The sequence below is a fragment of the Stegodyphus dumicola genome, chromosome 1 (assembly GCF_044657685.1).
Source record: "Stegodyphus dumicola isolate Sdum_Otavi_A_Nest chromosome 1, ASM4465768v1".
Classification (NCBI taxonomy): Eukaryota; Metazoa; Arthropoda; class Arachnida; order Araneae; family Eresidae; genus Stegodyphus; species Stegodyphus dumicola.
This window is the reverse complement of record NC_140768.1, coordinates 141442405-141586583: the sequence shown is the minus strand read 5'-3', so window position 1 is coordinate 141586583 and position 144179 is coordinate 141442405. Positions and strand designations below refer to the sequence as shown.

General features: G+C 34.1%; 1 protein-coding gene across 5 annotated transcripts; it reads right to left on the bottom strand.

Moving 5' to 3' along the window:
* Window positions 1-27376: 27376 nt before the first annotated feature.
* LOC118200082 (uncharacterized) lies at window positions 27377-137084 on the bottom strand. 5 transcript variants are annotated; one of them, XR_015042420.1, is made up of 9 exons: window positions 137026-137084; window positions 136501-136595; window positions 130958-131076; window positions 130537-130745; window positions 108769-108867; window positions 41943-41985; window positions 35151-35188; window positions 34314-34383; window positions 27697-27728 (listed from the first exon to the last, which is right to left on the bottom strand). XR_015042420.1 is itself a non-coding variant. In XM_085821470.1 (6 exons), the coding sequence occupies exons 1-6, from the start codon at window positions 130608-130610 to the stop codon at window positions 27582-27584; spliced, it is 471 nt and encodes a 156-aa protein (XP_085677596.1). In that variant the 5' UTR covers window positions 130611-130744; the 3' UTR covers window positions 27377-27581. The 5 variants fall into 5 exon arrangements, 3 of the variants coding, with proteins under 3 accessions (XP_085677596.1, XP_035227894.1, XP_085677595.1); XR_015042421.1 differs by lacking the exons at window positions 27697-27728; window positions 34314-34383 and adding an exon at window positions 33009-34020; XM_085821470.1 differs by lacking the exons at window positions 130958-131076; window positions 136501-136595; window positions 137026-137084 and having other exon boundaries at window positions 27377-27728; window positions 130537-130744.
* Between the last annotated feature and the right edge of the window lie 7095 nt (window positions 137085-144179).

Genomic DNA, 144179 nt, shown 5'->3' with positions numbered 1-144179 from the left:
ATGTATTAAGATTCATCTGGAAAAAATTCATTTATATTATTTATCCTTCTATTTGCAAAGTTCTATGCACAACTATAGCTGTAGTCACTTATAATGTTCTAACGAGGGTTTGGTTAGGTTACTTGAACATGGCAAAGCATCTAAGGGCTGCTTATTTTTTCTACCAAAGTTAGCTGAAACAATGGTCACTTTAAAAAAAAACTACTTTAACTTTTTGCTATGTAGCACTTACTTAGTTCTGAACTGAAGAATAATATAACTGTAACAGCCATACATACAGATTATGTTATCTTAATCAATGAGTCAAACTAGTGAGTTCATTCACCAACTCGGGTAGGAAAACCAGATCAAGTAGGATAGTGCTTTTTTTTTTTTTTTAAACATAATTAAATATAAAGTATAAAGCATATATGCTTTAAAAATGATAATTCAAATTGTGACAAAGGTATCTATTTATTATTAATACATGTAAGATTTTTAGAGGTAGTTATTTCCCAGCAATGATGTCTGTGCGTTTTCTTTGGTGGTAAAATAAAAATCTCATAGATTGAAATAATAATCATTCCAAAAGCATATTGCAATAGTAAAGTTCTGATATGTGCAAAAAAATAATTATGTGGAAGAAAGGAAATTGGTTTGAGGGAAGCACAGCTTATTAATTTTTGTTCATCATAGTTCACAAAGTGTATAACTTACTCAAAATAATTCTAAAATGATGAATTTTGGTACTTTCTAATTTTCTGAACCTCACCAGAATGCTGTGAAAAAGTATTGATGGTCTAAACCATGATGCGAAGAAAAATTTATGTGGCTACACATGTCACTAAAAATCATTTATATGGCAACCCAAGTATACACATAGCATTCTCCCAGACAGCACTTCTCCAGATATTTTCACCAGTGTGATTGCAGATTATGATCCCTCCTATGGGAATTTCAGTACTTCAGCATTCAGGTGGACCACATACCGCAGTTTCTGTTGTCTCTGGTAAAATCTTTGGCGATGTTGCTTTCTGCATGCATACAACATAACAGGCATCACATGCCTCTCTTTCCTTTCTCATTTTAGAATTCTGGTGCCAAAATTTTGCAATTTTCTGTGTTTTTTCTTTCTTTTTTTTTATTATTATTAAAAAGATTTATAGGGAAAACAACGGTGAAAAAAAGCCTAGAATTGTGTGTGTCTTGTATTGAAGAAGAAAAATGTAAAACAATAGGTGGTGGTGGATGCATCGTTGAAATAAATTTAAAGATATGCAAACAAACATCCCTCTCCTAACTCACCAACAAGTTTGCAAATGCTCTTCAAAGTTGCCAATGAGTTCATGACTTTTCAGTGCCAATGAGTTCATGACTTACCACATCTGTGGTAAGAATGCAAATTCCATATATTTTATGGCTGTTGTTAAAGATGGAATTAAACACAGGAATTTTAATTTAATAACTTATATTATTATATTTGTTTCCCTTAATGGGAGAGCAAACATAAATATTGGTGCAAAATGTAGTTTAAAATATTAATGGTAAATTTAAAATACATTCAAAATGCAATTTGTCACACTAGATCATCCCCATCTTCAAAAAAAAAAAAAAAAAAAAAAAAAGGTAATGAAGTAGAAATAGATAATGGAAATGACACTGTGTATTTTAAAATATAAATGAAAATTTAGGATAATCCAAGCAATGTTTATGTGTCTAAAAAGTATATTCCTTACTACCTAATGCATACTAAAAGTTACTGATAAAATTAACTGACAAGTTACTTTTAAAACAAGAATATTAAGAGCGATTCAAAGGTTATATTTAATTTAATGGACAGTAGGCAATGTAGGCATATATATTTTGCTGTAAATTGACTGGCAAATGTTATTCAGTAAAGGCAAAGATCCCACGTGTGCTTTCTCTATATAACTACTTTGATCTAGTCCATCATTAACAATATTTTTCCTGGGATTCCATCTCAGAGTGAAAACTGAGATAAATTTAGGTGTATAATTGTAAACTTTGTAATCTTGTTCTTAAAAATGTGGTTGTATCACGATAAAAGATTAATAAACTATGTTAAATATTGTTTTTCCAACATTCCATTAGCAAAATGCTATATGGATATAACCCTCTCAAGCAAATAACCCATTTTCCTTCCTTTGTAATGATCCGGTATTTCTCAAGTGTGTATTGCATAAAGTGAGAATATATATTAACATATGAATTAATTCAGTTGTACATAAAATCAGCTCTGACTTAACTGATTTTTTTTAAAGGATTAAAACATAACCGCTCTAATCCGAACAAGTATGGCTGGAGTACGAGAAGCTTTACCACGTGACAAAACAAATGACGTCGAAAGCTCTATGTTACGTCTAAATTCTTCTAGCCAATAGCAGCGAAGCAGCTCTCACAGCAGGAGGTACAGCGAGTACGTTTTAGGAACATGCAGCGCTGACCACAGTAAACGTATGTTGCCGCCATGTTTGATTTTAAAATGTGAAAAGCGGTATTGTCCAGCTGACTGGTTTATTACTATTTTTAACACAAATTCATTTCTGGTGAAATGTGCTGCAGTTTCTTTACTAATCAGAGATATATTACCAAGCATTTAAAGTAAAAGGATGTTTTGGTAAAATCCTAGTATACGGTGCGGCCTTGGCGCGATTTTGAAAATTGTCGCCAACACCAAAATGACGCGTTTACGTTTGTCGCCAAATCTTCGGCAACCTCAAAGTAAAGCGTCGCCACAAGTTTGAGTAGACAAAAAAAAAAAAAAAAAAAAAAAAAAAATAATAAACAAAATAATAATTATAAGATAATAAATCCTAAGCATACGGTGAGACACAAGAAAAAAAAGCAAGCATTTAAGAATTGAAAATAATTTTTAACAGACTTTATAACAAATAAAAATATAATTTTCAACATGCACAACAAATACAAAACATTCACATATCAAATATAATAAATTAAATAATTTTTAACAAATAATAATATAATTTTCAACTTGCATCCCAACAAATATCAAATATAATAAATTAAATTTCTCAAATGCCATGACGGCAAGATCGGCGTCAGGAAGACACAATTTCAAGATGGCCGCTACACAAAACCAAAATAAAAAGTCAAAGAATTGCATAAACTGTGTGTCCATGTACACATCGATCTGTTTTCACTTAAAAAAACATCCCAGAATTGCACAAACTAGGCATTGCGCACTGTTTAAATTTGTCCATGTACACATCAATCTATTTTTATTTAAAAAAAAATCAGGATGCTAAAGCAAAGTTACACTATCATGGTAACCAGAAATACGATTTCATCGCTAAAATTTTACAAAAAATTGTCGCTAATCGAAGGGGCACCCAATTCTACACTAGAGCCAAATACATAATATATACGTGTCACCAAATCCCGTGTGCACCGGATACTAGGATTAAACCACGTTATCCAACTGTAGAATAAAATACGTTAATAAATAGAGCTCTAGAACAAAATACGTTAACTCGAACTGTAGAATAAAAGACGTTATCAAACTCAAATCATATTCAGTATCTGACCAAAAACCAATTAATTAAAAAATATTAACCAATCAGAAACTCGGCGGAACCACTACTGTTATTTTAAAAAATACAAAAAATAAAAGCTAAATAAATTTTACCTGAACATACGTTATCCATTCTCATTCAGTTCAGCCGAAGACCGAAGATTAACAGAACTTCAAACGATGGTTTGAAATAATTCTTCTCCTCCATCTGCACCAATCAAAACTTCTCAATTTAAAATATATATTGAGCATGCGCGAAAATGCTCCCAAATGCACTCTCCTCCAGACCGTACAAAATCGGCGTGGTTACCACAATTGGCACGCTTATTAGTCTCTTAAACCCGAATTTCGCCAAATCTCATGTGCACCGTATACTAGGATTAAGCCGATGTTTTAATATGAGTGCTACATTTCATACAGGAAAAATAGCTCATCTATGTACTGTATATAAAAAATTATTTTCTTGAAAGAGTGCGTTAAATGTACACAAGCTTATTCACACAGGAGAGAAATCATATGTATGTGAGGTATGGAAAAAATTCATGTAGAATAAAGGCTGTTTCAAATCAGCATATCTTTATTCACAGAGCGAAAAAACCTCGTGTATGGGAGGTATGTAACTAGACATTTTTTTTTAAAGGGTCACTTTCGTAAATATGCTTACTAACACAAGTGACAAACTTTCTATGTGTGAAGTTTGTAATTCATCATTTAGTTAAGAGTTAAGTCATTGAAGAGTACTTTGAATACACATATATTTGTTCACTCAGGACAAAAACCTCATATGTGTGAGATATCTAACAAGACCCAAAAGGAAAACTTAAATAGGTATATTCTTACTCGCACAAGAGAAAAGCACCATATGTGTAAGGTGTGCAACAAGTCATTTAGTCAAAAGTGGTACTTAACTGTGCACATGCTTGTTCACGCAGGAGAAAAGCCTCATGTGTGTGAGGTATGCAACAAGTCATTTAATCGAAAGTCGTACTTAACGAGTCATATGCATAGTCATACAAAAGTGAAACATCATATCTGTGAAGTATGCAAGGCATCATATCCTAAGAAGAGTCATTTAAATAAGCATTTGCTTATTCACACAGGAGAAAAGCATCATGTTTGTGAGGTATGTGATAAGTCATTTTCTATAAAAGGTAAATTAATGAAGCATATGCTTGTTCACACAGGAGAAAAGCCTCATGTGTGTGAGGTATGCAACAAGTCATTTAATCGAAAGTGGTACTTAACTAATCATATGCATATTCATACAAAAGTGAAACCTTATATCTGTGAAGTATGTCAGATATCATTTCGTCATAAGAGTCATTTAAATAAGCATCTGCTTATTCACACAGGAGAAAGGCCTCATGTATGTGAGATATGTAACAAGTCATTTATTCAAAAGACTCACTTAAATTGCCATATGCTTATTCACACAGGAGAAAAGCCTCATGTATGTGAGATATGTAACAAGTCATTTGTTCGAAAAACTCGCTTAAATTACCATATGCTTATTCACACAGGAGAAAAGCATCATGTATGTGAAGTATGTAAGAAATCATTTATTCATAACTCTGACTTAAATAAGCATATGCATTTTCATACAGGAGAAAAGCATCATGTATGTGAAGTATGTAAGAAGTCATTTATTCGTAACTCTGACTTAAATAGGCATATGCATATTCATACAGGAGAAAAGCATTATCTATGTGAGGTATGTAAGAAGTCATTTATTCGACAGGCTGATGTAAATAGGCATATGCGTGTTCACACAGGAGAAAAGCCTTATGTGTGTGAAGTATGTAAGAAATCATTTGTTCAAAACTATAGCCTAAATAAGCATATGCGTATTCACACAGGAGAAAAGCCTTATGTGTGTGAAGTATGTAACAAGTCATTTATTGACAGGTATTGCTTAAATGTACATATGCGTATACATACAGGAGAAAAACCTCCATTTTCTTATTCGCCAAAGAGATGAACATCTTATTTGTGGAGTATATAACATGGCATTTAGTCCAAAGGAGTAACCTAAATTTACATCTATGTATTGTAATTGATAAAAATTTCACTTATATATGTGTAAAAAGTCATTCAAAAAAGAAATAATTTAAAAACATGCATGTATCTGTGCAGTGAAATGTGTATAATAAGTGAAAAATTTCGTTTATATGATATGTGTAAAAAGTCATTAAAAAAAGGAATAATTTAAGAGAACACACATGTATCTGTGAAGTGAAATGTGTCTAATAAGTGCAAGATATTATTTGCACCCAAGACAAATTCAAACAAACTTTTTTGCACAGTAGATAAACGTCATGTCTGAGGTCATGTAAAAAATTATTTACATGCAGGGCAAGAATGTATAGTTTAAATATGCATCTGCTTAGAAGAAGGTATAAAAGCAGTGGCGCCTTGTGCCTAAAATTAATGGGGGTGCTGTTCCAAAAAAATTTAACCTTTGTTTTAAAATTGTGTAAAAGGAAACAAGCATGTATAAAAAGAAAATTATTTTGAAACTTCATAAAATCTTACAAGAAAAAAAATTAAACATTTCTTAATTACTTTAACCAAAATTGTTATAGTTCAATCTTTGTCTATTTATTTCAAAATGAAATCCATTCTTCTTGTTTTAATTTGCACGAAAAGATCAATAATTTTCTCCTTGATCTCTGAATGACAAGTGAGGAAATTTTTCTTTATTGAAAGCAATGCAAGCGCATTTAGTCTCTTTGAATTCCTAGTGCTTCTTAGAAAAGTTTTCATTCTTTTCAATGTTGTAAAAGCAGTGTTCTGCCTCTGATGTAGTGATACAAACTCTCAAAAGAATTTTTATCAGTTTCGTAATTTCATTAAGAACATCATCTAGATTATTTTCGAAGATAAATTTCAGTAGCTCAATTAATTTACAGTATTTATGGATATCAGACCTACAATAGAATACTTTTAGTTCAGTTTCAAGCTTTTCTTTGTCAGTCATTGGATATGCTTCAGTATTCAATACTATTTATTCTGTAGAATGTTCATTCCTAAAACTAAGCATTTCTTGTTAAACAATTTAGCAGCTGCTAAGTGTTTAGTTGAAGAATATCTGTGCATTGTATCACTACATAGTACTGAGTAGTTTTGAATATAACTACTCAATACTATGTATTGATCATAGTATTGAGTATACATAGTTTTAAGTCACATACTTCCTTAGCTTCTGCCATCAGTGTCTTTGAAAAATTCTCACTGTACTTTGAGTTTCTTAATTCTAAAATAGCAGTTTGAAATTTGTTATATATTCATTAACTTTAAGCACACTAATTTCTCTGTACTGCATTTAGTTGTATTTTATTTCAACACGAGGCATCTGATAAGAAAGCTGTAACCAAAACTTGAAGTTATCATCATTTAGATATTTTAAAATTCCTGTTGTTTTTGCAATAGTTTGATCTGCATTTGATGTTGACTGAATTTCAGTAAGGATATTTTTTAAAAGTTGCAAATTTTCATGAACTCTGGTTATGGTCCGTATGGTGAAGTTCCACCTTGTGGAGTAAAAAGAAATCGCGTTTTCAATAACATGCCAGAATTTCGGCACTGCAAGAGCGACAGTGCTCTACTCTCTACCCAGCTCGTGTGCTGCTTTGTGTTATTAGCGCATGTGCAGAACAGCCAAACACCACATCGCTGAAACTGCGAAGCGCGCAGTTTCAAACAAAAACTTTAGTACCTTTTTAACAAAGTGGGGGATGGCTACTGACATTAAGCTTAAGGAATTATGTATTGTAAAAGTATAGAAAGAATTGAAGACTAAAGGGCATGCTGTATTAAATATTAAAAATAAGTGGAAAAAGGGGGTGCTGCAGTTCCATAGTGCTTATTACGAGCCGCCACTGCATAAAAGAGAAACCTTGTATATTTGATATTGTAAGAAACAGTAATTGAACCCATTAATAAGCCCGTCCCTCTGAACGAAATGCTTTGAAAATGGCCATGTTGTCAGTTAACAAACCCCTCCAAAAAAGAATCGCTTTCGTTTTCTGAAATCTCTAAGACGGCCCAGCCTAGGGGCAGTACGTTTGCTTCCCTGGTTAATCTTCGGATTATGGTAACTTGGCGATTTTTTGGCGACCAACCCTGCTATAGCAACCTGCTATTTTTTTTTCGGACGCCATTTTGTTTTCACGAAGTAAAGGCATTTTTTTTTTTTTTTTAACTCAACATTTTTTTCCAACAATCTGCTAGCCGAATTACGCTTAAGCTAGAACCTTTATGGAACAAAAGTGCTTAATCATGACGAAGATTAGGTGCGAAATTGGGAGAAAGTGCAGAATCACCCACTGCTTGCCGCGTTTTTAAGAATTGCACATACATGGTATCGTCCATGTACACGTTGAACTATTTTCACTTAAAAAAGCATCTCAGAATTGCACAAAAATGGCATTGCGCACACTCTTGACTTTATCCATGTACACTGCTAAAGTCCTAGCTAGTAACCTTTATCGCCTTACCAAAATGTCGCCAAACTACCTATTACCATATTCCAAAGATTAGCCGCTTGCCCTTAGTGTGATGGATAAGCTATAAAATTGCCTCTCCGCTAATGAATGGCAAGAAGTACTTGTTCTTTAGTTTTGTCTCTCCTCTTTCTTTGTACTTGTAGCTTGTAGACTTGTTTCTTTAATATGTGACATCCAAATTTTCTGAAATCTTTTTAGAATTTTATCTTCCAATCTTGTAAATTTTCAATTATTCGATATGTTTTATTGGGTAGTATTTTAAGAAAGATCATTATTCATTTTGTTACACAATTTTTTTTTTGCTACAATACAAAGTCCGTAATTCGGACGTCCATTATTCGGAATGATCTATAATCCGGACCATAAAGCCAGAAACTTATGCATGCGCGTAAAGCGTTTACACATACGTGCTTCCGATAGTGAAGAAAGTAACAGAGGTTATTAAAAACGAAAAAATTTCTATTGACAAGTCATTCGGTATTCGCAACACAGCAATCACAGGACTTGAACAGTGGAACTTTGTAACTGAACAAGAAATTATGTTTGTTTATAGAATTAAAGAGAAAGTATTAGCACAAAAAAAGCAGCAACTTAAACAACTTACATTGAAAGAAATGTTTAATAAAGTAAACAAATAAATATTAAGCTTTTTTTTTTTTTAAATTTTGTTACCCCTTAGATCATAATTGATCTTTATTTCATAAATTATGGTTTTATATTGGCTAATCTTTGGAATATGGTAACAGGTAGTTTGGCGACATTTTGGTAAGGCGATAAAGCTTACTAGCTAGGACTTTAGCAGTGTATATGGATAAAGTCAAGAGTGTGCGCAATGCGATTTTTGTGCAATTCTGAGATTTTTTTTTAAAGTGAAAATAGGTCGATGTGTACATGGATGCCATGTATGTGCAATTTTTAAAAACGCGGCAAGCAGTGGGAGATTCTGCACTTTCTTCCAATTTCGCACCTAATCTTCATCGTGATTAAACATTTTTGTTCCATAAAAGTTCTAGCATAAGCATAATTCGGCTAGCAGATTGTTGGAAAAAAATTTTGAGTAAAAAAAAAAATGCCTTTACTTCGTGAAAACAAAATGGCATCCAAAACAAAACTAGCAGGTTAATGTAGCAGGGTTGGTTGCCAAAAAATCGCCAAGTTACCATAATCCAAAGATTAACCTTTATATTTTTAATTGTATAATTTCTGCATGCCATCTTACCAGATTTAAATTCATGATCTATAATCCTGAAAAAACCCTAATCTGGAATCGCCATATTCCTGACGAGTCCGGATTACGACTTTGTACTGCATTTACTTATCTATTTTATTTAGTTTTAGTAGGCCAATTTATTTTGGGAAATTAAATTTTAATCCATTTTTTTATCAACGCTGTTTTCTTCACATTATAAGTCCGTATATATTTATGATAAGAGTACAATATTTCTCGAGAATTTTTGGAAAATTTGGCATACATATTTATATTTAGCGTTGAATTTTCCCCACAAGTTGTTTGTTAACAGTTGAGCTCATCCTTGTTAAATGCTTGATCTTTTCAGCATGGAATTGGCAAGCAAAAATGTTTTCTAGATTTTAAAACAATTTCTAGAATTTTGGCGGTTTTCTAAAAATATTTTGGTAAGTTTAGCTATTATACAGTTGCTAGTAATGTGGAATTAAAAACCAAAAATGTATTCCTTCATTGATTCGAGAGATCGCATTTCGAATTTAAACGGAAGTTTAAATGAATTTGATACAATCTTACTACAAACTAGAAAGAATTATTTCTCTGTGTTGGATGGATTTTCTCACTTTTCCGCATTTTATAGATTAAATGCATAAAACAGACATGCACAAAAGTCCCGTTTGATTCTTACAGTTTCAGTTAAATGAATTGTAAAATGTATATTTTTTTAAACTTTCAAAATATTTTTGCTCGTATATGCAAAAATTTAAAATTGTGCGATTCACACTTAAAAATTTTATGACTACATTGCAGTATTTTAAGGTAATAACTGAAATTATAATACTGAAATGACATAGAATATAAGAATAATTATAGTCAATTTAAATTAATTTCTATTCTATTGTAGTCTATTAAAATAAATTTCTATTTTCATTTAAAATTTTCCATTATTAGCACCTCCCACAGTTTTATGTACTCGTAGGATTTCCCGAATTCTATTAGGTCTTTAACATAATTTCAAGGACTAATAGAAAAGTGATAATATGGAAAGACTATGTCTTAAGTACAATAGCCAAGTATTTATAATTAAATAAAGAGTATTTATAATTAAATTAATTAAATAAAATTTATAATTGAATACCAGCTGCTTTTTTTTATTTATTTTTAGTCATGTAACAAAAGATAAACAAGAATACTATTACATCTAAAAATTATTTAATAAATTAATTTACTAATTTTATATGAATGAGGAAACATGGTAAAAGTGTTTTAATGATTGAAATCACTGTTAAAAATCAAACAAACCCCAAAATTGCGTAAAATGTTTTGATTAAATGTGATTTGAGTGAGTTTTCCAATTCTGTTTTAAATGATATAGATTAGGATATAAATATTAGAAATATTTTTTATATTTTTATAACTTAGCAGAATATTGTTTACCGTTAAAAATTATTCCTAAACCGGGTTTTCATCTCAAGAACCCATTGGCTCTTTAGGAAAGAACCCGTTGGCGCCGTTCCATTTTTACTCGCCAAGCTCGTGGCTAATCGTAAACGTTATTTTTTCTGAATTTTTTAACAACAAATAGATAGAAATATTTTCGTATAATTAATGAAGTTTTTGTAGATAGATGCCGGTTCGTCAGTTCGGGATGAAAGGAAGAAAATATTGCGGGAGGGGTGAATGCTAATTTGTAACACGGAATTTGCATGTGCATTTTAAATAATTAAGTAATGCTTTTATTTTTATTATTGGTTATTGTCATCTAAAATTATGAGAGTAAATAAAATTTTATGGCATAAAATTTTAATTAACAACAATATATGTTGTTGTTTACTCGCCAAGCTCGCGGCTCATTGTAAACATGATTTTTATTGCATGTAAATTCAAGTTAGCAGACAAAACAATATATTAAGCATATGGTAGTAAAAATTCACATATAATAAGCATGTAGATGTAAAAGTAACTGGTTAAACGTGATATACGAAAATAAATTTGTCTTAAATTCCAGTTAGCACAGAAAACAATATATTCCTTACACCAGCAGTGGTTTGCTAATTTTGATGACCATGGGGATGCATCGAACTATTCTGTCATCTTACATAATCAATAATATTTTTATATCAATTTAATCATCTATTTATGTCACACCTGCCATCCTCTGAAAGGTTATTGTTAGAAAAGCATTAACGTATTATCTTGTTAAAATCTTATATTGCCATAAAAATTGATTTATTCTCATAATTTTAGATGACAGTAACCAATAATTAAAATAAAAGCATTACTTAATTATTTCACATGCACATGTTACAAATTAGCATTCACCCCTCCCGCCATATTTTCTTCCTTTCATCCCGAACCGAGAACCGGCATCTATGTACGAAAACTTCTTTAATTATACGAAAATATTTCTTTCTATTCGTTGTTAAAAAATTCAGAAAAAATAATGTAGAAAATAATAAATAAGAGAAGAATAATATAAATCTGCAAATGCGAACAACGACAGTGATAGTTCAACAGAATGAATGCAAGAGGAATGGTTGCAACCTTCAAACAAGCGAATAGGATGAATCCACTGAGTAACCAGATTTGAACTATTATTGCCAAAGTTGGCGATGTTTACATTTACCGTTTTTTTCGCGGAAGGGCTTCCTCTAAAGGAATTAAATTTTGAAAAAGAATAACAATGAAATTAACTGTTCCATTTTGTCCTTTATGCATCTATTTATATAAAAGTGGAATCTGGCTAAAGAATTTACGACTTGTATGTGAACTGAAAACTGGTATCTTGACAAAACTTGTCAGAGCATAAAAAGCGTATATTCTGTGATATTAGTTTATTAATCATGCTTCTGTATACGTAATTGCAGTTTATAATTACCGGCATAAGTATCATAATGGATTTTAATAAAACGACGAAAACTGAATGCATGATCCTAGCATTATCAAACTGCGGCTCTTTATCCCGTTAAGTATTGCTTGGGTCATAACCAACACAAGTTTTATTTTTGAAGTATTATTCCAAATAAAACAGGAAGCGTTAAACGATATGCATTTTAAACAGTTTTACTTTTTATATGCATAGAAATGTTAAGTAGTTTCAAATTGTGGTTCATTTCTGAAACTTCGGCAGTACTGTTTTTAGAAGAGATCAAGGACTTTAAAGAACAAGTACACTTTAGCAATAGGCAGCGCTAATGACATATAGTTCAAATGTTATTGAACAGCTGTATGATTTGTAACTGGCACTGGAAGAAGCAAAATATATCTGATGATCCAATCTTTAATGAATTAATAGAGAATGATACAGGGTGAGCTCTGATTGTGGTCAGCATATTAGTTACATTTCAAAGCTAAACTACTTACTTTTTTTTCCACCGACAGTGAGGCAGCCGATCCACTGGGGCACTTAGCATAGCTAAACTACTATTTGCTTGTACAAAAACTGTACTAAAAGCTTACAGCTTATTTTAAATAAATTTCATATACTGAATACAGCTCCTCCGAAAAGCGCTCTTTTCTATCTTATTTGTTGTAGATTTCAGAATTAAAGGAAAATATTCAGTTCTGTTTCTCATGTCACTTTTTTCCATCACAAGAATGAAGAACTTTTCACATTCTTGAAAAGAAATACTATAATGTTATTTCTTAATTTGCTTTTATTAAAATTAGCAAAATAAGAATCAAAATTGTATTCCTCTTTTTAAAATAAAAACTGGAAAAATGCTAACTTAAAATGGTAAAGAAATGCTCACGTACAATGTAAGAAATTTTAAATTATTGTTAAGTATTTCCTGCTTGTGATTCTTCGTTTTCTGGATAACGTGGTTTCTGTTTGCCGAGATATGGACCCTGGACAAATAAATTATACTAGTGTACCAGGGCTGTGGAGTCAGAATCGGAGTCGTGCATATTTTGGGGTAAAAGGAGTCGGAGCTGGAGTCACTAAAAGCAGGTCGACTCCGACTCCAGTTTTCGTTAGACAGTTTGAATTTGAAATGAAATTATAATGAACTGAGAAAAATTAATGACAAGCTGAGTTATTATTTTTTATTTATGGACTGTATACATTAATAAATAGTTATTTTCTATTTTATTAACCTATTAATAAATAAATAGAAGGGAAGAGGATGGATGGGATATTTGCCATTAGTGATTAAACTGATTCATTTAGTTACTAATCTCGCTGATAAATTTAGGTAAGCAGCAATAGCAGCAAGAACTTCTAAAATTGATGCCATTCTTAGGAAGCGAGCAGGAAAAGGAGCAAATTTTGATCAAGCAATGCAATAAGGAAGTACATATTTGATGATAAAGAGGTTTTTTAGAATTAAGAACTTTTTTAGGAGATGTAAGACTGTGGAATGATCTTGCAGAATTGGAAACTCTTCTTTCTATACCATACATAGCCACAAAAAGGCTGCAATCTGAAGAATTGACGAGAGGCGAGAATTGGATGTTTGTTTTTTCTGAAATGGAGGGTTTATTGCAGAAGGAATCATTCTTCAATAAAGAAAAGAGAAACTAGTTTGCTAGATAATGAGATCTTGCTGGGTTTAATATATGGAGATCTGAACCTGTGAATTTTCTTGGATGACAAACAAATTAAAACGTTATCTATGAACTTTCATTAAGAATGAAATTATTCTCAGAACAATTGGAGAATTCGAATCAGGACAGTCAAACTGCAGACATTGCAACTGAGTATCTATCATCCTTTTCCATTCATGAATTAGATTTTGAGAAATATTTTTGGATGATATTGAAAAGGCTAAGGGAAAGCGAATGAAAATAAAAAACGAGCATTTAGATATAAAAATGAAAAAATATAAACAAGATTTCTACACAGCCTTTGAAGAAATAGAGAAATATGATTGTGCTTGCAAGACAACTCTTTTATAACTTCTAAAAATCTATTCTGAAAAGTTACAAAAAGTAGCCCTAACAGTAACAGCTCTTCCTCCTACTCAAGTTAGTGTGGAAAGACTCTTCTCAGCTCTGAGGTTTATCAAATCGGATATATGGCCTGCCAACAAAGAAAATCTTGCGGAACCAATACTGTTTCTTAGAAATAACAAATGCCAGTTTTTCCATTTCATAATAAATGCTAATTAATACATTACAAAGTCTGTAATCCAGACATCCATTATCCGTACCTCAAAGCCACAAACTTTCTTTTTCTCTATGCTTTACACATGCGCATTGGGAGGATGTGTCTCCAGATACGTTAAAAAATGCTTGGCATAATTTATGCCAGCTACAATATTTCATGGTGAGGACGATGAAGATGATAGCCGCGAATTTGAAGGTTTTCGGACATCGTAAACTAAAGGTGAAATTTTCCGGTTATTGGATTTTGTAAAGAAATGGGGAGAAGCAGTAATAAATGAAGATGGTATAACAGAAGTTTTTCATTGCGACGACAATGCTCCAATCATCAATCAGTTAACGGACGGCGATATCCGTAGTATGGTTGTAGATCCAGAAAATACCGCTTCCGACAGGTGGAACTTTGAACAAGAAATTATGTCTGTTTATAAAGAGAAAGTATTAGCACAAAAAACGAAGCAACTTAAACAACTTACATTGAAAGAAATGTTTAATAATGTAAACAAATAAATATTAAGCTTTTTTTTTTTGTAAATTTTGATACCCTTTAGATCATAATTACTCTTTATTTCATAAATTACGGTTTCATATTTTTAATTGTATAATTTCTGCATGCCATCTTACCAGATTTAAATTGATGATCTATAATCCGGAAAAAACCCTAATCCGAAATCACCAAAGTCCCGACGAGTCCGGATTACGGACTTTGTACTGTATAGATACATTTGCTATGCCATCAATTTTTTCTTTAGCATCTATTACTTCTTTTATATTAAAAAAATAAGCTGTAACCCATGTGTATATGTTTACATATATATATGAGGGAGTCAGAGTTATTAAAATTCCAGGAGTCTGTAATTTTTCCTACCGACTCCACAGCCCTGCAGTGTGCAACGGTTCTATTCGCTCCATGATTGGAGCGTTGTTAAATTGAAATAACAGATTTAACGCTTTTAAAGTAATAGTGGACTTAGTCTGTCTGTAAGAATTATTGAAGAAAAATTGTTCTTATATGAGAGAAATTTGGAAAATGTCATAATTTGTCAAATGAAAAATAAAATTAACATAAATATGCATATAAATGTGATAAAAGAACTTCCAGCATAGTGTTGCATATTTTTGGGCCAAAGGCTTTTTTTTTGGGGGGTGGTCTTTTTGTGGTGATTTAAAAAGCTGGCTGCATAATATTTTTGTGGGTTTTTAATACGTAAAATAAATTCAGGCCATTTTTTGAAAATTGGTGTTAAGGAGAAATAAACGTTACAATGAATATATAAATGAGACTTTATGAAGGAAAAAGTATACAGTCAAAAGTCGTTAATTCGGACACCCATAATCCGGAATGATTTATAATCCGGACCTCAAAGCTACAAACTTTCTGCGCATGCGTCGCGTTGACGGAACCTTTACGGCTGCGAATATGCGTTTGCGTAGGCTCAAAATACGTTTACGCATGCGCGTTTAATGTATAACGAACGGTATAAGCTAAGCTAAAATTACCTAATTCAGTTAATGTTGCAGATTGCGTTGTTCCTTAATCTTCGAACAGGATCCGGCTTATTATTTTTCGCAGACTGTTAGAGCAATTTTATAAAATTAAGCTTGAACTTTCAAGTATGTCAAATAGAATTTCCGATATATATTTACTAATATGTAAAGGATCTACAAAGCGAAAGTATGTTTCGAAGTCCATTAAACAAAAAGTGGAATTGCTGCAAAAAATGGATAAAGGCATATCCCTTTGTTTATCTAACCATTCCAAAAGCTGTTTTTCAATTTTACGCTGCTCTGTGGCGGGGGGACGCTGCGGAGCGCAATTAATTGGAAGTTGATCTGTCAGCACTATCCTTATCTTCAGGACAGATGTTTTTATTTTATTTGGCTTAAAATTCCTTACTAAATGTAGTGTTTCATCTCGATGTACCCTGCCTTTGATATGATTTAAATCAAATTCTTCGTCATTATAATTCGCTTCCGATAGCGAAGAAAGTAAACTAAACAAATAAATATTAAGCTTTTTTTTTGTAAATTTTGATACAAATTTACAAAATTAAATTTGATATTTATGTAATTAAATTTTGATCATAATTGTTCTTTATTTCATAAATTAAGGTTTCATGTTTTTAATTTTATAATTTCTGCATGCCATCTTACCAGATTTAAACTGATGATCTATAATCCGGAATCGCCGAAGTCCCGACGAGTCTGGATTAACGACTTTTGACTGTATTTGATTCAGTAACCTTACTAAAGTATCAGATACACGAAAGCCCATTCCGATAACTTTATAAATTATGCATAAAACTAAACATGTTAACATAAAATATTATTGACACATCAAATCTAATAAAAATTATTAAAATATGTTCTAAAAATTGATGATTGTTGATTTTGGTAAAGGAATATAAAAAATCTTAAAAGTATGATTTAAGAAGAAAGAAAATTAAAATAAATGTTTAAGTGATATTTTGCAAAAATAAGATACATTTGACACGGTAATCTTACCCACACTTACAAAGGGATCAAATTTGGGTAAAGTGCAGAATAACCCACTTATTTGGCGCTTTTTACGAGATTGATAAATGCGCCAAATGGTATGCAAGTCGATTTTGCCGCTCTGGAAGGCGCATTTTTGCGCATGACCAGTATGTATTTTGTATTGAGAATTTCTTTTGAGCGCAAAATTCGGAGCATTTTCTCGCATACTCAGTATGTATTTTAAAATTGAGAATTTCTGATTCGTGTAGACAATAATAGATGATAGAGGTACAGTTATTTTAAACAATAATTCGAGAATTCCTTACATTTCGTTCTTCAGCTGAGCGGAGTGGATAACCCCTTTTCGGGTAAGTGGAAATATTTTTATTTTCCAGTGTTTTGTAACGATTTTAAGTGTTTGTTGTTTTTGAAATGATTTTAGGTACTTTTTTTTTTTTTTTGCCAGGCCCACTAGCGGCCGAGCGGTAAAGACGCTAAACAATGGTAGTTCGGTCCGAGGTTCAAATCCTGCGAACGGGCTGGCTGCATGGGCGTTTTCGTGGTTTTCCCCATGTGTAATGTTTATACGAGCCAGTTTTCCTTAGAATATCCTCCACGAAGGCATCCCTCCCTTTAGGCAGATAGCCCTTGTGTGCTTTGCTATAATTGAATAATCCCAATCCCTAATCCCATTTTGCCGGCTCAAGCGATAAAGTCGCCAAAAATGGTACAACTGATGCCAAACCGAATACCTCGCTGGTAACCTTATACGCCTCATTTTCAAAACAAATCGCAGCCATTTCTTATCAGATTGTTTCTTTCAATACTGGCATACAATTACATAGAATTTTTATCAGACAGCTTAATTTTATGCTAAGACCATTCACGGTAATTAATTCAATTAGGACGACATCACACTGCTCATCCAAAGTAGAAAATATAAAAAAGGCAAAGTCAAGGGTTAAATTCATCGATTCTAATGAGAATGCACTATTGAAGTAAAGCACTGCAGTTTTACATAATTTCTGAGTAAGCTATTCGTACGAATTGAAATAATTCTTGCATTTAAACTTGTATTCCAAATCAAGATTTAACTTGAAATTAATATAGATAAATACTGTCAAAATTAGATTTTTGTAGAGTAGTTTATGTGAGATGAAATCACTTGGGATTACGTGATATGAAACGGCGAATCAGGATGTTGTACCATTAAAGCATAGTAATTCTTAAATTAATTTCTTTTTACAAATTTATGGTCTTTTCACAAAATTTTAAACGATATTAAATAGTTTATGCCTTCAAAAATAAAAATAAAAAATTAGAACTAACATTTGTTAATATTTTTTATGTGTATACTGTGTGTTGTCGCCAATAAAGTCTGCTTGGCGAGACTTGCGCCGGCAAAACAGAAAAGTACTGATTTTAGTTTTTAACATTATGTTTTTGGTAAGGACTGGATTTTCATATTTTAAAATTTTTTGGAAGTGAAAGTATTAATTTTTCAGGGTTTTGTAAGGATTTTATGTTTTTTAAACTTAAAGTTATTAGGTTCTTTTTAAAGGATTTCCAGTTTTAAAAATTTCCCACTTATCTGTTTGGTGCTTTTTACAAGACTAAGAAGAATTGGATTTTTGTCAATTTTCTTTCACTTTTTGAGTGAAAATAGGTCGATTTGTACATGGATAAAGTCAAGAGAGTGCGCAATGCCATTTTTGTACGATTCCGGGATGTTTTTTTAAGTGAAAATAGGTCAATGTTTACATGGATACCGAGTTTGTGCAATTCTTAAAAATGCGTCAAGCAATGGGTTATTCTGCACATTCCCCGATTTTTTTATAGGTAAGTAGATTTTAATTCTTCAGTGTTTTGTAACGATTTTAAGTTTTTGAAGCTTACAATGTTTTCTTAACCATGTTTGTTTTTTAAAATTATTAAGCTGGTTTTAAAGGATTTTCAGTTTTCAAAATTTTGCTTCAACTTTTATTTTGTATTTATTTTACCTGTTCGCCATTGTAGATGTCGCGTCTTGCATAGTGTCTTCTGGAGGGGTTGCAAATCCAGGAGACAAGACGCGAGAACACGCCAAGTTACCGATTTTGAAAAATGCACCAAGCAGTGGGCGATTCTGCACTTTCCACTCAAATTTTTAAAAAGCCGAATTCAGACAAAATGTATTATATACAATCAAAAGTCTTTAATCAGGACGTATATAATCCGGAATGACCTTTAATCCGGACCTCAAAGCTACATGTGTTAACGCATGCGCATAATATGTTTACGCATGCGCGTTTAATGTATAACGGACGGTGTAAGCTAAGCTAAAATTATCTAATTATCTATTAATGTTGCAAATTGCTTCGTTCCTTAATCTTCGAATTGGATCCAGCTTATTATTTTGTGCAGTCTGTTAGAGCAATTTTATAAAAGTAAGCTTGAACTTTTGATTATGTCAAAATGAATTTCCGATTCTGGAGCTACTAAAGTATCTATAAAGCGAAAGCATGTTTTGATGTCCATCAAACAAAAAGTGGAATTGCTGCAAAAAATGGATAAAGGCATATCCTTTGATTCCCTAATCATTCCGAAATATGTTTATTATTTCACGCTCCTTTGCGGGGGGGAACGACGCGGCGCACGATTAACTGGAAGTTGATCTGTCAGCATTATCCTTATTTTTGGGGCAGATGTTTTTATTTTATTCGCCTTATAATTCCTTACTAAATGTAGTATTTCATCTCGATGTACTCCGTTTTTGATGTGATTTAAATCAAATTCCTCGTCATTATAAATATCACGAATACACATCAAATAGTTTTCTGGTTGCAATTTTCTAATTTCGACTATGCGTAATGTATGCTTTACTTATGCGCGCGTTGAAAGAAATGTTTAATAAAGTAAACAAACAAATAAATATAAAGCTTTTTTTTTTTTTTTTTTTTTTTTTTTTTGTAAATTTTGATACCTTTTAGATCATAATTGCTCTTAGCGTGTTGCCAAGTTCACGTCAGATATGGATCTGCTAAAATATTTTCCTAAACAAATAATAATTTCAATATGCAAATTGTAGTTCTTGTGATGTATTTAAAATAAAAAAAATATGACAACAAACTTCATCTACCAAAACATCTTGGCAATAGTTTTGAGTGTTTTCAATTTATTATGTGAGTTAATGTGATTAATACATTTTAAATTAAGTATTTTATTACAAGGAATGTTTTCATGATATATACTAGGAAAAATTATGGAGTTTGTTTCAATATTTAGTTCAAGCTCTGAGCAAATAAATTTAAAAAATGCAAGTGCCCGAAAACAGATGTGAGCCACTGTAACTGTATTGATTGTGAATGGAGTCAAATTGCAAAAAGTTTGATTATTTTCCAAAAATATTAAAATTTATTTTCAAATTTTTATACCAAATGGAATATAAGGTAATGTATTTTCCCCCATTTTTAGGCTTATGTTTATCTAACATGCTGAAATGCAAATAACATGATTTTGGTTAGATAAGCAGTAGCTTATATGTGTTTAGAAGTTCGAAATTTAGATCTGGGGCATATCTGAAGGAACTTTATTGTCCCTCTGTCTTTAGAACGTACGACTTCAGATCATAAGTTATGCACAAGCGAAACGGTTAAAGTGGAATTCACTGCGACATATTTTACCCTGATATGAGCGTTCACGTTGCACTAAAGCATTGCGATAATTTGGAACTCGCGTGAATCTTGCTAATGCACTTTCTACTGAACTCTGTGGTTTTGTCTGCATCTGATGACCATGTTCTTTTTAACGGCCACGGAAGCTTTTATTTCGTCAAATTCTGTGTTTATTCTTATATGTGCCTCAATACTTTGTGGTTTGCTTATCGCTTACTGGTCGCAGAGTTTATTATACCGTTCACATTTGTTGAATTTTTAAAATTGTTATTTATTCCTACTCAAAAAAAAAAAAAAAAAAAAAAAAAAAAAAGTACAGCTGCTTTTAAGCGTTAAGTAGTGAAGCACGTGACAGAAATTGGAAATCGGGCTGCGGCTAGAGAATTTCGAGTTTATGAGAAATGCATTCGGTAATGGAAGTTCGAACAAGAAGAATTAGAGTAAATGCCTTAGAATAAAAGATCCTGTTAAATTGGCATCATAGCCTGGCTTGTTTGGGAAGACAATGTAGAGAAATTGGCAGTAGAGTAGAAAGAAAAGGGATTATTAGAGTATTAGAATTCGCCTTCAAGCAAAAATAATTGCTCAACAAATGGGCATTAAAAACAAATTAACGCAACTAACATGGCGCAATTTGCCAATTTTTTACAGATGAAAAGGTAAGAGTTGCTTATTGGGTGCAAGCTGGTGGTTATCATGCCTTTTTTTTGTAGAAAGATTTCCAAACTATAAATATTTGTCGTAAGTCGATAAACATTATCAACGTATGGAAGGAAAACATACTTCAGCAATTTAAAATATAAATTTGAATTATTAAATAAGGATTACGTGATACATTAAAAAATAAAACACATTTTTCTTCAAATCTTTCTGCAATTCTTTTGCTTAATCGTCTGCGGAAGTAAACCGCTTTCTCTTAAAAAAAATCAGAAAATTGCGGAAAATTTGTGCAATCTTCGGCAATAGGGGCTATCGAGGAAACGGATTACCTCGTTGTTCCCTTTTGAAAATTTTCAGCAAAATTCTGCATCCTTACAGTAATTTTAACGCAGTTCCTCCCATTCCTGCAAATTTCTTAAGCTTATTTCTGTAAAGAATTAAATTTGTTCTTCTTTCTCAAAAAACAGCATTCCAAGCATGTTAATGTTTCAACATAACATAGGTGATTCTCCAAGGAATCATGCCAAATGGGTTATTTGATTTTGCAACTAGTCTGTTGGTAAAATTGCAAATGGGTCATCACTAGATGTTCATGTAACATGTGTGGCAACAGGCAGATGGACTATGGTTGCTTGCCGTCGATATTAAAACTTCGAATTAATACCATAGCTTTAACTGGTTAGTTCCAGAGATCGAAATGAACTCGTCTTAAAACATCTGTAATGAACTGTAATGCTATCATTTAGTAAAAATAAATCTGACTACAGTTTGAGAATAGAAAATAGTGCAACTAGCATCTTTATTTGATAATTATTTAAAATTACACGCTAACATCATAACCACTTCAGACAAAATATTATGAAATAAGCAGGTACTGTGAATCTACAGCGTAGGCGCAAGTTTTTGCCACACAACTCACTCCTACGAACGAAAGGAATAAGAAAGTTAGAGTGGATTCTCGAATGGGTATCAGTGTGAAGCCTTGATTTTTGTTAGTAAAAGTGGTTGTAAGCCGCAATGAGACATTACCGATTCTAAAAAAGGGGCCACAGAGTTTGGCCGGCGACACTACTACAATTTTGCATAAATTAGTCTTGGCTATCACAGCATCTACTGTAAGTATAATGCTTCATCAAAGGCTTTTGTCTTTAAGAACAGTTCCAGCATAACCACTGCAACAGTTTAATACTATCTCAAGTAGTAGTCACAGGTCCAGTCACAATCAAGCAGTAACATACAATCAGTACAATGCTGGTCAAAAAATAATACCATCACTGCGGATTTAGTGGAACGTAAGGTGCATGATTATGGACAGCAATGTTACGTAAATTAATTGTTCTTTTTCATAGATGCATACTAAGCATTCATATGCAGTGGTGCCTCGAATGTCAATTTAAAGAAATGTTCATGGGCCGAAATATGTTCCACATTAAGAAACATAAGCAAATATTGTCTCAAATTTAGATGTACAGGGGTGCTTGTGCTCCGGGGAAACCCCGGAATTCCGGGGGTTTTGAACTGATCGTCGTTCAAAAGGAAGTAGGAATAATAATGAATTATTTATTTTGATCTGCGTAATTTTGTTTTCTTTGAAAGCAGAAAACGCAAGGTCAGTGTGTGTGGTGAAAACTTTTCCTTTCTTTCTCCAAAGGCAGTGATAATGCGTGAAAAGGGGGGAAAACTTCTTTTTTGTTCTTTCCTTATTGCGAGTTATGACTCATTGCCCCGGTTCTCGGACATTCTCTTCTGGATTCTTTTCGGCAAGTAGGCGCGACAGAAAAAAAAAGGGAGAAACTTCGTTCGACCAGATGTACGATCACGTGACTCTGGGTTCAAAGGTCTTATCTCTCCTGACGTGGCGCCAATAAGTAGAGAAGGGGGAATTTTCGCCGTGTTAGCTATTTGCCATTGATCGCTTCTCAACATTTTTTTTCTCCGCTGTGTAAAATTTTCGTTTCATTTATTGATGAACGTGTAAATTTTTCGTTTCGTTTATTGAAATATTTTTTTATTTATGTACGCAAGAGAATTTCACTATGAAGTTTCTCGATATAAATAGGGATATTATACAATTAGAAGAAGGTGTCCGGAATGCATTTAGGTGGAATTGGATTGAACGGAGAGATGGTAATGGGGATACCATCGGCACATGGTGCAAGAAAATAAATGTTGCTGGACAAGCATATTGTGTTTCTTGTAACTCACTGCTGAAGTATGGTGGGGAAGGATTCAAGGCTTTCACAAATCATTCTAAAACTGTGACGCACATTAAATATTCAAAGTGCATTAGACATTCAATGACTTTAAGTAATTATGCTAATTCAAAAAATACTGATGACTTACTGGAGACTGATGCTCGGCCATTGGATATAGTGACAAGAAAAGCACGCCAAGAGGTATTAATAACTTCGTTTATCGCCGAGAATTCTCTTTCTTTCAATGTAGCTCCCAATTTAATTGAACTCTGCAAACAGTTGAGCCGCGATCAGACGGCACTAAACTCGTTGGAAATGTCCAGGACTACTGCATGTTACAAGATGAAATATATGCTCGCAAAAACTATTAAGGAAAATATCATTAAAACTTTAAAGGTGACTCCATTTTCTCTAAATTTGGATGAAAGTACTAGCAATGCTCAAGAAAGTATACTGGCAATATTGGTGCAGTTTTATGACAACAATCAAAATGAAATTTTAGTTCATCATTTTGCATCTCTAAAGATGGAATCTTGCAATTCAGAAGCTGTTTTCAAAGCAGTTGTTAGTACTATTGAAGATAATAATATTCCATGGGCAAACTTAATTAGTGTATTAATGGACTCATGTAACACCATGCGTGGAAAAAAAAGGGTGTTGAAACCAGACTACGATCAAACAAAGCACCCCACTTATTAGATATTGATGGTGACACATGTCACACAGCTAATAACTGTGCAAAAAAATTTGCTTCATGTTTTGATAGATACTTAGAAGATTTGTTTGATGACATCTATTTTGATATGAAAAGCTGCAGTAAAAGAGAAAATTTTTTCAAAATCTGTGAATCCCTTGCCATTAAAAAACTTAAGCCCTTGAAGAGACCAGACCATAGGTACCATAGGTACATTTTATGTGTTTTAGAAAGAATCAAAGATCTGTGGGATGCTCTTATTGCATTTTATTTTCACTACTTGGATAAAACTGATAAAGGGGATTATTTTTCTTATGTTGAAACTGTATACAATAAAAGAAATATTTCTGCAGCTCAGAAAAAAATTGTTGAAGGGGTGTATTCTTGCTTGCATTCCCAACAACTCACAAAGGATGCTTTAACTCGGAAAAAAAGAATACTAAATGGGTTATTTGTTATGCAAAACAAAACTTTATTGCATATGGCATTATATTCAGCAGTATTACCAGAGTTCAACTCATATATTAAATTATTTGAAACAAACAAACAAAACAAAAAAAAAAAAAAAAAAAAAAAAAAAAAAAAAAAACAATGCTTTATTTAATACATTCCAGTATTTATAAATTGATAAAATTTTTCTCTTTTTTTTTTATGAAGCCAGAAAATATAGAGTGCACATCTTATGATTTATTAAAGGTTGATGTCACAAATCCAGAATTCCATCTACCTATCAAAGTAATATTTACTGGTGCAGAAGCTTCCACTCTCCTGAAGAAATTATCAAAAAATCATCCAATAGCAAAAGAATTCAAATTTCTCTCATGAACGCTTATACTAATACAGCACAGCATATGAAACAGAAATTACCCCTTAAAAATTCATATCTAATTAGTTTTACAGCATTAGATCCAGAGCTATGAGGTAAAACCAGTACAATATTAGCTTTTGAAAAATGATCATCTTTTATGTCCCATATTTTTAGTGATAATGAAAAGTCAAAAGTAGAAGCTGAAATAAGGTTATACCAGAGTGATATTGATACCACCAACGAAATGCTCTACACATCTGATGAAAGTGGAAATCAAGTCAAGTGTACAATTGATAAATATTGGTCTAAAGTTTTTAATTTAAAAGATGATTTCACAAATGATTATAAATATCCTACATTGGCTAAATTGGTCAAAGCCTGCCTTAGCTGCTTCCATGGCCCATTAGTGGAAAGTGCATTCAACTTAATGGATACACTTATCACTGACTATAGCACCTCTCTTAAGATTGATTCCCTAGATGCAGTGCAGACTATTAAATATGATTTAATGGCTTCTAAAGAAACCTCATGTGAAAAATATGGCTCAAAAAATCCAATGACTGATCCAATTCACAAAGATCTCTTACTGAATATGAACAGAAGTTGGAAAACATATCAAGAGGACTTAAAAACATGTATTTCAGATGAGTCACCTATAAAAGTCTCTGAAAAACCTTCTACATTAGCAGAAAAGCAAACTGCTTCTACCTCTGCATGTGCAGTTCTCGAGGAAATTTCTTCAACTGTAAATGAGGAAAATAAAAGTCAACCTTCCTGCAATTATGAAGTTCACCACAAAAGAACAAGCCCACAAACATCAGAAAATAAAAAAAAGCAGCAGAAATTAGATAATTCTTTTTAAAGAATTAATTCAGGTAATTTAAAATATTTACATAAAATGTAGTAGTTTATATGTTTGAAAATTTATGGTTATTAATTTTGCAAAAAAAGTAATTCATTGAACTTTTATAATTAGGTCATTCAATACTTCATAATTGTACTTTTTCATTTCTCTTCCCCCCTCTTCTCGAAACTCCAAAATGTCGGTAAGTAAGTCCGTAAAAGTTTCAGGGGATTTTTTGGGGTCCCACAAACACCCCTGGATGTATCAAATGCCTAGTTTTTTATGTTCTATTTAGGTGATGTATAAGTACAGGCAATGTATTTATGTGTTTTAAAAATTATAACGAGCAGAGAAAGGACAAAGGATATTATTGACATTGAAGCCTGCAAACGCTCCCTAAATAATAAGCGTCTCAAAAAAATCGCATGATTTAATATTAGAAAGTGGAAAACAGTTTTATACATTTACAACAGGTAACTGTTCCGATTTGAGAAGGTACGTCTGGCATACGTCCCCGACAACTTGCTCTGCAGCACCACACTCTTTCGATGAAATTCGTAATCACTGTTTCATATATCTACCTAGCTAGAGATTTAATACACGTTCAATTTCCTATTCTAGTTTTGTTCTTGTTCTTCTTCAAGCTTTTTTTTTTTCGACTTCTTAAGACTTGTAGTAATACTCGTCATGCAGAACAGAGATGCTTTCAACAGAGTAGCTGGATCAAGAGCGTAGTGACTGACAGCATGTCTATTTTTGACCCTGTGTCCTCAAATGTCTTCACAAGTCTGTGAATTGTTATTTCGTTACGTCATTGTGCAAAGATTGCAAGAAGCTTCTCAACAGTCTGCTTATAACTCTAGCCATTCTTGTAATGAGTTCTCGCAATCAAAACTTACTGCGCCTTTGTGTAAAACTCCATATCGACTATGCAGCAACGAGGGGATGTAATGAGCTGACAGTGATAAAATTCCAGTGTTACGTTAAATCAAACGCGGCATCCTTAAATCAGATATACCTCTTGTAAGCATGTAAAAATATTTTCCATTTTCTAAAAATAAAGTATTTTGGGAAGTATACTACGAGTATATTTAACGCTTTTGTTGAGATACTCTGTATAAAGCTCATAAAGCTGGGGAACACCTGAGGGATATTTCTTCTGTTGAGAAAGAGAGTATAAAAGATCCATACCTTCTACAATAATTTTGAACTGTCTGAAGAAGTGGGCATCTGTCTAGTCCGCAGTCAAGAATAGCATACAAATCAAGCTGAGGTGAGCAGAGCGACATATCTGTTTAAAGTAAATGCCCTGTTCTACCTCAGAACTATCCTGGAGAAACAGAAACAGTTTCTCTAACTGTAAACAATTTCTTAAATTTCTAAAGAAACTATAGGCATCTAAAAACCTCTATAATCAACTTCCTGAAATCTGCAAACAGAACGAAAGGGGAACAAAGGCTGAAAACGCACATTCTGCCTCTTACAGTCAACAAAGGGGACACATACTAAATTAAACTGGAGAATTGTGGAACAGGGTACATATAATAGTTTACATGTATAATTTTGCAACTACAAATTAGCAAATTCTTAACATTTTCAACATTAATTTAATATTTTTAATGGTTGTTGATCTATTTTTAAGATGTCTGGTAGTTTCAGATTGATGTCATGCTTGAATGGATTAAAATTGTTCCCACCGTAAATTGTTTCAGTTATTGTCCTGCATTATTGGGATGGTTTGCATTTGTTGTGCGAATCACTACACTGTCACAGTGAGTTTGAATCACTTCCTCACTGAAATTAGGTTTTTAAGCTTAAAGTACATTCTGTTTAAGAAATATGTTATCAATAGTTTCAAAACAATTTAAGTTTTGCATTTTAATAGATGTAAGTAAGATTGTGGGATTAGGTTGCAAAAATTTAAAACACTTCAAGCTTTCGAAACGTTTTTTGAACAAAGTGGTAGAGTAATTCAATCAATGAATGAAGAAAGTCAATGAAAGCGAATGCTGAAAGTCCCAGCCATAAGCCCAGGTAACCTCCGATGTAACTGAACGCTTCAATGGTCTAGAAAAGAAAACAATCAATTAGCAATAAGATTAGTGCAGCTTTCTGTACCTGTAACACGTTCACTAAATTAATATAATGTTAACTGAAAATGCTACAGTTGGAATCGTTGCTGCATAGTCATCATAACTGAAGCTGCAGAACCAGAGGGCCAGAAACTAAATCTGCGGTCACCTAATAGAAGTAGGTTTGGTTTTTGTAATTACAGCAAAGACAAAGAGCTATCTGGCCAAAGGGAGGGATGCCATCGTGGAGGGCGTTCTAATGAAAACTGGCTCGTATACATGTTACACATGGGGAAAACCACGAAAACACCCATGCAGCCTGTCTGTTAGCGGGATTCAAAATTCGGACCGAACTGCCAGGTTTCATGACTTTAAAGCTCGGCCTCTGCTGAGCCTAAAAGAAATAAGGTGACCGTTTTACTTAATATACAGAGTGTTCGGGATAAATTTGACAGTTTCGTAAGGAAAAAGAGAATCCCTTTATATGAGTAGTAGCGAAGGTCTTCATTGAGTACAAGATTCATAGTAGAGGCTGTAACATTCATTTCACATTCATTTCACGTGACAAAGCCCGAATTCCAATGCCAGGGTTCTTCAACACCTGTTCCTGCAGATTTGCGAGGAATTCTGCTGTACGAACGCAATCAGATCGTCTGCTAGGGATCTTTCTTCTTGCTACATCCTCATAGTCACCATTGCAAGTCTCTAGTTCCTGCCTGATTATTTTTACTGTGTTCAGGGAGCATTGAGCAGCAGTCATAATATCCTTATTTTGATGGCCGGCACGAATCATCATGATGCAAGTTATTCTCTTCCATGATTCAGGTGGGTTCCAGTCATCCATCCTTTCTGACATCTTGTATATGAATGAAGAAGGGTTCAAACTTTTAAATGACGAGTAGTGTGTGTCAGTACCTCCAACCTACGGGAAAATGTAATCAATTATAAATGTGGGAAATTTATCCCGAACACCCTGTATAACGAGTCTCTTCGAATGAAAATTGCCTTTTTAGGCTAGAACTTTGTAAATGCATTCATAAAAATGGGCACCAAAAATTTTTCCATTACCATGTAGCTAAACCGAAAATGAGAAAGAAAAGGAAAGAAAGAGGAGGAAAAAATAAAATTAATGAAAAATGAAATGAAAATTTATACATTTTTAACAGATATTGATAAAAGTTATATTTTATAAGAACAACATTAATATAAGATATTATATTGAAAATTACACATCGCGACTTTCAGAACAAAGTACATAATATTATGCATTTACATGACTGATCTAGTTAAATCCAGCATTGATAGATGGCATCACATTATGATGACTTTTCAGGATGTGACGCTTTGCTCCGCCTACTTGGTTTGTGGTCCCTCCTTCTGTAGCTTCAGTTATGAATAAAACAAAACCTTAAAGAACATTTTACTTCTAAATTAAACATTATGCACCAATTTAGAGCTGTAAACATTAACCTAAGTAAGTATTTTAAGCGAGAGGCAATAAAATGTTACAGAATTCCTATCTCAAGAATGGTAGCATGAAACAGCAAATTATAGAGGTCACAAAATATTTATACTCTTGCTTGTCTAAAAAATTCTCTTTTTTTAATTGTTTTTAATAACAAAATAAAGTATATTTGCTAAAGTAACCCACACCTATGTTTCTATAAAAAGTATTACTCAAGAATAACAATAATTTTTATTGGTTTATTCAGATTTTTCATGACAGGGAAAGGAAACTTTATTCGTGGGAGAAGCCAAACGCTTTTGTAAGGGAAAGAATGTAACGTGATGTGATGAGTGAAATAGTAATGAAACGTAAAGGTATTAGAAATATGAAAGCATTTGGAAGAGCGAGATTGGAAAATTAATGTCATTAAGTAAACAAGAAAAATTATTAATGATGTGAAGGGGTTCAAAAGAACCCAGTTGGTTAAATGAAGAGACTTTACGGATAATTTTTCAGATCAGATTAAAATGTAATTAAGGGACCGCCGTACTTAGGAAAAAAAAAAAAAAAAAATTCCTTTCGAAATTTAATTCATATTCCCTGCCGATAAATTTCAGCGCTTTTTCAATTTGGCCAATATACACCAAATAGCACGATACATATCAAACAATGCTAAATTACAGAAGAATTAAACGCACATATGGAGACCTTTAAGAATCGAAACATGAATTTTACTGATAGAAGGAAAAAAAGTAACTTAAATATTGAACTTATGGGTAAGTCGAGAAATTTTGCAATTGATAGTAAGTTTAAATAATTATTGGCTACCTGTCAGCTAAACGTCACTGTCGGCTCACTGTCCTGTTGACTAAATGTCTTGACAGTTAAGTGTCCCGTAGCTAAATGTCCTGACATTAAATCTTTGTGTCGGCTAAATGTCCTGTCGGCTAAGTGTCCATGTCGGCTAAATGCCAGCACGCATGTCCATGCCAGCACGCATGTGCCAGAATTTGTTTAGAATCTTTCATTCTGGAGATTTTTTCCTTAAAAGTGATCAGTGTTCTGCCCAACATTTTAAAGTTGATGCTGACACAATTAAAGCCATACTTGAATCGAATCGTAATATAACTGCGCGAGAGATTTTAGAAAGGTTAAATGTATCACATGTAATAATTGAAAATCACATAAGATGTCTTGGAGTCGTTAAGCACGATTTCGACTCCGCATGAATTGAAGGAAATTATCTTAACACAATGAATCAATATTTGAAATACGCATTTCGAACGTTATGCAATCGATCATTTTTTTAAACGAATTATTACTGGTGATGAAAAATGGCTTATTTACAATAACATTAATCGGAAGGGATAACGGCCCAAGCATGATAAATCAACCCAAATCTTATCGAAATATAAATTGTCGTAGAAAAAGACCATGCTGTCAATTTGATGGAATTACAAAGGTGCTGTGCATTTTGAGCTGCTTCCAAGAAACCAGACGATAAAATCAAATATTTACTGCCCACAACGTTTGACACTGGAGGAAGCAGTCAAAGCGTGTGTGTGAGATTATGGCAAAGCCTCGAGGGCTATCTGCCTAAGAGGAAGGATGCCTTCGTGGAGGACTTTCTAAGGGAAACTGGCTCGTATACACACGTTACACATGGGAAAGACCACGAAAACTCCCACGCAGCATGTTCGCGGGATTCGAACCTCGGACCGAACTACCAGTGTTCAGCGACTTTACCGCTCGGCCGCTGGTGGGCCGGAAGCAGTCAAAGAGAATAGGTTAGAATATGCAAATCGCAAAGGAATCGCGTTAAACCACGGCAATGCGAGGCCTCACACAACTTTAGCAACAGGTACTAAATTATTGGAACTTGTTTGGGAAGTGAAGTCGTATCCCCCACATTACCCCAACTTTGCACCATCGGATGATCATTTGCTTCAAAACTAATAAAACTTCTTAAATGGCAAAAATTTCGGTAAGAACGATGACCTCAAATCGCATTTGGTGGAGGTTTTTACTGATAAAGCCCGGAAGTTCTATAAACGCGGAATCATGAAGGTACCAGAAATAAGGGGAAAAACTTCAAAACTTTTTGGGAAAAAATATTTCATAAAATTGCTAGTATGATTTATTCTGAGAAATAAATCATATTGGTACCCTAAGCTCGCTGTGGATGTTCAGTGGTGCAATGATGTTATAGCTCCTGTGTAATATTCCAGAACGTTGTGTTAAGTGCGGAGGCCCGCATCGCAGTAATATGTGCCACGAGAAACCAAAGGACAAGCCCTGCTGTAATTTTTCCAGTGGGGAACATGTTAGTAGCTTCCGTGGTTGTGAGGTTTACAAAGCAAGGTATGAGCAGAGGAATCAACAGAAGCCACAGCGATTACCAGCCCCAGAAAAGCGTCACTTGAAAATTTCCCGGAACTCTCTGAAGCAAAACATCGGCCTATGCAAAAACCAAGCGGACTGTGATATAGTAATAAAGTCAAAGGGAAACCCACAGTACTATAGAGGAGATACTCTCGTGGATATTTGGTCCCAAAGTTCAAGAACTCTTAAAAATTATTTCTGAAATTTTCAGATTTTTGCAGAGTGCAAACTTTATGGATAAAGCGAAATCCAGTCTGCAAGCCATCCAGAACTTGATAGAATGTGCGGCAAGGGGCTAAACACGATTATTTATTGTCACTCGCCAGCTCAGCGGCGTTCAGGCTAACAGTCTTCCCGTTCTTTTAGTTACCTCACTATTCAGAATTTTTCTGTTTAACGATAATGCTTTTTTTAAAATTGTTCTGGCTTAATTATTTAACTTAGTTTTCTTTAATTTTAATTTATCTAATTTTGAGCTTTTCGTTTAGTTATTTGTTAATATTATTCAAAACAACTTACTTATTCTGTAAGGGGTAGGGTTCATGTTAACCCAAGCACCCTAGTGCTACACCGTTTTCTCTCCGAATGATGTTATAGCTGAGTCGCGCTCACGCAGGCAATTCTCTAGATTCATGTTTCAGATGTAGCCCATGAGTAACAATTTCAGAAAATTAAGTGTATAATATGTATAACAGTGTTATGTAAAAAAAAAAAATGTACAATACAGCCTCAAAAGCGTTTCTTGATTTATTTGCATACCCATGTTACTAGAAATAATGATGGACTTTGGAATTTTTAGCCCAAAGGAGCGGTAGCTTAGAAGGGCTATAAATTTCGTTTTGGCGTATTGCATCGATTCACTGCCTGCGTTGATTAGCTTTTCAAACTGTTGCCACGAAACATTATCGTCCTGTGTTATATTTAAAGAAATTAAATAATGAAGAATCTGCATAAATGTTTGTTTTTCGCATTGTGACAACGGTACCTAGAGCCATCCAATTTTGAATAACGTAATCCTCCTGCTAATATGGGCATCTAGAAGGTCGAATTTGGAATTTGTTTTATTATCAATTTTATATTTTGTAACACATTAACTGATTTTTGATTAAGAAACTCAACAATTTCAAAAAAAAAAAAAAAAAAAAAAAAAAAAAATTATCTTTAGAGTGCGAGACCGTATCGGAAATTCTAAAGATATGCTCATTTTAAAATTATTTTGCGATTGCGATATTGCTGTTGAACTGAATTTTATGTGGTTTAAGTGCAAAGAACATGATATGTAATAAATAAAGGTAACACACAAAATGTTGAAAATAGCTCCTTTGGGCGTAATGTAAAACGTTTTCGTACTTTAGATTATTTATATTAATTACGTAATTTTTTTAAATGTTTATTTTCGATCTTTGATTGCAGCAGAATATTTATGCATCATAAATTACACTAATCTACAAAAGTTATAGAATAAATATGGTTTAGATCATAACTCTTAATAAGAACGTGGTATAGAATTAAAATATTATTTAACGTATAAAATTTAGTAAACGCATAGCTAATGTAATGACGTACTGCATTATTTACGCTTATGCAAAATGTGTTTCTTAATAATTACATACTTTGTGCTTCTAAAGATATTACTATAAAGTGCTATTTTGAAAAAATCATATGAGTTGTGAAAAGATGACAGAGGTTGATCATTGCGAAATTTCTTCACAAATGTGAAACAAAATTCGCTTGATGTATACAGAAAAATAGTATTTTAAGATATACTGGAAACCACTTGAGATATATTACAAAATACAGGGTATTTATAAAATCAATGGTGCGGTTTTAAATATTCATAATAATTCGATGCATTACTTTAGATGGGCAAAATAAGCAGCGCAACTGTCCAAGTTTTTGATGACATTTAAATCACAGCCCTTCAATATGTGCACCCTTGGTCACACGGCACACATCTACATAGTAATCAAATTCTTTCCATAATCGGTATAGCATGTGCGCTGTGACGGTCTGCAGTACATGCTTTGTCCGATTACAAACGTCTTCAAAGTACACGGACACTAGCGGTACATAAACTTTGTTCTTAAGAAACCGCTGTTGGAACGGAGAACTTAAGAAACGGAGACTGTTGTCTGCTACTGCAGCTCACCCAATACAGCATTAGTGAAGAAAACGAGTAAGAAGCTTTCGTACATTCCTGTGGAAAAGGGGCGAAGCACGTACAGTTGCCAAATATGACCATCAAAATTGGTGTTCAGCTTGGGTAACAGTCAGGTTTCCAGTATGTCCACCGATTATAGTTTCTTGTTGGAAAAAAAAAATGGGCTGTGCACAGAAAATGTGCACGAAACTCACGCTGCACTGAAACCATAGATCTGGACACTTTAAAATGGATCACACAGAAGTCTTTTCCTGCTGCTGCGCCATCTTGGAAACATGCTGCGGTTGCAGAGTAAGCCTGAAAAGCAAACATCAAATATCACATGAGAAACTTAGACAATTACCAATGCTTACGGTATAGGTTTTACCACGGGATAAGTAATACAATGATTTATTATTAATTTTTTAAATGGCACCATTCATTAATAAACACCCCGTATTAAAAACACTAGTTTTGGGAGCTTATTCCTTACTACTTTCAGCAAAAATTTCAGTTGAATGCGGTTCACTATATGCCGGCATAATTTTAAAACTCCTACATTTCCTAACGAGGAATAAATATCCTACAAATGCATAACAAGTGTTACTTACTTCAATACGTGGCTTATGTGAAATAACTGTTAGAGGGGGGTCCTGCAAATACAGCTCCACAAATGCAGAACTAAAACAGTAATATATAATATAAAAATCCGAAAAACATTAGAAGAGTTCATATTTGTTGTACGATTAAAGTTGAGTGACAATGTTTCAGGATTATATCAAACACTGCTATTTATTTATTTATTTTTTTCAATAACGCTTTTATTCTTAAATTAAAAACTAAAATTTTGTCTCTTTGATTCAAGTATAAACTTTATGACATAAAGCAGTTCCTATCAAGTAACTGTCTTTGAAAATCAAGGAAAAGTTTAAATAAATAGAGGCTAATTTAAATCAACATTTAAAAGCTCAATTATTAAGTGTTTCCATTTTTATAAAGGAAAATATTCTGTATAGTAGCATGGCAGGATATTTTCGCACTTTCCTATGTATGCAATAATATTAGTGTGGCACGTCTGTTCTATATTTTCTGCTAAGTATTTCCATCCAATTTAATTTTGAACAAAATTTGCAAATCCTAGCTAGCCTTTAAAGCAATCAGTTTTGATTTATAGAAATTCTCATTTGTCAATTAAGTCAAAAGCAAATTTACCATGCTTATTATTCATAAATGCTTATTTTCACAATATATCTTATTATTATTTTTAAATCCTGATTCTGAAATTGATAGTACTTTTCGGATAGCGGAAAATTTTTAAGTTAACATGTTTAAAAATTTAATATTATTGTCAAGTTTTAAATTTATTTCTAAATTTTTTCAAGGCACTTTGGAATATAATAACTGAAGTGAATGTTTCAAGTGCAAAATATAGAATGAAAAATACTTACTCTTTGATAATAAAGTAATCTGGCTTATCCTCTGGATACTGTAAAAAATAAAGTAATAATAAGTATTTTTAGTATTAAACAATTAATACGTAACAGTAATAGATATCATAACAACAATATAAATTTGAAAAAGGATCCAAGTTCGGAAGAAATGACGTTCTGTGTAGTCGCTATCACAATGGACGGCAAATTCCATAGCAGTTCCTTTAATCATAGCTGTAGGAATGTCCAACGTTCTTTAATTTATTTAAAAGACAATCTTTCTTAAATGAATCGAAGAACGTTGTACATTCCTACAGCTATGATTAAAGGAAATACTGTGGAACCATCATCCGTTAGATCTCAACTATTTTTTTGACGTTTTGGATTTTTTCCTTTGTATTTGCCCCTCTAACAATCTACCTTGATACCAAATTTCAAGTATCTAAGTCATTTAGAAATGGTCCAGGTGTCTGATGAGTAAGTCAATTCGTGAGTGATAAAAATGGCATTTTTCAGACTATAATATTCCATAATTACAAGATTGATGAAATTTGGGGTTCTAGGTGTTCAAGGGAGTTCTATTAGACATACAAAATTGGAAGTTCGTAGATCTAATAGTTTTTGAGTAATTGGGGGGGGGGTCGAAAGTAGCTCTAAATGGTTCATGTAAGATACACATGACCGGTGTCTGGCTGTTTTCTTTTTCATGTATTCTGAACGTGGCTGACACATTACCGTGTAAATTAAACCTTATTCTTATACGTTTGTAGATGATGCCTTACCAGAGGCCGAGTTGTTAAGGTTAACTAAAAGCTGATTATATGACCTGTGTTCGAAACAAAACGAACGGGCTGGTTACAGGAAGGTTTCGTAGATTTTCCAAAGTTTAACGTGAATGCGAACCAATTTTCCTTAAAAAATCTCCAAAGAAGACATCCCGATTCTTAAACAGACAGCTCTCGTCCATTTTATCACAATCCAATCCATCATTCTATTTAACTCAACTATTTCGCAGTTTTGCATAGCTTTAATATAAGGTTTTGCATAGCCCATATAACATTTTATATTCTTCATTTCTTTATTTCAAAGAGAAAAATTCTTATAGGTTTATCTTAATTTTTAAACTGAATCGCATACCGAGATCAGACTACAATTTCTTTTCAATTTTTAACCCAAAGGGGCGTTAGCCTGGAAGGGCTATTAGTCTCGAAACCCGATTTTGCGTGGAATGACTATAAACTGCTATATCACTTTCAAATTGTTGCCACCGAACATTATCGCTCTGTATTAAAGAAATTAAATGATGAAGAATCTGCGGGAATGTATGTATGTTTCTCGCATTGTAAAAAAACAATGGCACCTAGAGCCGTCAAATAACGTAGCTCTGCACCCGATATAGGCACCTGGAAGCCCGAAACTAGAATTTCGAATTTGTTTTACTACCCACTTCATATTTTTTAAAACTTTTAACAAATTTCTTATTAAGAAACTCAATGATTTGAAAGGAAACAGTGGCAACGCACTGTGCGGAAAAAAATATTTTTATTTCCAGCGCGAGAAACTGTCTATCGGAAATTCTGAAGACATGCTGTTTTTAAATATGTTTAGCACAAATGCTCTCGAAACGTGTAATCTGAAAACTTTCAGATTTTTTTTTATGTAAATTTTATGATTGATTACTAAATTTAACTTTCGCCTGTCATCTTCAAATAATCTGACGTAACCTTTGCAAATGTTAAATGGTAAATGTTAAATAAAGACTCAGTATTGTAGCTGCTAACGAAAATGGGTATCACAATTTCCAGATGCATTACTACATTTTTTCTAAACATTATAGAAGGAAAACCAGATTGAGGTTTTAAGAAACTAATGCATTGTTTCCTCTCTGACATAATGGAACATCCATCTACTATCTGAATCCATGGATAGGTTCCTGACGCTAGCATAGATAACATTTCCAAACACTCCACCTAGAAAATTTAACAGTCTTTACAATACTAACGGTTCAAACAATTATATTATACCTACGTGTTACATATAGTACAACAAACTGCTGCGAAATGCCTAGCTGCGGTAAGATATCTTCCACGCAAAGCGGGCTTAGGGCTGCCAAAAAATGGCAAGGAAACAGGGTTACCAGATTTGGCGTGAAATCGCAATTTGGCGACAAAAATGGCGATATGCCACAGACGAAGCGAGAACATTCTAGAAGAAATTCTTACAGGTTTTCCTGAGAATGTTCTCGAAGGCAGTGCAAAAGCTATAAATACCCTGTCTGTACGCGGAGTAACAGTTTATTGGGAAGAGTATCTCAAGTGTGTTGAGTTCAGCAGTAGTGCTTTGATTTCTGAGATTAGCTTGAGAGCGATCGACCGAGTCGGGAGCTGTACTTTAGTGCTTTGCCATGAAACTGTCTTCACCATTGTAGGCTGAAGGCTGCGTTGCGGATTGTTTCAGCTTTTTTATCGTAGTTTTTCTACGACTGTAATGCTCTTTGTAGCTGTGTAAGACTGTCGAATAAATTGCGTTTTGATCCTTCATCAAGCGTTGTCATCAATCAATCAGTCCAAATCCACGAAACCATAGAACGCAAAAATACTATACATTATTACAACTAATGTTTGCATGAATGCTTGAGATAATTTTACATTTAAAGTAATACACAGTAAATAACAGTGATTTCTGTCTTTATTTTGAGCCTTCTTTTCGAAGTTCATTAGTAAAACTATTAGATCAATCGAAGTTACAAGACTCTCGAAATGCAACATGAAATGAAGTTTTCGAATGTTTGGTATGTTTGTTTCCTTAATCGATGATGGCAAAAGAAGCCAGAGATCGCTGCGTACGGGTTCTCATATCTTTGAGAAGGAATTTCTAAACAGAACTGTCTAAGCCAGGATCTATTGTGTACGAGATCGTATAGCTTTGTAAAGGAATTTCCGAACAGAACCGACTCGTATTCACAACACACATAGGAGAAAACCCCGTAAATCCTATGCAACTAAACTTTCAATGAGATTGGTCGCCTGTTATCCCTGATTTGAAATGGCATGTTTTGAGTACAAACCGATTAAAAACAATTTAATTTGCAGCAAGTGTTTCGCCTTAACAAGTGCGATATAAACTTCAATCGAATTTATTTATTCCTATTTTAGTTTTTGTATGAATCATAACATTATCATTCTGGAAAACCGGTAATTCAAAACCTTTATGAACTTCAAATTCTTTTCATAAATATTTTTCTAAATATTCGTAAGAAATTTCTTTTCTCCAAGTCAGCCTAATTCATTTCAGAATAAAAAATGTGGGAAAATTGTATGAGTAACAACACAAAAGGAAATAAGCCGTTTTTATGCATTATAGAATAAAACCTGCATCATATAAAAAGGGCGAATACATTTTTTTACTAAAATTGCGACAAGCTGGGTGTGTTGTAACACCTGTTGTGGGTATTACAATACAGTGTCAGTAAGGTGTTACATCTGTCTTGTGAAGTCAATCATCACACCAGATTTTCAAACCATCAAACAGACAGACACAGAGTTAAAACACTTTACGCTCATTCCCCATCATCACTGGTGAGCACTTCAATGAAAATGTACAAACGCAAATTTACCAGCCAACCTGCATTTGATTTATAACTCAAAACTTCCATTTCACAAAGGATATAAATTCAACAAATTAAATCTAATTTCGCAAGAATTGTCTAGACCTCGACAGAATATCAAACACATGCTTATCAAAACAGAACCTGACCTCCTAATCTTTTCCTAGCAAGATCAGTATTAGAGTAGCCAACAGACTGTTTGCTTCAGTCGGCAAGGCGACGGAATGGAGGCTAAAATTTCATATTTTTATTCATAAATCTCTAATTTTCAAAGTAAAATTGCTTGCCGGCAATTAAATTTTGGAGTCAACCTCGTAGCTAAAAAAGCAGAAAGGTAAGAAGAGAATTAAAATGACATTCCATTAGTAAAACTTGCACATAAACACCACAAGTGTTATAGTGAAATGGAATACATATATTACATTAATTAACCTGTGAGGGAAAAATTGACAATTTTTCTGTTTTTCAGAATTTTTAAGAGTTTTATATGGTATTAGGTTTAAGGACCATTTTAATTTTGTAACCTGTTATTTTAATTCCCTTACCTTTCAAGCCTCCTCCTTTCTTTCTCTGTCACAATGCAAATTTAAAGCGCTCGTGATATTCAAATTAGGTAGAAAGAAGAAAGTATTTAAAGGAAGGTTTTGGAGAGTGAAATCAGAGCGTGGTTTGACTGCTTGAAAGCCACGTTGCTTACTTTGAATCTCTAGCGAATAGAATTCGGCGAAATTGAGTTATTCTTGCCATTACGCTTGTTCTGCTGACTTCGGCAACAGCCAACTCGCACGGTAGTTTAAACTACCGTGCGATAGTTAGGTACTCGCACGGTAGTTAAACTACCACCGAAATACTATGAAGCCGTTGGACTAGACTTAAATTCCATTAACTTAAGTTTATCCATTATCTTTGATTTAAAGCCAAAAGTGTTGGCTTCTTTAAGCACAAGTTGGTGCCATCTGTTAAATTTTATTGGGATTAATAAAAAGATCCTTTGCACCCTTTCGCTGTCCCTTTCGCTGTTACAAAATATAGAGATAAATCGACACTTGTCTTTCAGGGTTTTGGTCTAGTGTATGAAGATCAAACTCTGTATATTAAATAAATGTCTTTTCCCCTTTTCACTAATATTTATTTTCTGAGTGAATAAACTTGTAATGCTTAGTAATATGTCAGTCTTAACAGTAGGAAAATAGTGTATTAGAAATACTGAAAATAACTCACCTCTTGATAAACTTTTAAAAGTGCTTTGCGAATGATCTAACCCATCATTAGCTGTTGATATTTAGAGCTAGTTTTACACTATTATGTGTTCGAAGCATTCATGAGTTATTAATTATGCATTCCCTTGGAGAAAATATTTGTTAAGGGTAAACAAAAGTAGTGTGCGTTTAACTTATCTTTTTTTTTTTTTTTTGCTTACGGAGATAATCTTGAGAATTTCCTGGGTATTTCTGGGGCAGTAAGGATTATTGCCTCTTTTAGGTCGTCTGATATTGCACCTTGGCGCAAAGAAAGAAAAGTTCAGGAACCCTAGAAAAGTTCTCACGAGAAAATAGGTCAACAGAGAATAAAGCAGACAGTTCACGTTCACTGAGCAGAGGAAAGGCAGATCGACCAAGATGATCAAACGTGCACGATTTAAGTTAAGATAGCAGAACTTGCGTGTGGGTACTAATGCAAGCCATCATCAAATTAATTAACAAGAATGGAGTGATGAAGTATCAGCTGAATACTTTTGAAAACTAGCTTTATTAATTAGTCGATACGATTTGTTCATAATTGACTGGAACTCTCAAAAAGAATTCGAACAAACGTGCAAGAATATTATTTTTATTTGATAACTACTAAATTATGAACCTAATTATGATCTGCTAAATTATGAATTGTTGTTAAATTATGAACCTGATCGCGAAAGGAAATATACATAATCAGTTTAAATATAGCTATATATTTTAGCAAACTATTCCGTTGGTTACGAATTTAAAGAAATAAACGGATACTACTGATCAAGAAAAATATTTGAAGAATTTTTTATTCCAGAAATATTTGATAAAGTTAATAATATCGTAATGTGCTAAAATGTCATAACTGAAAAAATGATATTAGTTCGAAACTCTAACATTGTTATAAAAATAAGTGAATAATAAATCAGATTCAAATTTACTTTGTGAAGAAATACTTTACACTGAGCTAAATTATTTCACAGACTATTCGAAATATTCCTGCTGACTTCGGGGCACATCTTCAATGAACCCTTGAAAGTTTATTTGAACTTGTCGCATTAGTATATAAGTTTTCTGCTTTAGAAAAAATAATCATATAAAAATAACTGTGATCTTAACAAAAAGGGTTGCTACCATTAATTCTCTACGTTATAATTCTGCCTGTTACGCAAAAGAAGAGTGAACTTACGATGAAACTTTCTACTTTTGTTGAGGGGAAGAGATGGAGCCAACTCCTTATAAAGAAAGATATTGGTTCCAGACCCTCCTAGTTCTGCAACGATAGCTTACCGTATTCTCTCGTGTATAAGAATCACCCTTATTTTTTGCCTCTTATTTCAAAAACAAAATAAACAAGGATAAACCACGACTAGACTGTCTATTATCTATAATATTTTTTCATTTTGGGAGTGTAAAAGTAGCTAAAATGAAAACAGTACTTACCAAACATTGATCAAATGTGTTTATTGTCGACGAAAAGAAACAATTTTCTGTGTTTAGTACCTCTTATTCACTGTCACTGTCAGTACCTTTGTCGCTATCGCTGGTAACGGTATACCAGAGCTTGTCATTTTCAGAGTCATATAGAGCTTTGGATATTCCACATCGTAAAGATCATTTAACTATTGTTTCAGGCTTAACATTTTTCTGGTGTTCCAGAATCAATTCATACGCACATTGCACACTCAAGTGTTTCATTGTTCTTTCTGGTGTAAGCTCATTGTGTTCCATAGTCCTTCAATTATTATAAAGCCTTCGAAATGAAATTTTAAGGGAAAGATTAATAGTAACATCAAAGGGCTGGAGCTCCAGAAACCACAGTTACATAATTTTTTAAATGATTTAATTTTCTTCTTTGTTTTCGAGAAATTATGTGACTAAAAATATGTGACTGTGATGCATAACAAATACTGAATGATACTGTATAATGTACTATACTCAATGATGTATACAATTTAATACTGAATATAAAATACTTACTGAAATGTCGCTTTCCTTAATGGTATAAATATATCTCCATTTCCTAAATGAAAAAAGAGGAGATATTTTTTAATGTTTAATTAAAGGTTTGATTTAACATTGAAATTAAAGCTTAAATTTACGTTATAAAATATTATAAGGTATCAGCACTTCTTATAGCAGAATCATTTTATCAGCTCAGATTATGAGAACAAAGTCAATGTTTGACAGCATTCTTTCAGCTGTACGATTTGCAGAGATCTTCACCATAAACGCATGTGCGTAATATCTAATAAATATCTGCATAGATAATTCCAAAATGGACATAGGCACAAGCTGCGCATTTTATGTTTGTCAAAATAATCAGACAGTGCGGAAATAATTTTGTAATCCAATTTAATTTAATTGGAGTGTTAAATTACTTCCTATTAACTCTGTATTTCAGTCAGAGTTGATGACTATTAGGTGAGCAGCTAACTGGGCACTAGCACATCGAACACAAACTATAATCAGCTCAGACAGTTTCTCTAGTATTTTGGCAATAACAGGTACCAAATGCAAAACCAGAATTATACATGACATCCACTATCTCACTGCAAGCAGCAAAGAAAAGATTAAAGTGAAATGGATCAAAGTCCACATCGGAATAGAAGGAAATGAACTCGCAGATAAACTAGCGAAAGCCGCAATAGCAGATCCCAGTACGCATCACATCTGCATTTGCAGTTTCGCACTTCAAGAGCAAGACCAATGTTCTGGCCATATCAGAATGACAAGAGAATTCGGACAACACGGATGAAGGGCGAGAGATTTATAAATATTTTTCGAAGGTCTTCCCCGAAATCAAGACTAACTGCAGCTATGCTACACAGCTATATGCAGGTCATTGCCCCATCCCTGCATATCTATACAGATTTGGCAAAAGCAAAACGGACATGTTCTGCCGTGGCATTAAAAGCGATCTCAGCTACTACCTATACACCTGTCATACGACTTCAAGTCATATGATCACATGACCAAGTATATGTGCCAAAACCATCTATAAATAATGAACGAAAGTGATGCAAGGTGGTACCAGGCAATCACAGAGCTCTAAATAGAGCGATACAGATAATTAAATACAGTAATGATAAATCTGATGAGTTGTAACACCTTTCGAGACTGAAAAGGCCGTAAACATTAACGATGGAAATACTGTAAACACCAATTCTGTAATAAAGGCAATGCATTTCAATAACTGTAAGACGTAATAACACAATTACGAGTTTTGTTCAAAATTCGTATAGACACAGCTTCAAATTTTCTCTTCTGGAACTACAACTATTAAAACATCATTGTAAATATCTGTAAAATTCTGTTTCTAAGAGATTGTAAAATTCCATTGTCTATAAGTTCCAGTTACCGTAATGTAAGCAGAAGTACATCTGCCAACTATTATTGTAATTCTAATAATACATAGCAATAAATACAAGATTGTCCTGTCTGCCGACCCTGCCCATAGGCTGCGGTTGGCTAGGTAGTAAATAACTTCCCACTTCTGACCTGGCTTGAAGCAAAATATCATGTGAGCCGTCCAGTTAGCTGTACAAATGAAAAATATAATAAACACTTCTCAATTTTTATTTATTTAATGAAAACTTACTCGCAATTTTCTTTACAAGTTTTCAGGCATTCACCTTTGTCATAGTGTTCTCTAAGTTTTCGCGTCCTGTCGCAAGAGACTGAAAATTATCATCGAACATGTTTAAGAAAATTGACATCACGCCATCTACATTACACTAAAATTAAAAACAATGTAATAAAGTATAACTAAATAATTATCATACACCGTTACCTGTGTCGTTCGTTACCTGTGCTTTGTTCTTGCAACCGTTGGTCTTTATCGGCAACATATACTTTCAGTTACAAAATTGTTTTAAATGTCGCAAACTATGACAAAATTTAAAACAATTACAATTAAATTAAACGTATATTCTTAATATTCATGTCTAAAAATTTAAAGAAATAAATTTTGAGAAAATTACGAAACCTAAATTTTTATCCGAAATCTAACTTTTAAAATTATTTAACTTTTTAAAACTTTTTACTATATTTGTATTTCGAGAACTCAGTAATCATTGTATATATATGTTACCGGCAAAGTATGAGACGCCAGCATTCTAAAGAATGCCTAAGTATTGTATATAACACCCGACGATTTTAAGATGAGTATGAATTACGAGGATTATTACATACTTTTCCTAGGCATCGTATATAATTCCTGCGTATTCTATAGAATGATAAATGCACTTTAAGAATTTAAAAGTAATTTATACTGAAGCATGAAAAAAGGTTATAATAAGGTTGTTATTTAAAAGACGTTCACTTCTCAAAAATACAAATGCTATTTTGAAACATTTATGAAAGAGTGCCATTAAAAACTGTTATTCGAAATATGTAAAAAAAAGATATGATAGTGATATGATCTTGATATAAGACAATAAATTTGTATTTATTGTCTATCTATGTCCTATCTGGATGAGACTGGGAATAAATAAGATCTACCCGACAACAGAAATTTAAATTCAGAAACATTCATAGTTTTCACAATAATTCTCTTTTTAATAGCTTTTTGTTTTTTTCTGACAGGACACACCAAGGTAATTAATTGTACGGTTCAATATCATTACGTGTAACGTTTTTGTATGTGGTTGAAAGTTCTTTCAACATTCTATCATGTCGTCCGTATCCAGTACTCAAATGAGTTTTCATAATGTACGGGAAATAACTCAGCGTCCGTGACGTAATACTGTATAGTACTGACGCTTTCTTTAAACAGTATAAATGAATGTAATTTTATTTTTCACAAACATCACATCCTAGCGATTCAGTAGCCAGTAGTCCCGTGGTTGCTTCTTACTAGTCATTTTGGCCTTTTTACGTCATTTATTAACTTCTGGTAAGTAATTTAGTTCTTCTAAACGGATCAGAAATGTATTCATACTTTGCCGGGTTATCATTTGGCATTCTATAGAATGCCTAGGGAATGTGCGAATCGTTTCATACATTGCCGGATAGTTTTAGGCATTGTATAGAATGCCTAGGCATTCTAAAAAATTCTAAAATTCACTGTATAGAATGCCTAGGCATTCTATACAGTGTTGTAATTCAAACTTTGCCGGTAACATATATATTCAAAAATTTGACTGTAATATGATAAAAATTTGACTTAACATTTAATTTCAGAATTTGAGATTTTGGACGTCACTCTGAGTTTGAGGGGTCGGTTAATAAATAAATCAAAATAATTCGAAGTTAACTTTTCTTCTTTAATGTTATTAAATGATACTCTTTTTTGCGATTTATTTAGTGTTTTAGATTTATAATTTTGTTACATTAAAATTTTGTGCATGGGTCTGCTATAAGATGCACATGTGCACCTCCCTTTTCGGTTGCAATCTATGGCACCAAAAGTACATATATATACAAGGTGATTCGCTACCAGACCGACAATCTTGCAGTGTGTGTAGGAGGTACAGAGACAACTCGGAATCACGTAGGAATGCAAGGTCGCAAATGACGTAGTTACGAGCTATGGTGCAATGAAGCAGAGAGAAACAACAGGTACAGGTAGAAGCTAGGCCAGCACCTCCGTAGTACCACAGGTAATTGAGGTATTGCTGAACCTAGCTAAAACTGTTAAACTTTCCACCCCACTTTTGTGGGAGAACATCCCAGGGGGTGGTCTGAGGTTCTCCCGCCCCTCTTTTTTTACCATCAACCACTTGAGAGGACTTTCTGAGATAACTGTGTTCAGGTATTAATAGTGTACACAAATCATATTGAGAAAAGACTGTCCTTGAAAAGTTCAACAACTGATGCTTCCAAAAGCTAACTGTAAGAACGAATGTCTTTTCTAAGGCGTAAGGTGTAATGAGCAAGTCTTTGGAGCTCCCGCTCATCAGCATTGCGTAGATAAATGAAATTGTTGGAACATTAAAATGAAACAAAAAAAAAAAAAAAAAAAAAAAAAAAAAAAAAAAATTTTCGCACAAGTCATTTATAATTTTCAATCTCTAAAATTGCTTTAACGACATTCTCACAAAGTTTTATTATATTGTACCAAAAAAAAAAAAAAAAAAAAAAAAAAAAAAAAATTACCCATTAAAGTACAAACCTTTTTCCTCTTTAATTAATGCAAATAATTTTACGAGTTGGCTGCATGGCAGTACTGAAGCCTGCAAGTGTCTTCTACAAAACGAATTCCTTTAGATTATTTCAGTAAGATCTTCATTATGAAAAGGAAATTATAATTATCAATACTTTTCATAACAGTCTGCATAGAAATACTTGTCATTTAATCTTTTAACATCTGAAACCTTCTTCTAAACTGCTATTTTATTTTCAGTTACGTACAAATGAAATCATTTTGCTCTTTAATTTGCGGGCAGCCTCTGAATATATTTTTAAACTTGAATATAAAATATATCAATCAATTTTTGTCTCACGGAAGCCACAGATTTTTTTTTTTCTTTTTTGATAACGAACACAAAATGTTTTTAAATATATGTATAGGCTGAGAAGAACATATAAAAATTAGATTTTCTAATTTTCGCAAAATTTATTTCTTTAAACTAAAAAATGCCAAAGCATAAATATTTGCTTCATTTAAAGCAATAAAGTTTTAAGTATACGTCTACGACCAACGGTTGTGAAACGAAAGGCCGGCTAAGGACTTTTGCCACACGGTGCATGAATTCTATGCATTATTATTTCAGGAATTCCTTGAAGTGGGTAACATTTTCTATTACTGCGATGAAAGTATGCTTTCTGTGCTTCATTTTAACAGTTGCTAGAATGAAAATACAAAACAACAAAGCTTAGTAGTAGATTATATATCTGAAATTTTTGGAAACATTTTAAATTTGATAACAACATACGCCGGTGACAAGGAAAGTCGGAAAGCACTGCCCTCTATCTCTCATTTTGTTTGCACTATATACAAAATTAAAAGAATGATTTTTTAAACCTTAAATAAACGATTTAATATATGCATTAATTTTGCCTAAAGCCCTTTGTTAACAGAATGATTTTTGATATAAAAGGGATACAGATAAACATTTCAGATCAGCTTATCAGAAATGATAGGCCGACATTTTACAGTAATTTGACTGAGTATCTATAATTATTTACCAAAATTGAGAATTTTTTAAAAATCGGATGAAGTGAATATTTAAAAAAATAAAATTAAAATTTTTTTTTAATGAATTGGCAATTTATGTAATTTAATTAATATTTCATATTAATCTTTTATTAAATAATTTTCTTTACCATCTATTTGGATTAATCGTAATTTTGTTATAATCTATGAAAAAGGATTCTTTTTACTTCCTTGTACGAAGTAAAGGAAGTATTGCGATCGCAAAAAATTTCGGGCATCGTATTTAAACGAAAATATTCATTTTGACTGCTCTCGATTCGAATTGTTTTCCGATGTTTTTGCGTTACACCTGTATGTAGGACTAAACAAAGGACTCTTTTTCCAAAAACGGATTGCAAAATGGATTTAAAATATATTCAGAAGAGATTTTTTTGACGTCTGTACGTACGTGTAGTTTCGCATAACTCAAAAGACGCGTAGCCTCAGAACGTTAAAATTTTGTGCATGGGTCTGCTATAAGATGCATATGTGCACCTCCCTTTTCGGTTGCAATCTATGGCACCAAAAGTACATATATATATATATACAAGGTGATTCGCTACCAGACCGACAATCTTGCAGAGTGTGTAGGAGGTACAGAGACAACTCGGAATCACGTAGGAATGCAAGGTCGCAAATGACGTAGTTACGAGCTATGGTGCAATGAAGCAGAGAGAAACAACAGGTACAGGTAGAAGCTAGGCCAGCACCTCCGTAGTACCACAGGTAATTGAGGTATTGCTGAACCTAACTAACTGTTAAACCTTCCACCCCAATTTTAAGGGAGAACATCCCAGGGGGTGGTCCGAGGTTCTCCCGCCCCTCTTTTTTTACCATCAATCACTTGAGAGGACTTTCTGAGATAACTGAGTTCAGGTATTAATAGTGTACACAAATCATATTGAGAAAAGACTGTCCTTGAAAAGTTCAACAACTGATGCTTCCAAAAGCTAACTGTAAGAACGAATGTCTTTTCTAAGGCGTAAGGTGTAATGAGCAAGTCTTTGGAGCTCCCGTTCATCAGCATTGCGTAGATAAATGAAATTGTTGGAACATTAAAATGAAATTTAAAAAAAGAAAAATATAGTTTAGTAACATATGGAGATAAATAAGCATTAGATATGACAAATATCCAGTCCGAGCCTTTGGATATGTATAAGAACTTCTCTGATTTTGGACCTAAGGTGTCTGCTCAAAGTGGCAAGAAGAGTAGAAAGTTTAAGAAATATTGCATATTTCTTAAACGGTATTAGATTGTTGTTAGGCTTAATCAGATGTTTGCCGTCTGTTAGATTACAGTCAAAAATGTAATGATCAGGGTCACCCCTTTCGCCACATATGCAGAGATCCGTGGGGCACATGCCTCTGTCATGGAAGTAGGTGGGAAAAGGACCGTGCCCTGTGATATACTGATTCAGAACATGGTCATAGTGTAGTGCCTCTTTGTCAGTTTTTGAGAAAAAATTGTGGACTCTTCTGCCTTGCAATGCAGAATACCACTCTTCTTGCCACTTTGAGTCGACAATTGCATTCAGTGTAAATTTTAAATGAGACTTGGGCCACGGGACATGAATTTCCTCACTGTTGATGTTAGTCGTTGCATCCTTTTCAAGGAGGTCAGCTGCCTCGTTGCCGTCGCTTCCGTTGTGGGCTTTCACCCAATTGAGGATAAACCGGATTTCTGGGTGGGCACTTATTGTATTTTGAATATCCTGAACTAGTTGGTTCTTATTCTTTCTGTCCTTCAGGGCATATAATGCAGATTGACTATCTGAATAGAAAGCTATTGTCCTGAAATTATTTGATATAGCTTTATTTACTGCAGATTGAATTGCTGACAGCTCAGCTTGATAAACAGAATTTTCTGGAGATAATTTTCCTTGCCATATTTTTGGAACTGCGGAAGAAGAATAGATTATTGATGCTGGGCCCACTTTTCCATGAATTTTAGAGCCGTCTGTAAATGCTCTTGAACATTCTTTACTACTGATTGCTGAAGCGTCCGTATTGACTATTAAATTACAATACTTTGCAGGATGGTAAGTCAATGGTATGGCTGGAGACTCATACTTTGAGGCATAAAAGGTGGTGCCGTTCAGGTAAGCATCTTCTTTCAACTGGAGTACTTTGGCTTTTATTGAATCCTTCGTCGCAATTAAATGAAGGGGAGGAATCCCAGTGAGAATGCATTGAGAGGACTTAGCTGTCGTTCTATAGGCTTTGCAAATGCTCAGGAGAAAAGGTCTCTGAATGGCGAAAAGTTTCCTTTTCTTCCTTTCTGTCATAGTCTCCGCCCAGATTGCAGCCCCATAATTAACTATACTTGAAATTACTGTTGTAAATAAAATTTTTTGAATGTGAGGACGAAGTCCCCAGTTACTGCCTTGCATTTTTTTTGAAATTATTAGCGATTTGATTTGTCTTTTTCTCAGTTTATGTGAGATGGTACATAAAATTAAGTTGGTTATATATGTGGATACCCAGAAACTTCAGGACTTGGGTAATCTTAATTTTCTTTCCGTCTAGGGTGAAAGAGGGCTTTTTTAAGAGCTTTTGGCCTAGTTTGTTAAAAAGTATAGCCTTGGACTTCACTTGCGAAATGCAGAGTTTCAACCTTTGGCATTCTATGTTAAGCTGTTTGAGAGAACCGTCCACATTCCTTTCTTGTACCACTAACAACTAACGCAGTGTCATCTGCAAACGCGAAGATCTTCGTATGATCGGGAAATTCATATTTTAAGACGTCATTAAAGGTAAGGGCCCAGAAATCAGCACTCAAGCAGGATCCTTAAGGACATCCTCTAGTAAATTTTTTGCTGGTTATCATGTTGTTATGAATGAATATGCTTTCTCTATTATAAAAGTAATGTATGAGAATATTGAGATTAGAGGGACAGTTGGCTTTATTAAGTGCATGTAATACTGAAGGCCACCATATTGAGTCGAAAGCACTTTTTAAATCAGCACAAATAAGTGCACTATGTTCACCCTTTGATTTATTCTGTTGGATTTGCTTCAGTATTTTATCAATTGCATGAATAGTGCTTGTGTTGTCTTTGAATCCGTATTGATTGTTTGATTTTTGATAAAGTGATATCTCAACCGACTGGCAATTAAGTCTTTCTAGAACTTTTCCTATAGCGGGCAGCAAATTTGTTGGCCGAAATACAGAAGGATCTTCGGGGTCCCTATCCTTCTTCTCGAAAAGTATAATTTGTCCTTTCTTCATGTTATCGGGAAAAGTCGACAATTCTAAGCAATTATTGAAGAAATTAAGATGATTCTTGGGTCATGATTGTGCATAATTTTTAGAATTTTGTTGTTTATAGAGTCGGGGCCCGGGACTTTCTTATTGTTGAGGTGCTTGATAATATTATTAATTTCTTGTAGAGTGAAGGGGAAGTCTTTTGAGCCATTCTGTGAGAAATTGGAAAGTCTAATCTCTCTCTGCTCGGGTGGGCTTCTGAATTGTTATCCATGAAGATAGCGTCAAGGATTTTGGTTGCTGCTTCTTGCGATAGAATCTGGAAATCAGGAATACTATTGTTGTTGCTTGCGTGATCTTTGTTAGGAAGCGTAATTTTTGTGGGAACGAAGAATTTCCTAGTTGCCAATTTATGGAGGATGCCATACGTATCTTTATTTTGAGAACAAAATTTTTTCCACGAGATTAATTTGGCTTCCATAATTTTCTTTTTGTAAATCCTTTTTGCTCGTTGTATCTTACGCATGCAGCATTCCTAGAATTGTCGTCCTGTGCAGATTTTATTTTCCTCCTTAAGGCTTTAGTTTTGTTCCTCTCTGCTCTCAACTCTTTTGTCCACCAATTTGCAGTGAATTTATTTTCTTGGAGCTCTAATTTTAAAGCTCTGATGGGATATTCTTTGTATGATTGAGAAAGAGTTAATGGAGATTTCATTTAATTGGTTGCGATCCCTGCAGTAGTTTATGCCGTTCAAAATGGAAGTTTTTTTCTTTAGCAAGGAGGTTTTAAAATTTCTTGATGCTAGATTCAGTTATGTGAAAACGTTTCGTGTTGGTACTAGAAAATGTGAGATCAATCTCAAACGTATGATCCGAATTATTTTCTCGTCCAGTATCTTCCAGTTTTTGAGAAAGGTGCTGGCATTTGTGCTTGAAAGGTTCAGGTCAGGCCATCCTTTACCTGAGTATGTTTCGAAGGTAGGCCCTTGTACGGGGTCGTTGTGAAGGACGAGAGAGTTGGCAGCTATGAAATCTTCTACTTGTTCGCCTCTAGAATCTGATTTTGGATATCCCCATTGCACGCAGTGGGCATTCATATCCCCATCGATAAAGTTATATGCAGTCGGAGCACTCTGAATTATATTGTCAAGGTGTATAAGATTTCTTTCAATTTCTTCTGCAGGCGAACAGTAGCAAGAAGAAATGCATAGTTGTACTGTACCTGAATTAATTGAGATAGATATAATGTCTCTATCAATTTTGCATACAGTAGGGTATAGTTGTTTGCTCGTTACGACAATGCATGCTCTGAATTCTTTTTTCTGGACTGGAAAATCTTTGCTTACGTTTTTACATAAAATATTCCATGATAATGGAAACCCTCTTATCTCTCCTTTCACGCTGTATCGCTCCTGAATTAATAAGATATCTTAATTGGATTCTGAGACGAACTGCACAAGTGAAGATGTGGCTTCCTTGCATCTCCTAAGATAACACTGAAGGTAATTAAGGTTCTTGAGAATCTGTGAAGTTTTGATTAGCATTGAAAGATTTGTGGTAAATGAGGCATCCATAAAAATACTTTGCAATTTGAAAAATGAGAAAAAGAGAAGAGTAACTAAGTAAATCAAAGGCTAAATTGCGTTGATGAATCGAAATGAAGTATAATTTAGACTATTTGATAATTCGTGATAGCTTTAATTTTTTCGGTTTCTCTTTTGTACAGAGGAAATTGAGGTGCATATGCTGCATGCTTGTAATTAATGTTTGTGCCATTTGCGTTGTTGTACAATCTGCAGTTTATGCAGTTAGGTATCTCGGCTCTGCATTCTTTTAATGAGTGATTGCCTCCACAGAAAGCACAATAAGATTTAAATTTGCACTTGTACTGAGAATGTGTAAAGTCTTGACAGTGGAAGCATCGTATGACGCCAAAGAACTCTGCAATAGGAAGAAAATTCCAGTTATAAGTAATATTCCTGTGTTCCGTGCATGTCTTAAAGGTTGAAAAATTACATTCAAAAATCCATTTTACAGTATTAGGAAGTCTTCTTTTTACCTTAAAGAGAGCGGAGATCCCTTCTTTTTCAATGTTGATCTGATCAACAAGTTCTTCTATTATGAGTTCTGTTGCAGTATCTTTAGGAATATTTTTAATAGATACTTTGGGCGATCTTGAATTTGGAGTCTTAATATCAAAGAGGGATTTAATATCCGCTGTATCGTACAGTGCATCTGACACCTTCATTAGCTCCTCTTTAGAATTACAACAGATGGCAATTCCTCCATTTTTAATCGGAGCAATCTTGTTTATTTTTGCTTTAATGTTGTTTAACCCTCTGAGCGTTACGACCGGGTTTAAGCGGTCAAGACTGCCTACCTCGAAAGCGTTACGGACGCTTCTAGGCGGTCACTGGAAAAGTGTTCGAAAGCGTTCCTGACGGTTCTAGGCGGTCAGTGGTGAAGACCTCGAAAGCGTTATTACCGCCTTAAAGCGGCCGTGCAGATGTCTCCTGCCCCCCTTATTTCTGGAACCCTGGAGATCTCTAAATGACAGTTCTCAGTAGGAGACAAAGAGGGTTGCTCTTTTCCGTTTTAGACCGCTATGTCTAATCGCGAAGAAAACGCTTGAACATGTAGTGGTTTATAAACAACAAACAAACGTGGACATTCTTCGCGAAATAAAAAAGTAGCATGTAAGCATGTTTCTTCAATACTCTCTTTAAACAGATAACATTTTCATAAAATATCATTTAGTTTTTAAATTGAATGTTCAGAAATATGCGAAATGCTCGGGAATTCAATTAAAAAATAGCATTAGGAAATATTTAAACAAATTACTTATGTATATATAGATACATAATTAAAACCGACAAGTTATAAGTTTTAATTATTCGAGCGAAACGAATAGCGCATTTAATTACTGCATTTAATTTAATACTGCATTTAATGAGTTATATATAATTACATGTAAAGAATAACATAATTAAGCAATAATTCAAATAAAAATTAGCCATCAATAGTAATTTATAATAAGCGTATTTTGAACGGGTTTATGAAGCATAATCTAATTTGATAGTAAAAATAATAATGGCGAATTATTTATACATTTTGGAACAATATTCGTCGCTTATACTGGTTTGATGAAGTTCTGTTCAAATTCATTTCAAATATTCCAAATCTTTTTATGTACATTGATTTCAATGAGATTTTTATTTAAAAAAATTCAATGAGTTTGATTTTCTTACATAATTGTAATTACATTGTTCAACGCAAAATAACTACAAGCAGAAAGGCGAAGGTGTGTTAAAATTTCTGTATTTTGCTATATCAGTTATTAAAATAGCCAACCTACAGCCTAACAACTCAATGTCCGAAATATAACCCGCAACTTTTCTAAAAGTAACAAATTTCAGTTTAAAAAAACCGCAGTAAATAAATAAAACGAAATACTTTTAAGAAAAGAAGCACAAAAATTTACTTTTATATGTTTGCTTACTTTTAGTCCAAAGGGGCAATTTGCCCTGAAGGACTTTTAATTTCGCTTTGGCATTTTTCATTGAAAACTATAAACGGCGAATCACTTTTCAAATTGTTGCCACTAAATATTATCGCTCTGTATTATGCTTAAAGAAATTAAATAATGAAAAATCTGCATGAATGTACGTATGTTTCTCGCATTGTAATAAAACAACGGTACCTAGAGCTATCAAAATTTAAATAACGTAATCTTCCATGCAATGTGGGCATGTGGAAGCCCTAATTTGAATTTGAAATTTGTTTTATTATCGATTTCAAATTTTATAACACTTCAACGAATTTTTGATTAAAAAACTAAACGATTTCAAAGCGAGTAATGTCAACACCGTACGAAAAAAATCCCATTTTTATCTCCAGCGCGAGAGACTCTAAGATACGCTCATTTTAAAATAATTTTGAGATATTGCTGTTGAACTGAACTTTATGGTTTGAGTACGTAGAACATGATATTTAATGAGGTAACACACAAAACGTTAAAAACGCTCCTTTGGACGTAGTTTAAAAATCTGAAACCTTTCATATTTTTATTTATTAGTCCAAAGGGGCGTATTAGTATTTAAAACAATAATCTTTGAGAGACTATTGTTTTAAATACTAATACTCTTTTCGTTTTTGCGATTTTGCGTTGAATCACTATAAACGACGAATCACTTTTCAGACTGTTGCCACCAAATGTCAGAGTCCCGCATTACATTTGAAGTAATTAAATAATGAAAATCTGCGTAAATGTGTGTATATTTCTCGCATTCTGATAAAAAAAAGGTTTGAAAAAAGGCCATCCAAGTTTGAATGACGTAATCCTCCTACGAATACGGGCATGTGGAAGACCAAATTTGAAATTTGTTTTATTATCTATTTCATATTTTGTGAAACTTTAACGAATTTTTGAGTAACAAACTCAACGATTTCAAAGCAAGCAATAGCAATACTCTACGGGGGGTGGAAACCTTTTTATCTCCAGCGCGCGGAATTGTGTACCGGAAATTCTAAATATATGCTCATTTTAAAATTAATTATCGACATTGCTATTGAACTGAATTTTATGGTGTACGTGCAAAGAACATGATATTTAATAAATAAAAGTACCACACAAAACGTTAAAGAAATGTCGTTTTGGACGTAATTTAAAATCTGAAACCTGTCAGATTTTTTTTAATAATTTTTATTTTTTTTGAATGTATGTTGTTAGCGAATGACGCAGTAGTCGTGTATAATCTGAATATATAATAATTATTTGTGCTATTTTTTATTTGAAGTGCATACACTTCTCTAAAATAGTTTTATAAGAATAAATTGAATTTAATTAAAAAAATTAAAAAAATGAAATTTAAATACATATTTAATTAAATATTCTTTGCGCCATTGCTGCAAGGAATGAAATTTAAATTTAAACAAATTTAAATTTAATTTTTAACAAATACGTATAAAAGTAAAAAAGCAAATTTAAATTCTAAAAAAGGAAAAAAGCCAAAATAATTTTTAAAAAAAATGTGCAAACATGTTAAAGATTTAATTCTCGAACTAATCTACAATATCATTTAAATTCAGAAGCATAAGCAAATCAAGTGCAAAATCAATGTATGAAAATAAATTTACTAATTTAATAAATTAAAATTAAATTAAATAATTTATAAAAAAAATGCATATGTGAATGACCGTTGAGTAGGCAGGAGACAGACTTATCAAGGGGAAGTTGCCTCCAAACCTAACTCTCCAATCATTCAATTCGTGTTTCGTCATTCATGCAGGCAAGGATAAAAGTCAAAACCAAAAGTAAATAGTACCATAAGAATGCTACTATAGATTGAATATTGTCTAAGCAGGTGCGATGATATTTTAACTTCATTACAATATCAAATGCAGTTTCTTTTTAATTTAAAAACTTCGTCAGCGGTCTGAAGCATCTTTTTGAATCATAGGATGAGTTTTAATAAAATTTGTAGCAGTCCGAATTTTTATAAGTATTCAGAATTACTGAAATAAAAAAAGCTAAACTTTTTAGAATTTCTTTATCAAAGTATTACATCTTAGGCCAACAAGACCTGATTAGTAAAATCTGGGAAAGGATTTATGATTGTTTAGTAAGAAGTAAAAAAAAAAAGTACTCTAGGTCTAAGCAGTAAAAAAAAGCTTGTCCCTCTATCGAAAATTGTCACGTATGTTAGAAAAGATTTTGCAAGACATTAATATTTTAGCTCAAACATGACTTTTTTTTCAATTTAGTCTCTTGTTTTGGAGATGGTGTTCAAGCATTTTACTATAATTTTATTTTCACATGTGCAGAATTTTTATATTTTTTATTGATCGCTGTATTTTTAACTTCCATAGCATAAATTAAGGAAATACACATAGCAACTTCAGCCATAAACAGATGACTTAAGAGAAATTTGTTTTGACATATTATGCGAAAGACTAAATAAATATTAAATGCTTTTGCATTTATGTTACATGACAGTAATTAGAAAACAATAACTGTAGATGTGCAAAAAACCTGTACTTATAACCTTCTGTATTTTTAAAGAAAGTACAAAATAGTTCAGAATAGCAGATGGCTTTGAGATCATTCAGTAATGTCACCGTAAGTATATTCTCTTCACGTTTCGGAAGAACTGCAGTAGTTCAGATTTATCGTAAAAGAGTAATTACACCCCTGGGGATTGGCGTACTTACGGAACGGAAAAACAAGCTTTGAAACATACTCATACAAAAGTCCTACCTTTTCTTCGACAGATAAATGACAGATGTGATAATTTGAACACATGCTTTCAATTAGTTGTTTCCTTCTAACAAAGCATCTTGCGCGGCTAGCAGGATCCTAGCAAAGTCTTGTAATAGTCTCTTGTTTTAAATATGCTGTGTTCGAACTCAAATTCAAAGACAGGCATTTAAAGATTATATTAAGGTTTTTTTTTTTTTTTTTTTTTTTTTTTTTTACATTCGATGATTCAATATTTGTTTAAAAAATAAACACATAAATAAACTTGCATAGCAGATCAAAATTATGTTGCTGTGAAAATGTTTCATCAACAGTTATTAGTAGTTATAACAGCATAACTAAATAAGCCCATTTCGAAATATGGATGATATTGCATTCATTATTTTTAATCTGAAACAATATCAAGTTGTTATTACTAGATAAAATGGCTTAAAATAAGCTGACACATTATAAGAAAATTTTTTTAAATGAAAATTGGATTCACTTTCTTTCACATAATTTCTGACCAGTTCTTCCAAAATATTTTAAAGCTTACTTTACTACATAATGTCTCCACGTTCTTTGTTTTTAGTTAGTAATTTTAATTGTGGCTGTTATATAAGAAGGCTATTTATCGTTGTTGTTGTGTTATAGTACTTATTTTATTGTATAATGCAAATTTTGATCAATTGGTTAATTTTATAATGTATAGAGGAACTTCAAAAAGAACAAAAGTAATTTTCACCGTTATAATATGTCCTTAAATGATTCCCAATAAAAACATAGTAAAATATACTATCGCATAACTAAGTAGTATACTACATTATATTAATTAATTTACTAACCAAATAGCAAAAACTTTTTAAGTTCGAAATCCATCTTTTTGCTAAGTACTTTTTGCAAAGTAACAAAAATTCTAACCTCTTTGTTGTTTAAATTAAAGATAAACAAAAAATGCTTTTTTTCTTTTTTTCTTTTTTTTTTTTCCCACGAAATGCTAGTTTTATGTTATTTGATAAAAACTGGGAGTGCAAAATCAAACTCCTGGCGAAATACATATACTTATGAATGAACACAGCACACAAACATTTCTTCACCCTAAGCACGAACACAAATAATATTTTAAACAGCTTAAAATGAATCCACTTTTAAAGTATTTAATTTGTGATAGATAATGACAGCTGAAAACATTTTGCAATATTACAAGATAAAATGAGGTTATTTCTCAGATAGTTTCACAAATAAACTCACAAAATAAAGAATATGTTAGATGCTTTATTGAAGAATTTGCAATAATATCGTTCTTTCATTTTATCCAAGATTGGCATTATGTTTCACTGATGAGCAACTTGCTAATTATTAGTGCAATGTAGAGTCCTCCTTCTGTTTTCTCATAAAATCGCCTTTGTAAATTTAGAGTTTAATTTTGCAAAACGTTTTCCACCTAAGTGGTAAAATGTCTTCGTAAAGGATTCCCTAAAGAAATCTGCCTTGTATTTATGTTGCATTTAGGGATATTTTCAAAAACACACGCTGCTGTTTGTTATTTTTAATAGGTGAACAAAAGAAATATTTTTTTTTAAGAAAGAATATAACTTAACTGCAAGCTATATCTTATTCCTAGGTAGCGAAGCTTGATTACAAACTCAATTTTTAAAATACATTTAATTATCTTTATGCTTTAAAAAATGCCTTGTCTGGTAATTGTAAATGCATAAATCACTTGTTTTTTAAAACTAAGTGATCCACTCTAAGTTGAATAATTACAAATAGCATAATGTGAACAATTAATGAAGCTAGAACCGCCAGTTTATTCTTATGTAATTAATAAAAATTTCACTGTTTCAGCATCCTAGTATCTTTCTTCTCCCATACTAAAGCTCACATTTAAGCTTTAGAAAATAATCATATTTCTTTCAATTACCATCCCTCAGTCGAAAGTGATGAATAAGAGTTTTATGCATAACAAAGGTGTTTTACTGGGTATTCGGATAGAAAAAAAAATTCTCGAAAAATCTGAGTTGTTAATATATTTTTGGATAACATCCTGAGAGGAATTCATTAATAATAGTAATATGTAAAGCCATGAAACAGGTAAACTCAAAACGTCCTTGGAAGGATCAAAATCATGATCGATTCAGTTATTTAAATAACGCAAAGCTGCGAGGGCTACGTGCCTATGAGGAAGGATGCCTTCGTGGAGGACATTCTGAGGGAAACTAGCATATTATACAGGGGGAAAATTACAAGAACCAACCATGCAGCCGGTCAGTTCGTTTGTCATCGAACCCAAACCATGTCGAACTGCCAGTATTCAGAGGTGTATCTTAACCACTGCTGAGGCTTGGATAACAATCATGAATCTTCAAACTTATTCATCTAGACGTGCTGTCAATTTACCTTACAAGGGCACCCCCCCCCAAAAAAAATCATTCCTTATATTCTCTACTACTTGCACCACCACAGGACGCAAGGTAAACCAGTAAGTCTTTATAAATGTACTAGCACGACAGCATTATATGAATTGCTAGGCATTTTAACTTCGAAAATTAGATAGAATAGTATTTGAAAATGAATATTATGTTCAATTATTTTTAAGTTTGTTTTCAAACTGATCGTTGCCTTTCCAATTAAAAAAAATTTCGAATCATATCTAGATGCTAGATATATCATTAAAACATTTACTTAATTTGGCCACCCACTTAACTTACACGTTGACCATTTAAATAAAGCACTACCAAATGGCACATTGAAAATGATCATATTCATCTCAGTGAGATGGATATGATTCGCATCTCTTTTCTGTTTCGCATCTCTTTCTCGGAAACCAATCTACCTCTGTAGTAGATAAATGTATAGGTAGCAGACATTCTGTAACTGTCAGCCGAGCGGTAAAGTCGCTGATTAGTCGCAGAATACCGAGTTCTGACTTAAGTTCGATTCTAGGAGAACGGGCTGGCTGCATGGGCGTTTTCATAGTTTTCCGCATATATAACATATATATGAGCAGTTTCTTTAAAAAGTCCTGGGGCCCACCAGCGGCCGAGCGGTAAAGTCGCTGAACACTGGTAGTTCGGTCCGAGGTTCGAATCCCGCGAACGGGCTGGCTGCATGGGTGTTTTCGTGGTTTTCACCACGTGTAACGTGTATACGAGGCAGTTTCCATTAGAAAGTCCTCCACGAAGCTATCCCTCCCCTTAGGCAGATAGCCCTCGAGGCTTTGCCGTAATTACTCGTAAATAACCTAACCTTTAAAAAGTCCTCCACGAAGAGACCCTCCTCTTAGGCAGACAGTTCTAGCATGCTTTGATGTAGTCAAATAAGCCAAATCATTCTGTTAGCGGAAAAGCAAGATTGCATTTATTGTGAATAATTTCTAATGCAAAAGTTATACTTGTTACTAAGGAAAGAATTTATTTTTGTGTAAAATTCAGATTGCTTGAATTTTAATAATTCTCAGAAACGAAACACAAATAACAAGAAACTAAAAGAATATTCATAATTAATTAGAATATATAAACGATGCAATCATTAAGCATAGTTTTAGTAAGAAAGAATATTTTGTAATAAATAAATGAAAAATATATTTAATATTAAAGAATCCCCTATATATCTCTACAAAGTATAAAAATTACAAATATTTTTCAAGGTGCATGTGTATATGTACCTGATAAAAACATTTACATTGTTTATTATTCTAGCGATATTTTTAACCAGGTGCATATTTTCCGTAAGGCATTTTCCGGAGATTTTTTTTCCCGATATACATTTTCAGGATATTTTCTTGGCATTCGTTTTACTCAAGTGGTTAGATCAAAGTGTTATTTTGTATGCTGTGAAACCTAACTAGAATTTATTTTCATTGCATAGTTGCTTCACATAAATTTTTAATTTCATGTAATATTCAGTTTCATAATTGCACTATCATTTTGAGATTTACTATACTTTTCAGTTTTTTTTTTATTAAATGTCGTCTACAACTACTTTCAATAAAATACTGATATATAATAGGGAAATATAACATACACGCGCACATATGCTCACAAACATACATCACCATATGTATACACAGTGTTTTGTATGTTTGTTATATATATATATATATAATTTACATACAAAACAGTTTTATTAATTCCTACGAAAAATGTGATAAATTTTCACGAAATAAACTGCTTAAATTTATATATATATATATATATATATGTAAGATAAATTGTATGAATCAAAATTATAACTATAAACATTAATTCTTCCTCTCTATTCTAAAATCGTAATAACTTATCTGCATTGCGTCATTCAAATTAATCATGCGATCTTATGTAACCGTTAATACCAGATGCCTCTTGACGACCAATCACCGAATTGTAAACCAAAATTTTTCTCTTTGCGTGCTTCCATCTTTCATAACTACGCACTTCACCTTTTGCTCTCTGCTGTGCTATGATGTAATTACGCTGGCTTGCTTTCTATCTCAACAATATCAAAAATGAAAATCTTCTGTGGAAAGGCACGACTAGGGTGCCAAGTGATTGTGGCCACAAATATCAGTTGCAAATAAAAATGGAATTAAAACTGCCTCGACTGCCAAGTTCTTTAGATATTACCAAGTTAGCATTACTAGTATACTACGCAATCAAAGTCTTCTTCAGTATGGGTCTAATCACGCATCGACACTGCTCCGGCTTTTTCTTGTGATTATATTATGACATATATATATATATATATATATTGCGCTTTCCGTAGTTTAACATAGATGAAGTTTTTAAAGTCTGAATTTAAATAATGATATTGTGTTTATATGTACTGTAATTACTGATGAAAGGATGTTTCTGAATTTAAAGCCAGGGTAGTTTAAATTACTAACAGACGGCAAATACACAACTTGAAATCAGAGTCTTTGGAAGAAGCAATAAATTTAGAATTTACGGCAGCTCCCTTTCTCGTCATAGTTAACAAAATGAAAGAACTGAGAAAGATCAGAGTTATAGATAGCGGATGCTTTTTTGTCCTTGCACAAATGTAATGGTCTCCCATATAAAGTAGAAAATGTACAAAGGTGATAAGCTTTTAGTTCAGTACCCATTGGAGGTATATTTATGTTGAAGTCAACTTGGAGATTCCGCTATTAGGTGTTTTCTTTGAAAAGGGTAATTTCTTTGAAAAGGGTCTTTTTCAGCACATAATCAGAAATAAGAGTTTATGTTTTCATTACTTAATCTTCAAAGCTGTATAATTTGGAGCATCTGCTCGGAAAACTGTTAACTTATTTTTCATCATTCATGAAAAGAATACACACCTGAGTAAATGTCTTGGAGAAATAATATCGTTAACAATTTTGCTACAAAAAAAAATTTTTTTTGGTTTCTATTTACATCTCAATAATGCACGTAGTATATAAATACTTGCATTGTAACTCATATATAGCTAATTACAAGGAAATTGCATTGTAACTCGAAAATACATTAATTTTCTCAAGAAGCTCCTTTGACCAAGCTATTTACTTGTTTTCTACCCCCAAAGTGATTTTACTCTATAAAAGACGAATTGCCTGATCTCATTCATCAGCCACTTCATCTATTCTGCTGTTGAGTTATGCGATATACATGCATACATACGTACGGACATACGTCGCGCTAAAACTAGTCATAAGTCCAAATATAAAATTTCAACATTTTATGTTAAGTTATGCGCCATACGTACGTATAACGTCATGATGGAACTATTCAAAATGGAAATTTCCTTTGAAATATGAAAATCGAAATGTTTCGCGATTACAATACTTTATTTATTTCTCACAAGTCAAAAACGGTGTCATAAATAACTAACTACTAATAAATTTATGATGCAATTTAAGAATTATTTAAATCTAACACTTTAAACTGGAATAAGCTTATAATATTTGAAAATTAAATATAAACATAATACTAAAATAAGTTCCGAATAATTTGTATTCGAAAAATTGGAACACGAGAGAAAAAAAATTCTCACAAATTCCCTTTATATATTAAAAAGTATTTCCTCAGAAAAAAAGGATAAAAAAAAATGCAAGATTAATTTTTCACCATTATCGAAGCAATTCCTTAAAGAAACTGGAAATTTAAAGCATTTTCCGTAGTTCCTCTTACTGATGTATATTGACCAACTTTCTGTATTCGGCACATATCTTGATTTAAGGTACGAGTAATATACAGCATATGTGTTAGTGTGCAAATTATAAAGTAGCCAAATAGGGGATAAAATACTATTTTAGCAAGCAGTCTCGTAACGAAGATACCATAAGGAGAAAAACTAATTTCACTCGCTAAATTCAACGGAGGAGAGAATTAGCTTAATTATATCCACATGGTAAGGGGGGCCCGCTTTTGGAGTAGTTTGAGTAAAAATGCTTGCTGTTTTTGCGACAGACCTGGTAAGAAAACACGATTATTTTTTACGTCGTTTCCTGAAAAAACCCGTAACGCTCGGGGGGGGGGGGTTGAGAGGATGAGTTCATTGAGTTCATCATTAATGAGACCTATGGTATCATTTTTAGGGTATACCAGGATAGTCGGGTTGCGTTCCTTCGGTGGTTTGGCCACGATTTCGGCAAAGGTTTCTTTTCCATTGCAATAACAGCGGTCTGCGTTTGCGTGTCCGTCACTGTAATTTCCTTTGCATGTTGCGATGTCATGTAGAGGAGGATTACCTTGGGTAGGAACTGAGGATGTTTCTGTGAGAGGAACAGTCATTTGGATAACCTTTGCGTTTCTCAAGGCAAGTAATTTTAATTCATCTAAATGTTTTTAAGCAGTTGTAATGTCGTCAGCTATTTTCCCACTGATTCCCACGAAGTCTGGGAAAAGGAGACTTCAAATGGGCGCCAGATGACCACCCTGATGACACTTACGAATTCTTGAGGTCGAACGTGACCCCCAACAAAGTGCGGAAAGCATATTGTTTTTACGAAAGGAGAAAACTTTCATACAAGTTCTCACGGGTTGTGGAGTGTCCATTGTGTGTATGCGACAGACTGTCGCCAACTGCCTGTTTCTCGAAATAATTTAGATAGACCTCCCAAAAAGACGTTCTGAATTTTCCCACGGAAAATTTCAGTTTCTCAGGCTGTCAAGACAGTATCTGAGAACAAATCAGCGCCTGTTAACCAATGGAGAGATGCTCCGAAAAAGACGTTTAGCGAATCACTGCAGCAGACGCACAAGACACGCCCAGAAAACCTGGACATAAAAATAGTGAGTGAAAATAATTAGAGAGTTTATTAGTCTGAAGAATACGCAGTCGTTACATAGAGAAGAGAGAGCCTTTCTCTTGTATTTTACGGCTCGTCCCGAGTCGCTAGTAAGCTTTAGAGAGCCCTTCCTCTCTTGTGTATTTTACGGCTCGTCCCGAGTCGCTACTAAGCTCTGTCAAGAACGGAAAAAGAAACTCTCAAAGAAGCGTAGCCGGACCTTTTCTCCGCTACCTTTGTTTGGACTTTGTTTGAACTCAAGTGATATTCGTTTCCTATGTAAACGGACTATTTTGCTAAGCAAACTACTTTGTTATGATAAGCAGTTGAACTTACCTTAAAATTCAACTTGTGTAATTTAGCACATATCCTTCAGTTAAATAAATATTTTATTTACGCTACCCAAAATAAAAATCTGACTGTTCTCAAATCTTACAAAGTGTAAAGAGGCTTTGGGGAATAAGTGTACTTCCCCCTCTTCTAGTGCTCGCAATATCAATACAAGTATTGTACAGCTGACTTACTCTAATGTGAAGATTCACATTTCCTTCAGGGTCTTGCAGGGAGGGGAAAGCAGACACGTTGTCTGAAGCAACTGATGTTAAACTGCCTGGGGGATCGTAGACTGATGCTGTAGTCTCTTCAATCGCTGGGGGGGGGGGGAAGCGGCTATTCTCTTCTTCCATTTCGCTGCAGCGGAAAGGACACTAAAAGTGACTTGGGAGGGGGGAGGATTAGGGTAGTATTCGGTAACAAGCACACCCGCTGTCCGCCTTTGTCGAAAGGGAGAAGAAGGGAGAATGCTGAAATTCCTTTATCTTAAAGGTAGAAGAAAGGAGGTTGTAGGAAAAAATGTCACCCAGAAAAAAGGGAAACGGAAAGAATGTCCCCGGAAAATAAGGAATGGAAAAAATGTCCCCCTTCGTTTGCAATGGGAAATATAAGGCATGTTTAGAAAGATCGCCAAGCTGGGTGATAAAAGTTTTATCTCAACAACCGTAACTTCGGATGAACGGAAACATGTGCGAGTAGAAGCAAGAAGTTGTGTTGGCTGCTTGTTTCTTCCATGGAGCCTACCTCCATGGTTTCTTCGTTAAGGTTAAAAATAGAGGGTTGTTTAAGAGCGGAAAGCTTTCGCGATGGAAGCCAGGGGGAAGGCGGGTTGTCCAGCGTCGGTCATTGTCAGGTCTTTAGTAATTACTCTCCTGGCACCGCATGTAGTTATAGCCTTAAGCTGCGGTTTAGTGAAACATTTATTGACGCACAACAGAAAACGAATTCATCCTGAGCTTTGGTATAAGAAACAGTTGTAAATGCAATTTCAAGTTACGGTTTGCGATAAGAATAGTACTAAATTTTTTAACTAATTAATTTTCGCATAATTTTTTTTCTCATTTGATTTTAATTAAAAGTAACGTATCTGCACAGGAAACAATTGTTTAATTTTGCACTTAAGTTTGAAAACAAGAATACCACAGTTATTAAAATTAAGAGGTTTATTTCAAAATTATTAGTCCCCGAGGGACTATTGTTTTCATTTTGCGATTTTGCGTCGAATCACTCTGAAAGTCCGTTTCACTTTTCAAACTGTTGCCACCAAATATTGTGATAAAACAACGGTACCTAGAGCCATCGAGTTTCGAATGACGTAATCCTACTGCGAATATGAGCAACTGGAAGCCCAAATTTGAAATTTGGAATTTGTTTTATTATCGATTTTATATTTTGTAACGAATTTTTGATTAACAAACTCAAGAATTTCAAAGCGAGCCATGGCAACGTTGTACAGAAAAAACATTTTTATCTCCAGCGCGTGAGACTGTGAATCGGAAATTCTAAAAATGTGCTCAATTTAAAATTATTTTGCGATACTGCTCTTGAAATGAATTTTATGGTTTGCGAAGAATATGATATTTAATAAATAAAGGTAACACACAAAATGTTAAAAAAAAGGCCCCTTTGGACGTAATTCAAAATCTGAAACCTTTCAGATTTTTTATTTTACTAAAATTTTAAAATCTAATTAAAATGGATCCTATAACCACGCGATATATGGAAACTTTTCTTATTAGAAATAATTACAAATTATTAATTGCATTAATATAATATTGTGTGTGATTCTGTTGAAGTTATAAAAAGTAAAGGAATTTTAATAACGAATGTAGTGTTTTAATAAACAAACCCGAAAATTTTCGCGATTACACTTTCTACAACGGCCCATTAGCGGCTGAGCGGTAAAGTCACTGAACACTGGTAGTTCCGTTCAGGGTTTTAAATTGAATATATGTTCCTTGGAGATGGTATATGGAAACTTTTCTTATTAGAAATAATTATGAATTATTAATTGCATTAATATATATATTGATACAATTTTGTGTGTGATTTTGTGTGCGATAAAATAAAATAGTAAATAGAAACACTGTCTTCATTTAGTTGTTGTTAATTGATTGTATATGGGTTTATACCCATTGATAAGTGGATTAAACTGCAATCAATGATAAAACTGCATTTTTTTCAATATTTAAAATTTACTTTTGATTTGTTTCTTTGTTAGATTACATATTTTCTTTACAGATTTTTAAAGGAGAAACTGAAATTACTACTTAAAATACTAATTTAATTTTTGACTAAAAAACTTTTTTTTCGTTTAGGGTTTTAAATTGAATATGTGTTCCTTGGAGATGGTATATGGAAACTTTTATTAGAAATAATTACGAATTATTAATTGCATTAATATAATATTGTGTGTGATTCTGTTGAAGTTATAAAAAGTAAAGGAATTTTAATAACGAATATAGTGTTTTAATAAACAAACCCGAAAATTTTCGCGATTACACTTTCTACAACGGCCCATTAGCGGCTGAGCGGTTAAGTCACTGAACACTGGTAGTTCCGTTCAGGGTTTTAAATTGAATATATGTTCCTTGGAGATGGTATATGGAAACTTTTCTTATTATAAATAATTATGAATTATTAATTGCATTAATATATATATTGATATAATTTTGTGTGTGATTATATTGAAGTTTATAAAAAATATAGGAATTTTAATAACGAATCTACTGTTTGAATAATAAATGCGAAAATTTTCGCGATTGCACTTTATACAACGGCACATTAGCGGCTGAGCGGTAAAGTCACGGAACACTGGTAGTTCGGTCAAACTTTTGATTCCCGGCGAACGGTCTGGCTGTATGGGTGTTTTCGTTATTTTCTGTCTGTGTAACGCGTATGCAGTATCTTCTGCGTGCATACGTGAATAAAGCGGGCGCAAAACCGCTGAACACTGGTAGTTCGGTCCAACTTTCGAATCCCGGCGAGCGGGCTGGCTGCATGAGTGTTTTCGTGATTTTCCGCATGTGCATAATGTATGCAGTATCTCCTGGATGCATACTTGAATATAGCGGGCGCAGTCCGCGCAAAACCGCTGAACACTGGTAGTTGGGTCCAACTTTCGAAGCCCCTGCGAGCGGGCTGAATGCATGGGTGTTTTCGTGATTTTCTGCATGTGTATCGTGTATGCAGTGACTTCTGGATGCATATGTGAATAAAGCGGTCGCAGCCCGCGCAAAACCGATGAACACTGGTAGTTCGGTTCAACTTTCGATCCCGGCGAACGGGCTGACTCCATGGGTGTTTTCTTCATTTTACGCATGTGTATCGTTCATGCACTATCTTCTGCATGCATACGTGAATAAAGCGGGCACAGCACGCGCAAAACCGCTGAAAAATGGTAATTCGGTCCAACTTTCGAATCCCGGACGGCAGGCTGGCTGGAAGGGTGTATTTTTGATTTTACGCATGTGTAACGTGTATGCAGTATCTTATGCCTTCATACCAAAATAAAGCGGGATCAATTCAGGTAAAATCGATGTAAACCGGTAGTTCGGTCAAACTTTCAAATCCCGGTGAACGGCCTGGCTGCATGGATGTTTTGCGGATTTTCCGCATGTGTATAGTGCATGCAGTATTTTCTGGATTCATAGGTGAATAAAGCGGGCGCAGCCCGCTGAACACTGGTAGTTCGGTCTAACTTTCGTATACCCGCGAATGGGCTGGCTGCATGGGTGGTTTCGTAATTTTAGGCATACGTATCGCGTATGCAGTATATTTTGGTCGCATACGTGAATAAAGCGGGCGCAGCCCACCCAAATCCGCTGAACACTGGTAGTTCGGTCCAACTTTTGAATCCCGGTGAGCGGGATGATTGCATGGGTGTTTTCGTGATTTTCCGCATGTGTATCGTGTATGCAGCGTCTTCAGGATGCATATGTGAATAAAGCGGGCGCAGCGCGCGCAAAACCGCAGAACACTGGTAGTTCGATCCCGGCGATTTCCTCTTGGAATAATAAACCAGAAAATATTCGTGATTATATTTCGTACAATGGCCCATTAGCGGCTGCACTGGTAGTTCGGTTCAACTTTCGAATCCAGGCCCATGGACTGCCTGCATGGGTGTTTTCGTGCTTTTCCACACGTGTATCGCGTATGCAGGATATTGGGGACGCATACGTTTATAAAGCGGGCGCAGCCAGCGCAAAAGCACTGAACACTGGTAGTTTCCCTGAACACTGGTAGCACTGAACACTGGTAGTTAGTCACTGAACACTGGTAGACACTGGACCAACTTTCGAATCCCGGCGAGCGGGCTGGCAGCATGGGTGTTTTCGTGATTTTACGCAAGTGTATCGTGTATGGAGTATCTTCTGGATGAATATGTGAATATAGCGGGCGCAGCCCGCGCAAAATGCTGAAAACTGGTAGTTCGGTCCAACTTTCGAATAACGGCGAACGGGCTGACTACATGTGTGTTTTCGAGATTTTCTGCATTTCTAACGTTTATGAAGTATCCTGTGGATGCATACGTGAATAAGCCGGCGCAGAACACTGGTAGTTCGATCCAAATTTCGAAAACCGTCAAATAGGCTGGCTGCATGGGTGTTTTCGTGATTTTACACATGTGTATCGAGTACGCAGTCTTCTCCGTGCATATGTGAATAAAGCGGGCGCAGCTCAAATCCGCTGAACACTGGTAGTTCGGTCCAACTTTCTAATTCCGTCGAACGGGCTGGCTCCATAGGTGTTTTCTTGCTTTTACGTATGTGTATCGTTTATGGAGTATCTTCTCCATGCATATACGAAGAAAGCGGAAGCAGCCCGCGCAAAACCGCTGAATACTGGTAGTTCGGTCCAACTTTCGAATACCGGCGAAATTACAATGGGAACTCATGAACATTGAACAATGAAAAGGGAAAGCGGGAATATTGAACAACGAAAAGGGAAAGTGGGAATTGAACAATGAAAAGGGAATTTTACAATGCACCAATGCGTAACCTACTCAGAGCCGGACCATCTAGTAGCCCATAAACGATTGGCGACCATCTCCTTAAGACGATCACTTCCAAAAGTGACAGGCATTTCTATAGGTATAAACAAACACTTGCACTGAATATCATCTTTCTAGGGTGGTGATCTTCACAGAATACCAAAAATCAGCTAGAAACATGGATGGATTAGGATTATTCAATTATGGCAAAGCGCACGAGGGCTATCTAGATAAAGGGAGGGATGCCTTCGTGGAGAACTTTCTAAGGGAAACTGGCTCGTATACATATTACACATGGGGAAAACCACGAAAGTGCCCATGCAGCCAGCCCGTTCGCGGGATTGGAATCTCGGACCGAACTACCAGTGTTCAGCGTCTTTACCGCTCGGCCGCTGATAAGCTGAAATCTGATGGATGGCTGATGGATATCTTAGAAAGGATTTTTACTTATAGTAGTTATATTAATTACAATTACGTGTAGAGCTTATGGAAACTTAAAAGCGGCCGAGCGGTTAAGTTGCTGAATACCCTGGTTGTTAGATCTGGGTTCGATTCCTAGCAAAGCAGCTTTTCGTGGTTTTTCCCCTATATAACGTGGTTACGAGCTAGTTTTCCTTAGGAAGCCCTCCACGAAGGCAACCCTTCTCTTAGGCCTTTCGTGCGCTTTGTTATAGTCAAGTAAACCAAACCAAATTAAAGAAGCTTATTCATTCTACTCTCTAAATTGAGCTCCAAATAAGTCATACGTGGGAGCTTTTCGCATTCATAACGTAAAACGTATCAAAACGGAAAATTAAATAAATTTAATTATTTAACTTGGTTATCTAGAATTCCAGTTTTTAATTTATCTCTTCTTTCCAAAAATCTGAGCATAAATAATTGTGTAATAAAGCATAGACAGATAACTTTGAAATTCAGAGAATAACTTAAATGACCTTTGACCACTAGCAGCCGAGAGGTAAAAATTGTTGAATATTGGTAGTTCGACTGGCGCTCAAACCATGGCGGATGTGCTGCTTACCAGGAAATTTTCGTGTTTTTCTTCATGTGTAACATAAATACGAGTCAGTTTCTATCAGACGTATGAAATAATTTTTGTCAACTACTCGCTATAAACAGTTCTCCAGGAAGGCATCCATATTCACTTCGGCAGATAATCTTATGGTACTTTGCCATAACCTAAATAATCTGATTTGATGATGATGCTAATTTTTTCTCATACTGAAGCCTGTGATGCTTTAATTAATGTTTTATTTATCATAAACTGTGTTAACTGCTTTAAATTAACCAAATCAGGATTTTTTTCTGTTAGATTTCCTTTTCGAAATTTTTGACATCATTTTAGAAGCCTAAATATGTCAGATCGTTTTAGTAAGACGTATTATTTGTAACTGTTTTACATATAAGTACAGACAATCTCATGACGGCGAACTCTAAAAGTGTTTCCTACAACATAAATAAACAGGGTTTTATACATTTGCTTCTCTAATGCAACCATCTATATAAGTGGCCTAAAAATCGCTTGACGCCGCCGTTAGTGGTCGCATTAGAAAAGTCTCATTATATTTGCATTTTTGTGGCATTTAATAATTTCCGTTACATGTCTGCCTTATAAATTATAATATTGATTTTTCAAGGTCGTGTAACAACTTTCAATATAAATTAGAATAGTAATAATCTTTTACATTCCATTCGGATTATTGTATTCGTATGAAAGCCTTGAATCGATTGTTGATCATTATTTTGTACGTATGCTATTGCAAAAATTTAAAAATTCTTAATTATGATATTTTCCAATATTCGAGCTTTAAATGCCCAAGTTATTTAATTTTGTGCCAAGATTTAAACTTTGTGCATTTACAATAAGATCTTAATTCTGGAACTTTTTAACATCTGAGGCTGGTTAAAACTGGTTGAAATGTGTTGCAGTCGCAGTTCGTGTGCAAAACCATTCTCGCACTGATTTGTTTTATGCTTAATTTATAGCAATTTCCCTAAGTAACCAAATTTTAGATTTATATCATTTTTTTAAGATTGTGAAAATAAACAAAAATAAAAGAGAAAATTTTTCTTTCTTACATTATAATTATTTTCAGTTCATCTTTTATGATAATTAGTGTATTTTTCAATTTTCCTCAACTGTCAAATTTTGTTGTATTTCTAAATATCTTTAGATTATTTACAGTCCCTGCAATTTTAGAGTTTTTATGTTAAACTCTAAAATAGCTATTAGAAGAATTATTAAAGCATTTGATACAATTAATGATCTACGTGGTCCATAGATTATAAAATTTAGAATTTTCAATATTGTTGCAAGCACTTGAGCAGAAAATTCGTCTTTTCTAGCAAATTGCAAATTTTAAAATTCAAAAAATTCAACTCCATCTATCCAATTTTCAGACTCAATTAAAGGCACTGAAGTTATTTAACATTTAAGAACTCTCGGTGATTTAGAACTCCCCGGAATTTGTACTCAAGAAATGATTTCAAAAATGCTCTTCTACATCTATTAATAATTGTTCTATCCCTTGAATAGCTAGTACCTACTGCATTTTCTCCTCATTTCTTCTTTGGTGGTTATTTTAATCATGGCAAAGCACGGGAACTGTCTGTCTAAGAGAAGGCATGCCTTCGTGTAGGAGTTAACGAAGTATGAGAAAGGAAAACTTGATTGTATTTACCTTACACATGAAGAAATAACTAAATTATCTTGCAACCAGCTTGTTTGCTGGGATTTGAGCCCCTGTCGAACTATCAGTGTTAAGCGACCGCCAGAGTCGTAGCTAGGGTTTTCAGCGCCCAGGGACAATTGAAGATTTCGCGCCCCTTACTGCTTGCCAAGGATGGAAAACATTTAATTTTACAATGTCGTAACATCAGTTTGGCGCCCCTTGGATTCTGCGCCCGAGGACAGATGCCCCCTTGCCCCCTTCTAGCTACGGCCCTGGCGACCGCTGGAGCGCTGATGAGCTGCATTATGTATTCTGCTTAAGAATATAGAACACAAATTACTGTCAATTTTATTATATCATTAGTGTTTGGTAACTTTCCCTATGAAAATAAAATTGTTAGAAATATGAGTGAAAAGACATGTAAATATTTTGAATTTGGATTCAATTTAATCCCCTTCATGTAACATATAATGCTACAATTTACGTAATAGCATTTAAAATTTTTGAATATATTCACACAAAAGGATACGGCAATGCTGTAACGGCATTCGACAAAATATGTCTCGTTTACATACCAATCTCTGCAGAAGGAAGAAAATTCTAGCCAATGCAGAAAATTTCTAAATTCAATTTCGCCAGATAAATTTTACATAAATTGAAAAAACAATTTTCAGTACACATAAATAATTAATTGAATGAATGTAAATTTTTACTGCAGAATACATAAACTTATTTTCAGCTCAATGTAAAACTGTTCCCACGCAAAATTTATATTATAAGAAAAAGTTAAATGTCTGTTATGTCGAATATTTCTTCACTTAGATTGCAGACACATTGGATATTTTATGGAAGCGGGAGACTTGAAAAATGAGCAACCTCCTCTCCGGGAATCGAACCGCGGATCTCTGGAATACGCGCCCAGCGTGCAGACCACTACACCGCGAAAGCACGTCAAGAAGGCTCAAGTCTAAAATTTATACATATTTAGTATTAATTCTATATTTTGCATATTAATATTTAAAAAAATACCTGACTAAATTACTCCTGGACGGTTGTGTATAAGCCTATGGTTTGTTTGATCAAGTGCGACTCATTTGTAAAGTATTGAATGGTGTACTCGCTTGCAAAACCTTGTGAATTTTGTGTTTCTTGAAAAATCGGCAATACTATATATGATTGCTAAATTGCATTCTTTTTAAGGGAACATTATAGTATAATAATAAGAATATTTTCTCCTGGGATATACTTTTATCAATGATATGTTACTGTAGCGCAGTTTTGCTAAATTCCTATAAATCAGTTCTAATGATTCTAAGGGTTGTATTCCATAATAATTTTTGCCAGTGTGACTCTTTTCATTGCTTATTTTTTCCTCTATAGTGGTCTCCCGTTCTCTGGCCAGGTTTTATAGCAATCACTGAATATTTGCCGAAAAGTCTAAACTCGGTCTAAATATTTTGATTACCAAATGACATAAAGTGAACAACAAAATGCCACTGATGAAAAGAAGTATGAAATTCTAATCCAGCTCCTTAAAATGACGATTTAATAATAATAAGCAGCATTTATGCGATGGCTCTGTCAAGTAAATTTTGTTGTAGAAAACAATGCTACGAAATCTGCTTATTAGGATTTATTTCATTCATAATTAATAACTGCCAAGAATACATTATAATTGAAAATATTCCACCATAAATGGCTAAAATTTTAAACCATGAAAATAGATAGGACTAGGATATTTTCAACTAAGTTTCGTATCATGAATCTTGTCCTACCAGTGGACGTTATTAATGATGCAACTTTACAAATATATGTTACCCTTAAAGCGTATAATTCAGTTGTTTCATAGAAAAACTTGATTTTTAATGAAATAACTAGTCAATCGGTTAAAGTATGTAATTGATAAATAATTTCACACTTTAATTAGTTATACTATAACTAACAAATGATAGACCGTTAAAGTGAAAAATAAACAATTTGAGATTAAAATAAGTTCGTTATTTGATAAATTAACTAATGGTAAGCTGAAAATTCTCTCCAAAAATATATTTCATATTACGGATAGAATAATTTATAAATAATAAAGAAAAACAGAACATATAATATTATTGCTACATTAGTTAGCGGCTTTCCCGTGCCATCTTTATTAATAATTCGTCATTTACTAACGCTTTAACACCATCTTTACTTACGATTAGGCATTTACTAACAATTTGACGAAGGGTCTTTTCTAATTCTTTAACGATTAGGAAATCGTTATTCTATAAAATTACCAGTTAAAGTGTAGAATCCAATAACTTTATGTACTCTATATTATGTACTCTATATTACAACAGTTACTCTATATTTCTTTGAAATGCATACAATTTTACTACTAAACTCAGACCTTTCACGTTTAAGTTTTGCCTGTTTTTAAAGTAGCATTTTTCTTACAAAATTCATCACACGCTGAGATTTAGAGCCAGTCAGGCTTACCATAAAAAATCCATAAAACTCTGTCTATTACAGAAAGAAATAAAATATAAGGCTTTTGAAATGCAAAGGAATTCACGTAGAAAAAATATAATGCAATGGAATTAGATTTCATTTAAGAAAGAAAGACACAATAAATTATTTAATTATATTAACAATGCAGTGCAGATGCAACAACAGACTACGAAAAAGCAATTAATTTCAGTACAGTAACATTATAATTAACTTAAGCATTGATGGTAACAAAAGTTTAAATTAATTACAGTACAATGTGTAATAACAAAATAAGTTAACGTGTTCAATCAACGAGCACCAATTCTATTTAAGTGTACAAAATAATTAATTTATACTTTTAAAATTATCACTGCAGGAAAAGAACAAGTTTTATACTGTTTTAAGTTAAGCAATACTCGCTCTTAGCGGAATTATACAAATCGACTATTTTAGTAAGTTCTGATTTACTAAGTTTCTAAGCTGATTTACTAAGACTTGGAATGATGCTCAAGGCCTGCGCTAGACGTTTTGCCGCACGGTGCCTGCTTTAGAACTTCAAAATTCTGCCGCCCAGCTCTTTCCAAAGTTCTAAAAATTTTGCGGTCTCTCAATTCTGCCGCCCGGTGCGGCCGCGCCGATTGCATATGCTCTGGCACCGGCCCTGATAATACTAGGAATGACTAGGAAACGATAATTCAGATAATATTATCTGAATTGCCATTTCCTCATAAACATGATGCTTATTAAAAATTACAGATGTTTTAATTAATAACAACCTTAAAAACTGGTTAGTAGCTTTAATTTTGACTCCATACACTTCAACAATTAAAAAAGCCAAAAGATAGGAAGTTTCCTTGTCAGCTCTTTTTGAGTCCTTTTCTAATACTGCTAAAATTCTGCATGATATTTGTTTTAGAACTGCTAAGAAACTGTTAACAAAATTTTAAATACAAAAGTTATACTGCAATTTTAAGTCTGAAAAGTAATTAATTCAGACTTGAAAGCTCTTGAAACATAGAACTTGAGCTCAAAACAATAATAATAGAATTTTGCATTCATTTTTTTAATTATACGATTGTTGCTTCCTTGATAACAATGTTATAAATAGTTCATTTAGAATTACACTACAATTGCTGCGTTAGAATCCATATTTCTTACTAATTATTTAAACATGAAAAATTAGAACTATAATATTTATATGTACTTTTTAATCTCCAAAGTTATAATAAAGTTTTCTCATAAATAGGAAATTGACTGTTTTCAACAGTTTTCACCTCTTCGTCAAGAAACATTTCTTTTACGGTCCTAATTAAAAAGTACAGAACAGCAGAACATAATCTATCTCACCAAATTTGCTAAAACAAATTCTTTCGCATTAATTTTGAATTTTATTTAACTCAGATTTATTCAATACTTCGAGTTCTGGATAATCAAATTAGCGGTATCATTCTAAAGCTGCAAAATGTAATTAAGAAGCTCAGCTTCGTTTTTAATGATTCATTTTACCACGCCACTGGAGGAAAAAAAAAAATATCTGTGTTTTCAGATTTTCAATTACGTCCAAAGGGCGTTTTTTTAATGTTTTGTGTGTTACCTTTATTTATTAAATATCATGTTCTTTGCACTTAAACCATAAAATTCAATTCAATAGCAATGCCGCAGCATATTTTTAGAATTTCCGATACACAGTTCCGCGCGCTGGAGACAAAAAGGTTTTTCCCACCCGTAGAGTGTCGCCATTGCTCCCTTTTAAATCGCTGAGTTTGTTACTCAAAAATTTGTCAAAGTTTTGCAAAATATAAAATCGATAATAAATCAAATTCCAAAATTTCAAATTTGGTCTTCCACATGCCCATATTCGTAGGAGGATTACGTCATTCAAAATTCGATGGCTCTATGTACCGTTGTTTTATCACAATGCGAGAAATATACATACATTTATGCAGATTTTTCATTATTTAAAGGAAAATCTGAAAGCTTTCATATTTCATATTGCGCCCAAAAGGATTTTTTTTTAACGTTTTGTGTGGTACCTTTACTTATTAAATATAATGTTCTTCGCACTTTACCATAAAATTCAATTCCACAGCAATATCACAAAATATTTAAAAAGCGCAAAATATAAGAATTTCCGATACACAGTTTCGGGCGCTGGAGATACATTTCTTTTTTCGTACAGTGTTCCCGTTGCACGCTTTTAAATCGATGAGTTTGTTAATTAAAAAATTCGTTAAAGTTTTACAGAATTGGGAATAGCTAATAAAACAAATTCCAAATTCGGAATTTCAAGTGCTCATGTTTGGTTGGAGTACTACGTTATTCAAAATTGGATGGCTCTAGGTACTGTTGTTTTTTGAAAATGCGGAAACATTCATGCATTTATGCAGAATCTTCATTATTTAGTTTCTTTAAATATAATGCATGGCAATAATATTTTTTAGCAACAGTTTGAAAAATGAATCAACGCAGAAAGTGAAACCACGCAAAATCTCGTTTTGAGACTAATAGCCCTTTGCGACTAACGGCCCTTTGGGTTCAAAATAAATAAATAAATAAATAAATAAATAAATGTTAAATTAGCAAGTTAAAAATCGGAAATAGCAACATTTAACCGATAGAACTCCTTACTACCTCGGTCGAAAAATGCAATTTTGAATAAAATGATAATTTTGCTTCTTTTATTAAATTATTCTTATAACAGGGCTTGCATGAATGGATTATATTCTACAAGAAATTTTTTCATACCAATAAATTGCCACAGTTAGAGACAGAAAGTACAGTAAACCCTTTCTACGATGACCACAGGTTCATAAGATTTTGGGCTTTTGCGAATTAGAGAAATAGCTCTCAGCACCGATGTCCAAATTCTCAGAAATACTGATCATCATAGGAAGATAATCACCAGAAGAAAGTTAACTGTTCACATTCTGAAGTGCATTAATCTATAAATGAAAGTATATTAAGCCGATTCAATTGCGTGTATGCCCGTATTTATTTATATATATGAAAAATTTTAATATAAAATAAATATAGTGTAAAATATATGTTACCGTTAAAGCGTATAATTCAGTTATTTCCTCAAATAAATAAGTATTTGGCGGGGGGGGGGGACTAACCAAGCCGGTTTAGCTAATTATTTTAAAATAACTATATTAATTAGTATAGAATATCATATTCTATAAACTAACTAATGATAAATGCCGCCCAGACGGTGTAGTGATTGGGGGAGCCAATTGCGATACGTTACTGCTTGGGTTCGAATCCAGGGGAATGCATAGTTCTAATTGTCCGTCCCTTCATAGGAGGCGAAGGTGGCCCACCTATTAGGTGACTGCATAATAAAGTGACAACTGCTTCTGGTCAAGTCGAAGTCGGCTGAGGGACCATCATTCATATTAAAAAAAAAAAAAAAAAAAAAAAAAAAAAAAAAAAAAATTAATAACAAACAAAAAATCTCAAAGGTTTCAGGTTTTAAACTACGTCCAAAGGGGGCGTTTTTTTTAACGTTTTGTGTGCTACCTTTATTTATTAAATATCATGTTCTTTGCACTTAAACCATAAAATTCATTTAAATAGCAATGTCGCAAAAGAGTTTAAAAAAGAGCATATCTTTAGAAGAATTTCCGATACACAGTTCCGCGCGCTGGAGATAATTTTTTTTTCGTATAGTGTTGCCATTCCTCGCTTTTAAATCTTTGAGTTTGTTAATCAAAAATTCGTTGAAGTTTTACAAAATATGAAATAGATAATAAAACAAATTTCAAATTTGGGCTTCCAGATGCCCATATTCGCAAGAGGATTACGTCATTCAAAATTCGATGGTTCTATGTCCGTTGTTTTATCAACATGCGAGAAATATGCATATATTTATGCAGATTTTTCATTATTTAATTTCTTCGAATATAATGCAGGACTCTAACATTTGGTGGCAACAGTTTGAAAAGTGATTCGCCGTTTATAGCGATTCAACGCAAAATCGCAAAACGAAAAGAATAGTCCTCCAGGATAAAGTCTCTTTGGGCTTTTAAAAAAAAAAAAAAAAAAAAAAAAAAAAAACTAATGATAAACCGTTAAAGTGGGAAAAAAATGACACTATAAAATACCTGTCGTTTTATAAATTAATTGATGATAAACCGTTAATGTTTAGAAAATTATATTTCATATTACGGATAGATTAAATAATAACGGAATGCATAATATAATATTATTGCTAGATTCGTTAAACCGTAATAAAAAATAACAGACTATACTACGCCAATAGTTCTGTTTAAATTTTTACAGCTTATCAAATTATTAAGCTATTTAGTCCTGCAAACAAGCAGCTTTCGCGTGCCGTCTTTACTGACAAGTCGTCATATATCAACACTTTAATGTGAACAAGCTGTTAGCTTCCAGTTAGAAATAGATGAAATTTAGTTTAAAGACCGGCAATCATTGGTATCAACAGAGGAAAAACATTTGCTTCCCATGAATTCTTTCCTTCCGGGTGACGTGGACCGGTTTCTTAAATGAAGCGGGTGAAGCAAACTCGGGGGAGAACATACGATTTTCCCGCAGGCAAGTTGGAAAAACCTGCTATCGAAATGACCTTGCTCGGCTGCAGCCAACTCAACGCTTACCCTTAACAACTCCCTCAAGAAAGCCCGCTATAACCCTGCCGGTTAAATTAGAATTTGGCAGTTTTCCCCAACTCCGTTTGGCGACATTATTTGGCGAGATTTTAGAGTTTCTTTTTTTCCGTTCCCTATTTTCCTAGTGACATTTTTTCCGTTCCTTATTTTCCGGGGACATTCTTTCCGTTTCCTTTTTTTCCGCACACCAAGAAAGGAGGGTCGCGTGACCATTTACTGTGTTAAAGCAAGGCCATCTTGAGGAGAAGGCCCAATCCAAAGGGGTTCTCCCCTGCTGTGACGTCACGAGTGAGGACAATCGTAGTAAGGCCATCTCCAAAGCAGTGTGAGTGTAAGCAGAGCGTAGGTACTATTAAAATCTAGAAGGTATGTAGCATTAACTATTCCTTAACTGTAGTAAATTTAACTTTTAGCAAGATGTATCGAAAGTTAAGTATATTTACTAACTTACTTTAATGTTTTCTTTTAATTAATTCTGTTTGACCTGTATTTTTAAAGTTAGGTAATGATTCAAAATAAACACTTTATGATAAATGAAAGCTAAAGAGATCCCCCCAATTTTTATTCATGATCTAATACATATTTATTACATACGCCATAACACTCATGTTAAATATTATAACAATCTAGTAAATTTCTTTTGTATTTTTCATTTTCAAACTATGCATCAAACACGAATCTCGTAATGCTTTATTGGAATGATTCCTTCTTCTAAATTAGACAAGAATAATAGTATTAAAAAAAATTCTTGAAAGTTAAAAAATATTGAGTTCGAGTTTGTACATATATTTTGTACAGTCAATAAGCTTTAATAGGAGTGTATTAATAATTATAATCTACAGTATATTTATTATATATCATTAAACAATTCACTGTAATTCCTTTCCCTTTAGTTATTATTTAATTAAGATGCATCATACAGTGTTAATTGAATTTTTACAGATGCCGCGAAAATGTAGCGTTCCGAGATGCAAGTCAAATTACTATGCAAACGAAGATCATATTACAACTTTTAAGTTCCCCAAGGATGATATGCTGTGTAAAACATGGATTAGTAAAATTAATAGGAAAGACTTTGTACCGGGATCATGTGCTTGTGTATGCATTTTGCATTTTGATGAACGTGTCATCATAAGAGACGATAGAGCAACACGACCTGATGGGACAGTATTAACAGTTCAAAGAAAAGTGCCAGTTTTATCGAAAGATGCATATCCTACTATTTTTTACGGTCAACCAAAATACTTATCTTGTCCTTTACCACAAAAGCGAAAGACACCAGAAGACAGGACAAGAGAAATAAACGAACGGCGTGAAAATAATTTAAAAAAAAAATGTGTACTGCAGACAACATAGCCTCCTTTTCAGAATTTTTGAAACTTTACAGCAATAAATTACCAAATACATGGGCAATAATGAAAGCATGTGATTATATACTTTTTTTTGCGTATTGAGATGGAGATTGTCCATCAGTCACTGTGTCATTTAAAGTCGAGCTTAATTAAATGTTTCAGTTTTTCGTGAAGGTTTAAACATAACAAGTATGTTTGATTGGCTTTTGGGAAAAGATCTATTATGTAATAAATGGTTAAAATTTGAAATCCTTTCAAATCATCTGTACAGTTATGAGAAAACCTCAAAAACAGTCGAAGAAATGCTGGATTTGGTAACTGAAACTCTTCAGAAGTGTTCTAAAAATATATCAGAACAGATTATGATTTACCGATTAAATTTTTTTAGGGAACAGATATCATTACTGAAAGCTAAACGCCTAACCTACACAGCTGAAAAGATGATATGGGCTTGCACATTATTTTATAGCAGCCCTACGTGTTATTCTCGAATACGAGAAACTCGTCCTTGATTTTACCACATCCTTCCTACTTAAAAAAGTTAGCATTAAATGTTGGGTCGACAACGGGGTTAAATGCGAAGTATTTATCTCATAAATCTTCACAACTACAAAATCATGAAAAGGCTATGAAGCTTTTACTTGATGAGATTTATATTAAACCTACTGTTGCATATAAGAATGGTAAAATTGAAGGCTTGTCAGGTACAGATATGTCTCAAGAAGCTTCTACAATTCAAACCTTTATGATTTCTTCAATCTTATCTTCAAATAAAGAAGTTGTTGCAATATTTCCTGTCCATAATCTCAAGCCAAACGATTTAAAAATTCAAACTTTACAGGTGTTAAAATTTGTTCATGATTGTGGCTTCGAGGTTGTTTCCATAATTTCCGACAACAACTATATTAACCGAAAAGTGTTTGAAATGCTATGCAATGGTCATATGGTGTCTGCTATTGAAAATGAATTTCGTTTGGGAAAAGATTTTTTTATTATTTGATTCAGTTCATTTACTGAAATGGATAATGTATAATTGGTTAAACCGAGCTGAAACCAATCAAACCTTTAATATTCAATCTTTTGATGATACAGATAATAAGTTGTACTGTGCAAGTCTATTGCATCTGAAAAAATTATATAACATAGAGCAACAGCATTCTATAAAAATAGCTCCAGCTCTTTCGAAAAAAGTTCTATATCCAATTTCTTTAGAACGGCAGAATGTTTCTACTGCCGTTAAACATTTTGATGAAAATACTGTTGCAGCATTACATGTCGAATTAAAAGAAAACAAAACAGGATATGGAGAAACTGTTAGAGGAACAAAATATTTCATAGAAATAATTTTGAAATGGTGGAGTATTGTCAATGTTAAACATCCACGCAAAGGACTACATTTAGCAGATCCGAATCGTGAACCAGTATTTTCAATTAATGATGATAAAATTAAATTTCTCGAAAATTTTTGTACGTGGTTGATAAAATGGAATGGTGATGACAAGAAAAAGTCCGTAAAAACTGTTGGCCGACTCACCAGAGAAACATATCATGCACTGAAACATACAACCAAAACTTTTATCCAGCTTTCGGATTATTTATTAAAGAACTTAAAATTCCAGTATGTGCTGTATGGAAAATTTCAAACAGACAATTTGGAGGCAAGATTTGGACAATATCGCCAAATGAGTGGTGCAAATTACCATATTTCACTGACTCAGGCTTTAGAATCTGAAAAGAAACTCCAGTTAATTAGCTGGATGAAATTGAATTCTTCAAAAAACGGAGAGTTCACAATAAAAACATTACAAACGGATAATGATGATTCAGACAACAGTACTGAATGTAGCACTGAAAAGTTTAATGAAATTATTTCCTTTTCACAAACATTCAAAATAACGGAAAAAGATATGAGAGTATTAATTTATATAGGTGGATATGTGGCTCGAAAAGTCTCTAATAAAACAAATTGTTCAAAATGCAAAAATATTCTACATTCTGATAAGGTTTTAGAATGTGAAAATAATCTTTCAGATTATTTGGAGTGCATCGATAGAGGGGGGGGTTATTGTGGCCTACTGAATTTGTTGTATATATTATTGCAGTTACATTTCAGATATTTCAGGGACTTATTTAAGAACATTATGAAACTGACTTTTTATGTGCCAACAACCAAAAATTTTTATTGATACAGCTTTCTGAAGAAAAACTAGATCTCATGAATATTGGATCTATGCAGTTAATATGTTCATGTAAAATGGAAATTGGTAAATTACGACGGTTATGTTTATCCTCAATTTCAAATATTTTATTGAATAATTATACGAAAGTTCGTAATGATCGTTTTAATAGGCAAGCAAAACCCCAGAAAAGGAAAAACCAATCCTTATTAATACAGTAATTTAATATCAGCAATCTGGAGTCACTTGTTTAACATGCTTCGGTGAGTATACATTAATAAGGTTAATACTGTAAGGATCTTAAGTTTTACTAACGTTTATTTTATTTTAAATCTTTACTATCACTTCTTATTTTCTACTTCCGGCCAGAATTATAAGCGTGAAGGATTTTATGCAAAGTTGTCTGGCGAACGCCAAGTATTTAAGTGTGGCCTTTTTGCCAAGCAGGAGAGAGGAAGCAGTGAGTTCGAAGCAGGCCGCTTACCTTAGAAGTTACGCAGTTGCTATTTGCCTTCCAGGCCAAAGGTTTTAATCCTCTTGATAAATTAAACGTATTGTAGTGTTCACAGTCTCTGTGCTACATACGCTTCCTGTTATTATAAGGCCAATCTTATTCTAAAATTAAATTAGAGTTTAGTTTTATTTTTATACCTTTTACGTTAGACCCCGAGTGGAGGGTCATTGTATTCCGAAGTACGGAAGTCATTGTATATAAAGAAAAATAAAGGGGCTTGTATACCCTTCGTCTGTATCCTGTCTACTTACTACAATTAGTGAACATAGCTTTAGTAAGCTCTCTGTTCCTAGTCAGGTCATTGTATGTTTCCGAAGGTTAGAAGAAACATTGAACCTGATAGTGGCGCCCGACGAAGAATAACCATGGCCGAATTTCAAGAAGAACCTGTGCTGCCTGCAGAAACGGCTCAGAATCCAGAAATGCCAGCTGCCGCTCTGGAAGGATTTGGGTACATCGTCCAGACCATGCGCGCTTCGATGAAATCAGAAGCAACGTTTAATGGAAACTCACAGGTAACCAGTTTTTTGGAAAAATTGGATGACCACTTCATGCTCTACCCCGTGCACGAGTTTCAAAAAGTTACCTTAGCTACCAGGGCTTTGAGGGGCCAAGCGCTTAACTGGTTCAAATGTATCGGCAGAAGTCTCTTGGGTCAAGCAGGAAGTCCCACCTATACTTACGAAAATTTCAAGACTGCCCTACTAAAAGCCTTCCCTGTTGTAAGGGATCGTGCGAAATTAGAAACAGAACTTTTCAGTATATATCAACAAAGAATGGAAAACCTCTCGAGCTTTATTTTAAGAAAAATTCACGTTTTCAAGCTCTTGTATGGAAACCGTCCGGATCCTGAAATAATTCAAGTGATTTTGCCGAGGTTACTACCCCAAGTGCAACACTTTATTGAATTACGAAATCCGACTACACTGGAAAAGTTATTTGAGCTAGCAATGCAGTTTGAAAGTAGAAGAACGGCGGACGTCGAAAGAAGACGCCAATATCAACAGCGAAACCAATTTGGTACGCCAAGACTACAGCAAACTCAAGCACATGGCTACGGAGAAAAAGCGAATCAGTGGGCAAGGAAACCCGAGCATTCAAAAACAGCCGGCGAACGTCGACAGTTCAATAGCAACCCAGGAAAAAAGTCTCAAGGCCAGTGGAGAAAGAAGGAAAGCACCGAAAGGAAAAATAATTTAAACTAAAACGGATTTCTGGTGACGAGAGGGTGCGGAAATCTGAAGGCCACGAAAACCCCTCTTCCTACAAGTTAAATACAGTAATGGTGAAAAATTTAACTCTTCCGAAGATTGAAGTCTTGGTAAATAATATCCCGGCCACCGCACTCCTGGATACCGGCGCGCAGTGTTCCTGTGTGGCAGAAGTCTTTTTTAGAAAGTATTTTCGCAAATACCGCATATATAATGCGGATAATACAACAGTATTAGCGGCGCAAGGAGAACAATGTAAGTGCGTAGGTAAAGTACCTTTGTACATCCGTATCAAGGACGAACAAGTAAAGGTGATGTTTTTTATAGTAAAGAATTTGCAAGCAAATTTAATCCTAGGAATAGACTTTCTTTCAGACGCACAAGCTACACTGGATTTTAATGCAGCGTCCCTTAAGCTGACGATGAAACCAGTGCGTGTAGAAAAGGTTGAACCGCCAAGGTTAAATCTTGACCACCTGCCTAATGACGAGCAAGATAGAATCCGACAAGTGGTAAGTGAATTTGCTTCCTTATTTAGTGATATTCCAGGATTTACTCAGGTTACTAACCATAGTATTGACACCGGAGATGCATTGCCGGTTCGTCAAAAACCATACCGGTATGATAAGAATAAGGAAAAAATTATAGAATGGCATATTACCGATATGCTACGTAAAAAGATCATAACGCCTATCTCAAGTAGTTATGCTAGTCCGGTGGTTTTATGTAAGAAAAATAATGATTATCCTTTGGAGCATCCAAAAAGGTGGAGATTCGCTATTGATTACCGTAAATTAAATTCCATAACGAAATATCCGGTATATCCGTTACCGATCATAGAAGAAATTTTAAGGAACATAAAATCAACCAAATTTATGACGACTTTAGACTTAACGAATGGTTATTTTCAAATAGGGGTCAGGCCTGAGGACGTGCCTAAGACTGCTTTTATAACCAAGTCTGGCACTTATGCATTTTTGCGTATGCCGTTTGGCCTTTCAGGCGCCCCAGCAACATTTCAGCGATGCATGGACATTGTGTTAAGACCTGTTCTTGGAAAGTCCACATTTATCTATTTAGACGATATCATTATTACTAGTGATAATCTCGACCAACATATACAGGATTTAAGACAGGTGTTTTCTTTATTAAATGAGGCCGGTCTAAAAGTTAATGTCGAAAAGTGCAAATTTGCAGCCCCTGAATTAAAATATTTAGGTTACAAAATATCGCAAGAAGGGATCGAGACAGATGAATCAAAAATAATCGCTGTACAAAAGTATCCGACTCCAAACACGGCAAAGAAGCTCTCTTCTTTTCTAGGACTTTGTTCATATTATAGGTCCTTTATAAAAGATTTTGCGGCTATCGCTGAGCCATTGTTAAAATTAAAAAGGAAAAAGGCAAGATTCTCGTGGACGGCTGAAGCCAATAGTGCTTTCGAAAAATTAAAACAAGCATTAACGCAAGCCCCTGTGTTGAAATTTCCTGAAAAGGATGAAAATTTAGAAATTTCAGCGGATGCTTCGGATTATGCGGTAGGAGCGGTACTTTCGCAAAATCAGCAGCCCGTGGCATTTTTTAGCCGAACTTTAAATCAAACACAAAGAAACTATTCCGCGACCGAGAGAGAGGCACTTGCAGTTCTGTTAGCAGTGCAAATGTTCCGAGTCTATTTTGGAAAGGCGCCGATAACAGTATATTCTGATCATGCGGCGGTAACTAGATTGTACTCAGGGAAAAATTTATCCCCAAGGTTAATAAGATGGGCACTCAAGCTGCAAGAATATAATCTGGTAATCAAGCATACCCCCGGAAAGGAAAATATCGTAACAGATGCCCTATCACGAATTAAATTAGACGAACAGGGTAATACCGTAAAAGTTGCAATGCTGACAGCGTGTACAATAAATTCCCGAGAAACTGTAATAACCGAACTGGGTAAGGATCCTGAGTTTGGAAGTATTTATGAGTATTTGAAGGATCCTGAAAATTTTAGCCACCAAGATATTGTGGCGATAAGAAATAGGGCGGCCCATTACGAACTAATAGATGGTCTATTATTCTACACAAAAACTACGAATTCCAACAACGAATTTCGACCTGTTATCCCAGCTAGTCTTAGATTAAATATCCTGCAAGAGCTCCATGACAGCCCTTTAGCTTCTCATGCTGGTATTCGAAAAACTATCCAACGCGTACGCGAGGCAGTCTACTTTCCTGAACTGCAAAAGTTAACAAGGGCGTATGTCCAGTCCTGCCCAACATGTCAAGCCGTTAATTATATTAATTTCCGCCCGGCCGGGTTTCTAAATAGTATTAAATCCGAATTTCCAAATGAAATAATCGGCATCGATTTATTGGGCCCTTTCCCAAAAAGTCAGTTATACAAAAGTCGCTATCTCCTTGTTATGGTTGATCATTTTAGTAAATGGACCGAAATTGTTCCCTTAAAACGAGCCTCCGCGAAATTAGTTACTGATTCTATTTTAAATAAATATATTTTAAAATACGAGGCGCCCCTAAAAGTTATATCGAATAATGGTCCTCAATTTGTAAGTAATATATTTGAAGACATGTGCCAAAAACTGGGCATACGTCATTTAAAAATGGTCCCGTATCGGCCGCAATCAAATATAGCGGAACGGGTCAACAGAAATATAGTGAAAATTATCCGTAGTTATGTTAAAAATTTTCATAAAAGCTGGGATAACTATGTCAATGAATTTGCTTTCGCCCTTAGGACCGCAAAACATGATACAACGGGCAAAACTCCTGCTGAGTTATTTCTAGGCAGAAAGGTTATAACACCGTTAGATAAACTATTTTATGTGCAACAAAGAGCCCCAGAATTTAAAATGGGTGATATAGAAAAACTAATAAAAGAAGCAAAAAAGAATACGGAAGTAGCACAAAGAAAACAGAAGTTATACTATGATCTGAAACGACGGGGAGTAACTTATAAAGTAGGGGATGAAGTTTTAAAAATCAAGCATTCACTATCTTCAGCACCAGAAGATAAAACTGCCAAATTTTTTCCACGCTTTGAAGGACCATATGTTATAGAAAAAATAACTCACGCTGTTGTAGTGTTAAAGGCAAGAAATGGTGAAACCTGTTCCGCAAATATTGATCAAATTAAACCCTACTTCGATCGTAATAAAATGAAAATCTTTTCAGATCTTTTGCAGGATCCGGTACGGCAGACACCGCAGGTACAAGTTCCAGAGGTGGGAAAACGACAAGTACAAGGGCAAGCCAATGAGAGACAGAAGCAAGTGAAAAGAAAATTGCCCCGCGGAAAAACTGAAGGTAAAAAGAAAAAGAAGCCGTTCCACCGTCCAGAAAACAGAGTGCACGAACACCCCCAGAATGAAGAAGGGAGAAGGACGACGTATGTGGAAAGGACCGGGAGAAAGGACGGCAACTATAACCCGGCTGTGAAACGGAAGATTGACTCATCCGACAGAACTCTCCGCAGCAAAAGTCGCCGAACTGCGAAAGGGCCATCAGCGGGGGAGGAAAAAGTACAAGAAAAATTTGAACGGCCAACAACGAGGTCCAAGCAGGATCACGACAGAAGTTTCCCGGTTCCACCAAGACCAGCTGCCTTCAAACGGCCAAGACCACAAGCAGAGCACAAAAGGAAGGTGTTCAAGGGTGGCCGTACTGGTGAAAAACGGAAGCTTCCAGAGGAAAGCACTGAAGGGCGAGCCCGTACAAGAAGGAGGATCAACCAAGCTACTATCAGCTATACCTTTAAAGACTGGGGCCAGAAAAGGATGTCTGAATATTACAAAGATAAGTAAAATTTTATGTTACTTTACAAACTTAAGTTAATCTTTCATTCTTACTGCAAGTGGCAGATTTCAGGAAGTTTTACCTCATGCGAGGTCTACCTTTATCGCCAAAAGGGCGAGAAATGAGTTGTGACCGATTTTCTTAATATGTTTTTCAATTACTCGCGCGTAAAACTAAAGTTGATGTATAATAGCGTTGTGTAAAGACTTAAATATTGTAAAAAGTTATTGTATAAATTTTATTTAAAACATTCTAGCAAGAAAGAAGTTTTAGTCTGAAAGACTTTTTGAAATGTAGTATTATTTCAATGTAGAAAGAATTGGCACTTGCTTTGAAAAGAATAGAAGTTAACAATGTACTACTAATGTATGTTTTCAAATGTGTAAAATTAACGGCATGTTGATATGTTCTTGTATACATGTGAACTGTTATTTTGAATGTTAAGAAATACCGTGATATGGTAAAAGTGAAAGTAATGTTAAAAATTTGTTATTCGTGTGACTGTAAAGATTAAATCATGGTGAATATGTGTTAAAGGTTGAATGATGTAGTTAGGCTCTCTGACGCTACACTTTAGAGTTAGCCACTTTCAGAATAGTACCTCAGGGTTTAGAGTTGAAAGTAGGGTGTGTTAAGAAGTCTCGTATGTTGAATTTTAACACGTTAGTGTTTTGATTGTAGGAGGAAGTGTGGCACACGTAGACAGAAACACATACGTGTTTGGTGTTCTTTTACAACACATGTCAGAGAGCACGGGGAGAGATAATTAAAATAGTCATGAATGAAATAAGAATGTTAAGAGAAGTATATTCTATATGTTAATTGCAATGTCATTCTGTAACATTTCATTAAACTAGTTTTCCTTCCAGATCTCTGGAAGGAACCAGAATTGAATAAAGCTCCTGTTTAGATGCAGTACAGATGAAAAAGAAAAAAAAAAAAAAAAAAAAAGATTGTTGTATATCCCGGGAGCTGCTATTGTAACAAATTTCTTTCTTTTAAATTTTCTAGTTTCTAGCTAAGTTATGATTGTAAAAGGTTGGCCTCGCGTTAGTTTTTAGAGCTAAAAGTTTTCAACAAGGTTGTTTTAGACCTCAGTTTCAAACAAATTAACTCTGGCGGGAAGTATGTAAGGATCTTAAGTTTTACTAACGTTTATTTTATTTTAAATCTTTACTATCACTTCTTATTTTCTACTTCCGGCCAGAATTATAAGCGTGAAGGATTTTATGCAAAGTTGTCTGGCGAACGCCAAGTATTTAAGTGTGGCCTTTTTGCCAAGCAGGAGAGAGGAAGCAGTGAGTTCGAAGCAGGCCGCTTACCTTAGAAGTTACGCAGTTGCTATTTGCCTTCCAGGCCAGAGGTTTTAATCCTCTTGATAAATTAAACGTATTGTAGTGTTCACAGTCTCTGTGCTACATACGCTTCCTGTTATTATAAGGCCAATCTTATTCTAAAGTTAAATTAGAGTTTAGTTTTATTTTTATACCTTTTACGTTAGACCCCGAGTGGAGGGTCATTGTATTCCGAAGTACGGAAGTCATTGTATATAAAGAAAAATAAAGGGGCTTGTATACCCTTCGTCTGTATCCTGTCTACTTACTACAATTAGTGAACATAGCTTTAGTAAGCTCTCTGTTCCTAGTCAGGTCATTGTATGTTTCCGAAGAAGGTTAGAAGAAACATTGAACCTGATATTACTATAGTTGCAACGTTTTTTTCATAACCTATTACAATAAAAATATTAATTATGTTAGGCAAATTATTATTCCTTTATATTAACTTCAGTTAAATGTAATATCTGAAATTTATGAAACAAATGTTTTGTTATTCAAATGAGTATTTCTTAATTGCTGGAAATTTTTACATTGAATATCTTTCTATATGTGTCTATCAATAACAAATGCAAAAAGAATCAATATGTTTTTAATAGTTATTGAGCACGTGTAAATAAGCTTTAAATTTTTGTATTTAGTGAAATTATTCAAGGATAAATAACTGGTGTGTGTTTTTATTTTGATATTCAGTATGAAGTAATAAGTATATTAGATTTTAATTTATTTAATAATATACGTATATTTACTATTCTGGAAAACATTATATATATGTGTGTGTGTGTGCATATTTCTGCATGCATTTGTGAATGCCAAAATCTGAAGAAATGAGAATAATGTGTATTGTATATTATGAAGTCACATCTAAAAGAATGGCCTCAGATTTTGTATTCATTTTATATGAATGAAAATCTATGTGTAAATTAAATAATGAAGAAACGGAATGCATTTATTTTGCTATGTTTCCAAATTAATTAAAAATTAACATGTTTTCATCTTAAAATTATATGATATAAACAAATATATGTAAATAATGAGAAAACTTATCTGAGAAGCATAACTTTCTGTTGAATGTCAATCCTTTGAGTAAATCTGAAACATAAATTCTTGAAGCTTTCGAATTTATGGGTAATTTTTTTAAATGAGACAGCAAAAACATAGTTTTTTTGTATTGCTTGGAAATAAGTGAAAATATTTAGTTATGATTTAATTTTGAATGCAATTCACACTGCGGTTAAAAATTTGGTATAATTTTCCATTTTAACCGGTGTAGAACTATTTGATTTTGCAGTATTTAATGCTATTAAACTGCACATAATGTTATGTAACAAAAGTATAGTATTGTAAAAAATGTCACTATTAGCAAGCAAAAATTAATATTATTTGAGAAACTACCTTTACATGCACCCCTGTCGTCTAAGTGTAAAAGATTAGTACTCAGTTCTTCAGCATTTTTTGTTACTAATGCTTATAGAAAGAGAAAAATATATTTTTTCTTATATACTATCAGGAAAAAGAAAGCACGCTGATCGAAGATCATCTTGGCTGACCATCCCTGGCTGTGACGTCATCAAACGTTAGCTCCGGCCTTCTCTTCAAGATGGCCTTGGTTAAAGCCCGACGGTCAGGAACTCGAATCAAAACATTATCACTTAGAAAAGTAATTACTAAATAGTAAATAAGGAAGAAACTTACACGACTGAACTCCTAGTGCTTTTTTGTAGCTGCAGGTGGAAAAATACTCTTGTAAGCCTGAATATTCCGCACACAATGAAGCAAAATGCGGGAGCGAAATTCATGCACATTCAGCGTCCCGGTATGCTTTTGAGAGAAACAACAGGAAGAGCAACACATTAATGGGACAGAAAACATTTGGAAGGTTGTACTACAACAGGTGTTAGAAATTACGACCAGAAATCGTTTGGCAGGCCTGACAGTGGTGCTGCGTGAAATTCTTTGCGTTCTGGAACATTCCTAGCTGAATTGACTTATTCTATTTTCCGTGGATAGTTATATATCATAATAAAATAACACCACACGCATTACACACTTTCAATACATTTATTTTCCATAGCGACTCTCTGGCGCTAGGTTTCACATTATAGCGTAACATATCAATCGCAACTTCGAATGTACCACAAAATCAAGATTCTGGGGGCGCATGCGCCATTAGCCAAGATTCTGCTCTGGCGCTAAGTATTTCTCAGCTAATACAAAACACTCCCGGCGTTGAAATTAACTATTTCAAAACTATTATTTCAATAAATGTAAATATAAAGGCACTACAATAAATTACTTCACAATAACAAATCACAATATTGAAAAATATACATTCAAATTATTACAACAAATACCAGTTTATAATAGAAATAAACCATCATTCTACAGGAAGTGTACATATATCTCGAACATTTCGTTTCAGCAAATGCTGATTAGGCAATCTTACAGTTACTACTCTTATTTTGTTATCCCTACCATGAAAAACCTCAGCTATTCTCCCCACTAACCATTTGGTTGAAGGCAAATTTTCATCTTTTATTAATACAAGAGTTCCCAACTGAACGTCATCCTTTAAAAAGTTCCACTTTGTGACGTTCTTGTAAATTAATAAGATAATCACGTTTCCATAATTTCCAAATTTTTTGTGTACACTTAGTGATTCTTTGCCATTTAGAAAAACTGTTTTCATTTATGTTGGATAAATCTGGCTACGCTAGAGTTGCGATAGGTCTACCAACCAAAAAGTGACCTGGGGTCAAAGTTTCAAAATTATTGTAATCAGCTGAAATTGGAGTAAGAGGTCTTGAGTTCAATACTCCTTCAATTTCAGTTAAAAGAGTTAAAAATTCTTCTAAAGTTAAACACTGATTACCAATAACTCTCTTCAAATGACTCTTAAATGATTTAACCCCGGCCTCCCAAATTCCGCCGAAATTTGGCGACTTTGGAGGAGTAAATTTCCACTCTATACCTCAGTGGTATAAAAACTCGCTAAATTCTCATCTGGACACTCACCCAATTTTTGCAATTTATTGAGTTCTACACTAGTACCAACAAAGGTTTTAGAATTATCAGTCATGATTCCAGTACATTTTCCCCTTCTAGAGAAAAATACGTTTTAAGCTCGAAATAAAAGATTGGCTAGTTTGGTCTGTCACAAAGTGTATGGCTTTTGTACTTATACATACATATACTACGACATAAATGTTGTTCAAAACTCCCTTACGTTGATTCTTAAACTTTATTGCAAATGGGTCGCAGAAATCAACATCAGTTATGTTAAATGGGTATGATGGTGTGACACGCAACTCGGCTATTATTTGTTGAACTGTGATGGGTTTGTTCTTAAACAATTATTTCTGCCATTGAGTGGCCAGAACCTTTGTCTTACCTGATGTAACAGTGATTGTGATTCTAAATGAAAGTACTTCAAATGAAAATGCTCTAAAAATAATAGTAGTTAAACGATGTTTAACTAGGTGAAACTATAGGGTGTTTACTATTAGCGGGTAGGTCCGAATAGGACAATCGTCCGCCCACTCTAATTAGCCCCATGTTATCAAGAAACACATTCAGTGATGCTAATTTACTTTTGAGGTTTACACACTTACCTCTTTTTAATTGATTTATTTCGTATCTAAACTCACTTTTTTGAACCTCTAATAAAATATACACCTCAGCATCCTTTATCTCTTCTAAAGTAAATACTCCGTACCTCCTTATCTGAGGGTTCTTAAGATTATGGATAAACCTGAAAATGAAACTTACAATACGAATAAGTTTAGTATAATTAGAACACAAATTAAGAATATCATTAAAGAGGTTTGGTTCATTACATGCAATTAAAACTAAGTTAAAATCGTTATGCAGTTCATTGTCCTTTTTAAGTTCAATTGGACTACCTCAATTGATAAGTCCTGATGAGGAATCTCTGAGCATGTTAGAAAGTCACAGCATGACCATCATTTGGAACAGTTCACAAGAAAGTAAATTTGAACACCACGCGCCATAACATCTGCTGGGTTCTCTTTTGTTGAACAATAGAACCCCTCTGTCGGCTGTGTTAACTTCCTAATCTCGTTAACTCTGCTGGCGATGAAAGATTTCCATTTGGTACTGGTACCTTTAATCCAGCATAGCACTATTTTGGCATCAGTCCAATAAAATAATCTCGAGGATTACTTTTGATCGAGCAATTTTTTCGCTCCAGAACCTAAACGCGCTGCTAGTAATGCACCAAGTAATTTAAGACGAGGTAACGTAATTCTTTTCACAGGTGCAACACGACATTTTGATGCGACAAAACTCGCAGAAATTTCTTCTTGCTTACGCCATTTTACGTAGACAACAGTACCGTATGCCCTCTGACTAGCATCTGAAAAGCAATGGATCTCTATGGAATCGGCTTCGGGATTCAAAATGAATCTTGGAACTACAATTTTACTTAGATGATGACACTCACAGCACCACTTTGCCCACTCTTGAAATATATCTGTAGGTAGTTCATCATCCCATGTCAATTTTCGAACCCAAAGTTCTTGTAGCAAGAATTTAAGTCTAATAAATGGAGTAATTAAACCAAAGGGATCAAAAATCTTCCCGGCAGTTTTCAAGATGAACCGTTTCGTATTACGCTTATTCTTAAGGAATTCCATCAAACTGTCTGTGTCTATACTCAGACTGTCTTCATTAGTATCCCAAGATATTCCCAAGATCTTAAGTGTCTCGTCTGAGTCATTGATTTTATGTAGATGGATCTCTCTTTTTACCATTTTCTCATCAGCTCAGGATCATTGTATACCCATTTACGCAAGTTCATATTTGCTGCACTCATAATTTGTTTAGCTTTACGCGATAAGCTTAGAGCCTCATCTATACTGTCCTGTCCAGTAATAAAATCATCAACATAAACACAAGAATTCAATATTTCAAATACATCTGGCTGCTCATCTCGATATTTTCTAATGTGTTCTTTAATTGTTGCAGCCAACAGAAACGGACTTGACTTAATTCCAAAATTTACGGCTTGAATCTATATGTCGCTAGTTTTAGATCATTTAATTGTATGTTTTCCACAAACAGGACTGCGTCTTGATCCTTTTCTGCCAAAGCAATCTGCAAAAATGCTTTTTCTACGTCCGCTGAAATTGCAACTTTATTTAATCGGAAATTAATTAGCAGATGGAACATATTAGGATTTAAATTTGTCCCTGTCCATAGACAATCGCTCAGTGATAGCTGCTCGAACTCATGTGAGCTGACATCAACACTATTCTAGTCTTCGTTGAAGCACTGGTTTCTCTAAATACCGGTTGGTGTGGTGGGTAAAATACTGGTTTACCGATAGGTATATTTCCATCTGACATCATCTAATACCTCATTATATGTAGAAAACAGTGTTTTGTCATAATTCATTCCCTTTGTAAGAATTTTGAATCTTCTTTCCGCTACTCGGTAATTATCAGCTAATTCACTCCAGGCCCTTTTCCAAGGTAAAGTAACCTCGTAGCGACCAGCATTAAAACAAACTGTCTTATTAAATATTTCGAATGCTTTGTCTTCCTCATAACAATAAGGATCATCTTTAATTCCTAATGATTCTAGTTCGAAAAACATATTCAATCTACTCTCTGAATTATCATTTATTAACCCACAATACGATAAATTATTTCTCGGTGAATCATTTATATTTTCACTAACTATATATCCAAACACACTATTTTGTAATCTCAAGCCTGTGTTAGGAACATAGATTTTACCAGCTCGTAACATATTGTTACGAAATGTAAAGGCGCGGTAAGATGGCTTCCCCGCAAAGCAGTTTTAGGGTTGCCATAAAATGGCAAAGGAAGGCAGAGTTGCCACATTTGGCGAGAAATCGCTCATTTGGCGACACAATTGGCGATATACCATGGACGGTTGGAGAACCTTCTGGAACGAATTCTTACCGGTTTAGTCCAGAATGTTCCCGAACACAAACCGAAAGCTATATAAATCGTGCTGGTGTGCAGTCAGGAAGTGTGTGTCTGTCATCGAGAGTGTGTGTGCCTCGTCTAGCGAGCTGATAGTCAGTCACTGAGCGAGTGTCGCGAAGTCTAGCACCGAGTTGGTCGTCCAGTGCATCGAGAGTCTTTTAGTGCATCGCGAATTAGTGCATCGTCGAGTTTTGTCTTAGACTGTGCTGAGTCGAAAGCTGTACTCTTGTGTATCGTCGAGTGCATCGCGTGTAGAGTCTCGAGAGTACGTGGAGTTCCGAGAGCGACCAAACAGAGTTGGAAGCTGTACTCTGGTGCTTTGCAGTGAAGCTATCTCCACCGTTATTGCCTGACAGTGTGAAGGCTGCGTCGCTGATTGTTCCAGCGTGTTTATAGTAGATTTTCGACGACTGTAAAAAGTAAGTGTTATTGGAGCTGTCCTGATTAATATTGGCTAAATAAAGTGTGTTTCGATACTTAATCAAGTGTCGTCGTTATTCACTCCAAATCTACGAACCCCGTACGAACGTGAAGGAAGAAAATAACGTAACAACTGGTGTCAGAAGTGGGATTTGCGAGTGCATGCCAGTGACCCGCCTGCAGAGGAAAGCCATGGCGGATGAAACGAAGACTTTGATAGACTTCCTAGCCGAGATGAAAGCTGAAATGAAAGCCGGACAGGAAGAGATGAAAGCCGGACAGGAAGAGATGAAAGCTGAAATGAAAGACGGACAGGAGGAGATAAAGGCTGAGATCAAGAGCGAAATAAAAGCCATGCAAGAGAAATTCGAACAGATGGAACAAGAAAAGATTAAAAGCGAGATTATGGAGCTTAGAGAGGATACTGGAGCGAAAATAGCAGCTGTGGAAGAACGATTTGAAGAAAAATTGAGAGAATTCCGAAAAGAAGTAGATATTTCGAAAGAAAACCGGACTGGGCCCAAGAACGAAGCTGAAGATTCAAGGTTCCCCCAATGTACTCTCATACGGTAATCGAACCAAGCACATACGATGAAAAATCATCATGGAGTGTATATGGGACTCCCACATGAAGGCTTCGCAGTTGGCTGCGTCACTCCGAGGAGATGCTGCAGACATCTTAGGGGTCCTCTCCGAAGACCAGATTTTAAACTTCAGCGCCCTCTCGAATGCGCTGGAAATGAGATTCGGAGAAAAGTGCGCAAAGGACTGTAGCCGTCTGCATTTGAAATATCGCCAGCAGAAAATCACAGAAAGCCTTCAGGAACTGGCGACTGACATCGAGAGGTTGGCGCATCGAGCATATCCGGACTGTCCACCCGATGTCCGAGAAAATCTGTCCTTGATGCATTTCATCGATGCCGTTAAGGATGCGTAAATTCAGAAAGCTCTCAGATTGGCGGATCTGAAAGACCTGAAATCTGCCTTGGTTTACGCTATGAAGTTCGAGTCGGCTCAACAAGCGACTCGAAGAGATCGCCATCCTATTAGAGCGGCTCAATTTGAAGATCCAAATTTTGATATCTCGAAACTAAAAAATGAAATAAGAGAAATTCGGGAGGCGTTAAGAAGACCTAATAAAAACAATACTGGGAAGAAAATCGTCAAGTGCTGGAACTGCGGATTGGAAGGACATCTCAGCAGGAACTGTCACGTGAATCAAGACTGGAAGAAAGCTCCCGCGAAACAAAACCAGGGAAACTAAAATGCAGCAGTCTCACGGGGCGGAGATTGCCAGGCAAAGATGCAGCCCTTCTGAAAGTTCTTCAAATCTCTTCAATGAGCGGCGGAGATAATGGACTGTTCGTCGAAGGATAAGTCAATAAGCATACTAGTAATATGAGCATAGATACGGGAGCAAATGTAACTATCGTAAGAACAGATGTAGCTCGAGAATTGAGCGAAACGTTGCGCTGGACTCCGCCCTGTGTGACTTTGCAAACAGTGACAGGTGATAAGATTCCCATTGAAGGTAAAATTAACATCATCATTACCTTCGGAAATGAGACCTATCAGCACTTAGCTTTCATCGCTAACATCGCGGACGAACTAATACTCGGATTGGACTTTTTGCTGAAGTACGACTTTACGTTGGACTTTAAACGTAACGAAATGCGCTTTCCAAAAGAAGATATAACTGCGTTTGAAATGAAGAGCGACATTCCCTCAGCTCACCAAGTAACAACAAAAACAGATGTCACCATCCCTCCGATGACAGAATTATTAATAGCCGGATCTATAGAAAAAAATAGCTTCAGATTTGGACTAATTGAATACCCTGAAAATAGCTTAAGAGAGGTATTAATGTCTTCTTCATTAGTAGACCTTTCGAAAGATTTCATCCCTGTGAGAGTGGCCAATGTTAGCGACAGACCGAGAAACATCCAAAGGGGTGAAGTTTGTAACTGAAAGTAACTGCAAGTTTGTCGGTCTGGTAGCGAATCACTTTCTATATATAAATATATATATATACAGTAGCGTCTAGCCCGAGCATGGTTTATGCTTCACGCATGCGCGATAGGCATAATTTAATCATGGTAACTTTCGTCGCTTGGCCAAAAAACATGTATGTATGTTTAGCTTGGAGATGAACTCACAATTCAGACTTAAGCGATGCATTAGGAAAGTGCTGCGGAATGTGTGAAATTTGTTTACTTTGTGCCCAAGTATGCGAGCAATTATATGCAGGGGGTTTAAAAATGCGTATGGGGTGAGCTTTGTGCCCAAATATGCGAGAATTTATTTACTGGGGACTTGGAAAAAGTATATGGGAAAATATATGTTATTCTTTTTTCATCGTGTTGATAGTTATGAGCTGTTTAAATTAATGCTGTAGGTTTTTGTAACTGTAATAATCAATCAACTTAATCGTATTTTACATTTGTTTCCAAATGTATTTTTGTTTGATATTTCATCTTATATTTACTGTTATCATAAAATTTCATTTCACATGCATGCTTTCCACAAAGGCATGCCTCATCCTAGGCAAATAATGCTTGAGAGCTTAACATAATGAATTAATTTAACCTCATTTTACAAATTTGTTTTTATTTCATATTTACAGTTATCATAAAAATTCATCTTTTAACAGGCATTCAGCAAAATGACATACTTTGGTCCTTTCTTTTCGTATACTTAATTACATTATCTTACCTCAGGGGTTTTCCAAAGTAGGTTTCCGAACATTACAAACATGCAAAGTTACCTTCCATACTAATCACACTAAATATGAGAAATCAGTAGCAGTTTGACTTCAACGCTTCAAATCCAGGCTTAACTTCTGCAACGTGGCAAAATTTAGTGGAAGAACAATATGTCTTTGGTTGCCAATCTCATGACACATCGCCAATTCCGTATAACGGACGTCAGCCAATAACACCAACAAAGCCTGTCATTGCGCATGCATGAAGCATAAACCATGCTACGGCTAGACGCTACTTATATATACACACCCACTCTGGTAACCGGCCCGGTGAGCATAGATTTTTATTCTTACATGTTGGTTAATCGTGCATTTTTTGCTATAAAAGTGATTGAATTATATTGTTCTTATGTTCCGATTAAGGTTTTTATAGCTTTAGTTAATTAGCATGCAATAGGTTTGGAACTTTTAAACAATTTAAAAGTTGTTCAAGTTCCACTAAGCCTAACGACGCCGCCATTTGTTTACATTTGAAATTTAGTAGCATAGTGAATTAAGTCAACTTCTGCACCAACTTCAGTGTCTTTCTGAGGAGTGGGGCCAAAAGTTTTGTGCACCGAAAAATCTCGTTCTGCCTAGTTTTAATTAATTTAAATTCTAAGTTTAATTGTAAAAATTGTTTTTTTGACGGCTTTTAACTCTATTTGGTGTTTAAGATTTTTCTGCATTTTACCACTTTTAATGAAGATGTTTTGGAACTTTTAAACAATTTAAAAGTTGTTCAAGTTCCACTAAGCCTAACGACGCCGCCATTTGTTTACATTTGAAATTTAGTAGCATAGTGAATTAAGTCAACTTCTGCACCAACTTCAGTGTCTTTCTGAGGAGTGGGGCCAAAAGTTTTGTGCACCGAAAAATCTCGTTCTGCCTAGTTTTAATTAATTTAAATTCTAAGTTTAATTGTAAAAATTGTTTTTTTGACGGCTTTTAACTCTATTTGGTGTTTAAGATTTTTCTGCATTTTACCACTTTTAATGAAGATGTTTTGAGTTTTTATGTATTTTTTTCTTTGTCCTGAAGTGAAAACTGAATTGATTAAAGGAGAAATATATCTCTAATGAAATTCGGGGAAATAAGTCTAAATGAAATGCAGCAAAAAATTTGCATAACTTAATAGGTCGTTCAGGAAAGCTATGTGGTGTCCACATCAGATTTTCTGAATTTATTTTTAAAAATTTAAATTTCAGACTCTCATTATATTTTGTTCATTGACTGTGCGTTCAGTTTCGTTTCTTCTTCGATGCCGCAATTTCACAGCAATGTTTTAAGCATGCTTGGAAAGAAAGCTCTTTCAGTCAAGAAATAAAATCTCGTTAATCGAAGTTATTGATTACAGTATTTAACTATAGTTTACTTGTTAAAAATCTCTTAACGTTTGCTTATCTTCAGCTAATTTGGATTACGGCTAATTTGATTTAAATTTCAGTTTCAACTATCTTATATCGACAGTTGACCTAAAGTTTATTGTAAAATAACTCCCGAAAATGATTTGAGATAGCTATACAAAATATATCATTCAGTTACACTGTTTGTTTCTGTTATAAACAACTGATATTTAAGTGAATCTAGCTAATAATTCTACAGGATTCGAATTACAGAGAATGGGGAAGTCATTTGTATATTTTCGGGTTCTTAACGCCCCCATGAATACGGACCAATTTCCATGAAACATTGTTTCACGAAAGCATCCATTTCTTCAAGTCGGTAACCCTAAAGTGCTTGATCATGTCTGATTAAAAAAATTTCATTAAATATTTTGAATTTGGTATAATAATCTTTTTATACTTCTAAAAATTAAAGTATTCTGTTATAAACAGCAATCATACTAAAGGAATGGCAAAATATGTATCAAGTATATTATACTAGCATTGCAAATTTAAGCAACATGATACTATTTATATTGAAACTTATTTTTAAAAAATGCAACTGAAAAATTAAAAGGAAAAGTCTAAACTGATTTGAGTAACCGTTTACATTCATAAGAAACTGTATGAATATTTAATTTTGAAACTGCATCATTCAGCGATGCATTTTACTAAATCCTTCCATGGAGCTAACGCTGAGGAAAATCCGTTCTCCTGATTAAATTACGTCTAAAAATTACGTCTGGGCGCTCAGTAGCATGCAGTTATTTTTGTTGAGAAAGAAACGGACACGTGATAACTTGAAAATCGACCCTTTAGAGCACCATATTACTGAATAAGCATTTCTTCAAAACTGGAGTTATCTGTGATGCTGAAATTTTTTTTAGTAGTTACCAAATTATTTCAGAAGATCATGTGATCGGATCATTTGCTTCTCACATGCTTAAAGACCAGAGCTTCGTAACCTATCTTTGACTGCTGACATTTACTTGTTTTTTTTGAGCTACGTGACTTTTGCCTCTCTTCAATTTCAGTCCGATTGACGCATGTGCACTACAGGCGACAATTACCAGTTCGTCGAAGTCATGTGCCCTCAGACGCTTAATTTTCTTATCTAACTCAGTAACACCCCTTCAGGGGCCACATAAGCAACTTCATAATGTGTATCCATATTAAGAAAGTTGCAAATTAAACTGCTACGAATGCTCATTGTTCCTTGCGATTTCCCTGAAATATTTCAGCATAATATATACATCGCATAATAAAATTCCATGTTGATGCCATGGGAATACCACGTAAAATAATTTCATATCTTAATCATTAAATAAGAGTATGCTTGTGTGCACTGTCATTAATATTCATGAGCAAACAATAATAGATTATATAAAATATCTGATGTGGACATCACATGACTTCTTTGTACGGCCTATTAAATTATATAATTTGTTTGCTGCATTTTATTTAAACGTGTTTCCTCGAATTTCATTAGAGATATATTTCTCATTTAATTATTTCAGTTCTCACTTTACGGCAAGGCAAAAATATATGAAAACTCAAAACATCTTCACACAAAATACAGAAAAACATAAAAGACAATTAAAACAATTAAAAACATATTTTTTTTACAATTAAAATTACAGTTGTTGCGCAAAAACAAGCAATTCAGCCAGAGGCAAGAAGGTAGATTTTTCAGTGCACAAAGCTGAAAGTTTACTTTTGGTCCCACTTGGCAAAAAGACATTGAAGTTACAGAAGCTGTATTAATTCACTATTATGCTAAGCTTTAAATGTAAGAAACATAGCTACTCTATTTGGCTTTGTCGCACTTAAATAACTTTTAAATTGTTGATAATTATACAACTAATGTATGCAGAATAACTAGAGCTTAATTAACCGAAACATAAGAACAATATAGTTCAATAACTTTTAAAGCAAAAAATGTACAATTTACCAACATATAAGAGTAAAAGAAAAACTGAGCTCACCGTGCCGAGTTACAAAGTGGGTGTATAATATACTTTTGGTGCGGCCGATTGCAACCAAAATAGGAGGTGCACAACTACATGTTATAGCAGTCCTATATACAAAATTTAACATTCTGAGGTTACTCATTTTTGAGTTACGCGAGATACATACATACGTATGTACTGATGTCACGAAAAAAATCTCTTCTATTTAAAATCTATTTTATAATTCGTTTTGGGGAAAGAATCCTTTATTCTGTTGTTTAAGTACAGATGTTACACAAAACCATCGTCAAATTATATTCGATAATGGTCAAAATGGATATTTTCATTGAAATATGATACCCGAAATTTTTCGTGATTACAATAGTTCCTTTACTTCGTACTAGGTAGTAAGTAATTAAACATGTCAGCATTTTAAATAACTAGCTGCTGTTGGCAAAGTTTTTGTTTTCGGTTAATACAATTGACACGATATGTTATTGCCTGAGAAAAAGTTGATAGATTACATTAAGCTTAAGCCATGGCGTACATCATACAGGAAAAAACAACATGTGTCTTGCAACTAAAAATGTATAATTTAGCGTGGGAAAAGGAATCAAGCATTGGTTGGGTTTAGTTTATGTGTTTACGGCAAAGTCTCGAGGGTTATCTGCCTAAGGAGAGGGATACCTTTGCGGAAGACGTATACACGTGACACATGTGAAAAACGCCCATGCAGCTCACCCGTTCGCGGGATTCGAACCTAAGACCGAACTACCAGTATTCAACGTTTTTACCGTTCAGCCGCTGGTGGACCAGACAAGCGTTGAAGCTCTAAGAGTGGTAGTTCCTTAAAGGAATTTAAGAGAAGTTAGCTTATATTCGGGTTCTTTTTTTTATTTGTTACACGCTCCGCCATATCATGGATGTACACGGAAATGGAGAGAATCCATGTGAAGGACGTTTTGAGAGAAATTTGCTCGTATCCATGTTACACATGGGGAGCGGAACCGTGGACCGAATATGAATGTTCAGCGGCTTTTACCGCTCCGCCGCCGGTGCCAACACTCGGATCTTGTTTATTTCTTTAGGATGCTTTTGTATCATGAATAAAGCTACACTGAGATTTTTCGAAATGGCTATGGAATTCGTACATGTTTTATTATTAGGTAATTACGCTACCTTTTGCAATACCTGGTGACTATTCGATCTCTATCTCCCTCGCCATTCCTTACTTTATAACATACGATGTCAATTCAATTATTCAAATCAAATCGTTGTCAGTATGAATACTCATTGTGGCACATGTCTATTGTTATTTGACTAGTTATTGACCATTTTATTTTTCCAGCTTTGTTTTCCTAGCTAAGAACTCAAGTGTACCTGTACAGTGTTTTGACTTAGAACTGAAGTGTCCCTCCATAATAGTTTAACTTGAGGTTGGTGGTAAATTTCTGTAAATATTTGAGTCCGTTTTATGATAAGGTTTTTCTTACATTTTTTTGTTGTCGTTTTGTTTTGCTTATTGTGTGTATGTTTTCTGTTATAATGTTTTGTATCGTTTTCATTTATTTTTTTAAGTTGTTATTGGTATAGTTTAGGAAATATGTTTAGATTATACCTTTTTGTAACTGAATTTGTGCCAACGTATTTTATATATAAGTGTTTATTTCTTGTAGAATTTTAGATGTTATGATTCTGAATCCACCAATGTTTGAATTATAAAAATACTGCCACTAGAACACTAGAGAGGCAGAAATTCTTCTGGTCAGATTTGGTGATAAATTCATAGCCACGTTACCGAAACTGGAGATTTTTTGACCGTCTTTCCGACGTTTCGAGCAAAAGCATCACTGTAGAATCGATATTTTCTGAAGCTTCCAGAGGACTGAGCAGATATGGCCTGTGTTTGAGCAGCCAAAATCAGCTTTACTTCTCAATTGCTTCAAACAGACTGAAGTCCAAAGCATGAATTACATTTTAAAGTGTGAGCAATATTGGTATTTTGTGATAATTCAAGTGTGTTAAAGATAATTTGCCTAATTTCTTCATTCCCTTCTGTTAGTTAAAGTTGTTAGTTTTGCTGAGAGTTATGATTATTACACAAAAAGTCAATTTCTTCCTGCTCATCTGGAGTAATAATTTGGATAGATCTCCGCGAATACGTAACTGGCAACAATATTGCTACGAATTTTGTACGTATATGAATAATTTTAGTGAAATTTTAGTATTCTGTTGCATAACGTAACGTGAAAATCTAAAGAAGCGAAGCATGCCGGAGAAGTTATAATAATAAATAAAGTCTATTGGCATTGAGTAAATCGCTATCTCGTTAATTTGGCGAGATACTGCCAAGCTGGCAACAGTTTTGGTAACTATGTCGCCAAATTTGGCGAGAAATCGCCAAAAGTCACCAAATTTGGCGACATCTGGTCCGGCGTTAATAGGTATCGTAACTGATTAATTGTAACTCATGTTTTGTGTAACTGTAACTGTATTCGGCCCTCATATGCCTTCCAGTAACTTCGAGAAGCAGAAAGTACTAGAAAAGTCTCCCCTGCGAGATTAATACTATATAACAAACACGACCACTGCAGCTCTCCGACACCTTAACTGCCACTTGCGAGCTACTTGCAATCCTTTGCGAATGATTTTGAATAAATATAGTTTAATTTTTTAATACAAATGGAATTTGGAATAGAAATCATGCAGTGCTACGTTTCTTTATTAATCGCTGATTTAATTTCTGATATTATGTATGTAAAAATGTGACAGATTTCAAACTGCCCACTGCTGGCTATCGTCAGAGCAACAAATACGTAAAACTACAAATAATTCCATTTCTGGTAATTGCTATTCCGGTTATGTTACTTTCTGAACAGGTAATAGACATACGAAGTTAATCTAAAACGCAATGCTAATAATTTTGTTTAATTATTCTTCCTAACATTTTTTTTCTTTTTTTACCTCAGGCAGTTTCTTCTTACATTTCTGTGTGATCCTATTGTTCACAACAGTTGTGATCCACCTGGAAGATTTGCTATTCATTGTAAGATACTATTTTTATTCAGTCCTTGAATGGCGTGAGTGACTGCTGAAGAAACCTGTTTTGCCTTCCAATCTATATAGAGCTCTTTTAATCTGTGGAAGTCTTTTATAAAGATTTTATTTCTGGTTTCGTGAACCTTCAGCCTCTTACTTGGTTACTTTTCTGCAGAACTCCTTCAAAATTAATTTCCTAAGCAAGTCAGTCATTTCTATGCAATCGCTTCACAGATTTCGCAACCATTCACATTAATATGCTTAATGTACACATTTCTCACATGAAACTCTATCTTTCGTAAAAATTCCTTGGTAATCCTAGGCAGAGGTCATAATTTATTTCACCAATGGTTGTGGATGCCGAAATATTTGGAGTCGTGGGAAGACTCACTGGTTTGACAACGATTTAAATTTTAGTCAAAATGTTTAATTCCCATTTTATCAAATATTGTTATTCCAGACAAAGATCTTTCACCTTAATCATCAAATCTTCATATCAATAATTTTGCATCAAGCAATGAAGGATCAACAGAACACAAAAGTTTCTCCAAAGTTCCGGTCAAAATCGACATATTGATATTAGTGAAATTTCTAGCTTCTGATATTTTCTTGCATTTTTCGATTTCTTGTATTGATGACCTTTCTTTCTACCTCGCACTAAGTTACAGGCATTTTTTTTTTGCACTCATTTTGCTGTCCGCCTATCTAAAATTTTTCATCCTTTAGTACTGCCGCTCTGCAGCTGCCCCGGCTCTTATGTCAGAGTTACATGTCTTTCAATCTGTTGATATTTTTGTCTTCTTAATTTTCGATCATCATGCAGGAATGACACGTCATTCAGGAAAGCTTAATATCCATGTAGGGTTTCCCTTATTTTGAATAACAAATTATTTTAAGCTGAACTCCTCAACTTTACTGAACTCCTAAATTTCCCCCTCTCCTTTTCTCGCCAGAATGTAAATTTAATGTTATTTAAATGTAAATTAATTTAAGTTAAATGAGTATTTAAATGGGTGAATCTCTAAGATTATTCAGAGCGCGTTTTTGCTAGCCAGCGCACGTTTCGTTGCTACCTCGCTGTTACGCTAGCAAGCCTCTTGGCCATTTCGGATTATCGTCTCGCCTGTTAGGCTTTGTAGAGTCAACCTAAGTTTAGACTTATGCTGCGCTATTTTATTTTAGATTTGACTTGAATTATATTCTACGTTTCAGCTTCACCGCAAGCTGACGGCGCCATTGTAAAGAACGAAGAACATACCTTTCTGTTGATTATTTGAATTAAATAAAGGGTTATGTTCACCCTTCTCCAGTGCTGGTATTTCATTCACGCATGTACGAGAATTCTCCTGGTTCACTGTAGGGTCTAATTTAGTTTATGTGGAATAGCAGAGACAAATCTTACAGCCAAACGAAAAATTGTACAATAATCCACCGCTTGACCACTATAAATACCGGGCAAATGAGAAAGTTTTCTCCCATAAACGTTTAAAGTCTGATCCTTTATTTTCTAAAATATCCCTTGCTTACAGACTCCATTTCAAACTCAATTTGAGATTTATTTTCTGCTTACAGATTAAGTAACCCATTGGAAAGTTGTAGTATGTAACCGTTAGGCTGACAAGAAATTATTTTAAATTTTATTCTGAGTTGTTTTATTTAGAAATTCAAGACGAGACGATAAGTTACTGGACCGCTTTTATGGGTCCAACATTTAGAATATGATGGATCCGTGCATCTTTTTGGCAAGAGTGGAAATCCGTGCATAAACGGAAAGACGTCTGCAGTCTTACAAAAGCCCTCCACATTGAACATCTGTGCGTGTCCATAAAAATATAAAGATTTACGTGTTCATGTTATATCTGCATTTGGGATATAAATTAGTTATATCACTCACAGGTGTGTTTTCTTTCTGTAACGTTAGTTTTGATTTGCCACGCAGTAGAAGAACAGCGCGAAACTAAACAGTTAGTTTGAAGAATTCGCCTGGTTAGACAGATGGAATATGTGCTCGACGAAGCGTTTATATAGTCCTGCATGAACTAGTAGATTTATTAGCAATAGGTTATGTATGTCTAAAATTATTGTAACGATTCAAGAGGTGGTTTCGAGAATTTTTAATGATGCGCATGAACTTCGTTATCTATATCCAAAATTATCAGCATGGTTCGAGAGGTAGTTTCGGGAATTTTCAATGATTTGGATGAACTTCGTTATCTGTGTCCAAAATTATTGAGACGATTCGGGAGATAGTTTTCAGAGTTTTTAATGATGCGCAGTGTGCTAATTACTAAAAATTTCTGGCATATTCCCGTTGGATACCACGCTGAAATACTCAATCAGTCAGGGCCGTCATGAGAGGTACTGATTAATCAAATACTACTGAAACTGCAAGCACATTCTTTTTTTGGTGAATTCTTGTATACTGGGCATGAGTAAAAGTAGTTATTCCAAAGTTTTGCAAGAAACTGTTTAACGATTTCTTAGGTTAGGATCCAAAGATTCGAATGATCTCAGTATGTTGGTCCTTATGTTAATTGTGTGGAGAAACAAAATTACTTTTTAAGCAGAAGCATGAATAAATTGATAGCTTATTTTTGAATAAATAATTTTTCTCGAATAACAGTTTCTTTGCAGTACACGTTGGCATGTATCATTTAATTTATCTTTTCTAAAAGACTGCTCATGAGTTACAAAAACACTCAGTTTTTCTTTTAAATAATGATTTGTAATTTATTATAACATTTTTCATTTAACTATAGACCAATGAATATGCTTTCGATTCATTTTACTTCTACTAAAATAAAACAACAATAATTATAAACGGAAAGGTATAAAGGAAATCAGAAGAAAGTATTTAATTTCTCTGTCTGAAGAAAAAACGCTCAGTTCCCCATTACAAGAATTGCAAAATTTTATTTTCTTGAAACTTATCTTTCCTAAACGCAAAAACAATAAATATAAGATGTATTTATTCATATTTATATGTAATCATCTGAATCACATATTCATTAATTTACTTCAGAAGTTTATATTCAAAACCTGACTCATTATTTTTGAAACGATGTAAATTTGGACTTGCGGCAGTCGAATTTTCGTAAAATCTATCAAGGGGCTCCCACCGTCTTAAAGCTTGGCCATCCTTGCTATATAAGATCGGAGTAAGCAACAGTCCCTCAGTTGTTGTTAGACGTTAGTTCAGTATATTATGTTCGGAATACCTTTGCTCTTTAGATGCACTTTGCATCGCATTGTGTTTAAAGTTCTCAGTAGTTTGAAGTGTAACTACTGATTGTACTCTGCGATACTCTGAACGCCTGTACGAATATTTCTCTGGAAAGTCCCAGAATTCTGAAGTGTTTATTTGGATATAATAAATTTTATTAACTTATCATTGGACCAACCTGTGTGCATTCAATGTAATACGAACCCGTACGTACGAAAAAATATTATGAAAAATTGGTATGGAGTTAAGGAAAAATATTATGCCATCATAAAGATAAGAAAGTTACACTAAAAAAAAAAAAAAAAAAAAAAAAAAAAAAAAAAAAAAAAATGCGCAATATGTTCCTGGACATAACTCTGCTAATTTCTAATAATTAGGAAGGACTACTTTTTTTAGCTGCCAAATCTGGAACTTGTCTTGATTACTAGGACGAAATACTAGAATGTTAAACTACCATACCAATAGTCGCTTCAAAAAACTAGATTGAGAAAATGGACAAAAATAATTTAATTAATTTAGTGAATTTATAGGACAAAATTAGTATACATACTGTTGCAAAAGTCTTTCAGAAGAAAAGCATCGCCTTCGTACAGATAAAAAGGTTTGCAATCACAATCATTAATCTCAATTTTCGCCTCGCACATAACAATGCTGTATCGCACATAACATCTGTAAATTGAACAACTAAATTTTACTTTATACGGAAAATCTTTATTTTCCGTATATCTAAGATTACAGAAAACATAGCGCCTTTAGCTAAGATTTCGTTTAATAATCAGAATTAATTACTTCTTTAGACTTTGGGCCTGTCTTGTTATTTGAAATCCATTCTTCTGTGTAATTTCTGCAGTCTGTAGCGTATGGATAGGGAAGCAATTTCTCTTGTTCCTAAAAGAAACATATAAAGATCTATTAAGAGTTTAATCCCAAAAAGCACATTTATTTATGTCAAAAATTATAAAAATTACTTTTTTTAATGGTTTGGGTGATAATGCTAAGTAAATTTACTTATGTAAATTTCTTCTAAGTTAATAAAAATAACAGAACTTTTAACCAATCTAAAATTTCCTAGTTGTCTCAGAGTAAAAGTAAGAGAAAAGGAAAGAAGGAAAGCTGAGAAATTAATATCTTTGATTGGAAAAAATTATTAGCATTGGAGTATCCACCTTCTTCGATTTGGAAAAGTAATTAGGCTTGGAGATGCATGAGGGGAATACTTTTTCTATGTTCTTCTTATGAACTATGGGGGACTCAACTTTGAACACTGTGACGGACAAGGGACATTTCAGGAATGCGATCCGAAAATACATCAGATGGATGTTCAGACTGCCTATCTGAATGGGAAAATTGATGACGACATATTTATGTCCCAACCAGAAGATTTAATAACTCCTGAAGGCAAAGTTTGCAAGCTCAAAAGGTCAATTTATGGATTTAAGCAAGCAGGATGAATGGGAATTCAAAAATCAAATAGAACTCTGCCGAAACTAAGATTCGAAAAAATTAATGTCGAATGATCGTATTTACGTACAAAATGTAACAAATGATGAAATCATAATAGCTACTTATGTAGATGATTTGTCAATTCTAACTAAAAGCGATTCTTTTAAGGTGCACATTAAGATAACTCCCAGCAAAAATTTTGAAATGAGGTGAAAAGGAAAAAAAAAAAAAAAAAAAGTGGTGAAACCTGGGTAAAGTAAAAAAAAAAGTGTTTAAATATTAAGGTTGAACAAAATAAAAATGTATCAATTAGCCAAATTCAGTACATAAAAGAACTCTAAGTAACATATGCAAGAATGTAAGCTTATATCGATACCGTTAGATCCTAACATTAAGTTATGCGAAACTTCCAACGTCGTTAAAGAAAATGAAAGTTCAGACAAAAATAAGTATCAATCTCTTAATCGGATTTTTAATTTACTTAGCTGTATCTGCACGACATGACATTGCGAATTCTGTTAGTAGATTTAGTCAATTTAGCACTACTCTCGGCATAGAAATACTCTCGGCAGAAAATCATTTAGGGGTTATAGTCTCATATTAGCAGAAAGCCCTATTTAATGAGAATAACGAAAAGAAAAAGCTGTAGCGCTATCAAATTAAAATATACATAGCGTTAACTGGAGTTTCAAAGAAGAGATGCACATGCGTTTGCTATTACGAGATCTAACGACAACCAAAGTGCACAGTATTTGGTGAAAACTACAGTTCATCACTATCAAACAAAACACATTAATACTCGTTTTCATTATATTAGAGACTTGTACGGCGAAAAGAGAGTTGACTTTAAACATGTGTATACAGCAGAAATGCCCGCCAACATTTTAAAGAAGAATCTGAGCAAGACAAATATATAAAATGTACGAATATATTAGATCTTAAACTTTAATTCATGAATGCTTTTTATATTTTATTTCCTTTTAAGCTTTGCAGACGAGGTTGTTGGAAAATCTGCATTTACCTCTGTGTCTGCGGAGTGCTGAAAAAGGTGAAAAGTGCAGTAGTATTCTGCCATTTTATATAAAGTGATGGTATTATGATAATTGAATTTAACATGTAACAGGTTACGCACACTTGATAAACGAACTGGAACATTTTAGATTTGGCATGTTGTAGAAAATGGTGAACATTCCCCAAGAAATGGAATATAAGGGAAATAAATTAATATCAAGGAAATTTAAACAAAAGTCAATTTGTAGGGGGATCTTTTTTGATTGGTTTCGAAATCGGGACCTTCATTTTCTGAATCTGATATCTCACCCAACTGAGCTACGATGTGCTCGGTCGAAAGAAGTAATTGATCTACATTTTCCCCTTCTCAGGATCATGGAGGTAGGAAGTAAGATGGAGTCGCCCTAAACAAGTTTCTCCGTACCCTGCTCTGAAGCACCGGCGATCCCTACGTGGTGACCAAAACATTGGGTCATTTACCATTGAGTTCTATGGGATTTGACGCGTTCGGGTGTAAATATTTTGTAATTACGTCGCAAATATACATATAAATGTATATATTTTCTTTTTCTACAACACTTCAGAATCCTAAGTATGTGAAAACAACATATTTTTAAACAACATTTCATTCTGAACGGAATTAAATGCTATACTTTTCACAGGACAGTTTTCTCAGAATGGTTTAATTTGAATGAAATATTTTCACAAGTTTTCGTTAATTACATTAGAAAAAAAAATTAAGGTAATTCGATTTTATTCGGTTAAGGTACAAAAATAAAGATCAAGGTTTATTGTATTATTAATATTAAAATTATGCATTATTTCTTTTCTATTTATAGAGCTTCTTCCTAAAATACAAAATTAAATATAAAATTCCTAAAATACAAATAAAAATATAAAATTAAATATGACATGATTTTTTGGCTTCTTTTAAATCGAAAAATGTAAGTCAATTTATAATTAATGCTCTATTCGGTTCATTTTAAATTAGAGTATTATTAGGAATTAGCGAAATACTTTAAATAGTACTTGACTTTCTCTGAACATTTCTGAGAGGGAATAAAACAAGTTTTTTTTTTTTTAAAGCATTATTTAAAACTTGTAACTGAGATATTATAAAATGTAAGGAGAATAATTCTTTTAATTATACTTATCAGATTTTTTTCTTACCCTTCATTTCAACAATACATATTCCAAAACTCTTTATTACGTTCTTAAGTGCGCATCTCATAGCATTTGCTTTACAATACCTTTTAACAGATTGCTTTCCAATACGAACAATTCTTGCTTAAATAGTTTTATAACGTATTTGTCAACAGGATTTCAATTTATGTTTACAACTCAATATTAAGGTTATTATATATTTAGATAACATTTATAATCATTATAAATTAGATGCATTTAATCATTAAATTTCTTCACAGTACTTTCAGAGTTGTTTATAAGTGAATAAATTCTTCATTTCAAATACATTTATAAATAATTTAATGAATATTTAAGTATTTTGTCAAAGGCAGATACATGCTTTTTGCAAGCACATGCATAAATACCCATACATATTTCCTATTTATCATTTCCGGCATGTGCAAATCTTTAATTTCTGTGCATTCACTATATTTTTCGTGTAAAGTAATTTACACTAATTTAGCATACACCCGAAAGTTTTATATAAAAAATATATATGAATATAATTTGAATGAAAATTATAAGTATTATTTTTAATAGACACTCAAAGGTCAGTTTTTCTTCAAAATTCCTCCACGACGGCATCTCTCTCTTTAGGCAGATAGCCCTTGCATTTATAAATAATTTAATGAATACTTAAATATTCATTAAATTATTTATAAATGAATTTTATTTTTATTCCTCTATTTAATAAAAACTTAATCTGACCTATGTGCCTAATTACAAATATTTTAACATACATAATTTTATATTTACATTTAGCCATCAAGTTTCAAACTTTTCAAATCTTCTAGAAAATAAATTTCGGCAGATCTCTTTTAGTAATTTTCTTAAAAATCTATATTTTTGTAGTGCAACAGTTTAGAATTTTATAAAACAAATTCATAATCAAAATCGCTGTTGTTAGTTATCGAAAAATAACCAAGATGTGATTTTTGCGTAAATGTCAGTAAACTATACAAATTGCTATTATCCATCACACTATGAATGTTTCTTTCATGCGAGAGTGTCCCTTTTTCGATTTCTATGGAACTGTCGTGTGTCGAAATACTATCAGAATCTTGTCAAGCGAGCTTCTGAATGTAAACAAAAAACACCCCGTCTGGTGACCCAAGCTTCAAAGCAGTGCTTCGCTTCTAGCGCGGAATGGCCCCTCCTCCCTTTCCTACCTCCATGCTCAGGATGAAGCAACGTCCTGCAGACATCTGGTCTGGCTTCCTGTTAAGAGGTTTCCGGGAAATAATAGGTGTTCTTCTATTGCGTACTTGTTCCATTGAATCAAGATGGGGCTTCAGTCTCAGTTGGTAAACGATGTCTTTTGAACTCCTTCGTCTCCTATTTTGTTCCCGATCTGCGTCGTGCGTCACGTGAGATAGTTGTTGTGTTATTCGGTACCGTCGATAGCAACGTCTTAGGAGCTTTTTGGATAATCCGAAAAGCAACAAGGAGTAAGATAATCTGCAGGAAAAAAAAAAAAAAAAAATCCACCGGTTACCATTTCGGGTAACGGGAAAGCGTTCAAGGAGACCTATTCCAGTTTTGGCAAACAGCATGTCAGGTGAAGGTGTCCTGATGGAATTTTCGATGATTATTTCCGTCTTTAGCTTTCTCGACAGTGTGATGCTTACCGTCATGCAGCCCCAACGACTTCATATAACAGGTAGACGGCTCATTCCAAAGGGAATTCGTATGCTAGCCGAACCCCAGCATATACCACATGATTTATGGCCTTGGCGCTCTTGGGGAATGATAGCTTAGGCTGTTCATCGCAGGTTTGGCGCGCTTTTGATATGGCAGGGAGTGATTTTTTATTTCCGTCTGCTGGCAGTCGGCAGATAACTACCTGTAATTAGATCATTCATGTTTTTTACAATTTGTTTAGATATAACTTAATGCTTTTTTTCCTGAATATGTTATATATATTTTTACTAATCGCTTTAAATTATTTGCATTGTTGATTAAGATGTTTAGTTAAATAATTTTAGGAAGAAAATCTAAAATAAATAATAAAAATTGAGACGGAAGCTTTATTTTTTGAATAATATCTAAAAATTAAAATAGTAAAAATTAATTGCAATACTGTTAATATTTGAGGGGGTAAAAAAAATCTCGTTTATTTTTAATGCTATCCTAAAGAGAAAAAGAAAATCACATTGTAATATATGTACTTATGCAATTGATGAAACATATACTTACAAACTGTTGACTTTCAGCTGGAACCATAAACTATTACTGTCCAAACTTAATTTATAGTTTATGTTACAAAAAGATAAATTATACTGAAATCTTATTATTGAAAAATATTTTACTTACTTATATTTTAGTAAAATAATTTTACTTAATTTAAAGTCAGAAACAGTTTTTGGAAGAATATCATTTACTTCTGACCTCTGTTACCATAGTACTTGCTCTCTGGAAATGTACGATAGTGAAGAATTTTTTATCATTAAAAAGATATTTCACTGATTTTAAACGCCTATTTTATTCAGTTACTTGCATATCAAAGTGCTCATAAAATTAGCAATGTCCAGAAATAATTTCATGCAAACTTGGAAGCTACTGCCTTAACTGTATGCCGCTATACATTAAATTTAGTAAGATTTCATATTTTGCACATCAGCTGTAAAATGTTTTGAATTATAAATTCAAACGTGAGAATACATATTCTGTTTTGTTCCTGTATCCCAATTAAATAAATGCATTATGAAAATGTGCATTTAAATATAGTATTTACTATAAAGTGGGTTAATTACAAATAAACAACTGGTGTTAAGTAAAATAAAATAAAAATATACTATATATGTATGAATGCCAATCTTTTAAATACGAGCAGGACGCACATTTTGAACAAAAAGCTTTCGTTCTTCACCAGCTACAAAGGAGCCAGCTTGCATCTGATGAAGAAAGAAAGCTTTTCGTTTGAAAAGCATGTCCTGCTCATGTTTAAAATTTTGCTGTTAATACAAAGTAGTATATTTTTATTTTAAGTAGATTAATACTTTTTTATTTATTTAAATTATTTTTACTAAAGTATATCAGGAAAAAGTACCAAAAATCACCTACTCAAAATAGAGTCAAAATTTCCAAATATTCCAAATTTCCTGTTTTTGATTTGTGAATAAGTAATGAGTTTTTGAAAACAAAAACACACAAGTTGGCCGAAATATAGAAACTAGGTATTGTTATATACTACATGAATAACTTTATGAAATACAATACCCTATATACGACTCTGATATGGGAAATTTCACTTATCAAATACTTTTTTTTTTCAGATGATATAAATTAAAAAAAAATTAGCTTGTAAAACCATAAATACATGGCTTGGATAAAATTGACTGTTTCAGAGGAAAAAAAAAAAAAAAAAAAAGCTTTTGTGAATAGAAAGTGAAAACTAGTAAAGATATAATAATGACAGCCTCATTCAAAGCTGCAAAAGTTCACTCAGATGTAGTTTTGATGGTTTTCTTTGACAAACTCTCTCTCTCTCTCTATATATATATATATGTTACGGTGAAACACCGAAATCTAGAGAACGTCGACTTTCACCGGTGAATGTCAACATTCACATAGTCGCTTGGTGTATGTCCGAAATATTTTCCAAATACTCTTATTTCTGACTTACACCGGTGAAGGTCGACATTCACCATATACTAATGGTGAATGTTCAACATATAAGAAGATTATATTTCTTTCTCCGTAATTCATTCGCAAAAAAACGCACTTGAGACTCAGAATAAGAACTTAAGAACTTAAAACACACAGTACATTCAAAATGAGAAAGGAAAATAATAGAAGTTATAAACTTACTAAATTATGTGATTCATATCTTATTTATTGCTATTATCACACTTTGAATTGCACAAGAGGCCCTTGCTTTTACAACTGCATTTATTTGTGGAACACTTCCTTTTGGAATGGCAGCGTGTACATATACACCTCTCTTTTCGACCTACACCAGAGCATATCTGTGATTGTCGACATACACCGGTGAGGGTCCGAATGTACAAGAATGTAAAGAAATATTCGATCTTTCACCGACGTATTTGGTGAATGTTGACATTCTCCGGTGAAAGTCAACATTCTCCAATTTCAGTCTTTCACGTTAACATATATATGTTGAAGTTATCACGGAGCCACAGTTTTTGGTAACTTTTTAGCGTGCGTACTAAAATTTATCTTCTAATTTCCTTAATTTTGCAGCACAATGCGCAAAATTTTTGACCACATAGGTCTTTTTTCGTTTGTTCTTACAACTTAACTTTAAATTATATATATATATTTCCTTTTACAACTGAAATATTATTCTTCGTGATGATTTAACTCCAATCCCCGTTAAAACATTATTAACATTTTGCTTTCAAATTACTTCAAAACATCTTTCAAAATATAACTTACCAGTATGGATGCACACTTTTAAAATAATTCTACTTTAATTAAACTTAGTTAATTAAACTTAGTTAGTTTAATTAAAGTTAAGAACTATTTTCATTGATTTTTTTAAATTTAAATTTTCACATCATATTTCTTCATTTAGGATAAATTTCCAACAGCATCGTAGATGTGACAGAATTATAGTCCAGATTATTTTTATTTTAATTGATTTCATAGAAAATAATGATAAAGCACTGAGCTTTATAAAAGTAATAGGATTTTTAAAATAATGCTGTTTAAATGTTTATGTTTAATATTCATGAATCAAGATTTTCACCTTTTTTTTTACTTCCTTGTACGAAGTAAAAAGGAAGTATTGTAATCGCGAATAGCTTCATGCAGCATATTTCAACGAAAATATCCACTTTGACCGCTTTCGAATGTAATTTAACGATGTTTTTGCGTGACACCTGTACGTAAGGACAGAATAAAAGACTCTTTTCCTCCAAAAAAACTAACAAACTGCTTTAAAATTAAAATGAATGAAGAGAATTTTTCGTGGCTTCTGTACGAACGTATGTACGTACGTGCGTACGAACGTATCTCGCATAACTCAAAAACGAGTAGCCTCACAACGTTGAAATTTTATATGTAAGACTACTTTAACATGTAGATGTGCACCTCGTATTTTGGTTTAAGTCGGCCTCGCCAAACGTATATAAATATATTTATAAATATATCCACTCTGTTACCGGCTCAGTGATCTCAGTTTCTTTACTCTTATATGTTTGTAAATTGTACATTTTTTGGTTTAAAAATTATTAAATTATGTTGTTTTTGTCTTCCGGTTAAGGGTTTTATGCCTTTAGTAAATCTGTATGCAATATTTTTAGAATTATCAACAATTTTAAAATTGTTTAAATGCCGCTAAGCCTAATTTGATGGCGGCGATAGCTCTTGTTTACATTTGAAACAGCTGAGTAGCGGATTTGTTGCCAATCTGGAGAAACGTAGCTTCGCAACAACAAAAGATAACTCCTTCATTTATTATTTAAATCATGCTTAATCCTTTCTAGAATTTTTTCGAGGAAATAAGCGTTTAAGATTTACTTCGTAATTTTTAATACAGCTATTTTGAGTTATGTATTTTGCCTTGTTGCGAAGTAAAAACTGAATTAATTGAATGAGAAATACTCAATCGGCTGTGAAAAACTGTTTCTTTTTTGTTTTGTTTGCTTAATTTCTTTTATACATAGTTCTAGCTTTATTATAGTAGTTGAATAGAACATATGGCAACGATTAGACAATTCTTTAAATGATATAAATTTTGTACATTCTGTGTTATAATATGAACGAAATATAATACTGTTAAGTAAACCTAGCGCCAGAGTGTCGCTATGGTAAACAAATAGAGTGAATTTTAAAGAATGCATTTATTCTTTTGTGGTTTATGCACTGTCGGCGAAGTAGGTTTAATTCAATCTCATAAGTTTAAATGAAATGCAAGAAAAAATGCATAAAGTTTAATATTCCGTACAAGGAAGTCCACATCAGATTCTGTACAAGGTGTACACATCAGATTTTTTTTACAAAGTAAACATATCGCACAAGCTCTTCTCAATAATTTAATAATAATAATAGCATTTTTCTTTTTCTTATCTCAGGCAGTACTTGTTTACGAAACCAAAACACGTATGACTTGGCGAAAAAAGGTTAGGGCCAATTGGCGCAGCTTTCTTTATCAACGGAGTACACGGAAAAGAGTATAAATTCAATTATTTATAAAGAGTGATTCCAGAAAATAGAGTCACAGTATTTAATACATTTTGATGATAATAATACATGCTTAAAATGTCATATACAGCGGCAATTTTCGTATACAATATGGGCGAAACTTTCGAACCAATTCGACAGAAATAGTAAAATGACAAAAATACTGAAAATAAAATAATATATCATGCAGTTTTAACTTTAATATGAAAGGTTACAGGTCTTCCTTTTACAAAACTTTCTTTACATCCATAGACGCAGCAGAGGATAACAATTTTTTCTTAAAATTTTATGTAATAAAGCAGAACAGTCGTCTTTCGTCCCACAGAAATGAATGTAAAGTATTTCCGGACTTTCGGAATTCGGCCATAAGTCACGTGACACTAATGCTGGAACCGGCTGGAGGTTGCAGATACGCTCTCTACCAGTATATATCTCGTTGTGCAGCCCTAGCTACCCTCGCAGCCGCAGCCAGCAGCACTTCCTTCTTATTTGGTCATACATTTTTGGCAAATTCGAGTGAAAATCGAATCCTGGTGGTGAAGAATCATCATTTAACACCTTTTAGTTCAGCCGCCACTGTAGAATTATTAGGATTTCTGTAGTAGGAAACACAAAAAAATGGCAAATGACGAATGACCTCGCCGGGACTCGAACTTGGACCTCTTGAATACGCGCCGAATGTGCTACCGTAACACCACGAAGGAGAAAGTACATTATGATTTATCTTATGGTTTCTCTAAAATATCATAAGTTGATGTAACTTGCTCATCTATTTTGTAAATCATAAGAAAAGAAACCATTACAACGTATATTTAACTTACATCCCGTTTGGTCGTTTCATTGGCTACCACATTTCCTTAATTAACTCTCAAGAACATCAACAAAAAACAAACTTCCTTTAGCTGGCTTCAGATCGTGCATTCAGAGAGCATGCAATTAGAGTGAGCCCAAACGTGTAATGAAGTCACTACAGAAATTAATAGTGTCGCGATCAATGATTGCAGGGATTAGAGCTGATGTTTCTCGAAGTTGAGGCGGCAAACATTGAGATAGAAGAGATGACAGAGTAAGAGTACAGTTGATGGGAATCGTGGATAATTTGTTATAAAAATAAGCTGAATGGGTTTCGAGGCAGTTCTTCTAATTGTTGAATATCTTTCTTCGTGAAATCAGTAATTTTTCTTCCATTCTTCTTCCCCTTCAGTGAGAAGTCCTTTAGGCTATTTTTGCTGTTACTGGTAAATATGTTCTCTGCTTCTCTTTCTGCTTTCTCTCTCCTAAATTGCGTCCTGAAGATAAAATGAGTATTAGAAGGAGTTTGTGAACACGCCAAGAAGTCTTTTTGAACTCGATTACCTTCAGCTAAATATTAGCATTTTATAGGCACTGAACATTTTCTCAGTATTTAGCAGTTTTTCTATGTGAGTAAGTTTTTCTTACTCGCTGCATTTTTAATATTTTCAATTTGATAACTAAAGATATTATGCTTTTTCCTTTATGCCTATCTATTTACGCAGTTAACACGGTTTTCCATTGAAAGATCTTTCCTTTCTTTCCTGTAACTTTTCCTTTTTTAAAAGGTTTGTATGGACGTTTCTGAATGGAAGTATGACAATATTTTTCACGACTACTCATCAGTTCAAAATAACCGATAATTACATTGTCATATGCCAGAAAACTGCTCTTAGAATTCCCGTGCTTTTTATCTATAGCTTTAGTAACCAATCTTAGATTAACCCTCTGGCTGATCATCCCGCGATTTCCACGGGCAACTCAAATGTAGCAAAATTTGCTCATCCTGTAATTTCCGCGGGCATATGTTTTTCTTCCTGTACTGAGGAGCGCATCCCGTTTTTTCGCCTTTAACCATTGAAATAAATTATATACAGTATTAGGCGTTTAGGTTACGTTGTGGCCAACAGATATCGTTAGTTGTTCACTCAATTTCGGCATTTGAAGGCACGTGGTATTAGCGCTCAAACTTCACTTTTTGCCGCTTTTTTCTTACAGATGGCTGCTAGAAAACGTTCAGCGATTATCTTGATTATTTAATTAAATTATTGAATTATTAATTAGATTTATTGATTAGATTAATAATTAAATTTATTGAATCTGGTGCAAAGACTGTAAAGTTGAACTTTGCCTTGAACCCTGTTTTGAACTCTATAGCCCTGTTCACAAGAGCAGATTCGGCCGGTAGCGAAAACTCGTTTTTTCAATGTGTCTCGTTCACACGGCGACAAGCATTAACTGCTTCTCCGAATTGGAGGTAGAGCGTTCCTACCTCTCGGGAGCAGGACAAATGGGGAGACTTCCCATACTGTACTGCGTGATTGCGCGGTTCACTTAATGACTGCTCGCTGGACTGTCAGCGAAACAATCGCGTTGGTAGATATTTGAGGACGCGATATCATCCATAAAAGTTACATAGAACCGCACGAAATACGGAAATTTGTAAACAAGTACGGACAATGCTATCTGATACTGGTATTCCAGAAATACCGTTAAAATAAAACTATGCGCATATCGGCTTCAACTCGACTAGAGGACTTAATACCTTTTGAATGATTTTTTTTAAGAACTTTCATCTAGTTTTATATCATATTTCATCTAGAATGTTTTTAAATGGTTTTGTAAGACAAAATAATTTTAAGCGGAGAAAAAAGTGTTTGCTAGTATTTTTTTTTAATTTAAATTTTTGGAAGAAAAATTTAACAATTAAAATGTCATTCTTCTCTCACAATTTTCAATGATTTTCCCCCAATTTTCTTATTCTGTTTACTAGGAATTTCTCAATAAGGACAGATTTTGCAATTAATGAATTAGTTTCTGAGAAAAAATAAAAACACATTTTTATGCAAAAACTTTGAAACAAATATTATCTCAATTACATTTCCACTTCAAATAATTTTTCTTTTCAGTATTTTGCAAAACCCATTCTTATTTCTATAAAGTATATAATTTTAACTAAGCGGTAAAAATATTAAATAATTTAAGCCATATCTATATGAGTTTTACGACTTTAAATAAAAGAATTTATCGAAAAAATGTAAACTGAGAAAACGCATTTTAAAGAATATAAGCTGTCTATGCGGTCATTAAATCATTTAAAATTGTTTAAAAATTTTATTACTGAATTCCATTACACAGATATAAAGTAAAACCCATTGCTATTCAATTGATTAATATAAACATAAATTACAAGCTTTTATTTAAAATCTTCATAAAACACGTTCAAAACAATTTTAACAGATGAATTAATTTTTATATATTCTCTAAAACGTTTATAATCACTATTAAAACATTTATAATTAATAATACCATTAATTTATCGTTTCATTCGTTTTTTCAAAAAGCAAAGTTTGGAATTTTAGCAGCCAGAAAACATTTTATTTAAAACCGCTCAGCAGCATATGTGGTTTCTTTTCTTCTTTTAATCTTTTGGTCTCGTATATGAATAGCATTTAAAATTAATTTAGGTGTATTTTAATTAATTAAAGAGTTAAACTCCGATGGCGTTGTAGAGTCATTAGGTTAATTGGAAGCAGAAAAGATGAAAAATATGCAACCGCCTTCGCCGGGAATCGAAACACGGACCTCTGGAATACCGGCCCAGCGTGCTACCGTTACACCACGAAGGCACGCTAAGGAAGTGGGAGAAATACCTTATAGCTTTCTGTAGCAATAGTAAACAATGTCAAAAAAGATGTAAGTAAACGTTAGAAATCCGCCAAATCTGATTCGCGTTTGTGACATCATTCATTGCTTGCAGTGGCTTATGGGTTAAGGGACTAAAGACGATGTGCATCTAAACCGGTCCTGAAGGCGAAACTGCTTCATATCCCCGTTTCTCTCTAATATAAACGGTGGCTGTGCGAAAGAGCGTTGCATGTGAACGGAGCTTATTATACTAAAATGCCTTTCTAAGGTATTTTTCCCTCAGGGCTTTGTATTTTCCTAAATTTTATACATTTTAGTTTTTTATATTATGCAATAAATAGAAATTAACTGTAATTCGACTGAAATTTATTTAAAAAAAATTTTTTTTTGGGGGGTGACAACATCTGAAATTGGTTTTTCTGGCAACTTAGTTTCTCATGATAAAAATCCATATAAAAAATATTTTCTAGAAAGAAAAAGTGCATTTTTCAATTCTCCAATATATATAGATTTAAAATATGCAAAAAAAAAAAAAAAAAAAAAAAAAAAAAAAAAAAAAAAAAACATAAGCGATTTCGGTCTATAAATTTAGCAGTCAGAGGGTTAAGCTAAGGCAAACAAGTTTTTTTTAAAATAAGGCTGTAGAGGTTAATTTAAGCTTCTAACAGTTACTTTAATTTTTGAACGTGCTTTACTGTCTATGCTCGTTTTCAACCTACTGTTCCCTACCAGAATAAGTTTCAATATCGTTTTGCATGTAAATGAGGTTAAAAAGAGGAAGGTTTACTTACTACAGCAGAAGGGGTTCTTAGCGGCGCATGTTTGCCATGAGCCTACTTTGTTGTTTAAAGCTAACTACGCTCAGCTGTAATGAACGCGCTTGCTGATTTTCGCCGGTCAGTTTAATTAGGGGCCAACTACATTAGATAATTGCGTACGGCTTCGGCTAAATTAAGTTTACCTTAGCATTATATTAGTTCCTTATTTTCTTGAGTTAAAAAAAAAAATAAGGAACTAATATACGCTTTTCTGTAAGGCCGAGAAAGGGGCCATCTGTGTTCTTAATTTGAGATAATAAAGAGTGAGTTTAACCCTTCTATGAACTTTTCATTTACACACTTGGACTCAGAGATAAGTCGTTGTATAGTTGAACAAGGTTTCTACTAAGTTAAACATAGACAAAATACTAATTCAGAAGTCAAACAACAAAAATCAGCGTTATATTTACAGAATTTTCACAGGACTAGTTTCGATGGTTTTACCGAACCACCATCTTCAGCTGCAAAACCGCAAATGAACAAGATAGGAAATAATGATTAGATAAGATAAGAAAGCCTGGACAAGAATAAGCAAGTGGCGCCATCTGTTGGTGAAACCAGAACTAAAACATAATTTCTTTAAAGGCCGAAGGCAAATTTGGATTGGAATTAGGATCGTTAACTAGAACAGAAAAACAGAAAGATTTTTATGAATGTGAAATGCCTCTAGAAAATCCAGTTCTCCAATGGAAGATGTTTTTTGAATAATTTTGGCAGCAGAAAAACTGAAAGTGTGGTTTTCGGACCAACAATGTTGAGCAACAGAAGACTTCTGTGTTTCCTTTTTTCTAACATATGCCTCATGTTCTTTGACGCGAAATTTTAAGGCTCTCTTAGTTTGGTCAATGTAAATTAAACCACACTGGCAAGGAATCCTATAAATACCCCAGAAATTCATATCCGGAATGGGGTCCTTGAGTATGGAACTCGGAATTTTATTGATGGGAGAATAAACAACCCGAAAGTTAAATTTCTGTAAAATATGTGCAACTTTATAGCTAATTGATGGAAAGAAAGGAATGACAACAGAATTTTTATAATCTCCTAAAACAAGAGTGTGCCTTTTAGTGTGTTGAGATGAGAATTTTTTAACTGCTTGATTACTAATGTTGGGTGGAAAGCCCCTGTCAATAGCTATTGCTTTTAAATAATTTAGTTCTTCATCAAGGGCTGGTTTGGAGGAGCAAACGGAAAACATAGGAATAAAATGAAGCTAACTTTTGTTTAGTCGGATGACATGATTTAAAGTGTGGTGGAAGGCAAACCGATGAAGGTTTACGGTAAACTGTAGTACTGAAGTTGGGTGTGTTACGTGTGACCAGAATGTCGAGAAACGGAAGAGAATTACAAGTCTCAAGTTCCTTTAAATCATGTCATCCGACTTAACAAAAGTTAGCTTCATTTTATTCCTATGTTTTCCGTGTTCTTCAAGTTTGCTCCTCCAAACCAGCCCTTGATGAAGAACTAAATTATTTAAAAGCAATAGCTATTGACAGGGGCTTTCCACCCAACATTAGTAATCAAGCAGTTAAAAAATTCTCATCTCAACACACTAAAAGGCACACTCTTGTTTTAGGAGATTATAAAAATTCTGTTGTCATTCCTTTCTTTCCATCAATTAGCTATAAAGTTGCACATATTTTACAGAAATTTAACTTTCGGGTTGTTTATTCTCCCATCAATAAAATTCCGAGTTCCATACTCAAGGACCCCATTCCGGATATGAATTCCTGGGGTATTTATAGGATTCCTTGCCAGTGTGGTTTAATTTACATTGGTCAAACTAAGAGAGCCTTAAAATTTCGCGTCAAAGAACATGAGGCATATGTTAGAAAAAAGGAAACACAGAAGTCTTCTGTTGCTCAACATTGTTGATCCGAAAACCACACTTTCAGTTTTTCTGCTGCCAAAATTATTCAAAAAACATCTTCCATTGGAGAACTGGATTTTCTAGAGGCATTTCACATTCATAAAAATCTTTCTGTTCTAGTTAACGATCCTAATTCCAATCCAAATTTGCCTTCGGCCTTTAAAGAAATTATGTTTTAGTTCTGGTTTCACCAACAGATGGCGCCACTTGCTTATTCTTGTCCAGGCTTTCTTATCTTATCATTATTTCCTATCTTGTTCATTTGCGGTTTTGCAGCTGAAGATGGTGGTTCGGTAAAACCATCGAAACTAGTCCTGTGAAAATTTTGTAAATATAACGCTGATTTTTGTTGTTTGACTTCTGAATTAGTATTTATTCGGCGTGTTATTGTGTCTTAATTATAGACAAAATAGTTAGAAACATTACAAGGTAAAGAAATGTTTTTGGTAAAACTATTTGCATCAAATACTAGTAGTGCCAAATTTTTTAGACCAGTGTACAGATATTCTGTTCTAGGTCTCAATTATATATACTGAAGTAATCTCAGACTTCGCAATAATATCTTTTATGTTTGCAGCATAATCAACGGGAATAGATGGATTATTCAGGTATTAATCTCCCCTTTATGTTTGCGGCTTAATAAACGGGAATGAATTGATTATTCATGCAGTTAAAAAGTGAAATTTTCTTAACAATTATTTTGCAGAATTTTTAGTTTTCCTGAAATATGTGCCAAAGTCAGTTCAATCGTCAAATCGCGACCATGTTGAAAACAGTATACAAGGTGTGACACAAAAACGAGACTAAGTGTGTAGCTTGAAGACAGTGTGGAGTTGGCAACAACTGTTTTGGTGTCGTCATGCCACACACCTCCTCTATCCATGCGGGCAGTTTGGACTTAACCGACCACGCCAGTGCGACATTGAGTGAACACGTGCATTCTGCCCGAAAAATTGTCTAATGTAAGAAACCGAACAGCGAATCAACATCAAGTTCCTTGTGAAACTTGATGTTAATTCGCAAGAAATCAGCCATGGAGGAAACATCTCAAATGTTAACCGAGGCTTATGGAAATGAAACTTTGTCTCATGCATGTGTGCTTGGGCCGCCCAGCAAGTTCATCATGATTGAATGGGTTCCCAGTGGTCAGACTGTTAATCAACACTACTAAATTGAAGTAATAAAAATACTTCGTGAAAAAATTAGGAAACAAAAAGGTCACAGTTCTGGAGTGATGGATGGCTGTTGCACTAGGACAATGCACACGCTCACACGGCCCTATCTGTCAAGCAGTTTCTAACCAGCAAAAACACTACTGTGATGGGACATCCTCCTTATTCTTCTGATTTGTCTTAATGCAACGTTTTTATTTCTTAAGTTAAAGCTTACGTAAAGGGAAGCTCGCTCTTCAGCTGAGGTAAAACCCATTTTACCTCAGCTGAAGAGGATCAGGCAAAAACGGAAAATCTCCTGAAGGGTCTTCAAAAAACCTCGTTCCAGAAGTGTTATCAGCAATGGCAGTACCGAATGCAGAAGTGTGTGAATGCTGAAAGGAACTGTTTTGAAGTTGATAAGGCCATGAAGAACTGATTCTGTAATTACAATGATTTACACCTTGTATTTCATTCACGGTTTTAAAGCTCCATTTGTTTACTTGACTTGAGTATCGGATTCGTGATGCTTTTGTAACTAATATAATAATGGATTTGTCAGTCGCCTATGATAAAAACTTATTCTTTAGTAACAAAGCGTTTCCTTCTTAAAATACTATTTTTCCATAACATACTCCTTATTCTCAAAAAGAAGGATGTTATGGTGCTTTTTAAGTATATTTCATCCAAATTACTTAGAATAGCCATCACATATTACAAGAAAGATTTTGTTGCAAAACAGTGCTAACTTTCATGTAAATCACAAGAAAGAGCTTAGATCCTCACGCGGTACGCGAGTTTTCATTTAGTTACCACTGTTTTAAGGCAGTGAAAGAATGCATTGATATCTGCAACTAAAACGGGTTTTTATCCCCATATGGGCTGGAAAATTTTAGTAGACTAGACAACTACTCCAGTAAAATGCAATTTCAATGCTTCATGTTCCCACTCTAAAAATGAATTTATTCTGAATAAGCATGCCAGCGATGAAGGAATTTAAGCAGTTCTTTGCCAATAAATTGACGACCAATAAAGCTGTTATCTGAGTAAACTGGTTCTACTAAAAATAGGAGAATATTTCTATCATTATCTATGGTCGAAAATTTCTCTTACAGCCCAACCCTCCCGGAGGTCCGATGGAGCTACTGGCTAGGATCCGTACTTAGGCAGTCTCAACTACGGGGGTATATAATCATTCTTCACAGGACTAGAACCTCCGTTCATTTGGAGGGAACGTAGTGGTACTGTCTTGTCTGCCCCTTGGTTGTGGGGTCGCAACATAGTTAAATATTGAGGCTTTCCTTGGGAGTTTGCCCTATTTGATCCGCTGATAGGGGAGTGACTGTGCGGACGGAACACTTAATCGAATTATTTGTTGCCACCCGAGTGGTACCCAGGAGAACAGATGTCTTCGTACTCTTTATTGTCTAATCGTTAGTTTTTCGTCAAATGTTATGTATATAGCCCGGAGGGGATCGTGGGGACTGTACCCACTTGAATGGTCTCCTGGAGATCGAGTGATAATCCTGAAAGGTTAAAGCCAGGGCAGCAGTTCGTCTCCAGTGTTCTGCTGCACATCAACCGTGTCTGCATTGATTACTTCATTTAAAAAAGCCAGAATGTCAAGTCTAAGATGTAGAAAATGATGCTCAAAGCCTTTTTTACGTTTCATTAACTTTTTTCTTTTCTTTGTAAAGATTTGTTATCCCTCCTTACGGTGTGCTTTTGCGGTGTAATTGAAGCACATCCAGTTAGGAAACGGAAGGTCCGGTGTTCCCATCCCGGAGGCGTAATGGCAAATCGCACATTGAGTTGATCAATGTTAACGAATTTCGCATCCTGCGCATGCTCAGTGGTTTACCGTTGGCATGGAAGGAAATACTGGCGATTAAGCATAAGCAACTCTACAAAAGCCTGCGCGTCATGTAGGTCTTATCGACTGTTTACAATTGCAATACTACCGAAACTTGTTTGTGCTTAATGCATTTACTTCTGTTTCATTTGATTTTGTTGTATTTTGTTCATAAACGTTATGTTTAGTATCGATTATTTATAATAATTTCCTTGACTTTAATTCAGTAATTTAAACTGGAATTATTCTTTTAATTTGTTAAAGTATATACGAATGGAACGTATGGTAAATACGCAACTGCTTATATTCCTCAGAAGTATAATCAATAAAGATTCAGCTAATATATCTTGTAATGTTCCCTCTGTTGTAATCATTCTTAAACGAAAATTTGCGTATCTTACAATCGATATTTACACTCTAAGTAATGAAGCAACTTACAACATAATAAGATTCAAAATCTCGAACTGTTTATGCCCAGATAACAGAATATCAACCACACACCATATTTATCTTCTTTTAAAATTATACGAAAGTCTAATTGCGCCAAATTCTCTTCTGGGCATACGCAGTACGCGAAATTAATTTAACATTGATCAACTGAATGTGCAGTTTGCCATTACGCATCCCGGAGAGGCATTGTATGTTTTTCATGTGTCCTGCTTTAGAAAAAAAGCTCTAACGTTCTACATCACGGAAATAAATCTACCAGCAACTTGAAAAATTGTGCAGATATATTTCTTGACCGCATCATTAGCACAAATCATCGCAAAATTGGACGCAGTGTACTGTGTAGGGACATTAGGATTTTTTAAAAGCAAGAGACATGAAAAATGAGCAAAGCCCTCGCCAGGGCTCGAACCACGGATCTCTCGAATACACGGCGAGTGTGCTGACCCCTACACCACGAAGAAAGAATGCTAAAAAAGCGGGAGAAATACCTTATATACTCCCCTTTTAAGGAGCGACTGGAGGTTAGGGGACCTATTCGTCAAGTCCTGGTAGTGGAGAATCATCCTCCACCACCGTTTTTAGTTTGGGCACCACTGTAGAGACATTAAGTTATCTCGAAGCAGGAGAGAGGAGAAATGACCAATGTCTTTCGCCGGGACTCGAACCACGGCACTCTCGAATATGCGCTGAGTGTGCAGACCACTACACCACGAAGGCATGCTAAGAAGGCGGGAGAAATACCTTATAACTGTTTCTAATAAATCAGTTTTTGAAATTACTCAACATCAGTGTTGAGAAGCTATAAGAAAAATGTATATCCGTAGTAAGAAAGAATAAATTTAAACAAGGAAACTTACATATACTTATTTCTTGCCACATATTACAGTTACAATTTTTGTGCCAGCATCAAATGTACAAAATATTAGCTTGAAGATAGAATAACTCTGACCACAATGGTAACTCTAAACTACCGCAATGTTTGGGTGAAAAAACAAGATTTTAAATTTGATAGCAGCGCCTTTAAAAACTTACACATGCTCATTTCTTGTCGCAAATTCCAGTTACAATTTTTGTGATAGCATTAAAGGTGCTATGTGTTAGCTCAAAGATAGAATAATTCTGAACACAAAGGGCTATTATTATGTTAGGGAGATAAAAGTATAAGATTTTAAATTTGATAACAGAGACTTTAAAAAGTGGGTCATAAACGTAGCGCTTAAAATTTTATATACAACACAAAACATGAGATGATAAATAGCGAGACATAATTAAAAACATGACTGCGTATCTGTAGAATGTTAGTAACCGTCGAGGTTGTTTAGAAATGGCTTAGCAATTTAAGTTGGTCGATTCTCCACACTGCTGCACAATATTTATTCAGAATATACGTGAAATTCGACTCTATATACAAAATCTAAAATGTCAATTAGGCGGGATATAATATTTAATATTAACGGAAATAACGCTTGTATAATATCTTGCTCTCTTGTGAATATAAGTGATACGATCAGTTAAAAGTGATAATGAATTTGTTGTAGTATTGTACAAGTGATTCATTACCACATTTGATCTTTAACTGCTGTGTAAAGTTCTTCAAAGTATATTATATCGAGTAGTAGCATATGAGATATGGAGACAAGGTATGAAAAGGCTACAGAGTAAATTCTCTTCCAGATTTGATCGAGAACACTCTTTGTAGAAAAATATAAAACAAAAGAGATGTTGTCAGTTTTGAAATTCTAGAGCAAAAATTTAGTGCTTGGACTTAAAATATTTTATCTGAAAGTCTTTAAACATTGGTGCTTGAGATTCCTCTGTTATTAGCTTTATTCTATGTCTTCTAGAAACATTAATGTTTCTACACTTTCAAATGTTTGAGATACACATAGGTTTTTAAATTTATACTTGCAGAATTTCAGGAGTGCTCAAAGTAGTCTTCTCCAGCATCAATACATTTCTGTAGGCTAATTTTCTAACGATTAAATGCCTCAAGCTTTTAATTTCTTGGAATCGAAGAAAGATATGCACTTATAGCCTCATCAGTAATCTCTTCGGAATTAAAACGACGTTCACGTAAGTTCCTTTTTAAATTAAAAATAGTCAAAAGTCACACATAGCTAGATCGTGTGAATAGATTGAATGCACTATCTCTGCTTTTGTCTAAGAAACTCAGTTGTCAGTCTTGCTAAATGAGAAGATGCATTGCCATGGTGAAGCATGAGTCCATGACTCTAACATTCACTTCTTGAAGAATTTCTGGAAGACAGTGGTGTAATAGTTAACTGTAACTATCATCTACCCTTCCAGCTTGATGGTTTTCACTGATTCTGACACGCTCTTTTTGGTGCTTAGTTAAATTACGATGAACACTACAGCAACCTAATTTTTCAAATGCAATACTTCATGAATAATTTAATGGGCGACAGATCCAATGTTAAGTTCCTTCTGCATCATTTGGTAGGTGCACGGTTATCATTGATTAACATTTTCCTTATGGCAGACACATTATCCGAGATTACTGCTGACAGTGGCCTTCCTGCGTGTTCCTTACCCTGAAAAGAGTTGCGACCTTTGTGAAATTCTGTAAACCATCTGAATCCAGTAACACTAGATGGACCTTAATTTCCAAAAAGATAATTGTAGTAGTTGAGTGCAATCTTCTTTATTTAATACCTCTTTGAAATCATCGCGCAATAATGTTTCTCGTATCAACTTCATTTTTCTTGCTGCATAAAATTTATTACACGCAAATGACCAATAAAAAATTGTCATCTATGCTAAAATAGCTCATATTTCAAATCTAACCGTTTCTTATGTCCCTTATCATTTGCGAGTATCTAAAAAATTTCAGACTTTCGTATTTAAAGTCCATATATAAAGTTTATTATACAAAGTTTTTGTCAGGAATTTATTCATTCACAAAACTGTATATTTTCTTATTGATTAAATCAAAATGGAAAACATACTTACCATTCTAATGAAAATCCTGTAATGTTTTCCTGGTTCCAGGATATGTGGATCGAAAGATGGATCGAAGGGATCATGAATGGCAAGCATAGCTCCTGGTGCAATCATCTTTGTCACCATTTCATGAGATATCATATAAATCAAGTACCGGTCCATCAAAGTTCTTGTCTTTCGATTTGAAAGTATTCTGTCAGTCTTTAGATCTGTTGATTCTAATTTTAATAAAATTACAAAAATAAAAGCGAAATTACGAAACGTCTTTGCTATTAGCTAATGTACACGTAACAGGCTTAGAGCAAATAATCACATCATTATAAAGCAAAATCAATCTCTTACAACAAGAAAAAATTTTCTGTGGATGTAATTAAAGAAAAACATCACATACGTAAAATACCTCATGTATACTATTTCTCTTATGTTATACCTAATGTGCTGGGAAGAAGATCATTATCTGCTCCGTAATTGGTCCTGTAGCACGTTGCGTAATAGCGAACACTTTTGTATACCATAGTCAAATAAGCATCTTCCAAAAATTCTTTATGTCTGTAAAATAAGGAATAGAATTCTTTTAGAAAATATATTTATTCCAGAATTGGAAATTTAATAAATCGAGTCAAAATTATAGCCGCACGCTAAATTTAAGCGGAGAAATCTTAATCTTCATAAGAGATTCCATAGTAATCGAGCTATATAAGCCATACCTTAAAACTCGGGTAAAGAAATGGCTGGGTAATTGCAAAAGGTAAACAAAGTAATATTATAAGTTGTAATCAAATTAAAAATATATGTGCATAAATTTATATATGCTATGTGTAAATATTTAAGAAAAGATTGTCTGCGTTCAATTAAAAATATTAGAGTTATTTATTTTCCTTCTGAAGTAGAATCAACTTTTCAAAAAGATTATATCAATCGCATAAATAATTTTTCCGATTTATTTCGATGTACCTGTTTGGGGGAATATGGCACAGGATCGAGACTGTTCAAGATTGGTATCTTATCTGCTGACAGAACAGATGAAAGCAGGGTCGAGCTTTTACAAGTATCCCAAAATATACAAAGTGAATTAAATTTTATAGCTCTTCATTATGATTCGATCATAATTATAACCTTATCTAAGCTATAAAACTGTCTGTTGGATGCCGGCGCCATTAGTGTTCCGACACGTACCCTGTGCCTAGTCGTTTCTACACTCACGTCCAAATTTATCTTTACATACCTAAAAATAATGATAGTCCATGAAATACCCAACCGGTCTAATCCATTTTTCAGGAAATGTGTGAAAGACACTCCTATTTAGTATTAGCTGATTAAAAGAAATCAGACGGTTTCTGATATGCAAAACAAGTCAGTCAGTCATGTGTGGATGAACTAAAAGCTTCGTAGAAAATGAACAACTGAGAGAATTTCTGCGATATAGCCTTTGATTTCAATATGTAAGATTTATTATGACCCCAAAGTATCATTTTGAAGAAACTGGGAAGTGGCGAATCATCAGCCGTTTAGGGGCAGGGTGGATAATCACGGAAGCACTAAGATCTAGTGAATATTTCAACACGGACATTCTTTTCCCTACGGGAACAATTTTAAAGCTCTGTAACTTTGTAAGGAGGCCAGGACAATGTTGTAAACAACTAGCAATTGTTTCTCAAGATCGATTTCTGGTAATAATTGCGCATCGTAACAGAAAATATACTACCCAACAGTTAAGTTCAAAGCTTGCAGCCACCACTGCCACTGTTGTGTCACAGTAAACTATATACAGTAGCTTAATAAAAACGCCTTTATGCCAGGACGCCTTTATGTCTTCACAATAAAAGAGGGACTATTTTAATCGGAGTAAAGAGCATCAGAACTAGAGGTTACATATTTACTTCATTGATGAGTTTAGGTTTTGTCTGTCACGTTATTCTAAACTTATATACATCTAGAGGGAGTCAGAAAAGCAAAAGTTTACGTCCAACATTTATGGAGGGTTTGAGTGACGCAGGTGTGATCGTACGGGAAAGAATAATGATAGCTGGAGATATGCTTCATCACGTTTTGAACAGAGGATCTGTGACTGGCAAGAGATATTAGGATGGGGGTTTTTAGAATCCTATGTAGACGTTTTAGAGATACATATGGATTTGGCCTTTTATTTATATACGATAATGCTCGCGCACATCGAGCAAACCTCGTTGACGAATTCATTGAAATTGAATACATTGAGCGAGAACTGTAGCCAGCAAATCTCCTGATCTTTACCCGGTAGAGAACTATCTTGGGAAGCAGTTGCACTGATACGTCTTCTCCTAGATGATGTCCTAAAGATCGCATTCCTGGAAGAGTGGAACTTAAATCCTCAAACTGCGGTTAACAACGTTATGGACAAGATGAAAAGAGTTACATGTTGTCACAGTTCCCAAATAAAATCCCACTGAACGAAAAAGCCCGCCACAAAAGCCCACTAAAACAACCTCTCTGTGGTAGTTGCCCATGAGACAAATACTCCTACAGATGAAAAACGCACAAAAGCCCACAGTTTATCACTGTGAATGACGAAAGCCCACATGAATGAAAAGACACATGATTTTTATGAATATGTAATATATTTATGATTGTAATTATAATAAATGGAGTATTCAAGTGTGAGTTTTGATTTTTCAAAAATACGTCTTTGCATACTTTATTACTTATTTTATTTGTATATTTTAGTAAGTCGAAAACAATATTTTCTACTTTTCGGTTAAGTAGTTAGCTATTATGTTTCGATGACAAATCTAGAACATTTATTTATTGATTTATATATTTGTTTTCTTGTTTTCATCTATTTACTTATTTGTGCGTGTGAAAAAGACAAATATTATTGTTAAGCTCCTCAGAAGCTATTTTTAAGGTTATACGGCTAAGAATAATTATACGTATGTTTCAATAAAAAATTTGGAGGACATTGTTTAATCAAAAAACAGAATAAATTATTTTTATAGTTATAAAGGAATATTTTGAAGTCTCTTATTTCATGAACTACAATGTAGAGAATATGCTCGTAGTTACGCTAACTAAAAAAAAAAAAAAAAGAATTCCCTTTATTTTATTCTTATTATTTTTAAATCAAATTAGATGCCAATATTAAAAAATGATGAAAGAAATAATTAATCGGCATTCACAAAAATTCCTCTCATTTTAGAAAAATTCTCTATTTATTTTATTTTAAAGAGAAATTCTCTATTTTTATTTCCTTTCTCAATGTCACATTGAAGAGACAAGCTAAAAGCTTGCGTGAAAGTGTAAATTAGCTTAAGTTTCGTCGCTTCAAACAATAATATATTTATTACTCCTCGAATACTTGTTTTAAACATGTAATTCCTGCTTGTGTAGTAATTTAAAAACTATTTGAATTATATAATCAGTGCCCGCCGCTTACTAAACTCACTGGTTAATAAACTTAGCCGCTTATTATGTCACATTTTCAGGAACCAAAAGAAATGTATACTAATCAACAGAATGCTCTTTATTGAACACATCCGCGATGTTTGTAAAACGCACGCTACGGACAAAGAATTACGCAATACTGTTTCCACTCTTATTAAAGAGTGTAACCCATGTGAAAAGCCACCTAGTACAGATTTAAAAACGAAAGTAATACTAAAAGATGGAACTCCAGTTTCTCACCGTCGGAGGAGAATTCCTTTTACTGACCAAAAAAATGTTGATGACCAAATTCAGTGGTGGTTCAGGGATGAGATTATAAAGCTGTCTTGTTCAGAATATGCTTCGTCAGTTGTTGTGTAGGAAGAAAATGGCAGATACGCATGGATTTTCGTGAATTAAGTAAAAAATAGTTAAGGATTTCCAAGTAAGTATATACACATATACCATACCTTCCCATACTTCCATAATTTTGTAGGAAAGATATGGCCTTCCCATATCTTTCCTACAAAATTTGCAAGATATATTTTGTACCATTCCTCCTGCACAGCTTGCCAAAGCCAAGGAGCTTTATAATTTGGACAACTCTACATTTTTAAATCTCCGAAAGCGCAAAAAATCTATTTATCAGGATATTGAGTAGGTATATGTGTATAGATTATGGCTTTGATACCCGTTTCATGTTCCATTTTTTCCACGAAATTAACGGTGCATTTTGATGTGCGCCTGCTTGCTTTTTTTTATGCAACTGTGTAGAGACATTAGGATTTTTTGAATGCAGGAGGCCTGAAAAATAAGCAATGCTCTCCCCGAAAATCGAACCATGGACTTTTCGAATACTCACCGAGCGTGCCACCACTACATTACTAAGGCACGCTAAAAAGGCGGGAGAAATACCTTATATATTCCACCTTTTAAAGAGCGACTGGAGATTAGGGTACCCAGTCGCCAAATCCTGGTGGTGGAGAATCGTCATCCACCACCGTTTTTAGTTCGGGCACCACTGTAGAGACGTTAGGAATTTTTGGAAACAGGAGACTTGAAAAATGAGCAATACTACTCCGAGAATCGAACCACGGACCTCTCAAGTACGCGTCGAGCGTGCAGACCACTACACCACCAAGGCACGCTAAGAAGAAAAATATAATACCTTATAACTGTACTGATTGATGGCACTATGGGTAAATACATGGTATTTCATATTTGACAGTTGGGTATAAAATAAGCTCCTGGATAATGTGTGAAATGGTTCTTAACATTTTTCTCCACTGTCTTCATTTTTAATATGACGTTATATAGAAAGGAGCAGCACTCATAAATCCGTTTGAAAAACTTTCTTTAGATTTTTTCGCTTATGTTTTAGGATTTTTGCCTCCTCTTTGATGATTTAAATACATCCGAGTTTTATCTATTGTGACAATACTTTTCCATTTTTGTCCGGATAAATGTTTGGATAAAACAGACGATATTTTATATTTTCAAAAATGTGTTTACAGTTAAAAATATATTTTAAAGCAGGCAATTTGTTTTTTTATAGCAAAGCAAAACTACCTAAAAAATGTGCCAACAGCCTTTGTATTTCTGCACTCATTGGGCTTAGACATACACTTCCAATTATAGAAGTTTAAATACTTCTACAAATATTAATGATTTGGCAATTTCAAAATTTAAAAAAGCAATTTTTTATAAATAGCGAAATTTAGTTTTTAAAGCAGTCTTTGAATTCTTACACTTAGGTTTAGGAATGTTTTATACTCGTTATAAAAAAAAAAAATATAAGAAGTGTCATTCACGTACCACAAAAATTCACCGAGATATTTAAATTTTTAATCTGCCTCGAGGAGTTGGTTAATTAAATTAGAGTAATTCAACGAAATTATTATTTAGTAAAAGGAAAGCCTGGCTTATTCATAGTTAAATGAATTCTGCCCCCAAAATTTATCGTGCATCAATTTTCAGTACACAGCAAGAAAGGTTTTACAGCAAAACATGCTACTAGTAAAAACTGCTTAATTTATTATTTACAAAAAATGTGTCACCTTTATAACACGTCGTCTTAAAGCAGATTTAATCCATATATAAGCAATAGATTTTATTTGAAATCCTGGCGAAGTTACCAAAAATACCAAACAGTTTTCATGTAAAAATTACAATATGGAGATATCATTTTCCAGTTAAATAATTAGTTCGGCACCTTAGTTAACGCTTGAGCAATATACTAACATTTCAGTCTCTAATATGTAATTATTTTCGGTACTTAAAACACAGTATTAATTTTAAAGCGAATTTAAAAGCTAAGAGGTAGGATATATTCCAGTTTCGTCACCGTTTATCAATATTTCATGTTTGTTATTTCCTATCTGTTTTTGTACTTTCCTGAGTTTAGTTATGAAGGATATATATAAAGCGATTGTTGCAATTAGTCCTATGCTTCATTATTATTACCGAAGTAATAATAATTTGATTTTAGTTAAACTACAATTGTACACTCAAAATATCACATTAAGAGCAAGGACGCATTCTTAATCACTGAAATTCTCTTAAAGAATGACTTACCGAGGCCCAAGGATGACGTCTGGCTTGTGATTCATTTGTATCAAATCTGCTTTATCAGTTGTTTTTAAATTTTTCGAAAACATATCCCGCAATACCTATGTGAGATATCGATGCAACAGCATACATTAATGTCGTATTAAAGCAATTAAAGTGTGCAGAAGAATAATGAAATACATCTTTCAGCATAAAAACAAACAAACAACACAAAAGTAAATGCAAACGTATGAAAGATGACATGATAAAAAGTTAATATAAAGTACTCGACATTCTACTGCAAGTGCATTTTCCGTAATAATACATTTTTCGTTAGGGCAACATTAAATCTCTAATAGTAAGCTTTATTTACATATAGTAAATTTCCGACTACTATAAATTTATCAAGCTTTCATTACATTTCCTTAGTATTTAATTTCCAATATATAATGCGTAAACGCAACATTGAGATTCTATTTTTCGTGCTATTCCAGAATTTTTAACTGTTTACGGTCTTTTTAAACTAAGAAAACTGTGGATTGTGGCTACAACCTCGCATCACCGCTTCAACCGGAAACCCAGGCATCACCGCTTCAGAGGGAGAACTCCAGCCAATGTACTGCCTGTCTATGGTAAAAACAGCTCTCGCCAGTTTGTCTGCAGCTGTCTGTTGCCGTAGAAACGAGCCCTAACCCATTTTTCATAGGGGTGTCTTGAAGACTTACTTCTGAGTTTGCCACCTTGGCGCATTTAAAGATGATTTGGCGATATTCACATTTTGTTTTAGTTTCAAGTAAAATTATCATTGACCCTTTGCGTCGACCCCGACATCCAATTTCCGAAAATAAAAATTCGATGGCGTAGATAAAGCTTTTGCAATCAAGAAACGGTCTTTGATTTTGCCGTGTGAGGTACAAGTCGCTGAATTTGTATATGTAATCCCTCTAGATGTACAATGAGTAAAAATAAACTTGTAGGGAAATAAATTTAAAAATCCGTGTTTATTTTTGAAGAAAAATTTTAATTTTGACATTTAAAAAAATCATGCTATTATTTTGCTTCTTTTTTGTTTATTTGTTTGCTTGCAAAATCATAGATGACATCTTAGAAATCTACTTGATTGCACCATTCTCTGTAATATAGTATAAACGCACTTCATAAATATAAAATAAATTTAATTTTTATAGTTCTCCCCTCTAACTGATCTACCGTGAACATTCAAAGCAATTTCTTCGGTCTTTAAATGACGTTCTGCTATGTTTTTATTTCAAAATTTTCTGTTAATTTATTGCTTGTCCTTTAATAATGACTATAAATTTCATCATTAAATGTATATGGAATCATCTTGAAAGTAAAAGCGTTTTTTTACATACCCATGCTCTCAATAAATACTTTTTGCGAACATTTCTTCTTCTCCCATACCTTTAAACTAAACCAAAAGCTGGTTAATTTAATGGCGGAAGGAAGCGAAGGTGAATTAAAATCAAAACTGCTTTTTCCTTAATTACCAGTGGTTTGGGTTGGTTTATATGATTACGGAAAGCCCCCAGGGCTAAATGCCTAAGAGGAGGGATGACTTCATAGAGGGCTTGCTAAGGGAAACTGGCTGTGCGCCCAAAACCGTATCATGTTGCCAACATTTCTTAAAAGCTAAATTGCTGTCAATCCATGTTTCATCGATGTAAACGATGTGGCGTTCACTTGCTCTGAGTTTTCTCATTTCGCGTAAATAATTGTTCCTCCAAAATACAATGTGAGGTCTTTCGATAAGAATTTTTTTTTTCCTACGCATTCCAACGAAAATTCATTGAACACAAAACTTTGCACAAAGAGTCTTTTTGCCAGGGGAAGTCTATTTTTTGCCTCAAGACAGGGAGTAATTTCCGCACAGATGGCACTTTCTTTTCTTTGGTGTAAAAGTCTTGTATTGTCTGCCGTAGAATGCATTTGTCAAAATCGTCAATTTCACACTTATGATTAGCAGGGCTTTTACATTTCTTTCCAAGTGTATTCAGAAGTTTATTTTCACCCATTGTTGATACTTCGCTCTTCAAAACTTAAGGAAGAGGAACTACTAAAGAGTTCGCCGAAGCTTCAGAAGCGTAAAATTCTGCAACATTATACACGATTTGACGTGACTGAGACTTTAAAGGTTGACCTTTCTTAAACTGGAAGGGCATTTTAAAAAATTGGCGATTAACAAAGCACTACGAAAATCAAGCTAAATAGAAGCGAATTTGAGCAAATGCTAGCACAAAAGATATAACAATGAGAATAAAAATAGCTAATAGTAATAATATAAGGCTTAAGAAAAGATGCGTGCAGCTGGAATGAAGCCGAGAAGACGAATGATAAACTTCCCTTAAGCCAACAGTCGCCAAAAACAAAATAACAATAAAGCAACCCTTGGTTCGTCCCTATTTGAAATATACTAGCCCTGTTGCTATAGTGACCGCCACTCGCCAGACACCGTGGCGGGAGCTGTTCTTACCGTAGACAGACAGTATGTACATAGACATTCTTTGCTCCAGCTACTTGGAAACTCAATGCCGACAAAAGCAACCAGATGACTTCTGATTCGCCGACGGTGATCCGTGCTAAGATGCCGCAACCAATCAGAGACTCTGCGCAAAATGAACCTTTTCACCCGAGCATAGCCACGCCCACCAGTCAGCCCACGGCGGAGCTTCCTGCTGCTACAGCTACCCATTCCGAAAATATGGATATTACCCTTCCGAAAGATGACGAAACCTCTTCAAAAGTTGCAACTCCCAGCACGAAAGGAATTATAAATGAAGGAAGGCTACCTCCATTTACAATTAAAGACCCTCTATTCAATTGGAATCAAGCAAGAGCACTTCTCAAGAAGCACAACCTATACTCGGAAAGTACTACTTCGGACAACAAATACAGGGTGGATTTAAAATACATGTAAAGTTACCGTCTAGTTTCAAACAAGTGCAACAAATCCTTAAAGACAGAAATGTGAGTTTTCATTGCTGTGAATTACCGGAAAAAAGAACTTGAAAGTAGTAATTAGACATTTACCTGCCTGTATCAAAGTTGATGAGATCTCTGAGGAATTAACTGCAAAAGGATTTGAAATTATAAGAGTGAACCAATTAAAACGTCAACGAAACGGTGACGTCGTTAACCTGCTATACTCTTTCTGATTACGCTTGCAAGAAAAGAGAAAAACAAACGAATATACCATGAAGCTTTTCTTCTAGGAATGAAAATTAAGGTAGAAGATTACAAAGGAAGAGCGGGACCCTTGCAGTGTTATCGCTGTCAAGGGTTTCACCGCTCACAAGCAAATTGTAATCATGAGCCACGCTGTGTTCGTTTAGCTGAAGCTTATGAAACTTTCCAATGCAAGAAAGATAAATCTGAGCCCCCAAAATGGGCTAACTGTTCGCAGCTCGGCCACACAGCCAATTTTAGAGGTTGTGAGAAATTTCCCAAGCAGAAAGCGGCTCCTTTTGCCTAAAAGTTTACAGAACGAATTGTGACTAATAAATCCTATGTGCAAGCATTATCTAGCGGATTTACTCCGGAATCCATGAAAATGATTAATGAGGCCAAACAAGTGTTTCAACAGCTCAATATGTTGGTTTTCTTTATCAAAGAGGCAGGGATTCCTCTTCTATGCAAGAAAATAACAGATGAATTTACAACTACATCTCAGGAACTTACTACGTGCCCCAGCATTCATGGATAAGTACGCTAAAACGCCGACTACTATACGCTTCGTAATCTGAAATGCCAATGGCCTCCATAACCGAATCAGCGAGATTCAAACATTTTGCATAGATCATTATATTGATGTAGGCATGATTACAGAGACTCACGCAAAACGATGCCATCGTTTAAAAATTCTAAATTATGTGGCATATAATTGTGATTGCACTACCCAAAGAGGAGGGGAAGTTATGATTTTTGTCAAACGAAGTTACCCATGTTGTCTTATTAATTCAAGCACGGATAATAACTGTGAAATTGTTACTGGGAAAATTATGTTGTGTTTGGTGACATTGACTTTTGTGCTGTGTACAACCCGCCTAAAAACAAAATTAGTGAAGCTTTTCTTGACTCTATCTTACCTGAGAACATTCCTACAATTGCAACAGGGGACTGGGCCCACCAGCGGCCGAGCGGTAAAGTCGCTGAACACTGGTAGTTCGGTCCGAGGTTCGATTCCCGCGAACGGGCTGGCTGCATGGGTGTTTTCGTGGTTTTCCCCATGTGTAACGTGTATACGAGCCAGTTTCCCTTAGAAAGTCCTCCACGAAGGCATCCCTCCCCTTAGGCAGATAGCCCTAGTGTGCTTTGCCATAATTAAATACACACACACACACATACACACACACACGCAACAGGGGACTTTAATTAAAAACATTTGTCTTGGAGCTGTAGAAGGGGTAATGCTAATGGAAAAGTTTTACACGATTATGTCATAAACCACCCTGTGGTCTTATATGCTCCTAGCGAGAATACGTACAGTCTGGATCCACTTGAGAGGTCAGACATTCTTAATATTGCTCTTTCGACTACTACAATTCGAGTTGCATTAGACGTGGTTCATGAATTAAATTCTGACCACCTACCTGTCATTGCAACTCTTGGAATTCCCAAAGTCTCTACTAGCATGACCAGAACTTACACTGACTGGCAGCTATTTGAGAACTTAAAGATTGGACTTTCGCCCAAAGTAACTTAGTGACTGATATACACAAAGAAATCTCGACTTTAACTAACAAAATTAAAAATGCTACTACTGAGGCTAGTGAAGTAATCACCGAAAGAGAACAACTCTATAAACTGCCAACTCCGATTCGTTCTCTTATGAGGCAACGGAATAGGCTTCCAAAAAGATATCACCTGACTTGGTCTCCTGAAATCAAACGTGAGATTAACCAACTCTGCAAAGAAATACAGAAATTAATCAAGCAACATAAAGAGGATTTGTGGCAAGAAAAAACGCTTAATTTAGATACAAAGGTGTGTGTGTGTGTGTGATTATGGCAAAGCCTCGAGGGCTATCTGCCTAAGAGGAGGGATGCCTTCATGGAGGACTTTCTAAGGGAAACTGGCTCGTATACACGTTACACATGGGGAAAACCACGAAAACGCCCATGCAGCCAGCCCGTTCGCGGGATTCGAACCTCGGACCAAACTACCAGTGTTCAGCGACTTTACCGCTCGGCCTCTGGTGGGCTTAGATACAAAGGACGGAAAATTTTGCAACTTTATCAAAAACTTAAACACTACGTACTCTAGTAATCAGCACCTGCACTTTAAGAACAATATTCCTACTCAAAATCGCGAAAAAGCTGCTGTATTCGCTTCACATTTGGAGGAACAATTCTCGTCAAATGATTGGCCAGTGGATACTGAATTTGAAAAGAAAACACTGTTTAAAGTGAAGGATTGGTTAAACTCCCCCACTGCTAACAATTTAATGGAATTAACTACCCCTTCAGAAATCATGAATATTATCAAACAATTGAGAACTAAAAAGGCCTCAGGACTTGATGGTATTACGAACACTGCAATCAAGAATCTCCCAATTAATGTTATATGCAGAATTACGTCCATCCTTAATGCCTGTATGACGAATTTGTACTTTTCTGAACAGTGGAAGGTTGCGAAAATTATCATGATCCCTAAGCCCGGAAAGGATCATACGCAACCAGACGGAATACGACCCATTAGCCTATTGCCTGGATTTGCTAAAATATATGAAAGTATTTTACTAGCGAGGATGAAATCTCACTTTAGACAGCTTCCGCCTGAGCAATTTGGCTTCCGTGAGCAGCTATCTACAGGTTACAGGTTACGGAGGACGGGGACGCCTGGTCTTTAACATAGGTAAACAGGCGTATGTCCCGCGCCCTCCACTATCTAGAAACAACAACTCCCTTTAGCCCCAGGAGGCTGCACCGGGAGTAATAATAATTTGTTATATGGCCATACAGAGGTTATAACTGATGTAAGACACTGTGTGGAAACGTAGTACATATGTTATATATAAAAGTTACAAACAGCAGTTACATAAAACACATTAATATACACATTAAAATTAATTAAAAATATGACATGGTACACATAATGCACAAATTACACACACACACACAAAAAAAAATAATAAATAAATAAATAAACACAAAGAGAGAGAAAAAAAATATTATCACATATAAACAAAGACCATTAAAAATTCAATATACATAATGCGCTGTGCATAATGCAATACGGGAATGCGTTTAAGTGATATGTAACAAATTGATATGCATATAGTACGGGTTACTTATGTTAAAGGTTCTGCAGTATGCAAGTACATAGTTTATGCGAAATGCATAGTACAAAAGAGAAAATTAAATACATGCAGCTATCTACAACTATCTATAACAAAACAATCAGTGTAGCAGCTATCTACAACAAAGCAATTAGTGAGAATTACAAAATTTGTAGGCCAAGCACTCCACTTGAATTTAAATGCAGCTATCCTTATGCTAAATGTGGCGAAAGCGTTCGACCCCGTCTGGCATGAGGGACTAATTTCTAAGCTGATCGATCATAATTTTGAAAGAGAAATTATCCTTGTGCTTGTTTCATTTATTTCCAGCAGAATTTGTAGAGTCTCTGTAGGAGACACGCTCTACACCGTGAGATATATGCAAAGCGGTATTCCACAGGGTTCTGTCCTTGGGCTGATTCTTTATTCATATTATGTTGCTAACTTCTCGAAAATTCACTACAATAATAGTGCAATTATAGCCTGCTGTACTGACGACACTGCTCTTGCAGTTAGGTCAGCAAATATTAATCATGAAATTAAAAAACTGCAAGACAATGTTCCTTTCATTGAAGATTGGTGCAAGAGCTGGAAAACGCGAATTAACGCACAAAAATCGCAGCTCTTCATTGTGAAAAAGAAAATGAGAAATGCCCCCTAAAGAAGGACTTGTACCTTTTTAACGAACCTGTGCCGAATAGCTAAATACCTTAGTGTGACAATTAACAGCCGACTAACTTGGAATACCCATATCCAAAACGTTCGAAACCAAGCATTGAGAGTTATGAAATGCCTCAATCGGAACACAATCATTGGGAACATTTCACAATCATTGGGAAGTACTCCAAATTGAACCTCCAGAAAAAGAGCCTGATATATCTTTCAGTAGTAAGACCGATAATGACATACGCTGAACCTGTTTGGACTGTTGCAACAGCAAAGGATATACAAAAGCTTCAGATAGTGCAAAATAAATTGCTCAGAATCATGACGAATGCACACTATTTTGTTTGGAAACAAGTGTTGCATAATGATTTTAAAATTGATCCTCTGGATAAATTCATCCAAAAATCAATACCAACTTTGGGTGGGTGACCATTTACGTGACCCACGGACTCTCTATCATTAAGTCTTGTTTACTTTCCTGTCCCACAGGGATCAATTTTGGGACCCGTCCTCTGTTTTATGTGGCAGATTTTCCTAGGACGCATATCAACTCAAATCACTTCTTAGGATGCTACGCGGACGATACAGCTATGGCTGTAGAGGCCGCAAATGCGAACCACGCAATAAGCAAACTCCAGGATATTATGCCTTGTATCTAGAAATGGTGTACCAGTTGGCGTATCTCAATAAATGCGAGCGAGTTCCAGCTACTTATTATTCGCCGAAGACGCTTACAGACTCCTCT

Coding starts and splice junctions, on each gene's coding strand:
- LOC118200082 (XM_035372003.2), bottom strand. CDS start 136,583: ATGTTTTCGAAAAATTTAAAAACAACTGATAAAGCAGATTTGATACAA. Junction 131,077..136,500: donor GACGTCATCCTTGGGCCTCG/GTAAGTCATTCT, acceptor CTTATTTTACAG/ACATAAAGAATTTTTGGAAG. Junction 130,746..130,957: donor TCTTCTTCCCAGCACATTAG/GTATAACATAAG, acceptor TATTAAAATTAG/AATCAACAGATCTAAAGACT.